Here is a 115,310-nt window from a genome sequence, read left to right on the forward strand (position 1 = left end):
CTAGGGCCGAACAGCTCACAGACACTTTGATTTGGGCAACATGGCGTCTGATGAGTCATGCCTGTGGTGAATAATCTGTCTTCATCTAAACCGGGTGACAACAAGCACAGACCAGCCAGGTCAGAATTCACACTCATGTAATAATAATGTCTCACTTTTGCACGGGTGAAACAATTTTGAGGCGTGTGTGATTTACTGTTGGATCTGTTGAATTATTAGCCTATGTAAAACATTTTCACATATAGAATTTTGTTAAAGAGACAGTTAAAAGTCATATAAGTAAAGGAATTGTTATTTTGTAGTGAAGCACATTTCACTTTATATTCTTCGCCTCGTAGCAATGCTACAACAACCCAAAAGTAGTTTAAAGTTGTCATCTGTTCGCACTACTTACGAGCATGCTGGAGTGTACAAATGTGTGCGCGAGTGTGATGCACGGGGCAGCTGAGCAGTCGGCATGACACTCGTCACTCAGCCTGCGATTGATGCTCTGCCTCTCGCCCTCAATGTCACGCACGACACATCCGTCTCCGGGGGAAACAGAAGGTGTGAGAGCGTGTGACAGTTTTAAATCCCCTCAACCGGAGAGAAGGACATCGTCGCTGCATCTGATTGAGCTCAGCCACGTCCCTCCCCCTACCTGTGTCATCGGCACAGGATACTGTGATCAATCACGTAACCAAGACGGCGAGGCACCGGGTCGTCAAGGCGACCGCGAATCGCTCTTTATCGAAAAGCTGCAGAGACAGCCGGCCCGGCCAACTCCAGCTGGAAATGGCATGTTTATTGGCTCAGAATAAGAATGAGCTGGCCAAAGACTGACATTTTAGGAAAACAGCAGTTTTTAGGATCATTGGCCAGAGGGGTGGACGCTACGTTATTACTCATGCTCTTTGTGACAATCGTGTTTAAAGAATGATAAAGTCAGTGTAGGTCATCGATATCACATTCCCTTGGATTACTAAAACCCTAAAGGCGCTCTGCGCTAAATGTTAAATCAGTTCATCTTAGAAACAGAACCATCTCTACCCCACAGATAAAGATGCAAGTAGATCATCTCGTCCACAGCGAGCACATTGAGCCCCAGGCTTACATTGGCAGACCTGTCACAACGGCTAATGAACCTTGCTTATTGAAAGAGTCTCTGTCTGCTGATGAGATGATTATGTAATAGCAATTTTGATTAGTTGCACCTCAATGCCTCGGGTCATCCTTTCTGAGAGATCATTCTCACATCCATGAATCAATCCTGTGTAGAGTTATTAAACAATTAAAGGTGCCAAAGAATGCATTGAAATAATATCCGAATTTATTCTCTGATGTCTATACACAGATATGCAAAAATAAATTATTCAGAGATGGGTTTACATGTCAATTTGCAACCCTAGGATTTGCCCCCAGAATGAAACGATCTATTATTACCTTATTTGAAAGGGTCATGAATAATAATAATGTTGAGCTCTGCTCTGATTGGCTGTTTCTCAGGAGCAGCTCATTTGAGTAGCTCTTTGTGTGTGCAAACAGACCTTATGTTTGAGCCTGTGTCAGACGAAGATACAGAATTTGAGGAATAATCAATTGTTTGGAGTTTTTTTCAGTATGGACCTGCAAAACGTATCTTATGGCGCTTTTCCATAGCATAGTACCCCACGGTTTGGGTCAGCTTACTTTTGTGAGCTTTTCCACTGGGTGCAGTACGTAGTACCCAATCCTTTTTTTAGTACCACCTCGGTCGGAGATCTAAGTGACCCGAGCTGATACCAAAACGTGATGCAAAAACACTGTAGATCACTGATTGGTCTGAGAGAATCGTCACTACCAGCATCATCGCTATAATGTAAAAGATTAGCTTTACCTTCATGCTAGCTTGCACTGTCTCGAGTAAACCTGTTGTCATCTGTGCTCTGTTATAAGTTCCCAAACTCCCTTTTAGCAATGAAAAACATCCACAGGTTGAGAATCAGGAACACCATACCAATTTTTCCCAGACTTGCAGTTTGTGGCGGCACATTCGCGATGCACACGTTCGCATATATGCTTAAATGCAACTTAAATGAGGCTCAGCGGAGCACGTTGACTGACGCCACCGGCGTTTGTACAGAAACTGTTATGTGAGACAGAGGTAGTCATAAACGTGATGTGCAAACATCTATTTTATTTTAATTGTGTTGCGGACTGAGAAATAAATGAATGTGGGAATCTACAATGACGCTGATGTCACAGCATAAGGCAGCACAAATATAACGACACACCTATAATCCCTCCTACTCTGAAGTGTTACTTAACTCAATGGAAAAGCTAACCATGCCAAAGTCAGGTGAGCTGACCCGACCTGACCCAAACCAAACCGCGGGGTACTATGCGATGGAATGGTTTACATTAATATTAGAACTTTATCCTAAACGTTAGCATACAGCATTAACTAGCATATAGCGCTCAGTCACAACTTTGTTTTTAGCATTGCAACAACATTGTACTCTGTATATCTCGACTGTAATGTTGTTAGGTTAAGATTGGCCTGTTTTTCAGCTGTCTTTTGGATGTACAAGGTTTACTTTAGGAGGAGGAAACAATAGTGTTTGAGGCTCACGATGTGTCATTACCATGTACAGAACTCTGTACTATTATTCATCTATGCCTATGTAAATACAGTTTTCCATTCAACAGCACCTTTAATACAGTTTGGGTGTTTCTGTTCTTAGTTGCTACTTGGCAGCACAAAGGTCACAGGTTTGATTACCAGGGAACACCCATAGCTACTGATAAAATGTATGTTTTGAATGCACTGTAAGTCACTTTGCTAGATGTAAAGCCACTATCACTCAAGGCAATTGTCAGGTGGGCAATAACAAACTCAGATTTTGTCAATACGCCTGACATATCCGTTATATTTTTTAGAGAGCAGCTGCTGAGGAAAACATTCACTTTGGCCTTTCAGTAAAAGGGCCTGTCCCAAGGGGAAGCTGCCACTGCAAGCTCTAATCCCAGTGGCCCGACGTTAGTGAACTGTGCCGTGTTGCCAAGTTTGACGCTCAGCGGCTAACCACAACCTGCCTCCGCGCCAATGACAGACTTCACACCCAGCAGTCAGTGGTTTGTGAAGGAGGCACGATGCCGGCGGTGACAAGCCCCATGCGAGGGACTGTGCCATGTGTCAAGATAACACATAATGACTAGGAACCACAGATTTTCATTGCCACTAAAACCACTCAAGAAGTCGTTTTTCATGAAAAACAGGAAACTAAGAAGAACAACTATAGTACTATGAGCACCTCATCATTTGCTTGTGTAAAAAAATATGTCAAAAAAAGCATCTCCGGTGCAGTACATCCACAACAAGGCATAATTTTGATAATGTCATGTGCGAGTATCTACTGTCCAAATCTCAACCTCCAGCTCCTGCCAAGGAGCTGCATGCTGGGTGCACACGAGACCTATGGATTTCACGAGCCACTTCATCGGAAAGTGCAATTATGAAAGATGTCTGTTGAGGGGGAAGCCTCGTTCCAGGCGTTAGGCTCATAATGGCTGGCTACTGGAGCGGACAGAGAGCCCCTGCCACGTCCTCTCATCCTGTCGGAGCGCGTTATGTCAGCCGCTCCACAGGACTGATGCTGTTTATGATGGTTAGAATAAACAGGCCTGTATGAGTCGCTTTCTTCTCGCTCTGCCTGGCAACAAAGCCATGTAGCTCTACTGTATGTGGCGCCTGGTACAGAATTATTAGTGTTTTATTTCGTTATAAAACTTACTGAACTTCTTAATTTTAACGACTTTGCATTTAAATTCAACAGCATCAAGTGTTCCCACACCTTAGTTAACTTTAAATTCCAGGACCTTTCCAGGTCCAATACCCTCAAATTAAAGGACTAAATAGCTGTGTCCCAATTCAAGGGCTGCAACCTTATAAGCATGCGACCTTAAAAGGTGAGCACTCGGTCTTTCAAGGTGGAAGAGTCCTTCGGAGGACCCGTAATTGGCGTCACCTGCTGCACGCGCCCATCAGCAGGACACAGCTGAGACGTTTCTGACTTAAAATAAATATGGAATCAGAAAAATATTAATTTATGTTAGAAAATATGACACATTGATGTAGATTAAACTATTCAATAGTATATCAAATTAATCAACCTTAGAAATATACGCAACATAAACAGAATAATATTAACACAAAACATAACTTAATACTAAAACACTGACAAGAAAAATGTTTTCTGATAAATACACTATTATTTAATGAAGGTTTTAATTGTTTTATTTTAGAATATCCAGCCTTTATATGCAACCGTTGCGGGCGCGCAATGACTCTTGGGATATCCTCGGCTGTTAAGGATCCATTCGTTCCATTCCATCCTTAACAGCGCGGAGAAATGAGGACGCATTTTGAGGCTTCATTCCAAGCATCCTTTGAATTGGGACGGCCTTACTAGCCTCAAGTCGCGCTGCTGTGACGCAATCGGTCTTAAAATATGTCCTTAAAAGGTCGCAGCCTTTGAATTGGGACACAGCCAATGTGGGGACACATTTCAAGTGAGAGCAAGGTTACATTGTTACAGTTCCCTTTCGAGGGAACTCGCGCTGCGTCACTGTGGTTACACTTTGGAGACGCCTCCAGGGGTAATGACAAAGACAGGGTGACGCAGGAGCCAGGAAGTATATCGCTATCTGAAATCTTGTCAAAGATGGCATTACAGGGACGCAGGAAGAATGGCAAGGGAAACGCAGCGTCTCGTTCCCTTCTCAGGGAAAAATGTTACATATGTAACCCGTTTTCATGTGTCAAACACAACTATGCAAGAAAGCATTTTGATATCACACCAAATGTTACCCGACATCCTCACAGAGCAACACAAACACGGTTTTGGTTTCCTAGGCGAATATTGTGAGTCACTTTTATTAAAAGCATCATTACTACAGTTGGCAGCAATTTACAGTTCATCATACATGATGGTTCCAAAAAAAAAGGAAGAAAAAGGACACTCACAAAAAGAAAAAAAACATTTACAACATTTATGTCTGTAAACTTCAAGGCTAGTTAGAATTGAGGTAATGCTGTTCAGCTTTGTGGCTAAAGTAACAAAAGTCCATTCAAATAGATAAAGGTACCTGATTTTATTCTTACACCAGTGCATTAACATGGATACAATGAGACAATTTTGACTGCAGTGATTTATTTCATGTCATTTTTCACTTTCCGGTGTTTAGTCAAAGAGAGTAAAATTGAACATTCAAAAGCTGCCTTCGTTATTGCTGTCTCCACAGGTTGAGAGGTCTCTCCTCACCCGTTTGGATTGTCAGTGTGAGAGACTGGGAACAGTCCGAGTGTAGACTATGATATGTGAGAACTTCACCCGCTCCTCTCAGCAGAACAGTACAACAAAAACCAAATATCCTTACTCAGCAGCGGAGTCTTAATGCCGTTAAATTGTACACCACTGAATATTATGAGATGCTACTCGTCATTACAATATCAACAGTAGAGAGAGAGTGAGAGAGAGAAATGACGAAAAAAAAAATCGAAACAATATTAAAATTAAAGGGAGCAGCATAGCACTATTGGAACGATTAATTCCTATAATATTTCATGACATTTCCATCTCATCTAGAAGGCACCCAAACAGTGCCGAAGACTTAAACAAAAACAAACAAACGAAAAAGAAAAAAATACAGAGGGCAGGGGAACACCCTTTGACATCCACACAACTCTACTTCAGTTTGTTTCATCCCTGGCTATGCTAATGGTTACACAGAGACAGCTAATTCGCTTTCCCGTTACGTTACCAGTCAAGAAAAACCAAACAACCAAATTCAAAAAGTGTTTTGGATATAGAGTTGGCATGTAAACAACTGGACAAACCATTCTGTCAGTTTCAGTCAGCCCCGGGGAAATGTAAGGCGGCCTATTTTAGTTTTCAGTCACTTTTGTCCTCCTCATCAGCAGGGTCATCCTCATCGTCGTCATCATCGTCGTCGTCGTCATCATCGTCCTCCATGGAGTCCATTTCCTCTGCTGGTCCTGCCAGGTCGTCATCTAGTACTGATGAATCAGCAGTCTTGTTTTGGCTCTCTTCCGAGTCACTGTCTTCAAGTGTGTTGTCAGCAGTTTCCACATCAGCCGTGGAGGCGTTCTGGTCCTGTTCTGCGTGGGGTCCTTTATCGGACTCCTTGTCCTCGCCGGTGGCCCCTAAAGCCCCTGACACAGCAGTCTGGAGGTCAGCTAGAGAAGCCTGAGGAAAGCCTGGGATGCTCAAGCCACCGAGATTGGGAGATAAAAACATGGATGGGTAGAAGAGGCCTGGGGCCATGGTGGAAAGAAGGAAAGGATTGAAGGCTAACGAGCTTGCAGACATTCCAGCAGTGGCGGCGGCGGCAGCGTTTAGCGCGGCAGCATCTCCTGTAGCCTCGGCAGACTCCGTTTCGCTCGGTTTCTCTACTTCCTTATCATTCTCCATTTCTTCCCCTTCCTCATTCTCCTCATCCTTCTTAGTCTTGGATTTCTCCTCAGCCTGTGTTGTGCTGGAGGCGCCGTTGGTGGCTGTGGCAGCTGTAGCCAGGTTTCCTCCAAACAATCCCCCTAGGCTAAACATGTTGGGTAGGCCACCCATGCTTGAAAGCATCAGAGGCATCATGGCAGCAGCGTGCTTGGCATCCGCTCCTCCTCCAAGACCAGAAGGAAAGCCCATGAGGCCAGCAGCCAGCTGGAGGCTCTGGAGACTCTGCAGACTGGACAGGTCCATACCTCCAAACAGTCCGTTCATTAACAAAGGATTGACACCAGAGGTGGAGGCCGCCGCAGCTGCCTGCGCCGCTGCTGTTGCCTTTGCGATTTCAGATTTGGGCCGTCTGCCTCTGCGGCGCACGCCCTCCTCTCTTACTACTGGCCCTGTTAGGAGACGGTCAAACATGGACTCGGGGAGAAAGCCCTGGTAACATAAAGGGATACCATATATTTAGGCGTACAGTGATTATAAAAATACGACCAGTAAGTTTACATTTTAATTGCAGGATGGACTCACCGATTGTTTAACGATATCCGTCCAATCTGGGGAGATTGCAAATTCTGGATTTTCGACTAGCCAGCGTGGTAAATCCTTCATTGGAGGGGCCATGGCTCCTCCCATCTGTAATTATGTAATAAAAGTTTTTAGACATGTACAGATGTAAAAAAAAGATAAACCACTTGAATGCAATACTTGCCTTTCTCCCGTTTCTTATATTAACAACAGGGACCCTCTCCTCCCCAGTCAGTGTGTTAATGTCAATCTTGTTGGGGTTGCGACAACGGTGTCTTTTCTGCTTGGGCTTGCCGAATTGTGAGAGGAGGTCCTCATTCTTCTGAAAGATAAAAACAAGAGAATTTTGTAAAAAAAAAAAACAGTACACATGTTTACAACAAAAGGAGGAGGGGGGTATAATGACAAGATGAATGGCACACTAATTTCACTCACTGGTACGTATCCAGGCATATCCATAGTGTAAGTGGGATGCTGTCTCAACCATTCCCTTAGGTCCTTTGTGCTAGGTCCATCTTCTCCTTTAGAATGGCCTCCCTCTTCTAGACCATCACCAGGAACCTTCTGTGCAGGAGATGAAAGGTGTCTGTGTGCCCCGTCCCCAAAAGCTTTGGTCCCATGTGACTCTTCCTGCAAAGATCACAAGTAAAGAGAAAATTAGAAAATACAAAAAAAAAGAAAGAGACACATGTTTCTGATCATTTTTAGTGTTTCTAGATACGTACAGCACTGAGCTGTCCTCTCTTGTTTCCCATAAAGAGCATGTCCAACCCCTCCACATTTTTCCTACGGCCTCTCTTTCTCCGATTGGGCAGTTCAGTATCCAGTAGAGTGCCGTTGGCTCTTGGTCTTGATGAAGCGCCTGCTTGCAGCAGCTCCATCTGTGCCTTCAGGGCTGCAGAAGAGGCCATGGCTCCAGGGAAGGAGGCGGATGAAGACGACGACATGCCGTGCAAGGCCTTTGTCAGATCCATGGCCTGAGCTTGGCCATCTGCGGCATGGGACTCTCGTAACTGGGCAACCATCTCCATTAAGTTCCTGCGCTTGGCGGCACGCTCTGCCTCGATCTCCACCTTTCTCCTCCTGCGCCTGCGCTGCCGAGGTACTGACAGACTCAAAGCCTCATCCTGCGCAGCAGAAAGGCCAAGAAAAATGAGAAGGTAATTAGACATGACTCTTTCAACGATTTACAAAGCATCCATTTTGTGTAGTTTTAGGAGATCGTATTAAGTTACAATTATAACAGGTGTTCATTATTAGGGGGACCAGTAAGCCAAGTTGTGGGCAGGACTTACCTTGTTGACCTGTGGTGACATGGTGAGGTCCTCGCTACCACTATAGCTGGTCTGACCCACCATTGAGAGATCACCAAGACTCCGCCTCGGAAGGGGGCTGTCCATCGCCATGGAGCTGTAACCAGGCAACATCCCAGGGAATTCAAAGAACTGCCTCCGATTAGAAGGCCACTTGCCCTTTATGACCGCTTCACAGATGTTGTCCATACGATTGATCATTACCCTGTCCTGAAGTAAAAACACAGAAGAGGAGCACAAGTGTGAGAGAGTGTATGCACGTGATCACGTATATAAAATGAACTACAGAGCGTACAAAGGATATTTTAGCTTAGTTTTCTGCTTGTAAGGAACTTTTAATGCAATTTTGTTATGTTAATAGGGAAGGGGAGGGGACGCAACAGGAAAAAATGCAAATGCACTTCATGTAATCTGTGTATATCTAGAACTCAAAATTGTTTAGTTGTATTTAGTCACCTCTGTAGCAACCCATGTAATTCTGATTAAAAGCTAATATTTGTGATGTTGGTCTGTATGGTATAAATATAATAGAAAACGTAAAGACAAAATCTGTTAACATTAAACATAAAATGTATTTATGACACTAAAACGGCTCTGCTAACCTTGGGCCAAAATGAGAATAGAGAGCGTTCACTGAACATCTGAGAGGCTGATGGCTCCACGTCATCAACACCGAAGCAGTCCCTGGTCTCATCGCGGGCAGTGCTCAAGGAGGCATTACTCTCCTCATCGAAATTCTTCCTCTCAGACGAGGCTCCAGCTGCGAATCAAAATGATGTGTTTTAATGCAAATCTCTAACTTTACATTTGAAGGGTGACTTAAAAACCAAAATAAACATTTGATCTGCACCTGGAAAACATTTTAGAGCGTTTAGCATGAATATTTCACAATGTGTACCTTCAGCTTGTGAAGACTTTTCCGATTTGTCGTCTTCGTCCATCTTCTCCTCCTCTTCTTCCTCTGATGTTTTGTCAGTTGATAGTTTACTTTCGGTGATCAAGGAAGGCACCTTCTCCTCCCTCTCAGTGTTTTTGTCCTCAGTTGTTGAAAGCATGTCTGTGAAGGGTTTCTCCTCAGCCATGCCATCTTTAGGACCACCCTGTTCTTCCTTGGTGGTCTTAACTTCCATTTCTTCCTCTTTTTCCTCCACCTCCATATTCTCCACTTTGGGCTCCTGCTTAAGACTCAAGTCATTTGCCACCTCCTCCGTCTTTAGTTCCTCCTTAGGAGACAAAGCTCCAGTTTTCTCCTCTTTGATCTCCTCAACATGGCCATTGTTCTCCACCTTGGGCACAACTACATCTCCTGGCTCTTCCTTCACTTCCTCATCTTTGACCAGGGCCAGAGGAGTGAGAGGATCAGAGATGATGGACAGTTCTGTACCCTTGCCCTGTGTGAACTTCCGGTGGGCCTCCAGGAAGCTCAGTTCGGGGTCATTGAGGATGTGGTAGTCTGTCCGGCTGACGCCGTGCTTTGAAGCACCCCGTAGCAGGTCTCGGTCGTGGCGGCCAGGCTCCCACCAGGCTGGAAGGTCGGGGCTGGGTTGGCAGAGACTCAACCGCTCCTCCAGCAGAGGGTGCAGCAACACCTGCTCCCTGATCCGCCGTAGCAATTCAATGCGATATAGTGTCCGTGAGGCCCGCTCTTCTGTAATTGGGTCAATGATGAGGGTGGGGTCTGGCAGCTCTATAAGCAGAATGAAGGGGAAATAATTAGCAAGATGCATGATCAGGGAATTTTTATTCAAACAGCAGTAGCGGCAATGAACACAGGAACCGAAGTAATCCACACTCCAAACACATGAAATACAATGAAGTCCAAAACAGCAATCTAAAAAACTGGCACAGATTGTGTTTTTATTTAATAGATCACTTAATTCGTAGTCTATTAGCAAAGCTTAACTTCTGACTGGAAAAAACATGCTAGCTGAAAAACAAAGACATAAAAGAACGGGCTATGAAAGGATAGAGGAAGCAGACATGGTTGTGGGTACAAAAAAAAGGAAAAAAGTTGGGACTTGAAGACCAGAACTAAAAAAGCAGACAACCACAAGATAATTATATTGGGAATACAGACCAATTTAATGGTAATTTCCATACTTCAAACTTACACTGTGATTTTACAGGTCTACACCTTTAGTTTATCTACAGTTTCAATGGTAGTTTACCTGTCTCTGATTTTATCTGCATCCTGCACACTCGCTTGCACATGGCCACAAAAGAGTAGTAATATTTTTCCAGGCTCTCATCCGTCTTCTTGTCTAGACGAGCAAAAGCACGGAACTGGGACCAGTCAAAGCGTTGTTTGTGAACGTCATAAACCACACCAAATGTGGACACCACGCGGTAGAAATCAGCCTCTTCACGCCTCGTCCATCTGGAAAACAGACGGTGGTAAAGCAGAAGAAAATAAGACATGAAAAATACGGCTTTTCAAGTTACAAACTTTAAAACAAAGAATAACGAACAATCAATTTCACAACACAACTAGTTTGGATACCAGTCAGTAGCATTAACCTAAAATAAAAAGTTCTCAAAACCTCAGGAAATAATTTTGACATGGACAAACAGAAGCGAGGCGATTGGTTCAAGGACCTGCAAGTTAAAATTATTTACCAATAATAAAAAAATAATTGCAGTATTTTTAGAGGCAGCTCACCTCTGTCGTCGTTCTTTAAAGTAGGCCGATCCATCAGCCAGCAGGGCGGCGCTGTCTGGTATGAAAGATGCTCCCTTAGCCATGAAGGGTCCACCTTCTGACAGGAAAGCTACAGCCCCCTCTGGAACATAAGCTCCTCCCTCTGCTACCATGGAGAGGATGTCATCACGTGGGCGTCGACGACGGCGGTCAGGTTTGGTCATGGCTTCCTGCCTTAGCTGCTCACGTTTGTGAGTGCGCTGATAGGCCGTGATGAGTCGGCGTAACCGTGCGGTTAGAGCGGAGGCTGGTGGCCAGTACAGATTGCCCGCCTTCCCGTTCTCACCCAGTCTAGGAGCTGAGCATGAACAAACAGATGGCAATGATAAGCACAAATAGGGAAGCATAGACAAACATTTACGTATGGGATAACTCAAGAAATACCTTCTCCACCCTCGCCATCAATGCCGTCATCTTTATCATCCAGAGGAGAGTTCGTAAAATCCTACAAATGTGACGGATGGAATTAGAAAATCCATCTATAACGATTATTAACATATCAGTAATGTGTTTCTGCACTCACATCCAGATCGTCTTTAAAAGGCATTCGGAGTGGCCTGTATTCGGGGTCTTCATCCTCTCTATTGGAGAAAGAGAATGGCAATTAGTGTGGAACTACAAACAAAGAATTAAAAGAAAAGAAAGAGGGCGACAGCCAGAGAGAGAGAAGAACAGGAGGAGTCCCTCTCACTGGGGCTGTGATTTCGGGCCAAACTTACCCCTCAACACCATCTGCCATCATGTCCGCTCCCCTCTGCTCGGCAGCTATGGCCTTGGCATCAGGCATGCCCACCCTCTCCAGGAAACACAGGGTGGGGTCAGCACGCATAGAGTTGTACTTCTCATATCCTAGCAGAAGAAAAGAGAGCAGCGGAGAACATAAAATATGCATAATTACAGGCTGAGCTATGGGCTGGAGGGCTATTATTTCCCTGGTGATGAAGGCGGCATAAAATATGAGTTTATTACTGGAGTCAGATCTAGTTTCAAGTCTTATTGGATTAGGCATTTAAAAATAAAATGGTAGAGAGAGTCCACAGCAGACATGTGATGTCCTCGAAAAAATTATATAGCTTCAGTGAATTTGTTGTGTGTTGATGTATTACTATTTAAATTAATGTCCCTTAAAAGGATTAGTCCATTTTCTAAAAAAAAAATCCAGATAATTTACTCACCACCATGTCATCCAAAATGTTGATGTCTTTCTTTGTTCAGTCGAGAACAAATTATGTTTTTTGAGAAAAGACTTTAATGGACCCCAATACGTAACGTTAAACGTAAAGTTTAAAATAGCAGTTTCAAAAGACTTTAAACAATCCCAAACGAGGCATAAAGGTCTTATCTAGCGAAACGATAAAAAAAAATAAAAAATATGCACTTTAAAACCACAACTTTTGTCAAAACTCCAGTTATGTGACGCGCCAACGCAACCTCACGCAATACGTCATCATGTCAAGACGTCACGTAGGACGTATGCGAAACTACGCCCCAGTATTTACAAGTGTGGAGAAAGAGGACCATTCTGACGTTATTGTATGTGGAATGATACTAATTAATATCTTTGTGTCAGTTTATTGTTTAAAATGGTCCACAAATTTGCGTTTCATATATGTAACACGTGACCTTTCTACGTCATTAAGCAATTACGTGAGGTCGCGCTGGCGCGTTACAGGACCAGAAATAGACGAGAAGTTGTGGTTTAAAAGTGCACATTTCCATTTTTCTTGTCAAAAATGACAATCGTTTTACTAGATCGTTTAGAGTCCTTTAAACTCTGTTGAAACTGCAATTTAAAATCGCATTAAAACTGTTAAGTGTTGGGGTCCATTAAAGTCCATTAAAATGAGAAAAATACTGGAATGTTTTTCTCAAAAACAATCTCCTCTCGACTGAACAAAGAAAGACACCAACATTTTGGATGACATGGTGGTGAATAAATTATCTGGATTTTTAAGACAATGGAAAAATAATGTTTTTAACAGCCAAAAGATTTGAACTATGATTTGCTAATGCTTATGCTAGAGAGCATTGAATGAGGCAATGTCAAGGCAACATTAAAGAGTATGCAAGCACATAGATCAAAGATAAAGCATGCAGACTAAAATTGCATTTCCAAACATGAGTGTCGTAAACAGTTCTGCAATTATCTTATATAGGAATCCCCTCAGAAACTACTAAAAGGGGGAGAAACAAAAGGCAGAGCCAGAGGAAAATGCCCGTTGAAACTGTCCAAGCAGAACAGATTTGAGCCTGCGGATCCCGACAGCGCACGACAGGGGAGGCGATTGGCAGGCTGGACCCACTTCAGCTGAGCCACTGATCAGACAGGGCTCGAGCGCTCCCCCCTCCTCTGCTAGAACATCACATTTCAATTAGGATTTATGCGGTGACACATTGTTCCTAACTGCTGCCGCGCCCTGAGCCAAACTGTAATCATGAGGGGGTTTATAGGCCATCACTCTTTCCTCTGCAGTACAGGCCTGCCACCTCTCCTCTCCCTGCTTCCTCGCCAGACCTCCCTACTGAATTGGGATTATGATTAAGAACAGGCTGCCTGTGTTATATACACGCTCCTGTGTGCGAGTGTGCGCGTGTATGGACGCCAGCTGAGTTAACAAGGTAGCACAGAGCACCAGGGGAGAGAGAGATCTCTGTACACACATTCAGAAAAAGACCAATCTGGGAAAAAAAGCCCCTCACCAAGATTAATATTGGCTGGGAGAGCCGGCGGCCATTATTAAATAAAAAAGTGCCTATTACTATATTTAATACAATTAAAAGTCAGCAGCTGAGAAATCCCCCTCTCTTTACACTGCTTTTGGCCCCTTTTCCCCAAAAGATAAATCGTAACAGCTGCACTTCTTTCCAAAAGAAAAACAACCACGTCCAAAACCGGTAATTCAGCAGGTTCTCCCAGAACACTTCTTAACACTGCAGGTCAATGTTAATAAAATGCGTTGAGAGGTGCCTGTTGCCTCTGATGGATTATATAGCCGTGCGACTCAACCCTGCTTCTCTTCCCATCCTCCATCAAGCGCACAATCAGCCATTTGGAAAATATCACAGATCAATCTCTAGGCAATATTACAATAGGTCAACATTAGCAATTATAGTCGCCTGTCACCACCAGAGCTCAGCTGTGAGAGGATGTGAAAATACTAGAAAGGGGGCGGTGCCTACCGTGTTTAAAGACGCCGATGAGGAGGGATTTATCCGCGTCAATATCCCACCAATCAGTGGGGACTTCAGCATGGAAGGGTTGTGGGATCCAGATATCCAGTTCACTGCAAGCGAAAGACAAACAAACACAGGAAAGTGATTAAAACCAGGAGATGGCCGCAGTGGCACATAATCTAATGAGAGCTGCATTAATGTCTATCTGCCGACATCTGGTAGGAAATGCAACCATTAGCAAGCCGCATCTCATTTAGGCCCATTTCTCATCTTGTTTATGCAGGGCCAACTTGATTATGGCCAGAGATCTGAGCTACTTGCTTATCTCACCCCATGCACTCGCGTGCTCTCGTAAACCCACCGCACTCATTACAACTTTAGTCAAGTCCTTGAGAGCATCAGCATGGCAAGCACGTTTGTACATTATAAATGCATGCACATCTGGGTGGGGGTTAGGGGGCTGTCAGAAGAGGGGGGGCTGGTGGTGGAGGAGAAGGTGATGGAAGGAGAGGAAAGATAACAGCAGGCAGGATTCTGTGGAAGGAATGAAGGGAGATGCCAACCTTGAATCGGTTCCCTCCAGGATTCGGTCTGCCTGGTCTCCGATGACTTCCTGCCGCAGATAGTACAGCATGCGGACGCGCAGCAGAACTCTGTGAGTGGAGGAAAAAAAAAGAGTTTGGGGTTAATGGAGTGACACGGTGGGAGTTGCCGATTGCAAGTAAGAAGGACAAAGAAGGCAGTAAACAAAAGAGTGAGTAAGTTTGGCCAGCAGCTTTGAGCTGTGCCAGCAGCAGCAGCTCTCTGGCATGTGCCACAGCTCATCCATCATGCTGCCAGGGCTGATTAGCCACGCTGTGCGGCAGCCTCCACGCCTGACAGATGGCTGCACATAATCACCTCTGTGTGTGCCGCCTTTCACCCGCTTCCAACAGGTCTGCCTGGCACCTGGCCTGGCACTGCGCCGTTGCGCTTGGGGAGCTGCCCGTACCCACCCCCTCCCGAAAACACACACACTCCAGCACCTTCATCCTCTCGTTTTCATTTCCTTCCTAATGCTGTTAGGGAAGTTGGGGAGGTGCTAACGGGACGCCTCAAAAGTACAGAGGCAGAAGTTTGGTGTGCGGCGAGCAGATGGCTGGCGGTCTAAGCATCTCACATTTATCGTCTCGTAACGTTTCCTCAGCTGTTGCTCTGTTCCTCCATCTCTGGATGCACATCAGAGCCAGGTATATAAACCCTGTCCTACCCCCCCCCCTCCTCCTATCACTGCCTAGCATTAGACAGGACACAACAATGCTGGCCTGGCAACAGAAATTATTTATCAAATGAAACCAGAGAGGCTTTGAAAAACAAAGAGACGTCAGGCCGGCAGCACACAGGGCACAATGGACATGTGGGGCGAGTGACAAAATCATCTTGTGTGGCCTGATGAGTAAAAGATGAATTATTGATAGATCTTAAAATCTTTCATTTCAGCGATGAAAAAGATTCCTTATGGCCTGCCACTCATGGTTTCGTTCACTTGGCAGATACCTTTGCCAGAAGGATGGGACTGTTTCATTTGCCAGAATCTCTACAGCTGGTCATTTTTTAACTGACATTCATTAGTCAAAGCTAAACTACTGAGGAGCCAAGCAGCTTAATGAAACATCTGCAACACAAGGTAACAGCACTAACTCACATTTGTACATGTTCATCTAAATTCATAAGTTTGCTTCAATTACATCTGAAGATCTCTTTGAAGAACTTTCATATACTTCTAATTTAAAACCACCTGCTCAAATTTGAACGGCTTCTCACACTTTTCTGTATACTTAAATTCAAGAATAACCTCAACATGGAACCTACTGTGAAAATATGTAAGAAGGTCTTTGTGAAATAGCACATACTTGTTGCAATGGTGTTTCAGGTGTCTCTTATAACTGTCTTCTTGAAGCAGGATGTCAGGATTACAATCGGCAAGCCAGTCAGCCTGTGGCATGTGAGGCTGAGCAGTTTGCAGCTTCCCCTTTTTCCCTTTACGGCCCCGAGGCACTGGAGCAGACAGTCCTGAAACAACATAAAGGCTACTGTTCAGCACACATACAGAATATAAGGCCACATAAACAGAGCCACAGAAAATAGGCATGACGCAAGCTTAACGTGGGGTACAACGTCAAGGTTGCCGCGTCCTACCAGAGTGGTTGGTCAGTGTTCGGCTCTGCCCGTCCTCGGTAGGGGTGATAAGGTCCCAGATGAAGCTCTTGATGTTCTCATCTCCGCGGTAGTGCAGCAGGCAGTAGGCCAGAAGCGCACGGCAGATGGTCTCTACGTCCCGCTCCCTCAGCGGGCGCTTGAAGCGTCCGTGGGACAGGATGTCACCCCAGCGGCCCCAGCTATTAACATCAGAAAAAATAAGTTAGACAGAGCTTGAAGATATATCATAAAATAACCTAATTTTCTATTTTCCCATTGGATATTCCCAGAATTCACATCCTTTTGAACCCAGATATTGACATTCAGATATATTAAGATTCCCTTCAAAAAGGAATTTACCATTCTCAGAAAAAGTAAATGGACCACAGAACAGTTTAAGCATAGTATTACTCTATCACGCCGCCCATTTTATCTTTTTTTTAAATGAAGGGAGGGGCACTACTGACTTGTGGCATTGTACATGACCATGAGGAGACCCAGTGCCCTTGTTATTTGATGGAGGCACTCAAGCTCTCTCTAAGCACATGCCTGCAGGGCTTTTGGGGAAAAGAAGGGGAAGTCTGGTTTGATTTTACAGCCCTACATTGCTTCCCCCCTCAAAAAAAGAAAAATCACAAGAGACAAGGCCCTCCGACATGATGGACCTAATTTGCCGTGTAGCCCAGGGGTCTAGACACGTCTGACTGAAAAAAGACAAAAAAAAAATACTGGTCAGACATGGTGCGCGCAGCCAGGCATGATTAGTGCTGAGTGCACTGAGGCCTGGCGTTTAATTAACTGCACGCGTTAGATAGCAGCGTTTCTGCCACTGCCCCGAGACAAGCAAGTGTGACAAACTCGGCCACTATACTGGTGGGCTGTGAGCTACCAGATATTCTCATTTCGAATGGAAAACAAGATGAGACAAGGGGTATTTAGATGGCAATGTAACAAAGCAGGAAGCAGAATATCCTGTCTCATGGCACTGGGATGGTCCTTCCTGCTAAATCCGGTTTTCAGTGCGAGCTATGGCAAAGAAATCGAAAAGCTTAATTTGTTCTTAAGAAGATATGGTCCAAAAAGTACAAAAGAGTGGGACAGATTTTGTTATCCGCAACAGGGTCATGTATAGATAGCAGGTGCTACCCAAATCACGAGGAGAAAAAAAATCCCCAGGACTGCAAGTACACCATGGTGATATCTCTCAATTTACAAGCATGATTTTTTTTAAATAAAAAAAATTAAATACCAAGCTTGTAAAAAAGAAACTCAGCTAAGATTTTATGTTCATGTAATATTTCCCGACTCCACTCACCCATATACCAGCAGGTTCTTCTCCACCCTGAAGCATTCACTGCGGGGATACCCCTGGGTTCTGTCCTGAGGCCTTCGCGGTTTCTGAATTGGCTTGTCCTCAGAATCACTCTCAAGCTCAGAGTACTCCATCAAATCATCCTCCTTCATTGAACTGTAGTGACGTGTCTGCTTCCTCACTCGCGGAGTGTCAATCACCAGATTATTCTGACGGGAGATACAATTTAATGTCAGAAAGCTCACTAAAGCGTTTAAGACGGAAGGGAGAGTTTTGGGTTTTCAACACTTAAATCTACACTATGGCAAATTGCATATATAAACCACGACTTAACTGCAAAATAAAGACCTAAGATCAAAGTAGGGCTGTCAAAAGATTAATCACGATACAAAATAAAAGTTTGCATAATATATTTGTGTGTTTAATAAGTATGTATATATAATTACACACATACTTATAAATTTAGGTAACATTTCATTTATGTATAATTTTTATTTAAATTTTCATACATGCATGTGTGTGTGTGTGTGTGTGTGTGTGTTTATATATACAAAATAATTACACACAACACACACATTATGCCAAAACAAACGCTTATTTTGAATGCAATTAATCGCGATAACTCTGAGCCCTAGATCAACAAGCACACTCAGAAAACAAAATTGTGATAAAGCATTTTTGTTATGTAGACTTATGACTATTCGGTTGAAGCAAATATAAGCTGCTTAGTACCTTTAATTCTCTTGAGTGCAAAAACTAGTGGTAATTACAGAACACATGGACAACTTTGAACAATTTCGCCTTTGCTCAATTATGACTGCATTTCACACACTGTTAGCCTTGGGAAATAAGCCTCATTAATTATGCTCAGATAGCACATTTATGAGGAGTGACACATCAAGCCCCACTGACACAAGACCTGCATATTCACCATTTTCAGTTGCTAATTCTTAGACAGATACCCATCCAAATTTGCCAATGCATGACCCTGACATTAATAAATTGAGTCAGTCATTAGTACTTAAACATAAGATGCTACAGACGTACAGATTACTTTTAACATCAACTGTGAGGTATCTCACAGCACAAGAAAACCCCTTACCCTGCCATGGAGCACATCCAGGTCCAGCTCTGCCTTCTTCGCCCATTTCTGCCAAAAATCTGGGTCCTCCAGAGAAATGTCTGTTCTGTTCCCAGAGGACACAAAACTTGCCTGGTAGCAGAAAAAAGAAAAAATTAACAGTGAGTTCAAAGACATTTTACCCTTTAGGCAAGTCTATTTTAAGAGCATGATGAAATAGGTAGTGAGCCCATATATAGGCAATTATGTAATGGTGATGCATTGGTTTGTCAATAATGCGTTACATAAAAGTACTTGGGAAAAGACATAAAAGTGTTATCACCTTAGCAAATGTTGAGCCTTTGCCCTCGGATTCAATAGTAATGGTCTGTGTACGTCTTTGCAAAATCTGGTCAATGTCTTCCTCACAGAATTTGGATCCTTCATCCTCCTCATCCATTAAAGCTCCATACGCTCCTTTCCGCAGAAGGTCCTCAATCTCCTTTTTAGAGAGTTGTTGAACCTAAAAACGTGCATGTGTAATGAATTAACTTTAGTGAAACAGATTTCAATAAATTTACAGTTTTCATCTCGGGTATTTTTATAGTGTGGACATATTTAGACAGAGTGTAAGAAGGAAAATAAGCCTCAGTGCACAGGAATTAGTGGTCCATCCACTGCCTGCCAACATGTGGAAAGTATATTTGTTTCAAAATGGTGGCGCTGTGTGCAGTTCATACCCCGTTGGCGGCATTCTCCCTTCCACTCATGGACTGAAGAACAGCCTTGTCCAGTCCCAGCTTCAGACTGGCCTTGTCAAACATCTCCCTTTCGTAAGAGTTTCTGGTGATCAGGCGGTAAATCTTCACAGCCTTGCTCTGTCCGATCCTGTGGCATCGAGCTTGTGCCTGAAGGCAACAGTCACACACACACATATTGAAAAAACTGCTATGGTTGGATAATATGATAGCTGCATTCCATCCAGGAAACACAGCTGGCAGTGCTCTATTATAAGAAGCTTTGAAAAATAAAATGGCTTTGCATAAAATGCTGTACATGGTGAGAAAAACATGCTTACCTGTAAGTCATTCTGAGGGTTCCAGTCAGAGTCGAATATGATGCAGGTATCAGCTGCAGTTAAGTTAATACCGAGGCCTCCAGCCCTGGTGCACAGCAGGAACACAAAACGGTCCGAGTCTGGACGTGAGAAGCGGTCAATAGCTGCCTGACGGAGATTTCCTCGAACTCTGCCATCTATACGCTCATATGGATACCTAGAGTATGGGACATAAAGCACACATTAGCTAAAATACTTTGATTTATTTGGTAAATAGAAATTCTGGCTTGCACCCCAACAAATGAGACCAAAAACGCATTCAAAAGGTGCATCTTTAATTTGTTGGCAGTAAGCTCCTACCGTCTCTGGATGAGGTAGTCCTCCAGGATGTCCAGACAGCGCACCATCTGGGAAAAGATGAGCACACGGTGACCCCCAGCCTTCAGTTTGGGGAGCAGCTTGTCGATCAGCACCAGTTTTCCTGCAGCCTGGACCATGGCCTGGAGGTGGAAGTCAATGAGGTCTGTGGGATGGCTCTCCCTAAACTCCTCCATTATCTTCTCCTCAGCACCTACAGACAAATAAGAAAGTGCATTTTAGATTGCATGTTACCAATGAAGCAGTTACAAACTGCACTGGTTATCAAAACAAGTCCCCAACTTGCATAAATACTGAAAGGTTTAAAGGAGCAGTGAATTAAAGAATCAATTTTAACTTTATTTTTGTTATACAAGAGGTCATCGCACTGAACAAACATCCTGCTCCCAAGATTCAGAACTGAAAATGTCCTTGCTACTGAAATAACAGTTTTTGGCACCAAGCCCAGAAAATGGCCGGTCCAGGAATGTGCCAATGTATGGTGTTGTAGAAATTTTAAACACCACCTCTAAAGTCAAATGGCAATGAATACTTTTGTAGCCCCACCCACAGGTTCACATGTAGGGAAGTAACACGTGTGGCAAAGTAACTGTATACAGCGTCCCAACAATCAGCAAACATGCATTTAAAGATCAAGTTTGTGTACAGTGCCCGGTTGTGGAATACAGTCGCTGTATAGACGTTTCATCGGACGCACGTGCCCTGACGCGATACACGTCTGGATCTGAACTTTACTTCCGGTTTTGTTTTTTTAATGGTCGAACTAGTTACTAAACTGATCCCTTGAACAAATGCCTTGTCGAACATAACAAATGTTTTGGTTTCCTAGGTAATCTGTGTGTTGTTTTTTTGCTTGTTATATAAATAAACTACGTTTAAAGAACTTTGTTGTTATTTATTCTTAGCGGAGTTTACCGGAAGTTATGTGCGGACCACTGGGAACCTAACATTAGGAATGTATGGTTAAAGTTTGTTTTTAAAAAGCTTTAGCTCGCGCAGGGAAATACAGAGTGTTTGTTTACTACTTCATTATATCATGGAATTATTTGTAAAGAGCCACAAGTCAATGCTGCATTTGCAGAGACTTAAAAGCAATGTTGTACCATCAATATTGGATCTGACAGGAATGGCACAGCAGTTTTATGCAAGTAAAACATTTTAGTAAGTTACTATGTGTCACTATTGCTTTTTTAGAGATTGCTTGATATGTCCTGATTGTGTGTAACATCCGTTGTCTAAACACGCATGTTTGACTGTTTTAATTGACTAAAAACATTAAATGATTACTAAAGGTCCAACACGCAACATAACATAACTGAAACATAACGTTAAAAATATACAAGTTAGTAAAAAAGGCCTTACCAGCCCCAATTTAGATTCTGATGCCCGCGTCCAGTGTTGTTTATGGTAATTTAGGCAAGTTGCGTTTGAAAGGTCCAACACTCAAAGCATTTTTATCATATAACTGGTATGCAACGTTACGTGTATGTAGGAGCAACTTCACAAGCACATTAGAAATAAACAAAGTTAGTGATAAGGACTTGCCATCCGCGATTTAGATTGATTCACGCTTATGCTTCGTACACACCAAACGCGGGACATCGTGCTATTCGCAAATTCTTTACTCGAAGTGAATATTTTCAACTTGGGCGAAGACACGCTTGAGGCGAATAGCGCGTTTTCGCGTCAAATCCGCCACCAATATAGCGTCATTCGCATTGCGCCACACGAGGACACGTCTGATCGGGTTTTTGCATTGACTTATGTAATCTACTCGCGCAAATCGTTGAACTCTCGTCTGGTGTGAACCCAAAGTTACTGTGCTGTATACGGTAATTTAGTCACGTCAGGTTGAAAGTTTTGTTGCTGCTTCACATTACGCATTATTTATGTGCATCATCTCTAGCACCCAAAATCTTTAATGGCTCGAACATGTGTGTTCCACTGCTATTTTTACACATTAAGTTTTTCAAAACAATTCCCCACATGTAATCACGAGGAATGAAGCTATCCACTCATAGCAGTGGGTGTTTTCTTTTAGATCTTTAATGCGGCCCGCCCATCAAAACAGAACATTTCTCGTGTCGGCCTCAAAACCAGGGTACAAAATAGCCTATTAATTATTGCTTTTGATGTTTTTGAATGTAAAAACTGCACAAGCATCATAAGTAGACCTCAGGCAACAGTATAAAACAACAAAAACCGCAGATTCATCACCCCTTTAATGGCGAACCAGCAATAAGCAAATATTTGTTTAGTTCAGAATTCTACTCACCATTGATGAGGTAGGGATGATTACAGCACTTTCTCAGCTCCATCATGGTGTTCAGCAGGTTGGGAACATTGGATCCTCCTCCCCCTCCCCCTCCTCCACCACCCCCTGCTCCACCCTTGGACAGGAAAGCAAAGTTCTTCTCCAAAATTGCACGGTAGTATTTCTTCTGCACATTGGTCAGTTCCACCTCAATGATGGTCTCCTCTTTCGGTGCAAGGTTCTTCTCCACATCCTCCTTCAGTCGCCGCAACATCATGGGCTTCAGAATGCCCTGCAGCTTTTGCACCTAAAACAAACATTTACTATTAGATATCATCTATCCAGGCAGCATTGAAAGGCTTACATACAGAGTGCGGTGAGTAAAAACAAACATTGATTCTGCACCTGTTCCTCTGTTTTAAGATCTCCAAACTCCATCATGAAGGTGGACTCGGATGGAAACCGGTCTGGCTCCAGAAAGTTAAGGAGACTGAAGAGTTCCTCCACTGTGTTTTGCAGTGGGGTCCCAGTCAACAGGACTTTGTGTTCCTAAGGAAGATCAAGAATATCAGTAGTTGACTTTTGACCAGTGATTTACATTTCCATTAAGTTTCTGTATCAGCTAGAATCTGGGAAATTATTCAGATTTGTGAATCAGTTTAGTTTATTAAAAAAACAAAAACACGAAACGATCTGATTTTACTACTCGCAGTCAAGTTTTATCAGGTAAATATTTTAGACCATAACGCAACAAAACAAACGTACACATGCCAAATGCCTTAGGCAGAGCCACATTTACATTAGAATAACAGTAAGAGAAAGGAATCAAACAGATCTAAGCTAAGACTGACAGCAGTTTGTGGTAAAATTGTGTACTAAAAGTGAGGCACCAACCATGTCCATCATCTTTAGGCCCTCAAGCAACTTGCAGTTTCTGTTCTTGAGCCTATGAGCCTCATCAATAATCACACAACGCCAAGGCACGTTTCGTAACTCAGGACAATCCGTCAAGATCATCTCAAAAGTGGTGATGATTGCATGGAATTTGTAGGCTCCCTTTATTACACGACCCTGCAAGAGGAGATATGTTGTTATAAAGATTCCTCAAAGCAGAGTTTCATGTATAAAATCCTTTAGATATCTCAAGTATACCTCTCTGCATATACCAAATGATAAAATAGGAAATGTTTACCTGTGAGTCCCTGTAGTACATCTCATAAGCCTGAATAGTTTTTCTGCTGGCTTGGCTACCGTGATAAACCACTACGTTGAGCTCGGTCCATGTCCTGAACTCTCTCTCCCAGTTGGGAATGGTGGAGAGAGGAGCGATCACCAAGTAAGGACCACAGATTCCCTTTAGGTATATCTCATAGAGGAATGTGATGGACTGGATTGTTTTGCCAAGACCCATTTCATCAGCTAAAATACAGTTTCGTCTAAAAGCAAGAAGAAAAAGCACAGATTTTCAATAAATGCAGACTTCACTAGCACAAAACAAATGTGATGTGGCCCGGTGCAATTGCAGATTTAGCTTGTGTACGAGTAAGCTGTGCAGCTGTACGCTGGGTAATTGCATACATACGTGTTGTACCAGTTGAAGAGCAGCCAGTTGACTCCCTCCAGCTGGTATTCCCTGAGCGCATTGCCGTTTTTATATTCTCTGGAACTCTCGGATTTCTGCCAGTCGCTAGCGGGAGGTCGCTCCTGTTTCAAATAAAACAATTCCCGTTAGTGGTTTCCGTGCAACCGCAAGAACGTGGCCCTCTCCCCTCACTTGTTCAGCACTCAAGAGAAAATAAAGAGAGCGCTAGACGAGAGCCAGCTCTTACCACGCGCTTTGGCTCTGGCTCGCGGGCCATCACTCTCTCAAACTCTTCAATTTTCCCTTGGTCAATGTCAGCTTTCAGCTCCCACGTGCTGTCCTCGTAGGGCAAGGAGCACCACTTCACCAGGTACAAAGTTACAAGCTGCGGGAACAGGCATCAACAAGACAGTTATGCAAAAGAGAGCCCTCGTATTTTTCTCAGGGGGTGGTCTGACTGACATCTTTATAGCAGTAACCGATCAAGCAAGAGCTTTAATCAAAGTAAATCTATGTTTGACTTGATGAACGGTTGAAGAACAGATGGATGAGCGAGAAGAAGTCGTACCTCTCCATTTTCATCTGTGCTTTCAGACACATCCAGAACACGGTCCACCTCCACATAATCTGGGTTGAAGGGCTCATCATCCATCTGTCAATGAAAGTGTGATTGATTGGTTAGACGGAGCATTGCAGAATGGTGGTTTCACTACTGTTCGAGCCTCGAACTACAAGCAGCCTTGAAATGAAAATCTACACATTTTCTTGAGCTTTCTGATGTGGGTGGCATAAATTTCTCAGGGAAAACCCCACCTGGGTTTGATGGATCGAAAAACCCCTTCAAAATCAAATGCGTTGCTATATTCCAGAAATGAAAAGTCTTAACACCGCTGCTTGAATTACTTAAAACTTGTGAACTCAGCTGGGTGGCATGTGCACTGGGAGATTGCGTGCAACAGAGATAAGGGCTTCCAGTGAGGCGTTTTATTGCTTTAGCGTGGATGAGATTGTTCATAAAGCCACCATAATACCAGCACAACACACCACTGTTGAGCATACATACTGCCGCCATTATCAGTGAGGGCCATAAAATAAACGGAAAAAGAAATGACAAAATGGTGGATGACAAGGAAAATGGAGGGCAGATGCTAACCTCAGTTATAAAGTTATTGAGGGCTTGCTTGGCTCTAAACCTCTTGATCTTCTGCTGAATTCGCTTATCCTTTTCTAGCTCTTCAATGTCAGCCCAGCGACAGTGCAGGTATGAGCTGGAAAACAACAACAAAACGTTTTCACTGAGTGACCTCAAAGCAGCCAGCATTTACATTTTAACGCTTAAAAGCCTAAACACAAACAAAAACTCTATAAAAATTAAGCTGAAAGGTTTAGTCTCGTTTATGAACGAAACATTTGGCACTATGTTCCTAAACAAAGAAGTATTGACGGGACATGAAAAAAGCTGATAGCATGATAATTTAATGGGGCACAGTACAAAAGTAGTAATGTATTTGCACTATTTTGCAATTAATGTTTAACTTTAAAGAACACATGATTTAACACCATATGCAACAGTTTCTAACTTCCTATTTGACTTCATGTAATACAGTTATTTTCATAATTAAAGAGAGAAAAATATAAAATACATTGACTGGAGCCAACTTAAAGTGGATACTTACAAGCCTTTAAATTTGACATAAAACTCCTCAACTTCAACCTCTTCACCAGACTCCAGCTGCAAAAAAAGTAACAACATTATTTCATGTTTAAAGTTTGTTTATCTGCAAAATGTTTAAAATCTAAAAATCACTAGAGCATGCGAATAACACCCAGACATCAAAAGCACAACCCATTTCCTGTCACAAACTACTTGCGAAGCAGTGCATTTTATTATTGAAACCTGCCCTTCAACCTGTAATGCTTCAGGACAAAAAAAGCAGTGCGACAACTGTAAGACAAGGAGGCGAAAAAGAGCAATCCTACTATTCGGTTTCTCCGGCTAGTAGTACGCTGTGTGGCTGAGTCATGAATCACATCAGCTCCTCTACCACACACAGCCCCATTCACAGGGAGCTGACCCGGGGCCTGGCTTCCTGCCAAAACCACAGCACTACGGCAGACGCCAAACCTACCATTTCCTCGGGCGGGAGCCCATTTGCAGCTGCGCTACTAAGAGCCGTTCACAGCATATTATTTTTGGCTGCCGAGCTCGGGAGCTTTGTTTTGTGGAGCCGTTTCAAAGGAGTAACGTTGCGCGGTCTGAGATTAATCACGCTGAGAGACAGTTTATTCTTGCACGGCTTCATCTCAAGACCTCGCACCGGCTTTGCTTTAAACCGGCCACGGCTCAGCAGCGCTGTTGGCCTGTACCGGATTAATATTACCACTACTGTCAGCTGAAGACAATATCAGCCCACTCAGACATGTCCTCGGCAATAACAGGGTCTGGAGCAGGATTTGAGACAGATGTTAGATGTAAGCTACCCTGATTCCAATAGAGAGCAGAAGCAGCTAAAGCTCAAGTGAGAGGATTTCGGCTGCTTAGCTCACCTCTTTCTTTCCCATGCGCATCCCCATGATCTTCTCCACCACGGGGCCCTCTGCATCTGGCATCTCCTGCAAGGGTAACAAAAGATACATAACACGCATAGCAAACAGCATATTACATCAGCAATTTCCAGACACTGACGTAACGACTTAAGTCGTGTTCATAATTGCATACATGCAAATTCAACACACACCCACATCCACAAGCTCTCATGATACTGACCTGCTGCTCTGAATTAGCTGAAGGAGTCTTTGGTCCTGTGGAGTCATCTCCATCATCATCATCTGAAATCTTGAACTCAAGGTCTTCAGTATAACGCTTCCTCTTGACTTGCCGGCTAGATCGTCTTTTCTGTATTATGACAAAGAACATCAGAATACCGAAATCACCAAACCATAAAATGTTTTGCTTAAGTTGTTGTTATTCATTGGAAACATTCATGCTTTGCTTAAAGACAAACGAGAACTTTTAACTGTTTAAAAAGTCAACTTTACCTGCACACCATCATCCTCTTCTTCCTCTGGTGAATGTGGAGGCGATTTCTCTACGTCAGATGTGACGGAGGGCTCTCTCTTGCGCTTAGCCTCTTTCTTGGTGCTGTTACTGGACTCAGTTTCAGATTTCTTGACACTGTGGGTGACCAAAAAGATTTGGTTAGATTGAGCGTCATACCAATAAACCACAGTTTCTAGATTGAAGGTCACTGCATAGTAATGGTTAAAAAAATTAAGCTAACAAACACTGTAATTTCAGATTACTTAAATAGTCGTGCAGCGTTAAAGTATCAACCTAATTATGAGATAAGGAGCTAAGTTTGATTTCATTCACTGATTTAATTTTTATTTTTCACTTTAATCTTTGACCAGGGCTGTGTATCAGCAAGAATCTGGCGATACGATACTTATCGTGATATAGAGGTTGATAATTTTGCATGCATTGCGCTACTATACGCAAGACAATATATTGAGTTACTCATGTCTTATTTTTGGAATAGAATAGGACAATATTTAAGAAAGCTGTCATCAAGAACACACCACGATATGCAACCTTAGCAAATACTTCCTGTCACTCTTAAAGTTTAGAGATAAGATGACTGCTATCTATCAGCAGTCTGCAATGAATGTTGTATGATAAAAACAACGACAATATTGCGGTTTTGATAATCGATACAACATCTGAAAACAAAATATCCTGATACGCGCTTGTATCTTATTTTTCTTATACCGTAATTTTTTATATGACCTTACTCAGTTAATATTAAAGATAAAGGTTATTTTTCACAGAATGTTCTTTACATTATTTTTCGTAGAAAAAAATTAAACCGCAAAAAAATGACATTTTGGGTCACTATGATAATGAAGGAGTTTTAGATAGTAAAAGTAAAGTCACCTACCCAATAAAAAGAGCATTTAATGACATAAGTCGGACAAAAAAAAAAACTGACAAGACGGACAAAAAAAATTAAATAATCTTTAGTATACACACAGTACAATGGAAAAAAGATGGAAAGGAAATTAAAACTTTCTTATCCCGACATATTCTCAGTTTCAAACACATAAAAGAGGAGACGTGAGAGAGGAGAGAAGGAGGACTAGTTAACTCCACTTCCAGTTCAGTGTCTCGCTCTCTTCTCCTTGCCACAGATTACACAATGCCCTGGAGGCTCTCGTGCTCTCTCGCTCTGGGCCCCCCTCTCTTTTCATTTGCACGCCAAGAGCAATCAAATCGCCCTGGTAACCGGCGGTCACGTGACCCGCACCTGTTCCTCTGGCTGGATGCCACTGGCTAAAGCCATCTGCTTCCCTCAGTCAGAGTCTCTCTCTCCAACACTCCTCAAGCACCTGCAGCCGCGCCGCTCGCCGGCTTTGGGTTTCATACTGTCACTGCTCGGCAAACACGGCCAGAAGTAAGGAGAAAAAAGGCGGTACAAAGAAAAGGAAGAAAAGACGAGGGCAGGAAGAACACTCTCGGTGGAAAAGGGGGGGCTTCCTTTCGATAGCCGACCTTTATGAATCACAGGACAGGACGCAAGCGACACATTCTGTAGTGGGCCGCATGTGGCCTTTGAGATGAACAGGAGGAGAATGAGGGGCTAATTGGCATTAGTAGGGAAAGGACACAGACCCTGCTGCAGGTTTGTGTGAGCCTCTCCGCTCCAGTGCTGACACTCAGGAGAAGGAGAGAAGGCCGGGGGGTTAATGGGACACCTGCCGCCCGCCAGTGAGATGACTCATCTTCAGCTGGACCCCCCCATGGTGCTCGCTCTAACAGCAGCTGCTCGCACATGCACATACACACACACACACACACACGACTGTTTACTCCCAACAGCCCTTGCAGTATCGCACAGGCGCAAACGTAAACACGCATACATAAACAAGAACGTGAAAAAGAAGATGAACATGCTACAACAGGTTTACAAAGGCATACGGTACAAAATGGATGCCTGTGCCCTTCAAAACAAACAGGATAGTAATGAATCATAAGGAATAAGACAAAACAAGGCCTCTAAGAGACAGACACAAACATATATCTCTATAAACAGAGTGCTATCAAGATGAATCAAAAAGAGGATAAAATCACACTAAACTAGGCCTGAATTATGGGAGGGGAAATGTCTCTCGTGGCGCTTTCCATTGCATAGTACCCCACGGTTTGGGTCAGCTCACCTCACTTTAGGTTTGGTCGAGTTTAGTAACACTTTGGAGTCGGAGGGATTATAGGCATGTCGTTATATTTGCGATGCTTACTGCCGTGACATCATACAAGTGAGAGTGTTGTTGTACATTCCCATACATTCACTTATTTCTCAGTCCACCTCAAAATTTTAATTGGCCACCACAAATAGATGTTTGCACATCGCGTTTATCACTACCTCTGAGTCACATGACAGTTTCTGTACAAACACCCGAGGCATCAGTCGACACGTTCCGCTGAGCCTCATTTAAGTTGCATTTAAGCATAAATGTGGACGTGCGCATTGCAAATGTGCCGCCACAAACTGCAAGTCTGGAAAAAAACGGTTATAGGTGTTCCTGATCTCAACCTGTGCATGTTTTTCATCTTTAAAAGGGAGTTTGGGAACTTATAGCAAAGCACAGACGACAACATGTTTGCGAGACAGCGCAAGCTAGCATGAAGGTAAAGCTAATCTTTTACATTATAGCGATGACGCTAGTAGTGACGATTCTCTCAGACCAATCAGTGATCTACAGTGTTTTCGCATCATGTTTGCTATCAGCTCGGGTCGCTTGAAACCTTACCCGACAAAAAGTATTGGGTACTTCATACTGCACCAAGTGGAAAAGCTCCCAAAAGTAAGCTGACTCAACCCAAACCAAACCATGGGGTACTATGCAATGGAAAAGCGCCATTGGAGTGCTGCTGGACTGTGATGAGAATGTGTGGAAAGAGGATGTGCGAAGTGAGTTACGTAGGAATAGACAGAAAATGTGCCGTGGAGTTGAGACAGAAACAGACTTTGCAGAGGGATTGTGTGAAAGTGTTAGAAGCCAATCAAGGAGAAACAGCGTTTGTGAGGAAGCGATGGCATCACACCTTGGACTCTCTTAAAGCAAGGTCACCTATGCTGCGGATCTACTTAATTACACGCCATCACTGACAAGGCAGGTTTATTAGACCACCACAGAGTGATGAAGATGCATGCATGCCACAACCACACAGATAAGCATGCAAGTATGACGCTGTGTTTTACAGATCACTTCCACAAATAAGGCAACAGACATCAAACACACTGATAACATGTTCTGGGAATCTGTGTGTGCACTCGCACACGGCCTGTCAAGACATGCGACATCAGGATGTGACGTATAATGTATAATTGTAATCATGCACTTGGTGGATTTTTTTCAAAGCATCTTAAGTTTGCATATTTTCGGCGATATCTCTTGAGAAATTACACTCTTGAGAATTATTCTTTTCTGGTTCGATCATAATCTAGCGCATTGCACACAGAGTTCAATTCATCTGGCAAACAATCTCAGTTTCAGAGCAGAAAGTGAGGAGCGCTGATCTCTGCTTAATTCCAGTTTCAGACCTTTTTTTCTTTGTGAGCATTGATCTGCATTTAAAAACCCTGGTGACAATAACAATATTGCAACAACATGCATTCTCAATATGAAACACCCCTTAAGGCATTGTTCCTGCCTTTTGATTACACAGGACGCATTACGCGACTGATTCCACCAGGGGTGGGTCCCATGATCAATTCTGTAATATGTTTGTGTTCACACAGAAGGCACTTTTGCAATTTTATGAGATCTGTGCACTGTGTGAAAAGGTTTTAATATAATTTTTATCTTGGACTTAAAGTGACACCTTATTGCTGATAAAGCTGCATCAAAACTAATTTTACTTACAAACCTACTTTTAACAGCCAGTGATGCTTTAATCTGCGAGTGAAAGGGTCAGTCATTACCATGTTAAATTTAGACTCAGCTGGTCATGTGATCTTCGCATCTTCATGAAGCAGCACAGCCCCATAATTATTCAGCTTTTATTAGCCCAGCAATCTAAATGGGGTTTCGCTCATGTGAGAGTACAACATCATAAACACCTCAAAAGTCTCTTTTGGTTAATTCTTTGAGTAAAACAAAAAACTGAGTGGACCTTCGTGGCTAAATTCCCCAAGGACCATTCAATCAACTTTTTGGGCCTCCTAAAAAAAAACTCAATCGGAAAGAAAAGCTTCTTTAATGCCTATATTGTGTGTGTGGGTGACTCTTTGTGTTTAAGTGCGTATTGCTTTGATGGTAGCACTGGCGATGTGCATCTTTACTCTTGCTTGTCCCCGAGTGGCTGTGCATTCAACGTTCGGCACACTTCTCAAATGTATTCAATGCACCTCTCTCTCTCTTTGAGGCGGTAGCTTCTCTGATCACCAAAGCAGCAAACACAAGACTTCACAGGAACTGAAAACTCCCAACCCCTAGTGGGACAGGGCTGCCAGTCTTGGTAGGATAAAATAAACATGGAGTATAAAGTGGGATGCTTAGCCTTTCCTTCCGTTCTGTTATTCACCTCTCTGCACTTTGTCTTTGAGGTTCAATGTCATGCAGAATGTAACTTTTTCTGCACCAGAGCCTGGTGGGGAGGAGACATGGCAGAGTGCTTGTTTGGGGACAAATAAGCAAGCGGTGTGGTGTAAAGGTGCTGAAGACAGGCATGCTGGTCCCGCAAGCGTAGAGCTTTAAGTACACACACATTGCAGCACTTCCTATGCAACCGCGACTATTGTGGTTTTCATATCTGAGTGCACAGGATGTAGCTAAGATAATCTGCGAGAAAGAGAGACTTTGACATGAGACCGAATGAAAATCAAAGTGCTAAGAAAACTGCCCACCAAATTAGACGGTTTTATATAGTTGGAAAACAACCACACAAACGCTGAAACGGGGGCTTTGCCATAGTTGCTTGGGAACCGGCCAATAAATTGAAGATGAGAGGTGTGCATTTGCAATGCAAAGCAGTCATCTTGTGGGGGGGAGAGCCGTATGCAATGCAACACTAAGGAGAGATCCTTGAGAAGTGTTTGATGATTGCGTGGGGAAAACAGACCGGGGCACGCAGACGCTCACATTTACCCTGGGTGTGGCCCAAGAATGAGTATTTATAGTATGTTGTTTTTGTCAGTTTAAACACAGAGACAAGAACAAGACTTTTTAAAGTCCAACATTGTTGCCTCTACTCCATTTTCTTGACATAAAATAAGCAAACAAGGCAACAAGTGTTAAACCTGATAAGATGGAGTGCAAATATTTAAAAAATGACAGTAGGGGATGGGAAACGACAAACTCTCATCGTGTGTGTCACACGCTATGAAAATTCAACTCGCTAGCCCACTTTTTAAGAAATTGGGACAGACTGTTAAGAACTATTCACAGGGGCTCACCAATACCACACAGCCAGAGCTGCAGCAGATCTGGTCAAATTCAGGCCGGCATGATTAATGAGACAGCATTGTGGACTAACTAGCATTAGGTGCCATTTTAAATGGAGATACTCCCCCTCCCCTCTTCCTCTCGCTCATACACACTTCCCCAACCCCTCCCCCTTCAGATGACCTACTGCTCTCGCACTGTGCTGCAGATGCGCTGCTGAGTGCTCGCATTGGCCCGGCCCTTTTCCTCTGGATGAAAGGGACATGGCGGTGGAGTGACGGGCGTTCGGATGGGCGGGGGGGAGGAGGAGGTTAAGGGGGAAGGCTGACACATTCCTCAGCCGGCTCATGTTACCACCTCAGCTAGAGGAAAAATAGCCATGAAACCTTGTTGCTTTGCATTTCTGGGCTGGATGATTTTTTTAAAGAGGGGTGGGGTTGAAGAAAGGGCTGGAAAAGGAAGGGAGCATCATTCAAAGTCGGCATAATGATTGGGATGTGTATTTAGAGGAGAGTCAGATATATTAAGAACATGCAATATTGTGTTTACGGCAGCCTTTTTTGCAGTACGAATGACCAGCAAAGGTGAGAATGTAAAGTGCAACCTTATTGTTAGCAATACTTTGTAACTCTTCACAAGTATCAACATCAAGCTTTGGTAAGTGGGTGAGATTTTTAATGAGAATGCTATGGTGTTTGTGGTTTAGTGTTACTAGCTTCAAGCAAAAAAGCAAAAACAGTCCACAAGGCCTTTGTAAAGGGACAATATCATCTCTTTAAAGTCTTAGATGTTAAGACAATACAACTGAATACAAGCCCCACCACATCTAAATGGATGGTACTATACTTCTATATATTTTGCAGTGCAATGAACAAAATGATCCAATGGGGTTTTGTCTCTCTGTCCATGTGTATGTCAATACAAATACAACCAAGATTAAAATATCACTTGTCCACAGACCTTTATACATTCAGTCATCTGACTGTAACCTTCACATCTGAACTTACATAAAACTGCAAACATTGCAAAGCACTGTAATTAGAAAATGCACAGACACATACCTGGGCTTTTTAGAGCTCTTAGGTTTCGGGGTGGCAGTCTTCACTTTTTTCTCCTTAGGTTCCTTGGGTTCTTTGGGCGTCTTGGGAGTTTTCGGAGTTTTAGGAGTCTTGGGTTCTTTCAGCTCCTTGGGCTCCTTCTCCTTTGGTTTCTTCTTGCTTTTCTTTTCTACGGCAGGCTGATCCATGGAAGTCATAAGATCATCTCCATCATTCAACAGAAATGATGCTCCTCCAGTCTCACTGCCGATGTCATTACCCTCCTGGCCCTCACTGGCCTTGGCTTTCTTCTTTTTCTTCTTTTTTGGCTTGAGCTCGCTCTCAGTCTGCTGTATGTCACAGTTGGCTGGTTGCAGGTTCGGGCCTGAGGCAGGTGTCATAGTGGATGTTACCATCTCCATGGAGGGGTCTGAAGGGGAATGCTGAGGATGGGAAAGAGAGACATTAGTATGCACCAAGAACAAAAAAACTAGAAGTCTTACGGATTTTGAAAAATCTCTCCCATTCATGACTACAAAGCAGCAAACCCACCTTAAGGCATGTGCTGTTAGTACCATGGCTTCATTACACTGGCCAACCATACACATCCATTAAACCGAAAAAAATTTCAACCTGGCCCAATGAACCAAACGCATAACTAAAAAAAATTTAACTTGTGGGAAAAACAAATTACGGAATCTGTACTGATGTAACGTGGCATGCCACATTATTTGGTCTGACTTCCTTAACCCTCTTATTATTGCCAGTGCAATTATAGTTCAACAGAATTAAACGGTTTTGTTTTTCTCCTTACAGTTGCAGTGTTATCTCCAATACCCATACCGTTCATAGCGAAGACAAAATGACAGGAAACATGCTGGCAGCAGTGTTAAGCGTCCAGCTTCCCAAAGTCCCAGCAGCATATGGAACTGAGGCATTATGACACTAATAAATTATATCTATACTTTAAATTTGCTGATGTCTAAAATTGAAACACTGGCATTTGTAATGCAATATGCCACAACATTTTAAAGATGCATACAAAAACTGGAAGATGTTAAACCATGCGTTGATTCTACTCTACCAGTTTCTTGTATACCATGCAGTTTGCTTTAAAACAAAAGACTTTGTAAACCACATGATTGTGGTGATGAAATGCATATTTCCTGTAAACATACTATGAGAAAAATGGGTGCACTGTGCATGCCAAACAGCAGCAAGGTCACAGAAAATACCCAACACCCAAATGCAATGGTGGTCATTAGAGCAGCTGGAACAGCGAGCGTTCTGCGGCTGCTTTAACGGATAAATGTCTCTCCTCTTGCCAAGTCTCCCCAATAATCAATTGCATGAATGACAATAGGCCTACCACACGCGCTCTCTGCATTTCTAATTTGACAGCAGCAGTCTAGAATACAATATGTTCAATATAGGATTTCATCTCTCGGAGGGGGAGACTGGCGTGTCAGTTAATCTAGCAGGCAAAGTGCTCACTCGGTGAGCTAAATACTCCCTGAAGGAGCACTGCGCCTCTGCTCAGCACGGCAGGCTTTTTGCAGGGCAAACCCATGAGTTAACACCCAATTCATTTGATGAAAAGCTGACTCCCAGACACACGGCCTAACCCTAGTTAAAATTTATCTTCAAGATTCATTGCTTGAAGTTTCTGCTTGCTTCTGGTTGAGAGCAAATCTAAATGAACTACAAATTTACGGTGCCGCAACACCTAGAGGCTGTAAGACGCTCTCTAGTACCAAACTATAAACAAACTTGCACAGAATAGACATGGCTTGCACAGGGAATTACAAAGTGCAACAAATGGAAACCAAACTTTGGTGTCAAATAAGTTTATAATGTTTTGAGCCTGAAACTGACACATACATTAAAGGGATAGTTCATCATGTCATAATTTTCTTATCCTCGCGTTGTTTTAAACTTGTATTAACTTCTATTTTCTTATGAACACAATGAGATTTAGATTAATGATGGTAAGCACACAGCTGATTGTAACCATTGACTTCCATAGTAGGAAAAACATACAATGGATTTTAATGGGTACTGTCAAATGTGTAATTTATCACAATACTTGCATAGTGTGTTTCTCTACTAGAGAAGTCAATGGTTACAATCAGCTGTGTGCTTACCATCATCATAATCTATCAAAAGATATCTAAAACCTTATTTTGTGCTCATCAAAATAAAAAACTCAGAGGTTTAGAACAACATGAGAATGAGGAAATAACAGAATTTTCATTTTTGAGTGAACTATTTAAATAGTACATAAACTGACAAACAGAAAAACTAGAAAATGTATACATGTTCCAACTGAAGCATTCTGTGTTGCAACTTCCTTTTACGACATTTGGTTTGCGCAAATTATGCATAACCCTTACAGCCATAGCTCCTGGTTGTACTTTTTATATTTAGGAAGTACCACGCAACCTATGCTCGACCCAGAGTGAGGGAGACCGCTAAGACGACTAGCAGCCGCTGACAGCAGAGTCTCAGGAGGCTTGCAGCTTGTACCAACTGCTAAAGGGGAAATAAAGGAATTATAAACATGGCTGTCCACTCTTCACACACAGCGTGACTGGATTTAAGCCATGACCCAAACATTTCATGCATTCCCATCTGCACTTCTATTTTAGTTATCAAAGACAAGTGTGATGCTGTGAACACTTGTGCTTGGTACCAGTCTGACTACATTGGATGGAGCCACAATGAAGCGTCTGTTCCCTCAGATGAAGCACTGCTCTACTTAAAGGTCACACTCTCATTTAGTCTGCATCAAACCTCTCAATATTGCACAAGTGACACATCTATGTCATTTAATAGTTGGCAAAACACATGAGATGAGTGCAGTACATTCAACCCTTCCTCTGAAGAGTGCAGAGTAGGCCCTTAGCGCATGGCACACTATACTTAATCTCTTGGCAACATGAGAAAATGAATGTTGAATTTAATTTATTTCATGATAACTTGAACCAAGTCAAGCCTGTTATCAAGCTCTTGTTGTATGCAGAAAACAGAATACTTTGCCTATTGGTTATAAATGCCTAAATGTCTAAATACTGTATTAACAATGAGATAAGCTAATATCAATAATTAAATGCCTATGTTGGTCTGAACGTAAAATGCATGTGAATAAAAATATCAACATCAACTGTCTTTGAGCGAATAAATAATTGTGTCTTTGTCTGGATCATGGGTTGCCTTAAGTGACAAGATAGAGATGCAGTGAACACAGGCACACAGCACTTAAGTGCATGCATTTCATCTAGGTCACAACTGAGGTGGACAAATTAATGCTGACATCCTAAATGTCAACCTCAAAACTTCTATCAGGACACAATCAAAGAGATGCCGTCACAGACACGAGACACAGATTGTGGTATGAGAGGGAGAGAGAAAGAAACACAAACCACCAAAAAATGCCATGTGCTGGATATGCATGTTAAAATAACAGTAGCCATTGTGTGTGAAAGGGTCACCAGAGAAAGAGGCTTTCAGAGCAAAACAAGCTAATGGCATCAGAAGCACGTGACATTTACAGCTATTGAGAGCTGCTAACCTCCCATCCCCACTGGCTCTCTCTCCTCCACCCTCCCAACAGGGCACGCATCCTGCTGTACACCATTAACTCACGCATGAGTCCTCCGAGACAGGCAAAGCAAACAGATAGGGTGGAGAGAGACAGACAGACAGACATGGTGCAGAGAGAAAAAGAGAGAGAGGGAGCGAGCGGAAGAAGTGCAGACGGGGGAGGAGAGTGATGCTTACTGCGAGCAGGAAGGGAGCATTTCCCCTTCAGAGTGGGAAGGGGGGAGGGGTGGGGTTAGGAGATTAGCACTGTGGCGCCTGTGTCTTGGGGAGGGCCGGGATATGCAGTGAGGAGGAAACAAACAGCTGTAAAAATCCATTTCCCACACACACTTGTTCACCCACAGGGGCAAAGGCAACTTTGTAGTCTGCCAAAAACACCCACAAGTACGTCTTTGCCACCCACAAAGCTAACTTTCCAAAGGTAAGGTTAACACACTGCATTGATAATATAAGGTATACTAAACTGTTGTGCACTGCAAGTCACTTTGGATAAAAACATATGCCAAACACGTAAATGTACGTCTACACTACACTCACCTGCATGTGAGGCACTTTCTGCATGGATGAAGGTGACTGGTGAGTAGGTGCCCATGCCTGCTGAGATGGAGGAGAGCTCTGGTGGTGTGCAGTCAGGTGTGTCTGTGAGGGGGGAATTGCAGGAGGGGTGTGCACCTGCTGCAGCTGTTGGAAAGGCAATGGGGGTGTCTGCAGCTGCTGTCGTTGTGCATGTTGGGAGAGCAGTCTCTGGTCCTGTGGGCCTGGCGGCTCTGTGTGGTTTGTGCCCGGTCCTGGTGAAGGTCTTACTTGAGCGCCAGTGGCCCTGTGATTGGGTGACAAAGCAGCATACATCTGGGTGGGTGGAGGATGTGGATGTTGCTGTGGATGTGATGGCAGCTGTTGGTGGGGATGCTGCTGTGCTGCATTCATTGGGCCAGCTCCTCTCTGGGTATGTGCCATTGGACCTTGAGATTGGTGTGGCACACCAGGGTAACCACCCACATCAGTTACCAAACCGGCACTGGGTGGGCGGCCCTGCTGGGGTGGAGGAGTACCAGCAGGTGTCGCCAGGCTCCTCATTGGTGACATGGAAGGTGGGGAAACATACGATCCCTGAGATGGAGGTGGTAGATGCTGTTGCTGCAGCTTCTGCTGAGCTGTTGTCTGGTTCTGAGCTGAATGCATAGGCTGGGCATTGATTTGGTTCACATGAATGGGCTGCTGGTGAATTGGTCCCTGTTGTGTCCCAGGTGTTGGATAGCGCTGGGGCCCTGTTGAGGCAGGGTAACGCTGCACTTGGGATACGGGCGCATTAGGGTTACTGTTGTTGCTGGTGGTAAGGCTCAAGTTGGGACTCATCCCTGAAGTGTTGGCTAATCCCTGATTAAGGTTGCCGTATGGAGGATAGGGAGGGTACTGCCCTGAGCTGTTTACAGTGTTGGAAGAGACTGGCTGGTTGTGCATATTAAATGCCATATTTTGGTGGGGTCTTCCGCCCATTACTTGTTGCTGCTGCTGTTGCCGTGAAGGGCTTTGTGGGAATTGGGAATTGTGGTTGGCCACAGACTCTGGGTGAACCGGGCCCTGGCCAGGCCTGTGAAGAAACTGCTGATTGGACTGCTGATGCTGCTGAGAAGGCTGTGCTGGGTGGCGCATGGGAGGTCCTGACATGCTGGGATTTTGCGCCATCCCCACATGACCCATAAAATGATTTGCATCCTGAGAGATGCCTTGTGGAAAGTGGTTCATTCTTGGAGGTGTTTGCGTCTGGTTGTGCCCTTGCATGGCAAAATCACCACGGCCGATAAAAGAGCCTATTTGGTGAGCATGTCCCTGTGCTCCAGCAGGGCCATGCTGATGAGAAGAAGGCTGTGGAGGTTGCTGCTGAAAAGGTGGTCGAGCCTGTTCAGGGACCTGTATCGTTTGAGGGCCCCAAGCATTTCCAGCATCTGGGAATGACTGGCTCCGTCCGTCTCCTTGTGCACCTGGGTAGACATGATGAGCTCCAGCCCCTCCTGCACTCGCTGGAGCACCATGGTAGTGGGAGTGAGGTGAGGACATGCCATTTACTGGTCCATTTCCCATCATCCGGCCTCCCTGCTGGTCTATTGGATGCATCTTGGGCTGTTCATACTGATTGAAGTGGTCAAAATGGTGGCCAAGCTTGGCCTGTCCAGGGACAGCAGGTGAGGAGAGGTGAAGAGAAGAGGAGAGCTGCCCATAACCTTGGTGCTCATGGGGCATCTGTTGACTCATTGGATTTGCCTGACCTTGGGGGTAGCCACATTCTCCCAAGCTCTCCAGCTCATCAGAGAACAGATTCCCATCATCCCCAAAAAGGCTCATCATGCCTGGGTCAGCCATGGCTGCAGTGCTCCTGCTGTGCAGCCAAGCTTCAGAAGCAGGACAGGGAATGTGTGCTCACACAGAGGTGGATGTCCTCAAAGCCGCTAAGCTGCTAACTAATCTGCAGCATGTCACTCCATATTTCCTTAATTCTCTCAGAGAACGCAGTGTCAGGCAAAGTCAGGTTACAGGACCTGCAGAGGAAGGGAGAGAGAGAGGAAGCATTAACACAAATAGCTCTAGGTGAGAGCAAACCACTTCTATTATGTTCACTTTAACCATGATTTATTAAATTTTCAGCCAGTGAGTCGCAGCTGTTAAGATATTCAAGAGCAGTTGAGGGGTGGTGAGACTAAGGATTTTTTCTTCAGTTAAATCAGTTGTAACTGACTCTTTGCCAACCTTTGATCCCAGCCCCCACCCTCGGCTCCTTCTGCTTCCAAACAAAAGGGCCAACATACACAGGCACCAAGCCTAAATTCATTCATTCTTTACAATTCGTTGATGGTGGAGAAAGAACAAAGGATTTTAGAGTGAGGCAGCAGCAAAAGCAGTGGTAGTTAAACAACAGCAGCTGCCAGACCAGGCAGGCAGATGCAAGAACACAATCAGGCAGCCCACCTGCTAAGGCTAAGTCTTAAAACTAACCCTGCTGTTGCCTATGTGCAACTTTCTGTATTTGTGAGTGTGTCAGAGCTGTTGAAGTATTTTGAAGGAGTGGAAGTAAAGGTGTATGTATTATTGGGAATATTGTGAGCTTAACCTGCTTGTCCCCTTGTGCAGGGTAATCAGATGAGCAAAGAGGAATTAGACGTGAAAAAACCCAGGCAGGGGAGGGGGGAAAGAGAGCCTGCTAAGGGACTGGATGTCCTAGTCAACCACAACTATCTCTGTGTGCATGCGTGCGTAAGTGAATGTGTGGGGCGACTCCACTGCTTGAAAAAAGGGGTGGGCGAGGAATGCATCGCCTCAACTTCAACTACCCCACTATAAAATGTTCCCTTTCCACCCTAGGCTCCTCATTTTCTGTTGCTCATTCAGTCTTTCCACCCAACCCCCAATTTTCCTTTTTCTTTAGGTCTCTCCACGTGGCTGTTTAAACTATCCCAGTGAAAATCTACATTGACCAGCCTAATCTTAGGATCAAAGACCCACACTGAAAGACAAGCTTCAGCATGCTGTGTTATGACCATTAAAAAAATACTGTTCCACAAACATTCTTCTGGATACAGAATGCATGAAATTTGGTACTACGGAAAAAAAAGACAAAAAACAAACAAACAACACTTTCCAGCCATAACACAGGGAGACAAAAGAACAACTACAATGTTAGACTTATAATAAGTGGTTGCATAGCTTGGCAATAGGTGTCAAGACTTCCTGTAAGGCAATATCACAGTATACAGTCACCAAGCTACAAACCACACACAGAAAATAAACATTTCACACTTACACAACTTCACCAAAACCAACAGGCCTTCTTTCCACTCATTACCCTATCACTCAATACGAAACATCTCAGCTAAGAAAGCACAATAACACTTTAGTGGTCGACTTAAATCTTCCTTAACTTTTTAACATCCTGAAGGTGACACAAGGTGGTCATTACAACCACAGTTAACCTCAATGGAAGCAGTGATCGGAGGAAGGAGAGATGTCTGCCTGTGGGTGACAGGACCACAACTTTAATCTCCTCACAGCTTTAGTTAAGAGCAGGAAGAAGAGTCTCAACACCACAGCTATAAATCAGTCCCTATCCACCCAAAGCGGCACTTGTACTAACGATGCTCTTGCTGCACCAACCACAACGACGGACGGGGGAGGGAGATCCTACACAGCCATGCCAAAAGCCGCAAATTTGAATCCCTATGATCAGATTTGGTGTGTAAGCCGACAGACTGACCGTTCACCCAGTTCTCTTTGGAGTGTGACGGATGTGGCGGCATGCCAGAGTGGCTCCTTCTGGAGGGCCACACCCCTAAGGAGGAGTACAAACCCACAAGTCAGAGCAAGAGCAACCGTGACGTACGCACTTACAAGGCAACCACAGTGAGTGGGTGGCCAGGCTTGCCCCTATCTGGAGGGCAGAACAAACGGTAGCAGCCAATACAACTAGGGACATACGCAACGTCACTAAAAAGGCTAATTATCTTGACACACCAAAACAAACATATACAAGTTGTCTTTAATATTTTAACCCAATGGGCACAGTTTTTAATGTGGCCTAACAAAGCTGACATTATAAATAATTACAAAATAATTTCCATTTCTGCCAAATAAACATAAGAGGTCAAACAGACTTCTCTGTTAGACAAAGGAGTTACTGAAAGAGTGACTAAAACAATGTCTCCAAACAAATCTAGTAGTGTGCAGACTCAGCATGATCATCTATCCACAAGACATAACCACCATAAGACTATGGCACAATCATTATCAGTTTTAAAACTGCATATTATATCTTAAACATACTTTGGCTAGATCACAACATCCAGCTCTAACATTACCATTGATTCATAGCAAAAAAGTATGGTTCACCGTCCGACCACGATGTTGTAAAATAAATCTGTATAAAAGGCACACTCAGGGTAAGTTTTCAGCACAAATCCCAGTCCCTCACTGAAAATAATTCATGCTGACAAAGCAAAACTGCAGTATTCTCAGGAGCCACCAAACAGATCATGTTAACTGTTGGTCAGTTTTGACTTCTGTGGTCTTACCAGTGTCAGAAATGGACAGAGTTGTCCACATGTATCAAAGCGTGACCATAATGCAACCAGAAGTATCTCACTGTGGAATAAAGCCTCTGTGAGACATTAAACAGATAAACATGCACCGATATGATTTGTTGGGGCTGATACGGATTTAAACCGACAACTATTGGCTGATACAGATATTAGGGGTGGCACGGTTCATGAAAAAAATCCGAACCGTTCGGTTCGCTTGTCTCGGTTCGGAGCGCGTGTGCGTCGCACGGTTCATGGCATGCACAATGTAGCCTCATGCCCTGTATGTGACCTCAGATAGCGTGTCTCCCTTTCGCGCAAAAGAAGAGGTGACCGGTTTGCAGTGTAAGTACTGTAGGTTATGTTACGTGTAGAAATGGCAAGTGGGAGAGAAAAGGAAGTCTGCCCGGAGTTGGAGGATGCGCCAGCGTTGTATAATGGTGTGTGGAAACATTTTTTATTTCATGTTACCTATGATGACAGCGAAAATAAAATAGATGGGTGATTCTCACGAAACCATTGAAACACCACGGCAATAATGATTTTAGCTTTAAAATGTGTAATATAGTAACATTAAAAAGCATCAGAATTAACACAATACTGTGTTCTGCCTTTTTGAGAACAGTTTAAGCACACATACAGAATTTTAATAAAGTTTGATTTTGATTGACCAAGCACATGGACCAGTTACTTCAAGATGGCTACCAGGTAAGATCATTTTTTTACAGTTAATTTGAAATATTGTCTTGTCAGAATGCTTACACGACATTTTGATTATCATTACCACAACAGATACTTATTAAATGTTAATTTAATTAATAGAAGCATAATACTTTGATTTTAAATGCATGTGCAGAATCTCCAAATTATGTTCTTTCAGGTTTGTCACGTCATTTTGAAAATATGTCAGTGTTGATGTTTTCTGATTGTTGCGGTAATGAGATTTTTTAGGACCAATTTTTAAAATTATGTTACAAAAAGAGTTAAATGATAAAAGTTTTTAAATTAATGTTCCCATTTACTCCAGACTTTGTTTTTCAATGTCTGGTGGGAAAAAAATTAATTTAAGCAATTTTTACATTTTCATGCTTGACATTTTTAAAACCAAGTTTTCGTGAGAATCACCCAGATAGAACTGCAGTCTATGGGTTGAATGTGTTCGAACAGCCACAGGAGACCGCCTTCTCTCCGACCATTTATCTAATCTGAGGTATTGAACACAATGTTTTACGGTTTTTCGTATTCAGCGCTATTTTTAGCCTTTTATTGATAAAACGAAACCGGCTGATTTCGGCATAGTTTCATTTTGCTACCGTGTGAAAGTTGCGCGATCTTATTTCATAAATTGCCCCTCAAAGTAATCAGGGCAGAAGTGGACAAAAGAGACGGATTTAAATATTACGGGTGTTAAAGTTATGTTTCTCTCTCGTCCACATATACTCTCTGCAGTATTTAAGCAGCATCTCTGTGATAAATCTTAGAGCTACACTGAAGTTGGCAGTTTGATAAATGCAAGTTATCTTTGCGTGCTCAAAAGGCACATAAGTTCATGTAGATGGCAATACACATTCTCTTTTATGACAAATAAATGAAAAGCATGTTGAAATCATCAATGTCTTCCCTCTTGCTGTATCAAAATCTCACCTGGTTTTCCTCAGGGATGGTCCCAATAATGTGCTTAAATTAAAGTCAAATTCAGTTTGTGCCTGATTACATGAAGTAACTTTTTTAATACTGTATCCTAAATTACGGATAATTAATACATTAATAAGATAATACATTTCTAGAGTGTTAAAAATGAAAAAACAACAACAAGAACCGCACTGAACCGAGAACCGTGACCATAAAACCGTGATACGAACCGAACCGAGGGTTTTGTGAACCGTGCCACCCCTAACAGATATAATACACTTGTATACACTACTATACAGTTGGCATATAAGCTAGTTTATTTCTGCATCAAATTATTTTTACTAATCATGGATTGGATCTATTTAACATTCAAATGACCAACACAATAAGAGACGCACAAAGTAAGATAAAATTTTGACGATTTTTGTTCCTTTTCCGAGATTTTGAAAAAAGCCCAGACTGCAGACATTTTCATGAAAGACTCTGACCGCATGGCTCAAATTAATGAGTTATCTCTCACGTGATTGACTACGTGATTTACGATTTCCCCCATCGCATGCCTGGCAAACTATAATTTGTACAGATTTTATTTTGGGAAGTATTATTTTGAAAAAAAAAAATGTAAATGCTGGATTATGCAACAAACATGCAACTTATTGCCCTGACGCGGTTAATTAACAAACAATCCGTATTAGCCTCTCTCTCGTGCTATTGGCAGCAGGCGATACATCAATGCATCAATAAATATACTTTTAATCTCATGAACTCATGATTTATACATGGTCCTCTGTGGTCTGGAGGTGTGAATAAAAAGAATTCTTGCAACAGTCCCAACAACTCAGTATCTTTCTAAAAATCAGTTTCATAACTTAAGTTACACAACACATGAGAGAGCCAATCGGTCACAATGCTGAATAATTACCTGCTGTCACACAGACACTTTAAAACTGACAGATTACTGCTAATCCCAACACAGAGTGCATACGCGTGTTATTTATGAGTTGCCCAAAACCATAATTTTTGTTTAACATAATCTTATACAGAGAATACATCAAGCAAGAACTTCATACTAAAGGTCAGTTAACTTAAAAATAGTATAGTTGGTTTCAATCAACCAGATCTCTCAATTAAAGGCATCACAAAACGTCTGAAGTTCAGCTATTTGAGCTCTGTTTATATAGGTGTACAAGACGTTATCCTTCATTAAAAAAAGCATTCCTTTGACAAAACAAGCAATAAACATTAAAGCAGTTTGAGCCGGTTTTTAGCCATCTGTGTCAGAGCACCAACCCGCATTATTTCTCCTGAAACCAAACCAAACCGGCTTTGCCAAAAGAGCAATGCGCAGAGTAGAAAAAGGAAAAAAGACTAGAGAAATAAGAAAAAGAGGGGGAGGAAAGGCCCACCAAGTGTGTGTGATTGCAGTCATTAACACCGACAGTCTCTTTAATGCACTCTGCAAGAAAGTCACTGATTAACCAATCCTACCTCCCCAATTTTCCCATTTCACAGTGCGCTTTAAAACCCTGTTAAGAGAGGGCAGGTCTATGACCACCTGTGGTTTGTCTCTTGGGATGAACTTTAACACGCACAACGTATGCAGCGTGGCAAAAAAGAGGAGGAGTCACACTCAAAACAACAACTTACACAAATGCTCACAAGCAGCATTCCTTTAATTTTATTTCCCTTTTCAACAACCCCCACTAGAAGCTTACTGCAGCTGGGCATAATTTATATCTGTGCTATTCTGTGAGTGAGCACACATATGCATAGGCGGGGGTTTGGAGGGGGGTGTATCTGTGGCAAGTAACCGAGCACAAAGGCAGCGTGAGGGTGACAGGATGTGAGGAGTGGGTAGTCGGAGGGAGCGGGGGTTAGGGCCGTAGAGCTGTTCTATTTGCGCAAACTGGTTCTTTTTACACAATTGAATGGATGACTTCCCCCCATATTTGGTAGTGTGAGCTGTCCTATGCTAGGTGGAAAACCGCTGCTAATGAAGAATTATAATCTATATCTATTGCCCCAAGCTATTTAGCAGATTTCACTCCAAATATCAAGTAATATCCTACTAAACATTTCTATAATGCTTATATGGGAGCATTTCTGTCAAACGGAAAAAAAGTGCTTGCGTGCATTACAGAACACTGACAGCCAGATATGGAAAAAGAGGAAGGGAGAACTTTGACCTTCACTTCCAGACCTGCTGTCACCAAGTCTGCCTCCAGCACTTGTCTGCTTACCGGCTGAGGACCTGCAGAAGGGTCAGACAGGCCTAGAACCCATGATGCCCCCTCATGAAATATTTAACTGTATGCTACACAATCCCAAAGCCACGAAAATGACATACTACAGAGGTGTATTTATCAGATGCACTTCCTGTTTGCAAGGGTAGCATAGGGAAAATTAAGAGACATTAGAAGAGTCAACTATTGTAATGCTGTGAAGATTGAAGACAATATATCCTGTAAATGAACTTTAAAAGCATTTAAACAGATTTATGAAACATGCACGTGGAACACAGTGCATTTTCTCATAACAAAGCACCACCAAAGCAGTCAAAATAAGCTCATCTACAAAATTTATGTCAGATGATGCTTCTGTATAAAAACAGAAAAGGTCTCGATCACATTAATTTGAAAGACTTCAGGCACAATGTCACCGATCAGGATAACCAATGATTGTGACATTCCCTTAGGGCTGATGAATTTAAGGTAGTATAACCCCGAGGCTATAATAACTGCTTGTAGCCAAACAGGGGACACAAATGTGCTGCAGGGAATTACTATTAGATCCTTCACCGAACAGCATGAGAGTTTATAAGAATTCAGAGCATGTGTAGCTTTTTTAAGAATTTATGACAGAAATATATGCCATGTTCCTGTATATTTGGTAAAAGTCTCTGTTTGACAAAAATGGGGAAATGGGACAAACACAAAACCATGTGCATGGTGTTAACAACAAATGTGATTATGAAAGTTAAACTTTGATTTAATAGAGACTACATGTGTTGAGCAACAACAAGCAAAGAAGTGGAATCGTTGGGATAGAAACAAAATAGATTTGGCTGTTGGTAGAAGCTCAGGTTGGCTATATTGCATATCTCTGTTAAAAGAAAGTGATAAAGACTTATAAAGTGATATAGGAATGTATGCAAACTTTACAAAAAGCAAAGTCCTAGAGCAGTTAGAGGACATTAAGCTGTCACACCTCAACTATAAAAACAAATCTCAAAACTGACTGAGGGACAGCTTCGACCATTACAGGCCAGCGGTTCCCATTTGAATATTTAATTCATTCATTCCAAGCTATTCATCTAAAGCAGTTCCTCCATCTTCTATGTGGCAGGAGAGAGGGGGATGGTCAGCAAGAAGGGAAAAAAGCCTGCTTGTTTTGCAGCACAACAGGCCACTGCAGCCCTCCTGCTAACCCATGGCTGGAGAGGAGGGGCTGGAGGGAAAGGGCCTGTACACAGAAGTGCTGTTCCTGGCGTAGATTGAAAGCATGTTGTCAGATAACTAAAATACCAGCTTTGAAAGCACCGTCCGATGATTGGGGGGGGGGGACTGACCCACATCCAACGCAGTTCTTTGGATTAGTTTGTCGGTTTCTGGCTAATTAAAAATAATACAGCATTCATGCTATATGGTGATCTACAGGGGATGCACAAATCATAAAAAAACAAAACTCATTTTGAGCCTTTTTTGTTTCAAAAATATTGATCTGTAAGTATATCAGTCACGACCTTGTGTGATTCAACAAAAAGATTTAATCTACAATCAAAAGTGTAAATAGAAATTGATGGGACAGTCAACATCTTTTGTCATGTTTAAGTTTGCTTGATGCAAGCCAAAATGGCTGACAAACAAACTGATCTGACCATCTAAAACCCTATCCTTGAAATTATTTGCGTACATAATTATTTTGATAAATGAAGCATGCAATAATAAATTATTTATGTATTACAGTATAATCTGAACGATTCAAGTATTAGAAAAATCCACTTGATGATTGTTTAAAGTGTCAATATTCTTAAAAAAATACTTTGGGTGACTATCGAAAATAAAGAATCTGCCAAATATTTTTAAACTTGAATTTTATGAATTATCGTCTGCTAAATCCCTAAATGTAAATGCAACTCAAACAAATGTAACTCACACGTTTAAAGAGTATTTTCATAAAGGTAAAGTTATTTTCAATATCGACAAATATATTTGGACTTGATACTAACGTGGTAAAACAACAAGTTGTAATCAAACTTCTCAAAAGAGGAACCGGCACTTTACTCCGATTTGATGCAACTAGTGAACAAGCCTCGGCAACCACAAGAAAAGGCACGCGAGATGAAAAGCTTAAAGCGGCTACAAAGCAGACTCTCATCTGCTCCGCCATACCGGCTTCATATCTCCTCACTGAGTGGACGGACACACATTAAAAGCTGCCATCTTAGGTTAAAGACTTGTGAGGCAATGAGTGGAAGAGACAACGACATTTCTTTGTTAAACTAAGTTCAAAGAAGTCTTTTTAAACAACTTCTGTATATATGACCTTAAAATGACACATTTAACGACAAAATGAATGATATATGCAAATAAAGTGTAAAAAAATAATCTTGGACCTGTTATAAATGGTAGCTTTTTCTTCTTCGCCGTTCAAACGATGTAGATGAAGCAGGTGCTTATCATTTAGTTATCAAGTTCTATATTTGTCTTAAATATAGAACTTGAAGTAGAAAACACCTCTTACTTCGCAAGTAACGCGACATAAAATCTATAACTTTTTGAAAAGTCATTCCATAATAACAATTGGTCCAGTTTTTCGGTTTATCCGAGTGTCGAACGACCCCCCCTCCCTTTTTTTTAAACTCTGTCTACCTGTTGAGAAGTAAAGGGAACAAAAGAAATGTGAGATGAGTTGTGTCCAGCTAGCTAGTTAGCTTGTTGTGAGACAATGAAGTCGACGCTGTCTGTCTCTTTCAGCAGATCGGCCACTTCCAACAAGCTAATTACCTCGGCGCACGCCTGCCTCTCCAACGCACTTTTCAGTGTCGACCAAACGATTAAAAATAACATTTTCCCAGATCGGAGAAACACAAGACACGTCTACAAATTGTTTTAAATAAAACAAGTTAAAGTTTTAAATAAATATAAAGGCCAACATGGGACTGCCACTATGCCCTCAAGCAACCTTCCCTGGTAATATATTGTCCTTCGGACGAGAACACTTTCCGATTAGTTTTACTAATACCGCGTAATATTTCGATCACCCCTGAACATTCTAAGCGAAACGTGATGATAAAACAACCTCACCATAATTTCATCATGCAGCGTGGGGTGCGTAAAAACTATTTTAAGTGTAATTGTTGATACTAGGGGTCGGGGATCTCCCTCATTCGGCTCGGCCAATGACTCACCTCTATGTTCAAACCACCTCGTGTCTCAACACACAATTAGCTTGCTAACGAATGTTACTTTATAGGATTTGGATTAAATTAATTTTACTTGTCTGTGAAAAATGTAAAACACAGAGGTTATGCGTGTTGTGTTTAGTGCCTTAAATAAAATAAATGGCGCTCGTGTAATTTAACTAACATATTTCTCGCTCCCACTCCTATGGGTACCGTGCGGCTCTATACAATACAGAGAACGTGAGCTAAATAAGCTAATGTTAGCATGTGCGCGAGCTAGTTTGAGAATCTTTGAAGAGTTAAAATGTAAAGAAACGACAAACAAACAAGCGACTCTTGTATTCCATATGAAACCTTGTTTAAAGATAACTTTCTGTGCTATTAAAACACGGTTTAACGCAACGGATCCCACCATGGTGGAAAACAAAGTTAAATGTAAACTTAAAACAGTTTTCTTACAATGAAAGTGTGGTTATGATAACGTAACATTGTTTAGAAAACACGTGGAACCGAAAAATAAGTTGGGTGCCACTGATAAAGTTGGTGAATTCACATTGTATTATCAGAAAGAACGGCAATTTCTTACCCTTCTCAACGCGGGTCAGTTTAGGGTTTTCACCAATTAACTCCTGTTCGTATATCCAGAAAATCCTTTAAAATGAGCGAAAAACTGTCGAAATATAAATTGTATCTGTAAAGTCGGCGTCTTCGTGTCCCGTCCTCGCCGACTCTGCCTCTCTCCTTTGTGTTAATTTCACTCAATTCGAGTTTAATCCGATCGATCCAGGCAGTCGCGTTCTCGCGTCCTCTCCTCTAGACACTCGCGCTCACCTTCCACAGGCAGGGGGCGCGTGCATGAGTTACTGGATAAACAGGCGTGCGCGTGAGTGACCTCGCCAGCTTGTGACGCAAGTGATTTTTTTGCTCCTAACTTACGATTAATTATAAACATTTTTGTGAACCGTATTGGGACAATACTGATGTTTTCGTGGATAAATATGTTTCCTTTTTTGATTATTTATCAATTAAATAAAAAAAAGTATAAAAAGTATTTATTATTTAAAAGTATTTTCAGTAAAATGACGTTATGCATGTTTATATTTGCTTGGTTTTAATAGATAAACCAATAGGTAGTGTCAATAGTTCTTGTATATTATACTTCTGTACAATTTGTGAACAGTCAACATGTCAGGAGGAATAATGTTGTGAAACACTGTGATTTCTGTGCGGGATTTTCTTTAATAAATATATAAAACATTCTCTGACATTCCAGCCAGATAATTATGATCAAATAAAGAGCATTAATGCGTAAATGCAGAAGACAAAAAGAAGTTACCCGAAAAGAAGTTACCTGAATCGTGAACCAACCAATCCCAAATAGGCGCCATTACCCCGGATGTACAGGCCTTTCCTCTTTGCGTCAATACTCACTGCCCCCACTCAATTAAAATGCTATTACCTCTTACACTTTTTTTTTTGGATTATTTGTTATTACCCCCTTTTGAAAAAGTAAACTATATGCATGACTTGTGTAAAAAAACTGTAGGATATTTAAACATGGAAAAAATACACAAAACCAGGCCTATTGGGTGCTGTAGAAACTGCACAAAACAAACTGAGTTTATAAGGTTTTATTATATTTTTTCGTGATAGCATTTAATTTTGAAACACAGCAAATAAAGTTGAGGGTCACAAAGTTACTCCAGGTTTGGCTTTATCACACCCCCTAAACAACAGACAAGATGTCCACCACATATCTATTAACAACATAGTGCCAAGAGAAAGCAAGTCTTTACACAATCACTCAGACACCTAAATTAATGTGGATCTGCACTGACGTTACACAGGAGACTGCTTTGGAGGAAACATAACTTCTAAAAGAGGGGAAAATATATACCTATATGCATACAAACGCATGCATACGTGACAACTTTTATGGATATATAGGTATAGGCATGTATGGGTGCATGAAGGAATAAGTAAGCCTAGCGTTACCATATGCAATATATAATTGCACGTAATTACTGCGATGATCTTGTGTGGCATGATTATGTTAATCTTTTGATGTCCCAAAATCTTTTAAGGCAAACAGCAGATCTAGTTCTGAAGATGTGATCCATGTCTGGAGTTGTGATTTTAGAACACGGGTAAACACAAATTTGGCATTAAAATAGGTATACAGAGCCAGAGTTATACTATACAGAGAGCAGGTTCAGGGGCAGAGATACGATGGGTCAAGGCAGATGGCAGGACCAAACTAAAATAAATGAAGTAAAAATGTTATCTTAAAATGGTGTCAAAGCAGATTTGAAAATGTCGCAATACTGTTGTAGTTTCAAGCTCTATTCATACAGTATAGAATTTAAGCAAACTCAGTACAGAATTCTAGCTCGGTCAACATACACCAAAGCAAGAAAAGCTTTATATACAGAATGTGAATGATAAATACAGATTTAAAACAGTCCTGCTTTTTTCTTCTTTTAACTTCTTCACTTCGATAATAGCTGTTGCTTTAAGTACAGCACTACGTTTCATTTATTTTGACTTCGGGGTTCACCACAGTTTCAAAAAAATTCACCCACATAAACCGTTTAAAATACTATAGATGACTTTGTAGTGTTTAATACAGTTCAGATTGAAGTCAAATGGGCAAAAACAAAACATTGAAAAAAACAACCTGCCGAAAAAACAAACATGAATATATTTACCATAATAATTCCAAAGCTCCTGCCTTTTCCTTACTAGTAACCATATAACGTCTGCTGTAGCCCGAACGGGCTTCAGGAGTTTGTCAGGAGGTTTGTAGACAACCTGGACTTTATAAATATTTTTTGGACAGCCATCTAATATACGATTTAAATCCGGGGCCTGGGCTGTGGGAGGTTAAGAAAATGTTAGTGAGCCCGACCAGTCCAGTAGAAACGTAAGGAGCAGGGGGGCTGGAGACGACTGGAGGGTAAAGGGTAGTGCTCAGCAACAGCCACCTCCAGCTTGCTGTCCTCCCTGACTGCCACCCATCGTGGAGTTGGTGGCAGCATGCTGGGGTCCGATCTTAATACCGTTAGCCTGTGCACAAACACACACACACAAATGAAGACATTTAATATTTCCATTAAGGCTACAAGAACAAGAAACCACACAATTTACATTCTTACTCACAAAAGAAAAAAACTAATTTAATATTGTCGTGGTTTTGTACCGTCACATAATGCTGTATTAAGCAGAAAATATTGGTCCCTGTAGGCCTGAATTAGCAACCCGCTTTTGTCAGCACTGAGGCAGGAGAACCTCAGGAGTGTTATTCCAGCGTTAATACAGAGAAGCAGGGAAACCTGCCAGGACTTTAAAAACACACACACCCAAGCTGGTGGCACTTTCATTCATCACACAAAGTCATCCACCTTGCCAGCTTTTCCTTTAAGTGGGCTCGCGTTCAAAACCAAAACTCCAGAGAGACGCTGTGCTTTTGTAACATTCTTAGGATACTCCGCTTTGCGCCAAATCTGATTTATAGTGATCTGGGGTGAGAGGGGGAGCCTTGAAGTTCCTGGCTGGGATCTCGATCAGCTGATGCGGTTTGGACTCAGTGCCTTAATTTTTTTTACTTTTCCAACTATTTAAATAAAATAGTTACAGTGGGCTCACCTTCATCAAACCGGTTGTAACTTACAAAATGTGAGGAATTTATGTGCTGGCCACCAGCCAATAGGGAGAAAGTGAGTGGCTAGATGGGTCTTTCTGTGGGGCACTTATATCATCATACAAAGTGGGGCTCAACAAAAAGGACTGCCCGGTGCAAGCGTGAGAGATGTTCGGGCCAGTAAAAAGTATTGTCACTTGCCCGATTGGTCCAGTACTTCACCCTCAGTCATTAAAATATATTGTCATCAATGTATATTATTTAACATCTTGGAAGCAGTCAAGCAGACATTTACTTTGGTAAAACACAATGAAAAAAAAAGATGCAATATTTTGCACAATTTACAGGTAATGCAGAAAAGTTTGGAGCCTTTTTTCGTTGGAACATGTCGTATATGTATACAATTATATTTGACTTTTAAATTATTATTTTTAAATATGTGACACTGACATTTTTTTATTGGGGCCAGTGAAAATTTTGGCAGGGCAAGTGAAAACATGAACCACTGGCCTGACCGGGCCAATATTAAAAATTATTTGCGTTGAGCCCTGCAAAGTATCTAGTATTTACTACCACATTCCTAAACATTTCATTGGTTACTACAGCACCTGAATCAAAGGCAACCCAATACAATAACATCCGTCCAACTTTACTGTCTATTACATTAGAATTTAAATAGATTCAAAGTCAAGTACATGGCTACTGTGGGTACACATGACAAAAGGTATTAACCTTCTTTCTGGTTGGTACCATCTAGTTTTTTATTCTATTTGTGGGACCCAACCATCATTTGTTGTGGTGTAAGTTTCTAAATCCACCCATCAGACCATATGTAACATTTCAGTGTAGTGCTAAAGGAAATCCTTTTGACCTAATTCTTTTCAAACTTGTAATGAACACAGATTGTGCTCGCTCTTCACAGGTTACCTCGTTGTTAATATCAAAGACTCCTTCTTGGATTTTTTCATAAATCTCCTTGGCCGTGTTGATAAATGCCTGAAACGACAACAAGAACCATATTTTAAATAAATCAAGGCAATTAAAACCCACACTGGTCTATTAAAGATTTTGTGTAGAACTGGATTGAAGTCCACTGAATAGTGGTAGACAAATACAACCAAATACAGAAAAACACAAATGAGCATCAATACAACAAATAAACGAGTGAGGTAAAACACACAAGACATTCAAACGCAAACAGTGTCATGGTATTTACGGTTGAAGGCTGGTGCCCCCATCTGGCTGTAAGTGATTGCGTCTATTATTACTCTTGACGGGCACACATTGGTCACCCAAAGAAAATAAACACGCCCGTAGCTTCGGCTCACCCTTGAAGTGTTAAGAAATGCCATGGGCACTTTGTAGCCTAATTAACAAAGGTGCTTTGCTTTTGGTAGACCTGCCCCTCAGCTCTCCAGAGCAATAAGCCCTCTGCGGCTCAATTACCGCAGAGAAATGATGGCCGAGCGAGTGCCGCATGTGTGTGCGCTCGCATCCACGTGTGTGTGGCAGGGAATCTATGAATATGCATGAACCTTAAATAGGAGATTGAAACGTCATAAAGAGGTGGGGGAAGGGGTCAGGAGAATTCACACGACACTAATGAGACAAATTAATCATTGAGGCAGCTCTGGGTGGATCTATGGGGGAAAAGACTCCACAATTGAACACCCCTTCTCTTCTAAAGCCTCTGCTACCGTCGCCGCCGTTTTCTCCCCAGTTTGTGTGTCCCTAGGGTGTTTTCTGTATTCATGTATGTGAACATGTTTTCACCCAAACATAAATCATCACGTAAGCACTGAAGACTACGGAGCCATACGAGTGTTACCGTACCTCTTCTACGTTCGATGCGGTCTTTGCAGAGGTCTCCATAAAAATCAGACCGTGTTCTCTGGCAAAGGCCTCTCCTTCCTCTTTCTTCACTTCTCTCCGTGACTCTAAATCACTGCCGTGAGAAACCAAATTGCATTTAGTTAATTCCAACAGATTGCAAACATGCATTTCTTAAATCAAACAGTACTTTCTGCATGTTAGTGATAGATTAATGGCTGATGCATGCGTAGTAACAGGTTCACCGGCCCAGTTCATATACACAATCATATATGTTCAACACATCTACGGTAAATGTACGACGGTAAATGTAAAAAAAGAAAAAACTTGCACTAACCTTTTATTTCCAATGAGCATGATGACCATGTTAGAGTTGGAATGTTGACGAGCATCTTCTAACCAAGTTGTCAAGTGATTAAAGGTGTCCCTTCTGCAAATATAATGAAACCCAACACATAAAACTGACAATAAGCTTATTTCAGAATTTAAGCAGTGCTGTACTCAATTGTAAAAGACAGACGAAGAGTTAGGTGCTTACCTTGTGATGTCATAAACTAGGAGAGCCCCAGCTGCACCTCTGTAGTAAGACCTGGTGATTGAGCGAAAGGACTCCTGTCCGGCCTGGAACACACATACACGCATGCATCACTACACCAGTAAAAGCCAGTTTATGAGAAGCAATCATCTGTCGACAACGTCCACTGGATATCTCTGTACATAAAATATCTTCAATTCACTTTCTCCAAGCAGAGCCCTTAAAGACCACAGCAGAAGCAGGATTTGCATCTCCACCTTGACCCTTTCATCCGCTAAAACCGAAAACATGTAGACACACATAGACTCTGAGGTACTCCGACTTCACACGCTATGCCTTTGACACGCACTGGCCAATTCTCCATCTCACAGTGCTTCTCCAGAGCATGGCGCCCATCCAATCAGTCGACTCCTAGCACACGGCCACGTTCAATAGCATGTAGTGGCATAAGATGGCCTCTGGTCAACCCACCCCCTCTGACAGCAGGCGAATAAGCCAACAGCAGCACGTATCTGAATTCAATAACCCATTCCCCGGGGCAGCTGTTAACATTAGAGTTAATGGAGCCCAGTGTGAATAAATGATGAATGACACCGTTATGCCTGCCATCTGCTGGAGTGAAAGGTTACAGGAAGGCCAGACATGCAGATTTCTCCTGTTACTTCACCCAACACTCCCTCATCTTCTGTAGTTTATCACAAAATGCTTGTTGAAATAACCTTGAAATATAAGATTTATGGCACATTTAAAGACACCGGACAAGCTAGGTGACATTATCACAGTATGGCCACAAGGAAGCCGCATCAAACAACTACTATCTAATTATCCTGACATTAGATTTTCATTAGATAGCCTCACCCATGCAAATTGCCTATAAACATGAAAACATTTCATTTAACTTTAAACTTGCTAAGCGAGTTTTGCATTTACTAGACATAAAAAATTTGTATGACCTACCTACATACTCTCTAAAAATGTAACATGTTTATAAATACATAAGCAATTACACAAGTCAGATGTTCTTGCTTATACTTTGTTGCCCTCTGCTGGGTAAAATGTTTATGTGCACAACTCCTTTTATTATCATCATCATCATCATCCTTTCGACATGTTTTTTTATCTTTCAATAAGGATGAATAAGCAAGTCTGCACATGATTATCTGAAAACATTGATTATAATGTATATTGCATATGTACAGGGTGGCATAGCACCAAAGTAACTGAGTGAACATTATATGATTTAAAGGATTAGTCCATTTTCTTGGATCTCCAGATAATTTACTCACCACCATGTCATCCAAAACGTTGATTTCTTTCTTTGTTCAGTCGAGAAGAAATTATGTTTTTTGAGAAAAACATTTCAGGATTTTTCTCATTCTAATGGACTTTAATGGACCCCAACACCCAACAGTTCAATGCAGTTCAAAATTGCAGTCCCAAAGGACTCCAAACGATCCCAAACGAGGCACAAGGGTCCCATCCAGCAAAACGATTGTCATTTTTTGATAAGAAAAATAAAAAATATACACTTTTAAACCACAACTTCTTGTGGTCCTGTGACACGCCAGCACGACCTAACGCAATTGCGTAATGATGTAGAAAGGTCACGTGTTACATATATAAAATGCAAATTTGCGGACAATTTTAAACTGACACAAAGACATTAATTAGTATCATTTGACATACAACAATGTCGAAATGGTCCTCTTTCTCCACACTTGTAAACACTGGGGAGTAGGTTCGCATACGTCATCCGTGACCTCTTGACATGATGACGTATTACGTGGAGTCACGCTGTCGTGTCACAGGACCGGAGGAAGACAAGTTGTTTTAAAAGTGCATATTTTTTATTTTTCTTGCCAAAAATGACAACCATTTCGCTAGATAAGACCCTTATGCCTCATTTGGGATCGTTTAGAGTCCTTTGAAACTGCAATTTTAAACTGCATTTAAACTGTTAAGTGTTGGGGTCCATTAAAGTCCATTAAAATGAGAAAAATCCTAGAATGTTTTCCTAAAAACATAATTTCTTCTCGACTGAACAAAGAAAGACATCAACATTTTGGATTACATGGTGGCGAGTTAATTATCTGGATTCTTTTTTAATAAAATGAACCAATCCTCCAAACAAACATAGGCCCAGTTACATTCTACAGAATACAGTATCATTCATTGTTGCATTCATTGAAGATTCAGAAGCACAGACGTTTATGGTACATCATTTACAAATTCCTCCTTTCTGGGTTTTCTTCTCTGACGACATTCTGTAGAAGCACAGCCCAGGATTGTCTCCTCCTTGTTTAGTGCATTTTATTGCACAACAACTATTCAATATTTAGGCTAAACAAAAGAAATCACGCACTTCTTAACCTGCAGACAACGGCAGATAGCGCTCTCTTGCCCTCCAGAAGGGTGTGACATCACATGAAAACTATTAATAATATGCTTAAATGTTCTTACTACTAGATGGACATCACTCAGATAGATGTCAGAGAAAATTTGTCTCGGTGATAGACCTAGACTTTTTAGCCAACCAAAACTGATGTCTGAATTATATTTTTTTTGTTTGTGTTTGCTGAAATGTCATTGGAGAGGTAGGGATCTTTGAAAGTGGATATGTAGTCAAGTTAGCAAAAAGACAAAAAATGGCTGACATGCCAATGGAACATTCATACTTCCTCACATGGGTAATATTCTGAATTAGCTTTGTTGTATGGTTTTTAGAATTAAAATCAACTACTTTTAACGGTTTATACCATGTCTGTTTCATATAAATTAATGTAATATAGTAATAGCATAACTTCATAACATAATATATAATATAATATAATATAGTGTCGGTTTCCCAGACAGGGATTAGCTTAAGCCAGGACTAGGCCTTAGTTAAATTGGGATATTTAAGTCATTTATAAAAACATAATTTATAAATAAACCTTACTGATGTGCACAACAACACTCGCACTGATATATTTTAAGATATGTCAGAGCAAGTTGTTTTAAATCAAGACAACACTAATATTTAGGTAAGTTTGGGATTAGGCTTAAGCCCTGTCTGGGAAACCACCCCATAATGTAATATGAAAAAACAGCATAACACATGAACTTGAGGTATACATTGATCAAATACATCAAATTATTACAATCACTTTTTCTTACCGTATCCCAGATCTGAAGTTTTATCTGTTTGCCATCTATAGTGATCATTCGTGCTCCAAATTCAACACCTGTCAAGATAAAATAATGTATCAGTACAATACAGTTATCAAAAACTATTTCGGTTTAATTTTTATATACATTGAAGCTTTGTGAATTGTGCACACAAGGAGTTCGGTCTGTCCATCCTCACAACCAATTTTACTATAAAGTACTTTCAATGTGCATTTTTTTTAAGTCTCTGTATGAAAAGTCGAAAAGTCTCTGTAAAAGGACTAACACCAATCTGTTTGCAGTGCTGATCAGACCCATTTCCTTCTGCTTTAATTAATAAGGGAAAATAATGATGTTAGGTTAAAGAGGCTTACCGATAGTGAGATCATGCACCGGCTGAAAGCGCTTATCTGTAAACTGTAATAATAGGCACGATTTCCCCACACCTGCAAAGCAAACACATGAATGGCCACAATTAGCCTCAGGGCTGTACACCTGCTGTATCCCATTACAATAAAAGCATTTGTTGAGTCTTTATTTGAGAAACTTCAAAAAGGTGTTGAGTTTTCATCTGTAGTGTGCTAAATTTGCCCTCCTCTTACATCATCTCATTTTCAACCAACACACACACAAACATACATACATGAACATTAAACCCATTTAATCAAACAATTATGTAACTGCTGAAAATAGATCTGGATTAAATTCATTCATTTTACTGCTCAGAGCAATATAACTTTATTTTTCTTTCTCAATTTCAGTATTCATTAAATCTAAAAAAATAAAAATAAAATAGGGTTCAAAATTCTATACAGCCACAGACATGAAAGCAAAAATTCCCATGTGTTTTGAACCGTAGGCTCTTTTACAAAATTGTTCTTGCTCTTTAACTTAATTTAGTTTCTGTATGTATTAAACCAGACTGAGAAACTGAATATTTATATTATTAGTAAAACCATATTTCCTCTCACCTAAAATGAGATAAGAGATTCTGCCATGATACACAAAGAGGTTAAATCCTTAGGACATTAGGAGTATGCGTTGCCATGAGCAACAGCCGTTGCTAAGCAAGCGAGCTGCATTGGAAAAGTGCTCACGAGAGAGATGTATGGAGACAACACACCAAAGATGAAATCACACATTGTGTATGTGCAGACCCTCCTACAGCAAACACTAGACTTAACATACACACACATGCTGGAGCTCCAATCCAAATAGAAATATATATTATATAAAAAAATTAAACTAGCGTATTGTCTCCTGAGCATAATGATGATGAACACATACAAAATTGCTTTAGCACAATAACATTATATCTATAACAAAAGAAATGAGATCCATCATAACTTTGTCAAATACTGGTGGGTAAAATTAGTTTGTATATATAAGTGTATAAAGAAAGTTCCTATGTCTGTTGTTATTCACTTACTCAAAACGTTCTAGTCTGAAGTAAGTTGGGTAAGGTGGCAAATCTTGTTCAAGCATGGACGCCTTGTTTCATAATGATAAATCACATATTTTTTATTCTTATTTGTCAAAAATGCTCATTGGAATGCTCAGTTTGTCCAAGAACCTTGTCACAAATCTTATATTAGGAAATTACATCTTTAAGAATTTTAACCTAGATGCAACCTCGCCATGCAGTGACTAGTCAGATCATGTTTCAGATGAGCAGCATCTGACTTAGGTTAAGCAACATGCAAAGGGACAACTTTGTTTACGTAGGAAAACACTATGTTTATAACCACTTCTGCCAAATTTTAGGTTCTGACTATCATGTTATCATCTTCTGAAATGGAGTAGACTTAAAGGGATAGTTCACCCAAAAATAAATATTACCCCATGATTTTCTCATTCTCAAGCCATCTGAGATCTATACGAGTATCATCTTTCAGATGAACACAATCAGAGTTATATTAAAAAACGTCCTGGCTCTTCTAAGCTTTATGATGTTAGTAAATGGTGCTATTGATTTTGAAGGCCAAAAAAGTAAATCCATCCTTCACAGAAGTAATCCACACGGGGTTAATAAAGGCCTTCTGATGGTAATGCAATTTTGTAATAAAAATATCCATATTTAAAACTTAAATAATATAATAACTGGCTTTTGCTAAAGCGAATAAGTTTATGATGTAGAATGCAGTGTACTGGGTGTAAGATCCAGTGAAAAAAGGTGACTGACTTGTACCATGCATTGTGAGTTGTTGTTTTAGTTACAGATAATATGAACTCAACATCCTCGTGTTACATCAAAACCTTCAGCCATATTGTTTAAAATCCTTGTTTAAGAATTATAAACTTGTTACTGGCATTTTGTTTTCCTCTCTCCTCTGTGTTCGTCACTATGCATCATATGCTACAATCCTACGTTGAAAACTCACTTTCATCAGAGTAATGACGCCAGTGAATGCACGTTGGACGTTACCGGAAGCTAGTTATTAAACTTATTATAGTTCTAGAATATAAATATTTTCCTTGCAAAATCAAATCTATTGCCATCAGAAGGGGTTAATCATGCCCTTGGAGACGTGTGGATCACATCTGCGAAGGACGGATGCCAATTTTTTGGGATTCAAAGTGAGCATGGGCCGGTTACCGGTTATAAGGTATACTGAGGTTTTAAAGAGTCAAGATTTCAAAACCACTAACATTTTCTATAATATTGTTTGCAAGGCATGCGCTGGGTTTACACAAAATTAATTAAATCATTAAGTCATGTAATTTATATTAAACATATATTACAAAAATATTTTTTTTGAAAGAAAATTATCATTTAAAAGCTTTATTTTCACCCAAGCATAAATGCTTAAAAATAAAATGTATTGTGTCCAGTTAAAAAGTTGTTGTTTGCATATGTCTGAAAATAACACATTTTAGTGTTGCAATGGCAAAACCACAATACTGTGAAACCGTGGTATTTTTACTTAAGGTTATCATATCGCTAAAATCTCATACCGGCCCATGCCTACTTCAAAATAAGTAGCATCGTTTACTACCAATATAAAGCTTAGAAGAGCCAGGACATTTTCAAATTTAACTCTGATTGTGTTCATCTAAAAGATAATAGTCATATACATTTTAGATGGCTTGTGGGTAAGTACTTCACGGGGTAATTTTCATTTTTGGGTGAACTAAAGTAAGAAAAACCACTGTTTGTATTATTGGGGCGGTTTTCAGACAGCGATTAGACTAGTCCTAGACTAAAATAAATGTAAGAGCTCTCCAAACTGAAAACAACTTGCACTGACATACCTTAAAATACATCAGTGTCCTTTGTTTTGCCTCAAAATACACACCAGTAATGTTTAAAGTAAGGCATGTTTTTAAAACTAGTTATAATTCCTAATAAAACTAAGGCCCAGTCCTGGCTTAAAATAATCCCCGTCCAGGAAACCACCCCCTTATATGCTAAATAATAGAATTTAATCTGTACACACACACAAATAGTGTGCTTTTTGATTGTTGAAACAGCTCTGTGGCCCTCCTACAAGATGTCAATCTCAGAAATGACGACAAGCCAATTTGAGTTTAAGACCACTGGCCTAAATAGTTAAATAGTCCAGAAATCATGTTGTCCACTATTGCACCTGTAAAGGCAGAACACAATTTTTAACCAATGACTGAATTTTATGTGACACTGTAAATAAAAGGCTATATTTAAAGCCTGTATTATAACACCAACACAGACATCTTGCTTAAAAATATTATATTGTGAAGTGGTCTTTTAGTGCAGGAAAGTAGGGATGCACGATATATCGGCCGACATATCGTTATCGGCCGATAACTGCTTATTTTTAATATTATCGGTTATTGGTCTGATAGCAAAATAAGGCAGATAAATGAAAGCCGATAAATTATGGATTATTTTGGTTTGTTGAACCACTTCACTTGCTCATTGCTGGCCATGTGGAGTTTTGATTGGTGCTTTCTGTGACATAGCACGAAGATGACACATGTTGCGGGCTTAAGAAGAGTATGCTAGTCTAGCGCAAAGACAAGATGTCCGCAGTCTGGGAGTTTTTCATTGTGAAATGAATAGGAATATTTATCGGCCTATATATATATATATCGGTTATCGCCCCCTAACTATAAAGAGTTATCGGTATCGGCCAAAATTTCCATATCGGTGCATCCCTACAGGAAAGCATCCATGGTGAAAAAAATCCTTAAAAAAAAACTTAACCACAGGATTACTATAGTTTACAATAAGTTAAAACGTCAATTTAAGTTAGGTGTTAATAAACATTATGGTGTGATTGCAAGATGAAATGATTCTGCTTCTATGTTAAGAAAAAAAAAAGGTGAACAGAGGGGATTACATGCGTACACAGCTGGCTTGTATATTAGGACCTGCCTCAGCATCACTTTTTCAGCATCACGAAATTCCATGGACCTGTATTACTCATTTAACATTCTGATGAATATCAAAAAAAAAAACATCATAGGCCTATGTGTATTAGTTAACAGTCTCCTGTTGACGTATTGTGTCTTGGGAAAGGCCTACTGGAAAAGAAATCTGGGTGAAGTCTTGAAGGCCTCAAAATATAGAGGATTAGTAAAACGCGACTAAATGATACATGTGAAACATTTGGTATCATTATTAGTACTCCACTGGTAAACAGGTTTGCCATCTGACAAACGCAATTGTGTAAACGCCATTTTTAACAAGGGTAAATAGCTGCTAGCGGTTTTGGCTAACGTTAACTGACTGCTGTGGCCTTTCGCAGAGCTTCAAAGCAGATTTTAGCAATAAAGCAGCATTTGTTAACAAACACACATGCTTTGACACACTACATATCATGCTTCAAATACGCACAGAGGCTGTTGTTGTTATAGATGGAGACATATAGATGGAAGCAATATTTAGCTTGCCTGCTAGCACCCCCCACCCAAGAAAACAAAAGACAGTGACAGGCATTATAACTGCACGCTGCTGTCATGACATGAAGCACGCACTACAGATTTGACTTTGTAGATAATGTAAGTGTTAGGATAAGAGTTAAAGAGGTAAATGGGGAGAAAGGACCATTTTAAACAGCCTGTCAGTCCTCCCACAGCTCGCGTCTCCGCTTGAACCACGTCATTGACTCCAACACTGCGGAAATAACAGACTCGCTCGCGCTGCTTACCCGTGTCTCCGATTATGATGTATTTGAAGAGGTACGCGTACGCCATGGCCAACCGGTCCTGTGTTAACCTGTTTTGGCCCGTTTAAAATAGCTCCTTAAAGCTAAAATCGCTGGGTTACTGTTTGTGATATATGTCTCCGCTAAGCCAGCCCTTTTCTCTCCTCGACGGGAAGGAACAATAAACACCTCGAGCTCTAGCCGGGTCTACGTCACACGTCCCGCCTTCGCCACGCACGCAGAACAGAAGACGCGCTGGACTTCACCGGAAGTTATCTCACCTAAACCTTCTGTGTCAGACATCGGCTGAATCCGAAATCGCATACTGCCATACTATATAGTAGGCAAAAAGCAGTAGGCGAACGAATAGTATGTCCGAAACCTCTGTATACGTAAAAGGGTAGGAGAGAATTAGCTGGATTTTGGACTATTTCTCGCGAGATGCAGAGGCACGTGTACTTAAGTATTGTCCGAAACCGCCTACTTACTGAAAATGTAGTAGGGGAAACACCCCGTGAACAGAGTAGTACGTCCTAATCCTCAGTATCCATAAAATCAGTAGGCGAGAAATCCCCGGATGCCCTACTGAGTCCGCCCCGATTCTGAAGCGTGCATCGTATGGACACTTATATCCCAGCTTTCCCATGATGCCACGGGAAAACAAAGCAATCGACCGGAGACCAACCAATCGGGTGATTTTGACACTTTACACAGGGCTGTCCCTCAGCACCCTGACTTCACGCACAGACCCAGGATATACCACAATTAAAGTGCTCAGCTGATTCATGAAAATAAAGCTGTAGAATTGTCACAGCTGTGTTGAGCTGACAGTAAATATGTGATGGTTTGTTAGAAAAATACATTTGAATAAACTTTTGTTTCATATGGGAAAGTTTATTGTGATGGTTTTATTCATTCATTTTTTTATTCATGTTTCCTGTCGTTTTAAGTAAATACAAGAGATTGCTTCACTAAAATGTATATAATCAAATTGGCTGCATTGTCTAGTTTGTATTCAAGCACAGCTGTCATCTGGCAATAGATATTAAATTACAATCTGCTTGTTTTACTTATTTTGTCCCCTACAAAATAATGTGTAATATATCTGTAACACTGTTACAGATCAAGTTACTGATACAATCAGGTGTTAGTGCACCTGTCCCTCATACACACGCATACGTTTTCATGTCTGTTATTAGGTTTGTTCGAGTTTATGCACCGCTGTAAGAACAAACAGCTGGATGACATCAAAGTACCGTGAGAGCGATTCCAGAAATCACACGGAGAACTCTGATTTCGAGTTGCTCTCGCGGTATTGTGATGTCAACCTCCTGTCGGTTCTTGTGGTTCCGCATGAACTTGAACAAGTCCACTACGTCATATGTCACATGATAACGTCAACATGGCGAATGCTGTACATACTTAACGCGAACGTACATACTGCCTTAGCGCACGTTAAGTAGGTACCCAATGAAATTCAGTACCTACACAGTAAGTATGCGATTTCGGATTCAGCCATTGATAGGGCAGAGATTAAAAAACATTTTAAACACTGGGCTTGTAGACACTTTAAGTAATAATAATAATAATAATAATAACACCACCACTTATTAGTTACTTTTAAATGTAATGTAAGTTATATGCAACAGACCTTTAAAATTATGGTGAATGTGGTGAAATTAGGTACAATGAATCACATTGGCTACCCACAAACACTTGTTCCTTCAAATAAAAAATGATTTATTTACTCTTATAGGTTGTTTTGGGTGTTTGCAATATTTTGTTTTACAAGGTTAGATTTGTAACTACTAGCTATTCTTAATAAGTACTTGCCTTAATGCAACTTTTTTTTAGATGTTTAACCCAAATTATGCAATGTCTATCTACCTGCTAACTTCATTAGATTTCAGATTAGGCTGATTCCAATAAGTCTATATATATTGCCTGTATGTTTTCGAAAATTGATGCAGTATACAATAAATCTGCAAAAAAAAAAAATAGACACGTAATGCGGTTTTAGACACACTGCTCAAATGCATGGAATATTATGAATAACCAGATAAAAGTGCATAAAAGGGTACATTACATTGTACTGCTGCTCATTTGTGGCCATTTTTATTATTGATAATTTAAAAACTATAAATAAAAAAAGTAGATGCTGATTGTGTGATAAAGTTTTTGTCTAGCCTCTCAAGTCAAATGATATTTTTATTAAAAAATATATAATATATATATTACATTCACATTAACCAAGAATTTCTTACTTTGCGTTTTTCTCAACCATATTTTTTGTATTGTTTCATAATACAAATGCAAGCATATTTTTATGTTGTCATTGGTTGTCAAATCATAAAGAAACAAATGATAAAGGTTTTTGTTCTGTTAGATATGGGTTTCAAATTATAGGTTAAAAAGTAAAATTATAAGCTTTAAATGGATAGTTCACCCAAAAATTCTGTCATAGTTTACTCACTCTCATTTTGTTAGAAACCTGTATACATTTCTTTGTTCGTATAAACGCAAAGGAAGATATGAAGAATTTGGTTCCAAACTGCAATAAATTAATGGCATTATTGAAAAAAACTTACTTTGTCATATTAAGAACGCTGTCATTGCTGCTGTTATCCTTGGGATGTCGTCACTGAACTTTTTTTACAGCGGTCAGCTGTAAAATGTTTTGGTCCTGCTCAATATTTGTTGACTTCGAGTAAAATAATGGAACATTTTTCATAAGATCCCCTGGGGTCAATGTGTTAGCATGACAGAAGCTTCATGCTGTCGTGTGAGAACAAGCAACAGCCAGCATTTTTCGTCGCCCAATTGCCCGAGTGGCTTATGTTTCTTCCCCGCCAGAGAAAACCACCAAAGGTTTATTAATAGGGTTGTGCAAAAATATTGACACAGCTAAATAACGGAATATTTTTCCACGATAGTGTATCAATATTTCAATCTAGTATCGATATAAAAAACACATCAAATCCCTCTGTGTGCGTCAACGACCACACTGTAGTTGTCACTGTCCAGTTGTCTGTCATATACGGTCATTCGGCCAATGCTTCAGAAGTTAGCAGGAGTGGAAGCACGTTGGCTTTAAAAAAAGTTTTAAAAAATTCAGCTCTATTTTTTACATTTTTGATTAAAAAAAAAGGAAAAGTATTGCAATGTACCGTACTGTAACGCATCACGCCCAAATGTATCGCGATATGAATCGTATTGTGAGGCCCTTGCCAATACCCAGCCCTATTTATCAACGCCAAAAGTATTATTTTGTTTTTGTTTGTTTGTTGATCACGAAGTACAAAGTAGATGAAGAAAACCACCATTATTGTTTACAATGCGTGCAATGGTGCGCTGTAATTTGTTGAGCGGATTTATTGCATTCTGCAGAGAAGGAGGAGTGGCGTTCATCGTGTTTTGGGAAAAAGGGAGAGAAAATGACAGAATAACACGGTGGATATCGGATTTTGCGTAAAATTAAGAATTTACTTTTTAATACTGACCTGAAACAATATAGATTTAGGTGGTAACTATTTCTTTAAAAAAAATTGTGTTTATCGTGTTTTGGAACCAAACTCTTCATATTTTGAAACCGCCCCATTCACTTCCATGGTAGGAAAAAAGAATACTTTGGAAGTGAATGGGGCTTGTGAACATTTGTGAACATTCCTCAAAGTATCTTCATCAGAACAAAGAAATGTATGCAGGTTTATAAGCACATGAGAGTGAGTAAAAAATTCATAGATGAAAGCTGAGCCAATATATGTCTGCTCATGTCTCGCTATCATTATTTGCTATTTTGCTTAATACAGAATTTATAATGTATGTAGGCTATGTAATGAGGTCAAAAACATGCCACCTGCCCTAATATTTGAAACTATTTTGATTAGATATTGTGATTTAACTGTCCCCTTATTTTATTAAACTGTTGACGGTAGTGACCTTTCCACTCCCCTGCAAAAAAAAAAAAAAAATGGTAACACTTTATTTTACGGTGTCTTTGTTACACATGTTACATGTATTATAGTATTAACAGTTAATTATTCAAAGTTACATGCAACTAACCCTAAACCAAACCCTAATCGTTGTTAATGTTTATTACTTAGTACTTAAATATTTAATTACACTGTAACAGTGATGCCGTAAAAAAAGTGTGAACAAAAATATTATGTGCCTTTGTCATGTATTTAATTTGTAATCTTAAATGTGCTATACTACATTAGTGGTACAACTATATTTTGGATGGCCCATTCGTTTTTTTTTTCTCTAAAGGATCATGTTTGAATTATCACTAACAGAAATTTGACCATTTGTGATTGGATAACCCAAGACAACACAGCCTAGATCTCAGGTCAAAATATTTTATGGAATAAAATTATCTAACTAAGATTTGTATTTAGTCACTTCCATGGGTTAAATTGGACAATGCTCCCACTCCCACACACCACCCATCTAAAACGAGCCTTGGCAGCTTATATGAGCTGTTTGCATTGTCTTGTAATGTCCACTGGGGGGCAGTGCTGTTATCTTTGACTGAGAATCTGATGTAAATGCTGTGTGGTCAAAAAAAATAATTACACTAAATATTAAAACTATGCCTTACCAGTTACACCACCATGACATTTTTATGTTTTGGTCCATGTTTAGTCAAACATTTCTGAGCTACAAGTATAGATTTGACTCCCTTAGGTCACATGATAACCCTGATTTAGTTCCTAACTTTAGGGATTAAAATGACCTACTTATTATTAATTAGGTAGTGGTTGGACTTTTATGTAATGTGCTTACTTTAATTTTAGAAAATTAGGGTCAAAGTAATTTCTTAGTATAGAATTGAAGACAATGAGGTGTATTTCATCTCTAATAGTTGTTACATTTTCCTTCAGGAGCTTTAAGAATAAAGGAACACATTCTTTTTATCTTTTCACAAGGAGACATTTTAACCAATCATTTATTTTTTATTAACTGATTTATTTACCATCTTTGACGAATCTTTACAGAGGTTTTTTTAATGTCTTCAGAAGTCATGTGAAAATGTTGTATGTGTGTCATCATTATTTACTGATCTTCATCTTTATTAAATCTTTGGTGTCCCCAGAGTATAAATGTGAAGGTTTAGCTCAAAAAACCACATAGATTATTTATTATAACATGTTAAAATTGTCGTTTTTGGGTGTGTCGTCTGGAATGCAAATGAGCTGATGAAATGCAAATATTGATCGCCTTTATTATGGTTTGTTCGAAATTAAAAAAAAATTCTCTCTCTCTCTCTCTCTCTCTCTCTCTCTCTCTCTCTCTCTATCTATCTGTACTAAATGACAGTGGTGGGTTGGATAGTGCAGATTAAGGGGCGGAATTATCCCCTTCTGACATCACAAGGGGAGCCAAATTTCAAAGACCTATTTTTTCACATGTCAAAACTAAGTTACCGGGTAGCTCTTGTTCACATTTTCTAGGTTGATAGAAGCACTAGGGACCCAATTATAGCACTTAAAGATGGAAGAAGATTTTCATGATATGTCCCCTTCAAGAAAGCTGTTTTAAAAATTACTGTGACAGGATGTTTGAATTAGTGAGTGTTTTATCAAGAATAAGTCAGTAGCGTCATATGGACTTTTATCTCATTTTTGACAAATATGTTCACTATACACTGTTGCTGTAGGGACAACATGAGCTGAGTGAGGTTGCTAACAAAACTTTTTTTGTGTTCCAGGGGAAAACCAGCAGCATAAGAATGACACAAGGGTAAGTACATGATAACAACAAGTCAGACTGAAAGTTTTTAGTTTGGGAGAAATCTCTGGGTAATGAGATAAGATACTGCAGCAGTACTTTTTTTGGAAATCTAGCAGATAAACTTTCTTGTTAACTTGTTAAAAACAAAAATGATAAGATTTGCGCTCACAACATCAAGGTCTCACTGCAGAAAATAACACGCTGGAAAAACACGTCCATCAGTCAGAGCGGGGGACTGTTAGGGCCCATCTCATCCTCACCTTGAAAACAACCTCAGTAACATGCAAAGCAAACAATATTTCTGTCAGACCTTCCTTTCTCTCCCTACGTCTCTCCTCCTCCCCCTGGTGAGTATTTTTCTAACCACACCCATTTCCTCCATTGTGGGAGGAACTCCAAAAGCAACATCACTCCTGCATTCCTGCCAGTGTGCACTGTGCGTCCCGTGGCCTGACTGCAAACCAGGCCAGACTGCTGAGCTGTTTCTATGGTGCTACATCTGAGACTTAAGAGGCATTGCACTCAGCCAATCAGATGGCTTGTGGTTTGAAGGGGCACAGTGTGGGCCGTCACAGCTGAGGGAAAGAGAGTTTTTGAAGTTTCTTTTGGTGCGCTCTGGAGTTTGCGGGGGGCACCACTTTTCTGGAGAGAACAGGAGATAGAAAAGCGGATCGGGCACACTCATCATTTTCAGTGGAATGAGGACTTGGTCTATCTGCTGCAATCTTGTTTTTTGACATTGTCTTTAAAGCTACCGAATTCAGTCACTTTCACAATATTGCTATAGACCATCTCCTTCATGTTTTATGAGTGGAAGGTGTACAAATGAAGAGGAAGACTTCACCCTGAAAACAGGGCCATAAAGAACTCATAGTTTTTGGCATATTCTCGGGGCAGAACGTTTGCTATTCTGACCAGCGTGGTGGAAACAAATTGTATTGCCATGGCGGATAATTTTATAGAGGAATCCAATAACTTCAAAGATGAGCTGAAATGGGGCTATGAAGAAGGTAAGACTTCAGTGAGATAATAAATGGCTAATTCTCCTCTTTGTGAAACATGAAACTCTATTGTCACACCCATGATTAAGGATTACTCTTTAAACATCCATGCCAACTAAAATATTCCTTTTTATGTATGGATACAAACAACTTACAATGAGTTTCTTTGGTGCCTTTAAAAATATTAGTGATCCAGTTGTTTTACCAATAAATTATGGGCCAAACTAGTAGTGATACTCATTGCAAAATGTTGTTTCTACTAATACATTGGTAAACTTACTGTATCAACAACTTGGATTCAAATTGCAGATCAGTCGTGATCAGTAATGTCTCTGTTTTACTCTATATAGTAGCACTGCTATATAAGTATATAAGGCATTTTCATGTGCTTATTGATATGAAATATATCATTCAATAATTGTGCATATTATGTAATAATTGCAGTAAAAAAATTCCCTAGGCTTTGAGTTATTTTTTTACTGTGTTACTTTGTAAAGGAAAGTATTCTTTATTATTTTAATATGCGATAAAGCAGATGGATTGCCAAGATTAAAAGACAAAAGGAACGAGTAAAGCTTTTTAACACAAAAATAAAAAAGCAGCAGTCGAAAAAATGAGCACATACTGTATCCCCCTGTGACTGTTATTCCTGCTGGACACCTCACTAATGAATTTGAAACACTGGAGGTCTGACAGACCTTATTTAGTTTTACTTTAGGAAAACTAGACCACCGCCTGTATCATCCGCAACAGTATGTACCATGCTGCATTTACTGCGAACAACAGTGTGATTGACACAAATGTTGCAAGAATTTGTTTCAAGGTAACAATTCACCAAGGATTCCCATTAAAGAGTTGCAGTGGGTCATGAACAAGGACAAAGTTAGCAACACTTAAAAACAAGATAAGCTATTGATAAAATAAATGTTATCACCATTAAGCAGTTGATTGAATCACCATGTGTTTTCTTGTAATGGATTCCAGGTGTTGAATGGGGTCTGCTGTTTCCTGAAGCAAATGGAGAGTACCAGTCCCCTATAAACCTTAACTCCAGGGAGGCATGCTATGATCCCCGGCTCCTGGAGGTGGGGCTTAACCCCAACTATGTGGTTTGCAGGGACTGCGAGGTCATCAATGATGGTCACACTGCAAGGATCATGCTTAAGTCAAAATCAGGTATACAAAAAGGCACCATAAAATACAGTGGCAAGAAACAATATGTGAACCTTTTGGAATTTCATGGCTTTCTGAATAAATTTGTCATGAAATGTGAACTGATCTCACGGGTATTGACGAACATAATGTGTCTAAAAATAATAACACAAAAAATACTGATCGTTCATGTCTTTATTGAACACACCCATTTAACATTCAAAATGGCAGTGGGAAAAGTAAGTGAATGACCCCCTTGGCAACAATAACCTTAACCTGGTGCTACCTGTAGCTGTGGATCAGAACTGCACATTGTTGCTAGCACAACTGGTTTAGCTCTGCCATATTCTTTGGACGTCTCATGTGTATGGCCCTCTTCAAGTCAATGAATAGACCCCTTCGCAGTTCACGTCACAGGCGGTTCCCACTGCGCATGTCGGGGTCAGAAAAGTCATTACAGCAGATTGAGTTGCGTATTATTCGGTATCGTCAAAAATGCCTACTTACGTCATGGGCTGTGAAAATCTCACCAGGTCTTCCGTTAAGTTTTACAAAAAAATACAACATCTGGCTGCAAGCAATTAAACGTGCATACTGGGACAATGCAAATATCAAAGAGGCTTGTGTTTGTAGTGCTCATTTCATTTCAGGTAAGTCATCATTTTTCAGCCCTGTTAGATTAAACTAGAAAGCCTAAATGGTATGAACAGTTTGACTCCATGCTGCGCGCGCACCCGATAGTCATTCAATGTTTACAAACCTTGAAGGGGTCTATAGCATCTCTATTGGGTTGAGGTCTGGGCTCTGACTTGGCCACTCCAAAAGGCAGATTTTTTGTCTGAAGCCATTCTGTTGTGGACTTGCTCCGGTGTTAAAGAGTTTGCTAATTAATATAAATTTATACAAAGTTAATCATGCAAAATCATAAAATTCTCATGAAAACAACAACAACAAACCAATCCCCTAACCCCAGCGTCACAGGAATCAAGGCAAATCGTACCAAAACTTACGAACGTGGTTGTATGAATTAACTCGTAAAATATGATTTTTTGTGAGATCAGGCTGAAACACCGGAGCAAGTCCACAACAGAATGGCTTCAGAAAAACAGAATCCGCCTTTTGGAGTGGCCAAGTCAGAGCCCAGACCTCAACCCAATAGAGATGCTATTCATTGACTTGAAGAGGCCCATACACATGAGACATCCAAAGAATATGGCTGACCAAGTCAGTTTCAGCTGACGTACAGACATTCTCACATTATTCTGAAGAATTGTCTGATGTACTTGGGAATTCATTTTCCCTTCAATGATTGCAAGCTGGCCAGGCCCTGATGCAGCAAAGCAGGCCCAAATCATAATGTTTCCTCCATCATTCTTTACAGTTGAAAGGATGTTTTCATAATGATATGCCGTGCCTTTTCTACGCCAGATGTAGCGATTTGTGTTTTTTCCAAATAGTTCAATCTTAGTTTCATCAGTCCACAAAACATTTTGCCAATATGGCTGTGGAGTGTCAATGTGCTTTTTTGCAAACTTTAGGCGTGCAGCAATGCTCTTTTTAGTAAGCAGTGGCTTCCTTCGTGGTGTCCTGCCACGGATACCCTGCTTGTTCAGTGTTTTACGTATTGTAGATTAATGAACAGAGATGTTAGCTAGTTCCAATAATGCCTTCAAAAATTTTGGCTGTCATTTGAGGTTGTTTCTTTACTGTACCTCATTGATGAATCTTCATGGTGCTCTTGGGGTCATTTTGACTGGGCGCCCACTTCTTAGTAGAGTAGCAACAGTCCCAAACCGTCTCCATTTGTAGATTGTTTGCCTTACTGTAGACTGGTGAATTTCTAATCTTTTCTAGTAACCTTTTACAGTTTCATGTAAATCAACCATTCTTGATTAGCTCCTCTAAAAGCTCTTTTTGGCAGGCATGGCTCACATAAGTGTGTTGTTCTTGTGCAGAGCAAACTTCAAAAGTTTGAGGGGTTTATAGACGGACGCACGCGCGCTGACACAATACACGTCTGGATCGGAACTTTACTTCCGGTTTCGTTTTTTTTAATGGTCTGACTAGTTGCTAAACTGATCTCTTGAACAAATAATAACAAAGGTTTTGGTTTCCTAGGTAATCCATGTTTTTTTAATATAAATAAACTACGTTTAAAGAACTTTGTTGTTATTTATTCTTAGCGGAGTTTACCGGAAGTTACGTGTGGACCACGACAGCCGCTTGTTTATGTTGTTACTGAAACCGTCTATGGCTGCGTCCGAAAACTCAAGGCAGTGACTCGTTGCCTCACTGCCTCAAGAGGAAATGACATCGGAGGCATGGAGGCAGCTCAGAGAAAGACTTTCTGACAAACACCTAAGGCAGCGTGTTTGAAACATAAACAGAGAGCGCCTCTGTGATAACTAATCACATATTTGAAAGCTACAATACTAATTTCTCGCTAGAAATGCAATTAATAGGTGTAAAAAGTGGAAATCTACCTTTATTTACATTTGTGCTCCGGTCGCTTCCTTGGCTGCCATTTTATTTTTTTCGAACTCAACTCGACCAGGCTCGACCAATCACATTCTTATTGTACGCCTACGCATGAGGAGACAGGAAGTAAGCCTAACATTGAATTCGGACATGCCTTGATGCCTTCCTGCCTTGGAAAGCTGCCTCAGAAGGCAGCAATTTAGAGTTTTTGGACGCAGCCTATATCAGTCAAAATAGCTGTAGTCCACACCTCCAAACTTATTATCTTAACGAGACTCCAGGTGTGCTAAAACCTGACTCTAATTAGCTTTTTTGAGGTCATTAACTCAAGGGTTCACATACTTTTTCCACAAGCACTATAATTTTTTGGTTGTTAAATAAAGACATGAAAGATAAGAATTTTTTTAAAACTATGAAATTCCAAAAGATTCACATACTTTTCTTGCCACTTACACCTACTGCATTATGAGGTTATGGGGAGGTAAAAATGCTTCCTGAGTCTTATAATGTTTTTTCAGTTGTAACCGGTGGCCCTCTCCCCAACAACCATGAGTATGAACTGAACGAGGTGCGCTTTCACTGGGGAAAAGAGAACCAGAGGGGATCTGAACACACTGTTAACTTTAAGGCATTTCCTATGGAAGTAAGCATGTCTACCAGTTCGGTGTATTTTGTATGTTTGATCTTGCTGGGTTATTCAAGTAATAAAGTTTCCAGCTGCTGATACAAATATTCAATGCAGTAGCTCAATATAGCTTCAACTTTGCTACCCAGCAGAAATAGCATTTTGTTGCAGTAAGCCTGCTTTTGCAATTATATTACTTATACCAGTGGTTCTCAAACTTTTTTAGCGTGCGGCCCCCTTTGTGTAGGGTGCATTCCTTTGCGGCCCCCCCAAAGAAAATTTATGACAAAAAACAGTTGTAAAACTTCACATTTTAATGAAACAAAACATTAAATTATACAAAGTAGTGCTGCCTTATTTTTTTAGGTTTAATTTCACAGAATTCATAATAAATGAATGCATTTTATAAAATGTCATAAAACTGGGGCCCCCCTGGCACCATCTCATGGACCCCCTGGGGGCCCCGGACCCCAGTTTGAGAACCACTGACTTATATTACTACTGTATGATGTGCAACCGTTCTAGCAAAGCACATGAATTGATTATAGATTTTATATACAACTTACAAACTTAGTTGCACATCATGTGAGTTGCTGTGCCTATTCAATATGAGGAGAAAACCTTTTCTTAGTTGCAAAAGAACAAAAGGGGAACTCATTCTATTTTAATGGCAACAGTACCACATGCATCATGAATTGTTTTATTCAGATCACCTATCCCTGGCACCTGCTATCCCACTCCGACTTTTCGTTGTCTTCTGTACACAAGGAGAAAGATAAGGGCCTGTAGCCATGTTTGCCAACCAGTTACCATGACACAATAGTTCCTGAAGTTGGCACAGTCAAACCATTTTTTTAAAACTGAAGAGTGGTGGGAATCATAAATAAAATATCATCACAATTATAATTTTGCACTAATTTTGCATAGCAAACATTGTTGACTGCAAGAATTTTGGTTGTATGGTGAAAACTAATGCAGATCCCTTCAGTTATTAAATCAACACTATGTAGTTTCCATGTAAAAATGACTTACAGCTCCCCCATGTGCCTTGTATTAGACACTCTTCTGCAGGCAGGGGGAGGGGCGGGGCTGTGTTTCCTACCCTCCACCGCCACTTTCAGAGTGTGCTTGTAGCAGCTAGGAGGCTGCTCAGGTTGCAGCAACAGTACAATTTGTCCAGTTAAGAGTTGTTCTAGCACTGAAATAATTTTAGAGACATTATTTAAAGGTAAAAAAAACTACATAGTGTTGCTTTAAATGTCTCTCACAGCTTCATCTAATCCACTGGAACTCAACATTATTTAACAGCGTGGAGGAGGCCATGGGCAAGAAAAATGGCATTCTCATCATCGCTCTGTTTGTCCAGGTATCATATTTAACTTGACCAAATATGAAATATCCAGTAATGTTGCATGAATAAATATGATTTTAGCACATTGTTTACACTGTAAACAATGTTTTGGTGCCTTCACGTTTTTGTTTGTGTTTTAAATACTGATTATGTATATGTAAGGGGAATTTTTGCTCTATGTGGTTTTCTCACAGTATGTCATGCTAATTTGACATTTTCGGTCTGATGTAATTTGTCCAGGTTGGGAAGGAGCATCTTGGATTGAAAGCCATTACAGACGTCCTGCAGGACCTGCAGTATAAAGTGAGCACATGAGATTAGAATGTTTCACACACCCATAAGCTGGCCGAGTTATCTGACCGTTATCTTTTTTCTTTATACAGGGAAAGACAAAAATTATTCCATGTTTTAACCCTAACACGTTACTACCTGGTAAGTTAAAACTTAATAGTAGTACATAATACTCTAATTTATTATTTTTTTATTATTTTTACCCAAGAATCATCATTTTGTCATTTGAAAATGAAATCCAAACGCTTTCTAAACCCCCATAGGCAGTAGACATTGGGTATAGTCCATACAGTGGTTCAATCTTTATTTCATGAAGTGGCAAGCATACTTTTTGTGGTCATAAAATCAGTCTCTATTTCAGTATCTTTCTCTCTATATATATAGACGTGGGCATCTATGTGTGTGTATATATACTGTATATAAACATGTGTTTAACACCTTTCATTAATACATGTTGGAGACTTTTTGAGCCCCAAAATATTCTTGTCACTTCATGAAATGCAGACCACTGTAGTCACAGGGACTATTTTCGCAATGCCTTTATTGCCTTTCTGGGCATTGAAAGTTGTGAGTTGTGTTGCTCTCTATGGGGGCTCAGAAAGCTCTCGGATTTAATTAAAAAAATCTTCATTTGTTCTGAAAAGGTCTTAACTCTTTCCCCACCAACGATTTAAAAAAAGTTGCCAGCCAGCACCAGCATTTTTTATGATTTTCACAAAAGTTGAATGCCTTCTAGAAAATGTTCTTCTTTAAATATATAAACCTACAATATATCACAGACCCTCTGCTTTCAAACAAATACAATTGTTTCATTCTACCTTCAGTTGTTCTCTTTTTAACATCTTTCAAATATGGGTAGGTTTCTTCAAAAACACCAAATTTTGAGCAAAAAGCTGAGATAATTCCATTTTTGTAAAGGACTTCAGATTCTGAGCCATTCTCAAAGCATACACAGAGTTTGAACTATTTGTCCTAAGGGCATACTTCTGGGTTTTATATAAGTTTGGTAAGAAAATACAGATTGCCGGAAAAAAAATCGTCATTGGCAGGAAAGCGTTTTCTCTTAATTGACGAGTTACCTCATCAATGGCGGGGAAAGGGTTAGGGGGCGTGCACACCAAAGCTTTTATGTCCACGGCCGGCGCATGTTTTCAATTGTTTCCAATGGAAGCTCTGCTTTTTTTAAATAAGCCAGCAGCTAGCGGTTTTCTTCCGCGCTGAAAACTGCCGCTCAGCGGGTTTTTTTTGCGCTCAGTGCTGAGCGCAGAGTTGAAAAATATTCAACTTTGGGTAAAAAGCTCCGCTCGTCAATGCCAGTTCTCACACGGCCGTCCAAACACAGTGGAGGGGGGGTGGGACATTTCCACAGCAACCAACCGACTCACAGCTGAAGTATCACAGCTACCAAACCGCTCAGAAGAAAGCTGGCATTCTGCGTTGTCCAGGCGTTTTCAGCTGTGTTTAAAAGTTTTGGTGGGCACAACCCCTAAAGCAGGGATAGGCAACTTCGGTCCTGGAGGGCCGGTGTCCTGCAGAGTTTAGCTCCAACTTACCTCAGCACACCTGCCTAAAAGTTTCTAGTATGCCTAGTGAGACCTTAATTGGCTGCTTCAGGTGTGTTTAATTATGGTTCGAGCTAAATTCTGCAGGACACCGGCCCTCCAGGACCGAAGTTGCCCATCCCTGACCTAAAGGGCGTAAAACAACATGAGGGTGAGTAATTAATGACAAAAATTTCTTTCCGAGGTGAACTTACACTTCAAAGGGCACATATTAATTTACCCTCTCTATCTTTTTTAATCCCTATTAAATTAAAGCAGCGATTTTACACAAACAAAGCCCCACCCACAGACACTGACCGAAAGACTGGTTAAGTTTACCCAAAAGCTTTTCTAAATGTTTTTGTTAGCACGTTGTAGTGCTAATGCGGCTTAATCTACTATTGTCTCAGACTGTGTTCACATAAAAGCACTTACTGTCTGTTGGCAAGGGAGGTAAAAGAATTAGCTTATTTGCATTTAAAAGTACACACATGAAAACAGCGCTTTTCATTTGTTATAGCATTTTGGACATGCTACAAATGATCTGGGTGGTATTTCAAGCCACACCTGAGACTTTGTAATAATACTGTATGTGCCCTTTAATATTCTTTTTTTGCATACTATATAAAATCTTCTTCAATGCAATGGCTTTATCGTGTTATATCCTAGATCAAAGAAGCTTCTCTGATTGTCTTTATTGGTTTGTTAACTTCCTCAGACCCTCTTTTAAGAGATTACTGGGTGTATGAGGGCTCTTTGACCACACCACCGTGCAGTGAGAATGTCACCTGGATTCTCTACCGTTACCCACTAACTATCTCTCAGATGCAGGTAAACCTATTTCAAATGTTTAATATGTGACTGTAACTTCTTTCATTTCCTGGCCAGCTATAAAGCCTTAAGATTGAAGGAATAGTTTACCCACAAAAGGTGAAAAAAGAGAAAAACCTTTTTAAAATGTTCTTAAAAAGCAGATATAGGCAGTAAGTAATGCACATAACGTAATAATATTTATTTTCTGAAGTAACAAGTAAAGTAACGCATTACTTTATAAATGTACACATTAATATTTGAGTTACTTTTTAAAAAAAGTAATGCAAGTTACTTTTTTTGAACATATTAACGTAGAATTACGCACTCTGTGTGCCTGAGCGGGAACAGTTTGAGTCAGAAACGGAGATGGCAGGCCAGAGCTTGACATTTTTGCAATCATAAAAAACACCTGCAAGGCCTAAAAGAGATCAAGCCTTAGCAAAGTAACTTAAAAGTAACGTAAGCATTACTTTCCATGAAAAGTAACTAAGTAACGCAATTAGTTACTTTTTTGGGGAGTAACTTATATTGTAATGTAATGCATTACTTTTAAAAGTAACTTTTCCCAACACTGGATATAGGCCAATTTATTTTAATGGTCAGAACCTGGAATATCACTTTTTTGAGTCATTTGGGGGCAATTTTGGAACATCTTGGGCCAAAGCAGGCAAGCTGGGGAATTGGGGACAATATTTTGGCTATATGTAAAGGCTAATTCCCACTAGTCCAACAAATACCAACAAACTCCAACCAACACTAACATTCTAATTTGACTGCCATTTGTTACATCAGTGTGAATTAGTTTGCTAGTGTTGGTTGATGTTTGCTCAGCCTCTAACTAACACATTACCATCTACTAAGGTGCTAAATGTTGCTAGGTTAAATAAAGGGTTGCCTCATTTTGTGTTTCCTCTTTGTGCTATCTTTACTTTGTTGTGGTATCACTAGCTGATGCCCTTTTGACAGTTATTGGCACCGGCTATAGACCATTTCAAAAGATGTAAACAACACTGGTCCAGAAGCTCTTCATGTTTCCGTTTTTTAACACTACATAAACGTTGGGATAAAATAACCCAACAGAACATATAAACCTGAATTAACTGAAGTTAAACAAACATCTTAAAGATAATAATATATGTGAAATAAAAAAATAACTGTCACAAACTGTAACAGGAAGTGTTTCTGGACCAGTGTTGTTTACATCATTTGAACTGGTCTATATTGACACCATTAGCTTTGCTCACACTGGCATGACAGTGGAAAGGCATGTCAGTGTGCAAGTCAATTACAAACACTGTCAGTAGATGAGAAACAATATTTGGTCTGCAACTCAAAGCATTTTTGAATGACTTGCAAAATTAAGTAAAGGCTAAAGCCATATATTGAGTATAATACAAAGGTCAGACATGAATGCAGGGCAAGGTCTTGCATTTGTTTGAGGATTCTAATAAAGTTTTAGATGTCTATAGAATGATATCACCTTGTTGTACTTTTCAAGGGACTCATTTGACCCTGTTGATGTTATGTGAAAAATAAACAGTGAAAATAGCACTGAGCTTAAGAGCTTACTAGCCATGTTTAACTAACCCAAAGACTTGTTCTGCCCCAGATTGAAGAGTTCCGTCGACTCCGGTCTCACATTAAAGGAGCAGAGCTTCCTGAAGGAAATGATGGGATGCTGGGAGACAACTTCAGACCAACTCAGCCTCTGAGCGACAGGGTGGTCAGGGCAGCCTTCCAGTAGAAGCTCCGCAGCAGGATCCATTTTAATCTGCCATGGGTAATTTTTCAGAAGATCATATTCTTCTCTCTGTTTATTCAAGCGGAATTCCCTCATTTCAGGATAATGCCGTGGCTAATGTATTGCTTTGCTGCTCTGTGTAAAGGAGGAGTTAAATTCCCTACATTAGCTGATTAAATGACTCATTCTCAGAGGTACAAGAGCCCACCTGGATTTTCTGGGAGTGCAAATTTTCTAGTTTATCTAATATCTTTACATGACCATAACTCTGACCAAAAACTATACAAAGGGTCTTGCTTAGAGTGTAAAATAGGCCACGTTCTCTTAGCAGTACAATAATTAGTATACAGTGCAGCGCTTCGAGGGTTAGAGTAATAGAGTAACCCAATTCCTTCTGATCTAGGACTAGCTGCAGCATTGTGTGTAGATCTAGCTATTTCAGGAATCTCAAGGGGACACCTGGGTCTGCCTGCATATAACTCATTTTGAAATGAGATGGCAAAGAGGCTCAATTTAGGCCACGATGATGCAGTGCATAATGCAGAGTAAAGGGGCGGAGAAGTTATTTATAAATAACTAGTTTCTATATTTATAAATAACTACTTTCAGTTTCAAGTTAAGCATCTCAAATACTTTTTTAGGTTTCTGCAAAGATGAGCAGAATTTAAAACTCTAACCCCTGGTTTCACAGACAAGACGTAAAACTAGTCCTCGACTAAGACATTGTATCAACTGAAAATAACGTGATTTGCCTTAAAGGCGGGGTGCATGATCTCTGAAAGCCAATGTTGATATTTGAAATCACCTAAACAAACACGCCCCTACCCCAATATAATCTGGACCTTTTTTGATAGACCCCCCACACATACGCAACCCAGGCCGTAATGTCGGTTAGTAGACACGCCCCTTACTGCTGATTGGTGTTTTGGTACTCTGCCCGACTCCCTTTCCAAAGTGGTTTTCAAAAATCATGCACCCCGCCTTTAAGATACACACCAGTAGTGCATTTTCTAAGATATGTTTATAAAAGATCTTCATTTAGGCCTTGTCCTGGGTTTAGCTAAGTCGTGACTGTGAAACCAGGCCTCAGTTTCTTAATTATATCCCATTCAAACAGAGATTATGGAAATGAACATGCGTCCGGGTTTTGTCCAGGATCGTTTGGTTTTTGGTTCATTCACACTTCCATTGATTTTCTCCAATATGTGCGTGCATTTTCACACATACGTAAAGGTCCCGTAAATACGTGATGTATTTAAAGTCCTGCACTCGGTAAGTTTTTTCACAGCGTCAAATTTACTAATTATCCGTAATTTCTCTCATGAGAAATCATGCGCGTGCATTTTTGTGTATGACAAGATCACAAGGAGTACGTGATGCACTGTTCTTTCATGCTGGTGGATGATCTCAGCTTTAGGGCAGATAGTGATGAGCTCTCTGATCTCTGCTTCAGTCCAGTTTGCCGACATTTCTTTAGTTGTGAATGTTAATCTGCATTTAAGTCCCTGTGTCAAAGATCTGAACCATAACTTCTAATTGCGATGACACACACGCCCCTTACGGCATTGTTTCTGCCTCTTGTTCACACAGAATGCTTTCCGTGAATGTTACGGCAATGTTACTAGGTCCTCTTTATAGGAGCGATCCCAGAACATTTACGGGACGCGTTTGTGTTCACACAGAAGAATATTTTGGGACCAAAGTGCTGTGTGAATGGGTTTTTTGACTGACTAAAAAATAAAATTTCTTCATAAGAATCATCTTATTTATTTGAAGCTATTTAATTAACAAAATACATAAAAAACAGTATTACACAAAATACATGGTATTATTGAAAAATCTGCATGTTTGTAGGATTGTAAACAAACCAAAATTGTAAAACAGTATTGTAAAACAACCCAAAGCGCCATTATGTGTCTTAACATATGGTCATATAGTAAAAACTATAATGGCATATCCAAGTTTAAAAAATGACAGATCTCAGGTCCCTGCTGACTCAAGAATTTTTAAATGTGGAAATATGGTCAATTTAGGCCATATTAAGAAATGACTGCTTGTCAAAAATAACAAACAGTTTACCTACAACTGTGGTTTGCCAGAGCAAACCATTTTGCCGTAAACATGACTGTTGTGATTTACCAAAGACGTGTGGTCTAGTTATTTTTGTGACTGTTCGGGTTCGGGAGTTTCCCTTTCAGAGGCAAAATTTATGGGAGGAGATTATTTAAATGATTCATGCAACACGAATTACTAATGTTTGCGCGTGTGATATTAATAGTATTTGCACCACTATTTAATGTCGAAGAAAAGCATGTCTTAAATCATTTTTTTGCGCTTGAAATGACTGCATTTGTTGCTGATAGGAGAGGCATTGCATAGATCAGAGAGCTCGTGGTACAAGGCAGATGATTTTTTTAACACATAACAATTTATTTGGAATGCCAGAGGAACATATTATTCTAAAAATATTGTTTGCCAAGCCATGTCATTTTTTGTTTGTTGGTGAAATGAAATAGTGAGTAGACGGTCTCAAAACTTCTTGTAAACCTTTATTTTTTGGTTCTTTTCAGTGTCCTTTATTAGCTGGAATTTTACACGTCGAATTTTCAGCTGGAATGCCCGTGGTGCTGAACTCAAGTGCATTAGGCGTTAGTAGATCACCCGCACCTGCAGGACTCAGAGCATCAGCTCTGCTTATTTGCGACCCTGAACTAACTTGCGCTGCTCTTAATACATTGCATTGGTCATTATGGAAATCAGCTGTTGCGTCTGTGTTATTAAAATTGCGCCTTTTTAGTAAATAACCCACAGATATTACCATGCCATCGGTGCCTTTTTGGAATTTGCTCTCTTGCGCCAATTTGCATAGTTTAGTAAATCTGGCCCTAAGAAGATATATAATTGTTCTAAGACATTTAGTCATCTAGCTTGACAGTTATTAGGTGTCATACAAACAGACAGCATGGAAATGGGCCAACACAGAAATGATATAACAACGGATAAACAACCACATGACTCAAGACCACAATAAGCAACAACGTAAGATCATGTCATCACATTTGATAAAAAATCCACTCAACTAGGTCAAGTGAGTTGCAGTCATCTTTTAACTACCCGTAAATCCAACGTTAGTCGCTACTAACCAGACTAAATTGATGTCAGTGTAAGGTCACTTCACTAATAAGTCGGTTCACTTAGTCCCTTACATGTATATGCATTTTAATGGCCTCCTCTTTATAAGTAATACAAATGACAACCACCAAGATCTTAACTTAATAATTTTGGATCACATGCATATTTATACGATCATATTATTTCACACACACAGATATAGCAGGATATACTCACTATGTGCTATGCAATGTGGAGGACATTTACAAAAAGGCTGACAGAGGCACAGTGAGTTATTGTTCAGGTGTAATTGATATCTAATGGTCACATGACTGTCTCACAAATCAGCAGTGCATGGTGTGTTTTGAAGACCACTCTTGAAATTCTTATTCTCTGCCTTTATTTTGCCCCCATTGTTCACTGGATCAAACAGTCTAAATGTTTTATTAAAAACAATAGTTAAACATGAATCTTAGCATTCCCCATGAGTTATTGGGCTACAGTGTTTATATGTGGTTTATAAAAAATCTAAAAATGATTTAATTTGGTGATATGATTTAAGATGTTGTGTGGTAACTGTATATATTCATCCATACAAATTATTTTTTTTATCATGCAGAGACAAGAAATGATGAAGAAGCTGAAATGAAGACCTACACCATTGTGGTATAAATGAGAGTGCAGCACTTCCTGTAGAGTTGCTTGGGCATCATTTTGTAGTTCAATGTCCTGAATACAGCACTGATGGTTAGTGTTGCAGAAGCTAAACTGCTGTTTCTTTTCATTTGAATCACAGTTTTATTGATTCATTGTGAAGAAGGAATGAATGAGCATGATAGCTGGTGATAAGCTTGTATAAAGAAGAGAGGAGAAGCATACTTAAGCTTGATGAATATTGTAAGATTACCGCAAGTTTAACAGCAATTAATTGTAGCATTTGTGTAGTCCTTTAATTTAATCTGCCTTTATACGAACATGCTGCACAGAACAACGTACATGACTGACACATAATGTAACATCATTTGAAGACTGCTTTTATTAGACACTTGATACATTTTGGACACTATATTTTTTGAGTATTATCACAGCTGACAGTTAACCATACATTTCAATGAAGGTAAATTTCTATAATAATAAAATGTGAATACCTTGAATAAACTGACTATAGCTCCATAATATTTGATTTTTCAATTTTAACAGTGAATGTGCAGAGTTTGAAGGACTGTAGGTATGTTAGCTATTGTTCACAATGTTTGCTTAAGAGTTTTGTTGACAGTTTAGTCTGTATGGAGACATCTCCAGCTGCTCACAACAAGTTCACTGGTGGTTTTGGCTCAGCAGAGTGTATTTAGAGCTGTAGTTTAATATTTAATTTACCTTTTGTTATATCATTTTATCGCTTGCAGAACTTCTAGTAAGGTCATATTTATTACAGAGTCTCCCAAATAAGTCAAAACATGATTCATTGACAGACATGTCTGTATTCTTTACATTTGTTTTGAAACTGACCACAATCTGCTGTTCTCACAAAAACCAGAGTGCAAGGTATTATTTTTGCATATCTTGAAAACCCCCTTGTTGTTGTAATGATTGTTCTGATAAGACATAATGTACTGGCATTTAAGATAGAGATCACAAAATATAAATGTTAAAAAGAGTGTGTGTGTGATTCATTATTAAGTAATTATATCTTAGTTTTTATGTAATTACACTGTAAAAAAAATGTCTGTAGAAATTACAGTATTAATTGGTATTACTGGCAACTAGCTGCCAGTAACTTACTGTAGATTTTACATTTATGTTATTTACTGGCAACAGTTTGTTCAAAGTTAAATGAACATGAAACATTTTCAGTCTTTATCTTCTACAGTAAGTTACTGGCAACCAGCTGCAAAATTACAGCAAATTTTTTAAAATAAATAAATGTCATTTTACAGTAAGTTACAATAAGGTCATGTGTATTACAATTATACGTAAAGTGAAAACAATAATTTCTCGGCCTAAGTAACACTACAGTAAACATCACAACTGTGTAGCTTCTATTAGGGTGATAACTATCTGTGGTTTAGGGCGTTTACATTAAGCAAGTTAAACAACTAAATTTACTAGCATTATATTATTGTCTCTTCTGCTTGTCCAATAAGAACATTCACCCAAACTAACAAACACAACCCCACCCATCTGTTCCAACAGCTTCAAAGCTAAGGCTAAAACAATGTTTGTTGGAGTGGGGTGTTTTGTCTTTTTTGTGAATACAGAGGATCCACACCTGCAACTTTATGATGATTCATTTATTGTCTCATCTAAGCAGGCATATCTCTCTTGTAGTAAAATTCAAGAGTTGTTGCACAGCTTGGTAGTACTTTGTTTACAGTCCTGTTCTGTATGTATTAAGGCCACTGTGAAACTGCCAGCCCTGACTTAACCTAATCCTAAACCCTAACTCATACTGAATACATGTAGTTCGCAATATTGTGCATGTACACTCTAAAAGCACATAATGAAAATTAAAGTGTAATTAGACACACAAATGTACAATGATAATTCTTAGTAGTGCTGGATGTGTCCTAGTATTGTTTTAAAGGAAAACACCACCGTTTTCAAAATTTTTACTATGTTCTTACCTCAACTTAGACAAATTAATACATACCTATTTTTTTTTAATGCGTGCCCTTAATCTTTGTACAGCTTGTCGGTAATGTCTTAGCATTTAGCCTAGCCCCATTCATTCCTCAGGCTCCAAACAGGGATGAATTTAGAAGCTAGCAAACACTTCCATGTTTTCCCTATTTAAAGACTGTTACATGAGTAGTTAGACGAGTAAGTATGGTGGCACAAAATAAAATGTGGCAATTTTTTAAGGGGATAAAAATGAGAACTATATTGTATGGCGGAAGAGCACTTAGTTTGCAGCACTTGGACCTCGCCGCACAGTAACATCATCACTCCTGATGACTCCCCCTCTCGCTCGAATTTCCGTCAATATTACTGCGCCTGAAGTCGAAGTGCCGCAAACCAAGTGCTCTTCCGCTATACAATATAGTTCTCATTTTTTATCTGCTTAAAAAAATCGCCACTTTTTATTTTGTGCCATCATACTTACTCATGTAGCAGTCTTTAAATAGAGAAAACATGGAAGTGTTTGGTGCCTTCTAAATTCATCCCTGTTTGGATCCTAAGGAGTGAATGGGGCTAGGCTAAATGCTAACACATTCACGACGCGCTGTACAAAGATTAAGCGCACGCATTGAATAAAGATAGGTATGTATCAGGGGCGTAGCCAGAATTTTATTTTTGGGGGGTCCTATCCTAGAATGAGGGGGCAACTCCTGAATTTGAATACATGCAATTTACTCCTTAGACTTCCCTAACACACAAACTTTATGCCTTCTTTGATTTTATGTTGGTTAAGTTAGTGAAATATTAGGTTTTATACTCGGTAACAAAAGTAACCGGTGGGAAACATCATAGTTGGACTTCATTGGAATTCAATGAGACATATTTACATTAGAAACAGTGTGTTATACTACCGGTCACAATTGTGACCATTAAAAAAATCCTCAAAATATATCTGTAGGAGACCCCACCTACAAAATTGATAGTTCAATTTGTTATTTAAGATGTTTTACTTCTTTTTGTAGTAGTCTGAGGTAGACATCCTCTTCTAGATGTGCAAGCAGGAATTAAACTGATCTGGTCATTTGACCTTTCACCCTAGTCACATGACATTAATACATTTTAATCAAGACAATCTATTTTTTCATTTAAAAGTTTAATTTCTTGCCCAGAGCCAACATCAACACTTTTAGAGCTTTCAAAAATAAGAAAAAAGACACGGTCACAAATGTGACCGGTGGGATTAAACGGGTTAAACAAATGTTTACGTTGCCTTACATTTTACCTTAAAAAAATGATTGTCACCGAATATTAATGAACTCTCATGCGAATATGACAGTGTAAGTTACGCACAACAACGGGTGACATGAGCTAATCCAATCAAGTTTGAAAATAGCTGCATTTTACTGACCAGCATTTTGATCTATCAATCAGACTAAGAAATCAACATTTTCTTATTTTATTTTAAGCAATTGGAAATCTGAGGGGGCCGGACATGTAAATGAGGGGGCCAAGGCCCACCCAGGCCCCCTCGTGGCTACACCCCTGGTATGTATTAATTCGTATTAGTTGAGGTAAGGAGAACATAGTAATATATTGAAAAACTGTGGTGTTTTCATTTAAATAACGTAAGTACCTGATGAAGATACCTCATGTTTTTTAAATAATAGGGTGAGAAAAAAGCCTATCAAAGTAGTTTAACTATTTAAGCCCATTTTTGAGTGTCATTATTGAGTGTATCAGATGGTCAATCAAAAATATAGTACCTAACAGTGTTTCTGGGACAGTACGTTTTCTTAAGAACCACTAAAGTCCCCTGAAATAATCAGCATAGTTCAACACGTAGACCTTAAATGTAGTGTCACACTAAAACAAGTTAGGTCGGGGCATTTTGTGAGGCCCCTCCCTTTTTAAAATAGGCAATAGCGTTTGCTTACCTCACAGCCTGGAATCTGACGAGAAGCTGAAGTGAAGATATAAATACAAAAAAATTGATTTCTTGATTTCACTGGAGCTTTAAAGGCTAAAACTGTCACCTTAGCGCAGTTTGCATATTGTGAAAATAAACTAAATGTTTTCGCATGTAATATTCTGTGGAGACACATTTTAAATCCCCAAGTCAAACGCTTCAAGACTGCTGGAGCTATAATCAGCTGTACGCTTCATTTAAAAGGTCCACAGCGCCCTCAGCTGTCTATGAAATAAATTACGGCACTTAGGGACCCTGTTTTGTCATTAGATGCATTATTTTTCATAAGTGAGTGCAACTTGAAGGCAATACGAGAATCACGATCAAACTGACACTCGACAAAATACACAGCTCTGAGGCCGGTGTTTATTAAAATCACTCTGTCGCTTATGAAAAGCTGACAGAAGCGTCACATCAGAGAGCAGACTCGTCAGATGTTTAATGAGGATGACAACATTTATCTTGGATCATAATTTAAAGCTGTTATGCTGCGTGAAGTGCAAGCTTTTATCTTCAAAGACGCGCGATGAGCGCATGGTCACGCTCTGACATCATGGTGAATGGTTAATTGAGGTAGTCAACCTAGTGTGTCACACTAAATGAAGTGTTTCACTCGAGTAATCAGCGAGAAGACTCGCACAATGCTCATCGCGCAGCTCATTCCTCAAGCTTCTTGTCCTTATTAAGTCTTGATTAGAGGGAAATTATGGCATGGCAAATAAACAAGATACAGATGTTAATATGTTAATGGCTCTCCCTTGGGCATGAAAAAGCCAGATTATAGCAATCATTCACAAATCCTATCACAATGAAATGCAACAACAAACATGTGCAACAAGCGTGCGTGCGCACGCACGCAGAGAGAGACAGAGATGCCCTTACACTCTTCACTCACTTTAGTAGCTTCATAAAGACCTTCCTTAAATAAATATGTGGCTTCTCAATACGCCTCTGTACAGTTGCCTTGTGTATAAAAGTCTAGAGCTTTCTTTTGTGCCGTGCACCTGTAAGTAAACAGAGCCATGTGATGTGAACACTGATGATGATGCATGAACACATATCAGACAGTGGAATACATCCATTGAACGTCAGTGTGCCAAATCTGCCCAAACCTGTTTTGATCAAATACTGTGCTGCCATGCGGGGACACTAACAAAAGTGTGGAACTTGGAATAATTCACTATGAAAACAAAGGGGACACATCATGAATCAGACTTTTTCCATGTTTAAGTGCTATGATTGGGTCCCCAGTGCTTCTATCAACCTAGAAAATGTGAAAAAGTACAACCCAGTAACTTAGTTTTGGTAAACCATTATCTGCTGCAAGCATGTGAAAAAATAGGTCACTGAAATTTTGACTCCCCCTGTGATGTCAGAAGGGGATAATACCACCCCTTAATCTGCACTATCCAACCACGGCACTGCCATTTAGTGCAGAGATCAGCTCATTTGCATTTTAAAGGACACACCCAAAACGGCACATTTTTGCTAACACCTACAAAGTGACAATTTTAACATGCTGTAATAAATAATCTGTTGGGTATTTTGAGCTAGAACTTCACATACGCACTCTAAGGACACCAAAGATTTATTTGACATCTTAAAAAGTCTTGTGAAATGTCTCCTTTAACTTTAACATTGAGCTGGAAATTGAATTAGATATTTATTTCCTTGAGTGGTGTAGATAATATTTCTTCTTTTTAATCATATTTATTTTTCCATAGTTACTGTTTTTCTTTACTCTGGTCTTACTCTGACATGTTAAAGCCACAATATTTGCACGGGAGGGCTGATGACACACTTGTAGTTACTTTATTAAAACAGCAGGGGGAGCTGTGAGTACGCCAATACTTATGCGTGGACGGCAGATGAAAACGTTTCAGGCCACGGGCCATCTAATTGAATGATATGCCATGACCTTTCACGGTCAGGAGGAAATATCAACTACATAGGATTATTTAATTTGACATTTGTATTATTCTCCTCCCAAAATTTTGATGGATAGTTTATTTTATAATAGTTATGGAATATTTTGCCAAAAGAACAAGAGCTTTAATTTAAAAAATGCTTGATTAGAAACATACGGGGCAAATTACAAAAACTCTTCTTTTTTTTCATATTTTTCAATTATCACACAGCATGGATATTCAAGACAGTGGAGTTAAACATGCTCATGCATTAAAACATGGCTGTATTAAATTCAGCTCTTCATTGTTCACATCATACATAATTGCGGTTGCTCTAATTGATTTGTTTCCATAGCAGAAGATTAGGTGGACCCAGATGTACCCTGGAGTACAGAGGTATCGCTTCCCTTTTTTGTTTTGCATTAATTCACAAGTTTATTGATGTCATTCCCGGAATGACCTTTTGCTATTACAGCTTTAATACAAAAGAGCTTAAAGCCCAAACAGATGGTTGCTTCATGGATTGAGGGACAACTCAACGCCCTTGTAAAAGCTGGTGCAATTCCAGTCCACGATGCTACTCATTTTAGCAACAAAAATATACTGTATCGGCCACTTTGGAGACAGAGAGGTCCCTTTACATTCCCTCTACACTGAAATAAAATCACTAGTTTCTATTTTATGCATGTGAATAGAAAAGGACCATACTAAAAAAAAGGAAAGAAATTCCTCGGAATGAGAACTAAATCCCAAGGGTTCCCAATGCCCCAGGCTACTACACCTCCACAGACACTCATATAGAGCAGTATTATGGAAAAAAATCATGATAAGGTGTTTTAATGAGAAAGAGAGCAAGAGAAGTATTGAGATAAATCACATATAAAATGCTATAGTTTCTGTAGTATATTCTGTTTGTTGACAATGTCTGCGTATAACAGAAAATTCATATGCGGTGAAGATCAGCATTTCTCCGAAATGGAAATCTGAAAGGGGAATAATAACAACAGATATAAATCAAACAACAAAATCTAATCCATTTCACCATGACCTTTGTGCCTAACAGAGAAAATGTGTGCACACACACACACAGAGAGAGAGAGAGAGAGAGAGAGAGAGAGAGAGAGAGAGAGAGAGAGAGAGAGAGAGAGAGAGAGAGAGAGAGAGAGAGAGAGAGAGAGAGAGAGAGAGAGAGAGAGAGAGAGAGAGAGAGAGAGAGAGAGAGAGAGAGAGAGAGAGAGAGAGAGAGAGAGAGGAATGACTATTGTTCCATTAAGCTGCTCTAAAAATAACTACAAATTCTAACCAATGAGCTGTGGGTTGCTATAACGTCCATATCTTTATGCCAATGAGGGAGATATAAATGTGCAATGTGTATGGAATGTGTATGGAAAGAGGGGGGAGGGACATATTGATCATTCACAGCCAAATGGAATTGAGTGTGCTTGACAACACAGGGCTGGGGGGGCTGTACAAGAACATGGCCTTCTTCTTATTCTGCCCATAGGCTCTAAAGACAACAACTTTTCATATGGGAATATTTAAATACATTTTGATGTTTGCTCTGCAATTAGAATGTGTGGGTGGTTTACATCGTTGTCAGAGTCTAGCAATGGCAAAACAAATAAAGTGGCAGTGAACTTCAGACAATATTTTTCTGTTGTCATGTGGACTCACAACTTAAGTAAAAGATATGCAGAGTACTTTAAAATGCTTTCATTCAAAAGTATAAACCATCATTTACAAGGAGCACAGAGCCTCCTTTACATTTTCCTTGATCTTTTTGTGAAATGAAACTTATTTAAACCTACGTTAGAGCTTTTGCTTATGTTGTGCTGGCCAATATAGCAGTCATCTTGGATGGTTACACGCAGTGTGAATGATACGTTTATTCCATATGCATGTATGCATATCATTTGATTGTGGACTGTTATTAATACTATGAATAGGGGACAATGCAAAGCTCAGTAGGTGCATCCCAATTCGAAGGTTGCATCCTCCCAAGTTTCTTGTGAAATTATGGATCCATCAGATGGACATTGCTAAGGGGTTTATGATAAAAGAGACGCTTACATTAGCCAGATACTCGCTTATTCTCATCAGAGTTTAGTGTTAGGTTAGTGTCTTGCGAGTATTTTGTGAATGTGAGCGTCTCTTTGATCATAAACCCTTTCGATGCTTGTCAGGCACATATTTGGACAAAATCAGGGTTCCTTGAAATCCTTGAAAGTTTTTTAAACTGGGGGGAAAAATTCAAGGCCCTGGGAGGTTTTTAAAAATATATATAGAAAGATACAGGTCATTGAAAGTGCTTGAATCTATTTTATGCAAGAAGTTTTCTGGGAAAAAAATCCATATTATTCCCTGTGTAGTAGGATAATATCATAAAAATTCTAGACTTTTTAAGTACACGTGCTAAACTGTTGACTTTAAATGCTTATATCTTCTGTAAGCAAATGTTGATTCATACCAAAATGCTTTTTTGCATAGTTGTGTTTGACATGAAAACGTTTTGGGTTGTGTATATAACTGTTGTTCTCTGTGAAGGGAACGAGACGCTGCGTCTCCCTTGCCTTACTTCCTGTATCTCTGTAACACCATCTTTGGCAATATTTCATATGCGATATACTTCTTGGCTCCCGTTTCACCCTGTCTTTGGCATTAAGCCTTACCATTTGTTAAATTTGATATACACATTCAGGCGCACTTACCCCTGGAGCCGTCCCCAAAGTGTCACCGCAGTGACTCAGCGCAAGTTCCCTCAAAGGGAACTGTAAGAATGTATCTTAAAAAGTAACATGATGTAACCTTGCTCTCACTTGAAATGTGTCCACACATTTAGTCCTTGAATTTGAGGGTATTGCACCTGGGAAGTCCTTGAAAGGTCCTTAAATTTAAAAGGTGTGGGGACCATGCATAATGCACGATGCACATATTGACGCAGCAAATACATATTGCGTCATATTCTCTAAAATAAAATAAAAAATGATCTGACTCCATTTTTTTTAAAGACTGAAATGTCTCTGCTGTTGTGTCCTGCAGACAGGTGCAGTGGATGGGAACAGCAGATGATGCAACTCCCCCCTAGACTGTCTCATTTCAGTTTGTTTCGTGGACTTCGGAGGCTGCACCCTTCAAAAACCGAGTCCCTGCATTCTAAGTCTCATTCTTTGAAGGATCCAGCCTTTGAATTGGGATGCACCCACTATGGCTGCTGGGTGCAGAAAGTCCCACCTTCCAGTTAAAAGACCTAATCATTAGTCGATAAAGGCTGAGACGGGGTCTCTGTACAGAATCACATACTGTAAGGTGCTTTTGAACCTGTGCACATGCGCAGTAGCTGACAGAAGCGACTTCAATAAAAGACAACTTTTGCTAAAAAACAATGTTATTTTGTGTATAGTATAATACAATGTGTTCGCTTGGTTTATGACTAAAAAAACATTATTTTGCACATACCGTACATTTTTGTAGGTCCAGATTTCACTCTCTTCCTGAAACACACTGATTTAAAAAGCTCTGTGTCCCTGATTGGCCAGCTAATCTGTACGTTGTGATTGGCCTGAATACCTCTGACGTCAGCCGGAAATGTGACGCTCCTTACCATGTTTGAAAGATTCAGTTGCTAACAGGAGTTAACTTACAGGAGTCCGAAACGGGGGGAATTATGATAATGTCGGTCTTCACCAATCCCAGGAAGTAAACTGTTGCCTACAATCTGTGTGTTTGTTGTAGTCCAAGAAAAGAGATTTACGTTGGAGACATTAACTCGCGTCATTGTTTACTTTGGGGTTTGTACCTTTGGCGTATTGTTAACATGTACTAATACACATGTACACACCAAAGGAAATGCAAAAACGCGAATCAGACAATAGGTGCTCTTTAATATTATAAAAACTGTACATAAAGCATTTGTCAGATGCTTTAATTCAAAACAACCTACAGTGCATTACAAGGTATACATTTCTGGTAATACTTTAGAATAAGTTTTGTTAACATTAGTAAATGCATTAGCTAATTAAGCAATATCGCTCGAGTAGGAGTATGATGATATAGAGCTATATCACACGACTCCGAGAGCGATATTGCTTTTATACAACAGTTCGACGGCACACGTTTGAAAAACGAAAACTAGAAAACAACAACGGAGTTATTTTAAAAGCCTCTTTATCTGAGAACTACTTCTTCCGCCACGGATTTGAGGGCGGCCAGAATGACAGGTAACACTTTCGGCTGCTTTGAATCTCATAATAACTCAATGGACAGATAGGCGTTTCTTTATATTAACGTTTCTTGGTCACAAAGTGTAGTTTTAAGATTAGTTCAGTCGAGAATATATATTTATTATATTTAAATCTACAGTCGATTAGTAAAGATAGCGCCTGTTTGAACGTTTGCTTAGTGAGATTCGGTATGTATGAGAACCAAAGCATGAGCGGACGTCAGTGTTCACTAGCCCCGCTGACCACCGCCCTCTCTGGGCTACATTTCTGAAAGGGATCCCCTGGCTCTGATATTCGCCTTGTTTGTTTTTGATGGTCAAAATGAGATCAAATCAGCAGTATTTGGTGTCATGATAAAACTATTACTTGTTTTCTTATTCATATTTAGTGTCTTTTGTGTTGTTATTGGCGCGAGGTAAAAGTTAATAAAACTATACTTCTATAATGTTACTATTGGTTTCCCATTTACTCTTAACGCGATACGAGCACTCGATTATTATTAAACTTTGTTCTTGTCAGTAATATATAAAACTGTTTTTTATAAGTGTCAGAGAGATGTTTTTGCACGCTGCTTATAAATATACCAGTGGCGATATTCTCATAACATGTTTTAATAGTCACGTCGCAATTAAATAAATGATCAATGTCCACATTTAAAAGCTGCGGTGCTTACGTGCAGTTCCACTGTGTTTTCGCGTTCTGATAAGAGATATAGCTCCAGAAGAAAAACCGAGTGTTTACATTTCTCTTTCCAAGTGTCCACACGATGTGACAAGACATTAATCCCATTAAGTTTAACGTAACATCCAAGAGCGCTAATCTTTAACGGAATAATAACTTCCGATTGGGATTCACCGACTGATTTACGAGCTAGTGAACTAATAAGACACACGGAGAGTGTTTAAAAACAGCGCGTCTGTGTTTTTCCATTCAGAGATGAGACTGTTTAGGACCTCCATTCACTAGGTGGCGGAATGATACGAAAGGTGAAGCGGTTACTGTGTAGTTATCAGTACAATATCGCATAGCTCTTAGCCAATCAGATTCGAGAACCAGAAAGAACTGTTGTATAACATGAACTAACAATGAACAATATAGTTTATCAGCATTTATTCATCTTTATTAATGGTAATTAATGTCAATTCAATTGTTTATGTTAGTTAATTGTGTACTAACTAATGTTAACCGTTACAACTTTTGATGTTAAAAATGTATTTGTAAATGCTGAAATTAACATGAAAACAGATTAATAAATGCTGTATTGCTCATTGTTAATTTATGTTAGCTAATGCTAACTAGTGTTAACAAACACAACCTTTTGTAACCACATGCGTGTTTCCTGCGTTCAAAACCATGACCTTTTCCAGCAGACACAATGCTCTACCATTGAGCTATACAAAGACGATGCCTTAATGTTTGTCCTATAAAGACATCCTTTATAAAAATGGTCACTAATGGCCACCTTCTCTCAAAGACCACACGGTCTATATGGTCACGACCTCTTAGTCTAGAAACATGGTACAAAATCATAACGCTACAAGCTTCTTTAATATGCTGCATGCACAGGTTTCTCTTAATGACAAAATCTTTCAAACCCGCACCTTCACGACAGGGGTGTTTATTATGGCATGGAATCACACCCTGGCCAGAAGCAATGGATGCAAATGGAATGGCAGTAGGTTTTAGCAGCCATTCCAGGCAGGCAGCAGAGCATTATGTGGACAGATTGGAGTTGATACGTGATTGTGTGAGGGCAGAGACCCAGAAAATGGGCAGTTATTGAGACTGGGCTCTGAGGGGAGGACAATGTCCCATTCAATTGGTGAATGTGACACAAGTGTTGATGATGAAATGTGAAAGGGAAAGACTGGAAACGATGGAATTTGGTCCTCCGAAGTTTCGAATTTCGTCACACTTTAAACATACATGGGCTTGGGTTTCGTTCAAAAGCTTGTTGTTTCGTGTTCATTAGGTAACATCACTTCTAATGTTACGGATTTGGCGTATATGAAACATGAAGTCATTTAAAAGTATGATTAATCCTGTAGCACAGTTGGCAGAGCTTTGCGTTTGTGGGTTTGATTACCAAGGAACACATGTATCTTATAAATGTAAATTGTATTCCTTGTAATACACTGTATGTCGCTTTTGATGAAAGTTTCTTCCGAATGCATCGATGCAAAATAAAACTGACTCAAATTCCTTATGTTTAAACAACCTCATTAAAGAAATGTATCTGAAAGAGAGTCTGACATAATTAAACCCAAATGAGTGGTCATTTAAGTACAACTAGAGGATAATCAATATTGATTTTTAGCTGTTTTGGAAGTACATTGATTAACATCACTGAAGAATAATTGACGTTGTAGACATAAGTTATGCTAAAAATGAGAACATGTGAAGCTCTCACCCAAATGTCTGAACATAGAGGTGGGGCCCTGATAGGACCCCGCTAAAGGGGGTCACAGTGAACCGTACTCTAACAGAGGCAATGACCCAGCAGAAAGAGATCATCAGAGCAAACTAGGTCTGTTGCCCCTCAAGTGGGCTGTGACAGTGGAATCAAAAGACCATTAGAGTGGTATCAGATCCTCCACTGTCATTGAACTTCGTCCTGTCTCCTGAAGCAGAGCTTCCGGGACTCACAGAGCATCACGGAAACCCACTGATTAGTTCATAACAACCTCTGATGAGGAGACCATTGACAGACCACCAAGACTCAAGAGATATAATAGAGTAATAAACCCAAATACTGCACCTTAAGACGTTTGATGATCTGTGCCCAATACAATCCATTCATCCACAGAAATCACACTATAACTGTTAATAAACGAAAGTGAGGTTGTTGATGACACAGAACAAGATTCTTTCTCATTGGAGTAGAGAAGAGAGGGGTGAGCTAGGCAACTTGTCGCACTTTAGTTAAATTTATTTGTCTTTCAGGGAAGGTCAAATGACAAAGACAAAACTAATACTTCTGGAGGGCTTGGGCGCTGTGTTGCATTCTGGGACGTGGCGGCCATGTTGATGGCCTCACAAATGTAAACATACAGCAAGTCGAACGAGGAGAAGCAGCAGAGTTGGGAGAATTTTTAAATCCCAAAAAGGATGTGGAATTTACTGGGATACGTTAAATAGGGTTTGGATCCATATGAAAAAAGAGATAACAGCGTGGTTGTCGTGAGACCACGATTTCACGCCAATCTGCAAGCAAAGTCATGTACGACCTAGCTTCACAACTCGCTTAGTTAAAGGGGCAATAAGTAGGATTTACCCCATCTAGTGGTGGAATTGTATTTTGCATTCAAACGAACAGTGCTCTCTAGCGCCTCCCCTTTCCAAATGCGTGTTGCAACTACGGTAGCCGTTATGTAATCACTGATCTCCTTGTCCGTTCAGCTGGTTCACGTGTTCTGAATGAAAACGCGTTGTGGAAACGCGTTGGTAGGCTAGTGCTTTTTGTCCCTCTCTGCTATTATAGTTTATCAATATGGCGAAACGATGCCTCCTTGGACTTACCCGTTCAATGTAAGTAAAGAGGAGAAATTCTAAGCTTGCAAAGAAAAGTCAGATCACTAGCAGAGGTCATTTGACACCAACGAGGACATATTTATGAATAAAGACATTGATTTTGATTAATAAAACTCATACAATCCTACTTACAGTCCCTTTAATGCAGCAGTTTTGTAGTACGAATTTTTGCTGTCAGCAGAGTGATAGCAACAGAAAGATAAATGTTGAAATTTTCCTGTATTTTGGGTGAGTAAACCGGGACATTTCACTTATTTTCAATCTTCAATGTTGACTTAAGCTATATAAATGTTATACTTCACTGTCGTATATATAAATGTCAATTATATGTCATGTATACACATTACTGAGGGGTTCAGGTTAATGTTTAGTTTCCTACATAGAATAAAACATAATGAAGTATATTGTCCTTATCTGTCATTTTTAATGTAAAGTGTTACTTTATTATTAATACAGCAATGGTTTACCATGGTTGAAATAATAACGCCAAATTATTCAAATTAAGACACACAACTGAGCGGAAGTATGTCTTTAAACAGAGCGCAGTAGTCCAAGTAGCAATAAAGGAGGCAATCAACATGGCCGCCACGCCAAGTAATGACGTCACGACGGCCAAGCTTTATTAAAAATGTGAGAATATTGATTTACAGCTTGAATCAATTTCAAAGTCATATTTTGCTGCACATTTTTGCATTGTAAATAAAACCAGCCAAAGATGTTTATCATCGACACGTGTGATGTATATTGTTAGATCGGGATACTTTTTCTTAAACGTAAAATTTATATTAACTGCCATATAAAAAATCTTGTTTGACATGCAAAAAAGCTGTAACACTTTACAATAAGGTTGTATTTGTTAACAGATAGTTCATGCATTAGCTAGCATCAACTAATGAACAATTCTTTTACAGCATTTATTAATCTTTGTTCATGGTAATTTCGACATTTATGATTTACTAACTTGTAAATAAAGCCTTAACTGCTAGTTTAGCACCATGAACTAACATGAATAACTGTATTGACATTAAGAAGGATCAATACGTGTTAAAAAACTCAGTCTGAGTTTAACAGAAAGTCGTGTTATAGGCAAGAAAAATTTGATTCATTTATTCTGTTCATGGCACCAAATTTAGCAACAATGATTAAAAAATCGGGGGGGGGGGGCAATACATAAAATGATATGAAAAAGACATTCGTGCTCAAGGCATGAAAAAAGCTAAATTTCATGCCATGGACACAAATAAATTAATCAAATTTTTTGTGACAATAGCACCAATTTCCGTGAGATCATGTTGGAAAAACTATATTGTTTGTTCATGTTATTTATTAGATCTACTAATGTTTATTAATACAACCTTATTGTAAAGTGTTACCAAACATTCTTTCGTGCATTTTTTAATTAGAAGCAGAATATATAATTTTATATCAAAAAATATTATTAACCCCTTCAGACTTTGCGTCCACTGGAATGGACATCACACGCTTTGTGGTTCAAACAAATAAAATGCTGATCAATCAATCAAAATAAGGCATACTGATTAAACACCGGAAAAATCTGAAGGAGTTAAGTTACAAAAAATAAGCACCATCAAAAAGGTGCTCCACTTATACAGTATGTCTCAAAACTGAAAGTGACTATTTTTTTCTAATCTGATTTCATTTGCAGTGGTGGCCGGTGACTTCTTTTGCAATGTTTGTCACAACTTGTATGTAGACTGTCATGTGTGTGGCTCGTAATTTAAAAATATGTATTCAGTGTGTCATGTGAACCTATATGTGCATCACACGTGATGTCAGAATACGAACCTGCTAAAGACGCTTCGATAAAAAAGACGCCCGCGTTGACCAGATACTTGTTTAATCTCATGTGTAAGTTAGTGTCTTCTAGTATTTCGTGAACGTGAGTGTCTCTATTATCATAAATCCTTTTGAGGCGTATGCAGCAGACAAGACGCATGATGCACATGGATCACATGACACTCCGAACACATATTTTGAATTCACGCCCCTCGGAGGAGAAGTCACCGGCCACCACTGCTTACTTGGATTGATACATATTTTAAAAGTTGGCTAAATCCTACGAATTCGGACGCAGGGAATCATACAAAAACGTGCACTGTAAAAATTATTAGCTGCTTTATATATTTTTGTTTAATCAACTTACTATTATTTATCATGACAAGAGATGAGTTTCTACAACTTATAAGATGAAGTTGACATATTTCAGCTATTTTTTTTAAAGTTATAACATCTCATCTGTAGTCAAGATAAATAAGTTGAAATGACTTGTAAATCTGAGTTGATTAAACAAAAATTGAAGGCAGCAAAGAATAATGATACCCACAGGGGCATGAAGCAAATCATACAAAAATGTACAAATTTGGTTAACCGAATTCATTTGAATTAGGCACCTTGTAAAATATGTACGAATTTCCATGAGATTGTGTTCTTTTTTCCGCTTTTCTGTCATAATAACATCACAATCTTATAAAAATGACAGATATGAGATATCAAAACATGTGCTGGTATTCAAAATATTGACATCTCAGTTAATTCCACTACAATTCAACAAATCCTTTAGTGAATTACATTATACGTGGTGAACACATGTATCTAGGCTGTGTCATGTCCTTCACTTAGCGCTCCACCTCCCAAAAAAGTCTATGTTGTGAAATGTTCACGTTTATTTACATGGCTTTGCAGTAACAGACTCTCTTTTCATTTTGAGAAGTCTTTTTACACACAGGAGAGCCCGACTATGAAACTCCAGCAGCATTATGTATATTTTATTTGGTGAGGTTTGTACCGTAGCGGAGTTTCACACCTCTTGTAAGTGCTGTAAGTTATGCTTGGGCCGTATTCTGTTTCACGTTCATAATGAGAAGGAATGGCAGAGAGGAATGTAATCACAGCTGCCCCTTATAAAACCCTCCTTGTGTTTTGCAAACCACATGCCACACCGGGCTAGCCGTGCCAAGTCAAATAACATGCATTGTGTAGTAACATTAACTGCGGGACAACAGCTTGATTGAAGATTTTCACTTTAAACACAATCTCCCATTATGGTTGGAGGCTCTGGTGACTTGTCATCAATGTATTGATCAACAATTTGTCATACTCTGGATTTGGTCCGGGCCCTGCCATCGCTAGTAAATAACCATCATTAAAAACAGTTGCGTGTGACGTTGCTCATTAATCAAAAATTATAATGTTTGCTTGTTCGCTATTCTTACAGTCTGTTAATGTCAATGGTATTTCAGTAACAATAACATATTGAAAATCAGCTGATACGTGAGAACATCAGTACTATTGAATACAACAAGCTGGTTTCACTTAGCGAGCGTAAATATTTGAGATAGAAATAAGATTTAGGTCATAAAAACAAGTCCACACTGAGAACGTTCGTATACTGTTTAATTTTGTAATTAACAATGTTTTGTCTCAGACTAGTCTAAAAAAACACACATGCAATTAAATATTCATCTTAAAACGAAGAAAAAAATCACTTACACTAAGAGATCATATTTCACTCAGAAAGTATGCTTTTCAATTTGAGCTACAATCAACAACATAAGATTAAATGAAGAAATGCATTTTATATAATAGACCGTAGCATTAAAGTTCATTGCAATATGCTATTTCACAACACCTGGTCTGAACATAGCAAAGACAAATCATTCTTTCAGCAGGATTTCTATCATACAGCTGCTCCGCATATCAACCCCCCCCCACACCTCATACACACCTCATACACCATACACAGAAAGACAAGAGGGGACAAAAACAAGTAAAAATTGAAATCCAAAAACACATCTTACATTGTTTGCTCTATAACACTCTGAGCAGAAGATATCAGATGCATGGCCAGACTGAGCCCAGGTGGAGTGGGAGTGCAATCACTCCAGAAGCAATAAAGAGCTGAAGAGATTGAGGTCTACACTGATCAAATCACACTGTTTCTTCTCATCAAAACCAGCACACTAATATTGATCTCGAACGTAAAAAAAAAAGTGCGCGCACCTGAACTCTTATTCCGAAGTCGTCACGGGCTATTACCACATTCATTTTTTCCTCTCCATTTCCCTTTAATTAATATCAAATTGAATTTCTAGTGGTGCCCTAACAACTAGACAAATCAAATCAAAGATTTTCGGGCTTGATAATACAATGCATCCGCATCTCGGAGGCCGCGACGTTCCTCGCTGCTGTGTGCGGAAGTAATCATTACACCGCTGGTGTCAACAGCATAATCAGATCAAATTATACATGGGACTGTGTTTTGCTCGGCATAATTGATTTACATTGGTGTTTACTGATTTGTGATGTCGTCTGCTCAACACCCTCCCAACTTCATTTTTAAAGCAATTCCTGTGCAGATGCTGTGTATATGGCAGTTGTAATAAGGTGAGATACACTGGCTACAGGCTTTCCCCCTAGAGCTTTAAAAGACTGGATGTGAGTGGGGTGAATGTGGTACAGCAACATAATATGGGTTGCACAAGTAAAACAATATTGACATGGACTCACCGAAATAGTGGGAACATATACAGAAAGTCTGTTTGACCATTATAAATCCTGTTTATTTTTTATTCCCATAAATATACAAGTTTATTCAAGGACAAGCACTAATGCAAAATAAAGATGACTTGCACTAGGCCACTAATCAAATGTAAGCAAATTTGAGACAATGACCATGTTGCTCGGGTCAAAAAAATCATGCTGAGATAACATGGATTATCAGGTTTTGCAAAAATGTAGTCCATGATTGTCAACTCATGCGCATGCTGAGTTGCAAACATATTAACATATTAACAAGTAAACGTTTTTGTTTATTTATAAACATTTAACACAGTGATGTCTTAATTTTGTACTGCAAAAACTTTAAATATGAAAATGACTCAATTGAGGACCCTGTTGTAATAGAGGTTACCATTTAACCCATGTATGGTTTAATATTTAATATGCAATATATTACTCTGCACAATCATTATATCGATCAGATTGATTATTAACTTAATTATGCGCCATAAATCTACCTCTCTCTGTGTATTTCTGTCATGCTTTTATTGCATGTATGGCACTTGTGTTTATTGACTTATGGTATGGATTTGGTGCATGCTATTATTAAATTATATTATGCTATTATTATACATCTTTTTACTGTACATTTATGGTTTAAAGTCAGTGTAGAATGACAGCTGTTAGCCAGTGAACACAGTGGATAACACAAAAACAAATACACATTTCAGAATGTCAAAAAAAAGTTCAAACGCCACTGCATCCTTCCTGCCTTTCAGTTTCATTTGGCAAAACTTCTTAAGATCGCAGTTTTAAAAGATCAAAATCATATTTGTCAGTTTGATCATTTTCACTATTTTTTTGTGAACATATGAGAGGATATTTTATTCAGTTAAAGTAGTTGCTCTTATTTTAGCCATGTCCCACAATGCAGATCCTTAACTTCAAAAATAAAAAGCAAATTAAAAGGAAACTTTCAAATCTTCACTGAGCAATAGCTAACTTCATATCTATATTTTCATTTGGTCAGTTTCAGACATTTCTAAGTCTGATATTTCCTCCTTAAAACACAAAGCAAGCATATACAGTCATGGCCAAAAGTGTTGGCACCCTTGGTAAATAAAAGCAAAGAAGAATCTACAATGTTTCTTCTTTTAAGCTTAAATTTAAAAAATCACAAAAATATGTGTATGTTTCATTATGGTAAAACAATTGAAGGTGGGGGGGATTACATTATGAAACAAATGTTTTTCTCACACACTGGACACAATTATTCACTCTTAAAAATAATTCAGGGGATCTGTTGCCCCTATTTAATTTAAAGCAACACTATGTAGTTTTTTACCTTTAAATAATGTCTCTAAAATTATTTCAGTGATAGAACAACTTTTAACTGGACAAATTGTACTGTTGCTGCAACCTGAGCAGCCTCCTAGCTTCTACAAGCACACTCTGAAAGTGGCGGTGGAGGGTAGAGCACACAGCCCCGCCCCTCTCCCTGCCTGCAGAAGAGTGTCTGATACCAGGCACTGTTGCGCTTTTCAGCCACATGGGGGAGCTGTAAGTCATTCTTACATGGAAACTACATAGTGTTGCTTTAATGCATTGGTGCAAGTTAAAAATTCTAAATAATTGTTTTATAGAAAGATTTAAAGTTGCAAACGTTTTTATTGAGTTGTCCAGACATAATAATGTTGATAGTTACATCAAGTTAATATTGTGTGTAACTTCAAATTAATTATCTGTGTTAGTTTGTTTAAAACATTATTTGAGTTGTAGTAACTCAATGCATTTAGCTTGATAACTTCAGGTTCCCAGCATGCTTTGCATGGGACTTGATAGTGAGAGTAAATGTAGAAATGGTGTTATTTTATGCATTTCTAATCAAGATGAAAACATGAGAAGACTTTTAATGATTATTGTTCTGTACTTTTGGTATTTAAAAGATTTTCTGTTATGTTGTTGATTTTTAAAAGGTAACCATTGTGCTGAAGAATAGAGCATTAACAGACTCACTGAGCATATCTTGCTGTTTTAATCAGATGGCATTTTGATAAAAATGCTAAAACTGGTTGTCTTCTGCAACCTGCCAAGTGTTGTGTCCATGATTGAATCAAATTAAAAAAATGCAAAAAACTAGTTAAAACAACTTAATTTTTATGAGAATTCAACGCAATATTTTAAGTACATCCTTATTATTATAGTTTGTTGGCCGGAATTGATTTCAGAAGTAGTTGTCTTAACTCAAAATAATTGATGCAAACTGTTGCGTAAATTTTTTTTTGTTGAGTCCAAGCAATATTTTTTTAGAGTGTAGACATTTTATGAGTAAAATATCTTTGAAGTATATTAACATTGATATTAACAATGGTGACTAGAAAAATGATTTTCCAGTCATGGCTTCCTGTTTCACGAGAGAATATTAAGTAACACAAACCTCTAATAAGTCCCCCTAATCATTCATCACAGTGGATAAAACTAAAGTGCAAAATAGAAAGTGGCTTTAAGGAAATAGTTAAACCATAAAAACATCTATTTCCACAATCAGGGAAATAATGAACATGTGTTGCAAATCTGCCTGAAAGAGGACTTGTGTCTATATTATCTTAATACTTAACAAGGAGAATAATGTGAGTGGACAAAGACTCTCCAAGGATCACAGATGGAGAACTTCAGAAATCAGTTAAATCTTGGGGTCAAAAAAAAAGGATATCCTCCATAACCACAATTTGTTTGGGACACAGTTTAAGAAATCCTCTGCTCTCATGCAAAATATATCAATTTGCCAAACTGAAACTTTAAACAGGACTGAGTTCTGCGGACATAAGAAACATAAAAGGGTTTTTTGCCAGCAGGAACACAAAATGGCTTTGGTTCACACAGGGATTAAAAGTGCTTTCTTTACAGTTAAATATACCACTGGACCTTAATTGTTTTGAACCTAATTTTGTAAGAGGTCCTGGATATCTTATTAGAATGCATTGCGTCATGGATTATATCAAATACCAACAAATCGAAAAGTCAAAACCTGACTTACTCTGCTAGAAATTGTATAATGGGTCATTATTAAATCTTTCTTCAAGACATTGGTTCAAAACAAACATCAAAATGGGTCACTGAGCACAAAATCAAGGTTCTGCCACAGCCATCCCAGTTCCCGGACCTGGACCTGAAGAGGAAAGAGCAGCAACATTTGAAGGGTCTGGAAAAATTCTGTATGGAGGAATAAACTAACATCATCTGCCATGAATTCTTCAACCTCATCAAACATTATAAGAGAAAACTCTGAGCTGTTATCCTGCAAATGAAGACAGAGGATTAAATAAAGATGTCCAGTGTGTATTAGAGAAAAACATTTATTTCATAATGTATTTTTACCCCCACTTTCAATTGTTTTGAAAGAATTATATTTTTGTGATTTTTGTCATTGAAGTTTTAAAGAAGAAACATTGTAGATTCTTTTTTTATAGCCTTCTTTCTTCATATTTACCAAGGGTGCCAAAACTTTTGTCCATGACTGTATATTTATTTAGTTCAAAAGGTACTGAGTTACATGTCCCTAGTGCAAATTTGTTATCCTTCTCTTCTTAAAGAAATGTCTGTTAGGACAAGACCCAGTGTTACCTCAACATGTTAATGTTCTTTATATCGCTCTTGATGTTCAAAAAGCGCTGGCAAAAATTACTTTTTGGACGATGCTCACTCATTCACTAAGCCTAATCAAACACGAGGTAATATGTGGTTGTCTGTGTACATCAGCTTGTGTGTGTTTGTGTAATGTTGTTTGACAGTGATAGAGAGAATTTGGGAGCAAGTAGAGGAAAAAGAAGGCCTTTGACACCACAAAATAACATTTCTCCGAATGCTGAGATTTATGCTATCCTGAATGTTTTTTATTGTGAAATAAAAAATATTTTTCGGTTGACATCACACTGTTAAATCATTAATGAACACAAAAAATGTTTCCTATATTAATTGTTATCGAGTTTAATATTGTATGATTAAAATGAGCTTGACTTTGCTTTGCAAGTTTGCAATAGCAAACAATAAAATGCATGCATATGCAACATACATATACAATCAAAAAAATATGATAGCCCTAATTAAATTTAAGAATTAAAATTTGTTCTTTTAATATATATTCCAATATTGTTTTTTGGTTTTAATAAATAATATAAAGTGGTATCACATGTTTTAAATCAGCCTATGTGAACTTGAATAATTTAAGTTGACTACATAAATAATTTGTGTTCTATTAAAGTAATATCGCAAAAAACGTGTGGGGGTTTCCAATTCCCATCATGCTTTGCAAGAGACTGAATAATGAGAGTATATATCAAAATAAATTGTTATTTTATGCATTTTTAATTAAGATAAGAAAAATTATTAATGTTTTGTAGGCCTATTTTGCTATATTGGTATTTAAAGGAGTTTCTGTTTTGTTGTTGTTTTTTTTCCCCTAGAAATGACACATTAAAATTGTGTTTAATTAATTAAAAATACCTCATTAAGAGCAATAAGTATATATATTTAATTAGTCTAACACAAAATGAATATGTACTATAATTTATTGATTTCTTTTTAATTGCGTTAACACAATTAGTTTGAGTTTGGGTTCTGGAAGAATTTTTTACCAGCATGCTTTGCATGCAACTGCTTTTGAGGAGTAATTTTTTAAATTAAGTGTTATTTTATGCATTTTCAGGTAAAGAGAAAGACTTAATATAGTGTTTAATGTTCGTTTATCTTATTGATTTAGAAGCGTTTGTGTTATATTTTTTCAAATTGTTTGGTTACCATCATGCAGAAGAGTGCCGCTTGTGGTTACGTTGTGGATGTGACGTATTTCTCTCAATGAGCACTAACTGTGTTAATGCCTGTTTGGAGATCAGTCTCTTCTCACATGCTCATCCAAAGTATCATATGTTATTATTATTAGCATGCTAACATGTGCTTATGCTAATTTGTATGATATAATAACGTTTTATATAAAATAACAGAATTGAGTTATTCAGACTACACTACATTGAGTTATTCAAACTACACTAAATTGAGTTGAGTCAACTAATCGAGTATTGCCATTTACTTTAAATTGAGTTGAACTAACAGGTTCATTGAAATGTATCAGTTATTTAGTGTTGTTATGATCAGAAAGCAGTGCAATGTAAGGGTAAATGCCTTACACTGAAAAAAATGATTCATTGAATTGAATCAATTTTTTAAGGTAAGTGGTTGCAATCAATTTATTTAAGCTACATTTAAACAAAAAAGATTAGTAAAGTAAAGTTGTTTAAATGTAGCTTAAATAATTGCAACCACTACCTTAAAAAATTGATTCAATTCAAGAAATATTTTTTTTCAGTGTAATTTGATATGTGTATAATCAGCATCTTTTTAATTGGGTGTTGGTGTTGGTTATCTTGCTAATGTGTGCTGTTATTGTAATATAATAATTTTATATTTCTAAATTGTTATAGAAATAACATGATTAGATAATAGTAGCATAGATTTTTTACTCAACTTAATTTAATTGTGCTAAGGTAACTAAAAATAACTGAGTAAGTTCAACTAAATGCATATATCTAAATTTAGTTAATTTAATTTCGTGCAACCACTTACCTTTAAAAATGAGCAAATTCAATGAATCATTTCAGTGTTGCGATATCACAGCATTGGATGTTTACACAAAACTGATATTTGTACATGCACCCAATTTTTGTTAAAAGTTGTGGTTGATTCATTAGTCATTGGCATTTTCAGTCTCCCTGGTGGTTTTAAAATGAGTCACCTTTAGCTGTCTGCTTTAATTCTGGCTATGCAAAGCAAGCTTGTGTTACAAACACACCCTGATGATACAATTACAGATCTCCACGGCCATAATGTTTCTGTCTAATGTAATAATATCATGTGTGTGGAAACTGAAAATGACCACGAGACAAAGCCCCCAATGGCAAATCAACAACAAATTAAGGACAATTTCACCTTGCGAGAAAGTTTCCTCCAAATATTTGACTCACCTTGAAATCAGCTGCAGAAGACTATTTCTGTGTTTATCTACATAAAAAATCCCTATGAATGTGATTATATTCAAATGACAGATTAATTATGTTAGACAGCAGAAAAAATCCAGAGAGAGAGAGAGATGTTTTTTCCCTTATAAAACAAGCGTAAACATAGACTGAATGATGTCTTTGAGTGAAAAGGAAACTGTGCATTTGGCTCCGGTCCCAGAAATACAGTGAAAGAAAAGAGGAAAATGAAGTCATATATTAATCTTTGGTAATTGCAGGATACAGTGAGTGTATAGGACAGCCTTTGGACATCATTTGAGCTGGACCCAATGACATATAAGTAGAGCACCAATTCTGGGTTTGGCAACACACTATGCTATTAGAAGACCTGGAGGAATGTAAAACCACACGGTTTCTCTTTCTGTCCTTTTAAAAATGGAGAATTATGATGAACTGTTTACTTCTGTAATTTATTTTTAAAAAGATAGGAAAGACTCAAAGTACTTGATAAATCGTAAAAGCCATTTCAGCAGAAATACCTTAGATACTTAAAAATGATCTGCATGGCATTTTAAAAGTGTTTGGACAATACATTATACGAGTTCAAGTGCTTTAGTGCTTTGACTGCTTTAAAAGATATGAAGCAAAATAGTGCTGATTCTCAATTTTTCATCCACTCTGAATGGACTATAAGATCAAAAGCCCACACTTTGATCCAAGTTATAAAAATTTAAAACAAAACACTGGTACTTATGAAACACTGCACGTAAACAATTGTGTGAATATTGATGTGGATTTACAGTAAGGCACTTTCATCCCAAACTTTCTGTACAATACATTACAGCAGTGGTTTTCAAACTGGGGGGTGGATGCTCCTAGGGGAGCCCCAGTTTTATTACATTTTATATAATTAGTTTATTATAAATTCTGTGTAATTAAACCTCAAAAAATAAAACTGCTAACCAACAGCACTACATTGTATAATTTAATGTTTTGTTTAATTCAAATTTTAATGTTTTTATTTTCTTTAGGGGCCACGAACACTGTAAGCCTGGATAAATTGAAGCAAAAAAAGCAAACTTGTTGCCTTAAAAAAGTAAGTAATGATTATTTAACAACTTAAGTAAAGTATACTTAAACATATAAGCTGTTCTAACAACAATTTTAAGTTGAATAGACTTAAAACTCTTAACCTGGATTAGTAGATATTACTAGAAATTTGCGAGGAAATCCTTTTCTACTAAATAACGTTAGTTTTTACACAGGGCAAAACTAAATAGGTTAAGTTGTATTCACATAGAACATTTAGTTGATGTACCAGACAAATCAAGTTGCCATTTTTTATCCTTTATATTACTTTTGGTGTAATAAATGGTATTATAACACAAAATTCATGGGCGAGTCGATTACATAAAGTCAATGCAAAGACGCAATTAGACGCGTCCTTGCATGGGGCGATGCGAATGATGCGATATGGGTGGCGCGTTTGCCGCGAAAACACCCGCTATTCGCCTCAAACGCTTCTTCGCCCAAGTTGAAAATGTTCAACTTGAGGGAAAAAGTCAATCATTGAATAAATGTAATTCTCAGAATCTCCACAGAGACACATGCAAAACTGTATTTTGGACATGCATTGTGAGTACTGTAGAGAGAAATACAATAAAATTTTCTGAACAGGGTTGATGTCCGGAAACACAGATCACCTGAATGGTGACTTCACAAAATTATAATTTACAACAAAACAACATCAATAATATAAGAGCTTAAACATATATGATATTTTTTTAACAAATATTAGTAGTGAAAGTTTTTATCAGTGTTTATTCTGCAAAAAAGTAATCAAAATATTTATGCGCAAAGGATTATGGGCATTCCTCATTTTATACGCTTAAAAGTTAAATGAACTATACATTTTAGGTATTTGGTCCAAAATTCAAAATATTAAGTGATGTTTACTTCATTGTTTAAGTAAAGACAATATCTGGGTTAAGAGTGAAGGGATCCATACTGTACACAAGGGGGGTCGCGTGCCGGAAAAGTTTGAGAACCACTGTTGTAGGCATAATCCCAAACAGGTATGCACATTTCTGTTTTGTGTGTATTCAAACTCATGAACTTGGCATTAAAAAAACGCAATGCTCTACCAACTGGGCTATACAGCAACATCTCAAACAGATGCTGCGGAAAACACAACATTAATGTTTGTCTGTGTTCTTATATGCAAATCGACTGGCAGTATGTAAAAGTTCAATGTAATGCATGATTTAACCCTTTAGATGAGGAGTCACAGCACGGCACCAGTAAGAAGAGAAATGAGCATGCACCCTCATTACCTCTAAATGCAATTAATTATTTATCCATGCAAATTCAAACTTCACATGGTCCTTTTTTAAAGAAAAAGTGTGAATTTTTATCATATCGAGAGGGTTATATTAATAAAACATCAGCCCTTTTCAATGTAGTCATCTTTATTCCTTACATCTTCCACCAGACTCAGAAATATTCTCTTTTGGTGCCACAATGCAGTCTAATGAAAAAGAGTGACAGGGCGGATTGCTTTTTATTCAGAGAATCAGGGTGGAATACACCTCATTTGAACACACCTGGAGGCTGCACAAGGAGGTTAGCGTCATTGATCAAAGAACAAACTGATTCGCGAACGTGAAATCTCTGACACGTAGAGTCGGTGTATCCTATTTCAGGGACAAGGACTGCATTACAGCCGTTCCTCTCCAAAAAACACGACGGAACAAACTGAGAAGCCCATCTTAACCTTAGACTCAACAAACAATATATATGCACTGATGAAGGTAAAACATTCAAATAACATCCTTGCCTCGAGTTCACCCGCACCGACACCCCGCACAGGAAATGTCGATCTCAATTTTTTATCTAAATGTGTTGTCTGAGTGGAAAGAGAAAGAATGAGAAATCTAAATTAGCCTGTCGACAATAGGTTGTCTAGATGCACGAATCCTCTCTAGTCCTCCTGCATCTTGCTTTTCTCTCTTATTGAACTTGGTCTCTCTAAATCAAAGCAACAATCAGTCTGAAATCACAGTGTTCTGAAATCTCACTTAATTCTTTGAAGATTTACTGTAGTGAGACGTGCAAGTTGAAAGCAGTAAATGAGGGTTAATACGCAGACTAGTTTTAACAGCCATGAAATTTTGCCCAGGGCGTTCGACAATTCTGAGCTCTCTGTAATGACATGACTGCTGCCAACATGAAAATCCAAACTACGATTCATTGGTACTGACAGATGGAGAAGACTCAGAGGTGGATGAGTTTTACAGTTCATTGTGGCTTCTCCAGGCTTCACATCATTTTCATCTTTTAACGTTGTGGATGATCCAGAATAAAGCAAAGGATGGAATAGCATTTGATGAGTTCAGATGCAAAACCCTTTAAGTGTTTTCTTGTACACTTTTTTTGTCATGCTCTTGTGTTTAGGTTGAGTAATTTCACTTTAATGGCAATGAAAAGGTTATTAGTCAGTAATTGAAATTCCTTTTAATTGGTATTTAACAAATTTGACTGTCTTTTGCTGCAAAACCCTCTAAGTGGCTGATCACACCAAAAGTGTTTATGGCAGTTGCAGGTGCATTTTTTTGAACGGTATTCTATGGACAGGGAGCGTTTGCACGCTGTTTATGCGCGCCGAGCGCCTTGCGGTTTTTGGCAAAAGCCAAAAAAAATCCACTTCTTTTATAGTAAACAGTTGAAAATTTCCTAAAGAAAAATTTCAAATAATGAAAGTTAGAATGTAACAATGAAGAAACTGAACCACACATGTCACTGCCACATTCTGGTTGTATTCAGGTCTAAATACTCACAAGGGACACAAGTTTGAATGTAGCTCTAAGGTTGTTTTGCATGCCATCATTTATCCAATTTATCTTTTATGCACTAAGAGGACTTGGCTAAAAAAATCATCATGGCGTTTAATGGATTCTGCCAACAAACCAGTATTTCTGAATGGCCTGAGGCAGGGATTAAGCAGATTTAAACCAAAGGTATTTGATGAACATATAATACGTGCCGAGAGCATTTAGCTTTAGCTTTTGGTTTTGTTATAAACATTATTTTGCTTCATCTGCAAGTTAAAATTCAGACATTGAGAGCAAAGCTTACTAACAGTTTTGTTGCTGCTAAATGTCTGCTAAAAAACTAAGGGCTAGATTTAATAACAGCTTGCACAAGCGCAAACCATCATTTTGACGTTAAATAACGACTGTCGGGATTTACTAATAACGCACAGTGGATAATTAGCGCTGAAAAGGTGGTCTAGTTATTTTTGTGACTGACCTATTGCATATGCATTTCTATGAATTTACGTTTTAGACACAAAATTTATGGGAGGAAAGTATTTAAATAATTCATGCAACGTGATTTACTGTGTGTGCGTGTGATATTACTGGTATTAGCGGCATTATTTAATGCCAAAAAAGCATTTCTTAAATCATGTCACGTTTGATATGGCTGCAATTGTTGCTGATAGAAGAGGTATCGCATAGATCGCGTGGTACAAGGCAGAGGATTTTTTTATTTATTTGGAATGCCAGAGGAACATATTATTCAAAAATATTGTTTGCCAAGCCATTTATTTTTATTTGGGTTAGGGTTAGGGTGCTGAACTCAAGCGCATTAGGTATTAGTAGATCACCCGCACCTCATCAGCTCTGTTTGTTTGCAACCCTATACTAATTTGTGCTGCTCATAGTCGATTGCATTGGTCATGATGGAAATCAGATGTTGCGCCTGTGTTACTTATTTTGCACTTTTTTAGTAAATAACTCGCAAATATTAACACTCCCAATCAGCATTTTTTTCACACTAATTTTCCTCGTTTATAGTAAATGTGGCCCAATATATGTTATTCACAGTTGTTTTGAAACCTGGGTAGGGTTGCACCAGTCGTTCGTAAGTTCTTACTTAAACTGGGACGTAAAGTCCAAAATAGAGGCTTAGTAACTACTAGCTAATTTATAACTAACTCTTTACTTAATTCGGTTGCACCATTTGTTCTTAAGGCAGAACGTAGCTAGTACGTAAGCTCTCAGTAAAGTAATGCGTTGTCGCATAGAATGACGTCTATTTTTCTTAACCCAATCACAAGCCTTATAATGGGTAAACAGGAAATAGTCTGAACAGTACGTAATTTCAAACTCATTCTTGTCTTGCCTAAACTGAAGGTTAAAAAAGACGTTAAAGCAAACGTTATCAAACTCAAAACATTACACTTTTAATTGAAAATATTTATCCCACACATGGAGGAGAAAATGAACAGGAAGAAATTTTAAATCTTATTTTAATTGATGTATACACAGAAGTATAAACAGTTCTTGAAAACTCGTTGACGAACTTGTGGCTCTTCATAATTTATACGAGCTCATCGATGTCATATAATCAGGCTGACATCTTATTCCAATGGTTATTCATGGACAGAGGCTCCGTAAATATTTAGTTACAACGTATTGTTACATTTAAACTAAGTTTAATGGTGCAACGCAAAAACATTTAGTAGGTCGTAAGTTGTAACGAAGTTATGTCGTAACTAAGCTACGTTGTAACTTACGCACAAGCTGGTGCAACCGGCCCCAGGCCCTTTAATCGTAAATGTAAAAACATTAGCTAGTCACACTTTTGCCAACTGATATCTAAATTAAGAAAGCATAATTTAATACTAAATTATAACTGATTCCATCAAGGCCAGACTCCATGCAACATTCATAACTATGAAGAAATAAGCCCAGGGTCCCCAGAGATTATAAACATGTCCTGTGGCATTTTCAAGGGCTCACAAGTTGACAGTAACTTCAAGCTTTTTTTGCTGTTTACTGAAAGAAAAAAGCCATTTCATGGTTATACACACAACACCACCAAGACAGAAATCAATTAAAAAGCAAAATACATTGCCAAAATAAATCCTGCTGAAGTAATGAAGCGACCATTTGTGAATTTCTCAAATCCAATTTTGTGGTCGAGTTTTGAAGAGCGAGTATGGAAGATTGCCATTTTGGATTATGAGGAAGCTTCATTCATGTGTTATTGATTATAGTGGCGATGTTCCTTTTCTTAAAACATATTTCATTCACACGACGTTACCAATTCGATTTTTCCCGCATGTGGTTTAACAATATCACTGGCATAGTGAATTTATATCGAAATTATTATTAATATTATTTTGCAGATAATGTTGCAAAGTTGTGTTTTTCATTGAATGGTTTTTAATAGATTGTTTGGTGATGTCACAACTCAGGCAAGACCAGCTGGTGTAAATCTTCAGTAAGTCTTTTGTTCATTTAATCTGGTAATGATGCTAAATCTAAACATGCTGTGGTATTTTGGGTAAAGCCACTGAGTTCAAATAACCCAGAAAATGTTTATATGTGACCCAATAATGGGTTAAAACAACACAGCATTTTTTATTTATAAAGCATTTGAATTAAAACAGCACAGTATAGGTTAATTTAAAGGTGTAATGTGGGTTTCTTAGACATTTAGGGGGCGTGTACACCAAAGAGTTTACACCGCCGATGATATAGTTATGTATATTATATTGCATTTCTGTCAAGAGATCCTTTGAAAAGTCTCACATTGCACCTTTAAATCCCAATGGGTTGGGTTCGTTACTTTTTGACTCATCGCTGAGTTAAAAATACTCTTTTTCTTTATGATCGAATTTGTTACAAGGTGAAATGCAAATTTTAGGATTTCTGTGGCTCAGAGATGACTACTGCTCACACTCTGTACTGTGAGGCCGTGAGGAGAGCTTTCAATTTATATCAATGCAAAATCTCAGTTTATCTATAAAAAAAACTCCTGGATTATGAGGACATTGACAGTAATTCATTCTCTTCTCTCCTCACTTTTTAATTATGTGTTGTTGCATTCAATGATTTGAATGATCAGGCTCCTCCCTAATGTACGATTACAAATTAGTAACATGTTTTATCTTTAAAAAAGCAAATGAGTATGTTGCTTAAATCAGTTTTAACCCAAGTTTTGGCCACATCCACTATGCTTATACTCACCATGTTGATATCACTTGTTCATATTTGAGGGAAGACGGATACTGTTGCATCAGATGGAGGATATATTCTGATTTACTACTGAAATTTAAATTGTAATCGATCATGAAATGTATTTGAGCCACTTTACCTCATGTTTCACTTTTGCTAAATTCATCCTGCCCCTGCTGTATTCATGAAATA

General features: G+C 39.4%; 3 protein-coding genes across 4 annotated transcripts; 1 reads left to right on the forward strand and 2 right to left on the reverse strand.

Annotated features, from left to right (window-relative positions):
- Positions 1-4,859: 4,859 nt before the first annotated feature.
- chd7 (chromodomain helicase DNA binding protein 7) lies at positions 4,860-50,086 on the reverse strand. The gene is made up of 38 exons (XM_055202312.2): positions 49,793-50,086; positions 37,642-39,641; positions 33,526-33,944; positions 27,059-27,194; positions 26,787-26,915; positions 26,567-26,632; positions 25,696-25,751; positions 25,173-25,287; positions 24,588-24,671; positions 24,267-24,404; positions 24,020-24,141; positions 23,630-23,873; positions 23,332-23,508; positions 22,843-22,986; positions 22,459-22,744; positions 20,166-20,376; positions 19,827-20,022; positions 19,489-19,656; positions 19,092-19,271; positions 18,791-18,901; positions 17,692-17,897; positions 16,377-16,576; positions 16,091-16,250; positions 14,762-14,851; positions 14,205-14,308; positions 11,744-11,873; positions 11,548-11,605; positions 11,409-11,469; positions 10,986-11,322; positions 10,495-10,703; positions 9,225-10,013; positions 8,929-9,086; positions 8,309-8,536; positions 7,739-8,140; positions 7,449-7,643; positions 7,198-7,335; positions 7,017-7,121; positions 4,860-6,923 (listed from the first exon to the last, which is right to left on the reverse strand). The coding sequence occupies exons 2-38, from the start codon at positions 39,463-39,465 to the stop codon at positions 5,913-5,915; spliced, it is 9,387 nt and encodes a 3,128-aa protein (XP_055058287.2). The 5' UTR covers positions 39,466-39,641; positions 49,793-50,086; the 3' UTR covers positions 4,860-5,912.
- Positions 50,087-50,822: 736 nt separating this feature from the next.
- rab2a (RAB2A, member RAS oncogene family) lies at positions 50,823-63,713 on the reverse strand. Its single transcript, XM_055202313.2, has 8 exons — positions 63,488-63,713; positions 58,733-58,804; positions 58,368-58,435; positions 55,215-55,297; positions 55,014-55,106; positions 54,680-54,791; positions 53,774-53,842; positions 50,823-52,272 (listed from the first exon to the last, which is right to left on the reverse strand). Exons 1-8 carry the CDS (start codon positions 63,531-63,533, stop codon positions 52,177-52,179), a joined length of 639 nt encoding a protein of 212 aa, XP_055058288.1. The 5' UTR covers positions 63,534-63,713; the 3' UTR covers positions 50,823-52,176.
- Positions 63,714-69,636: 5,923 nt separating this feature from the next.
- ca8 (carbonic anhydrase VIII) lies at positions 69,637-84,979 on the forward strand. 2 transcript variants are annotated; one of them, XM_055202314.2, is made up of 9 exons: positions 69,639-70,227; positions 71,203-71,394; positions 74,367-74,491; positions 75,744-75,839; positions 76,065-76,127; positions 76,208-76,256; positions 78,375-78,487; positions 80,079-80,249; positions 83,941-84,979. In XM_055202314.2, the coding sequence occupies exons 1-8, from the start codon at positions 70,161-70,163 to the stop codon at positions 80,211-80,213; spliced, it is 840 nt and encodes a 279-aa protein (XP_055058289.1). In that variant the 5' UTR covers positions 69,639-70,160; the 3' UTR covers positions 80,214-80,249; positions 83,941-84,979. The 2 variants fall into 2 exon arrangements, with proteins under 2 accessions (XP_055058290.1, XP_055058289.1); XM_055202315.2 differs by lacking the exon at positions 75,744-75,839 and having other exon boundaries at positions 69,637-70,227.
- The last annotated feature ends 30,331 nt before the right edge of the window (positions 84,980-115,310 follow it).

This window comes from Misgurnus anguillicaudatus, chromosome 2 (assembly GCF_027580225.2).
Source record: "Misgurnus anguillicaudatus chromosome 2, ASM2758022v2, whole genome shotgun sequence".
NCBI classification, from domain to species: Eukaryota; Metazoa; Chordata; class Actinopteri; order Cypriniformes; family Cobitidae; genus Misgurnus; species Misgurnus anguillicaudatus.

Excerpts from the sequence above, each read along its gene's own strand:
- chd7 (XM_055202312.2), bottom strand. The coding sequence starts at position 39,465 with ATGGCTGACCCAGGCATGATGAGCCTTTTTGGGGATGATGGGAATCTG. Across the intron at positions 20,023-20,165 it reads GACTACCTCATCCAGAGACG|GTATCCATATGAGCGTATAG; the intron begins GTAGGAGCTTAC and ends CCCATACTCTAG. Across the intron at positions 10,014-10,494 it reads GCAGATAAAATCAGAGACAG|AGCTGCCAGACCCCACCCTC; the intron begins GTAAACTACCAT and ends TTCTGCTTATAG.
- rab2a (XM_055202313.2), bottom strand. The coding sequence starts at position 63,533 with ATGGCGTACGCGTACCTCTTCAAATACATCATAATCGGAGACACGG. Across the intron at positions 55,107-55,214 it reads CTAGTTTATGACATCACAAG|AAGGGACACCTTTAATCACT; the intron begins GTAAGCACCTAA and ends TTATATTTGCAG. Across the intron at positions 54,792-55,013 it reads ATGCTCATTGGAAATAAAAG|TGATTTAGAGTCACGGAGAG; the intron begins GTTAGTGCAAGT and ends TTCTCACGGCAG.
- ca8 (XM_055202314.2), top strand. The coding sequence starts at position 70,161 with ATGGCGGATAATTTTATAGAGGAATCCAATAACTTCAAAGATGAGCTG. Across the intron at positions 71,395-74,366 it reads CATGCTTAAGTCAAAATCAG|TTGTAACCGGTGGCCCTCTC; the intron begins GTATACAAAAAG and ends ATGTTTTTTCAG. Across the intron at positions 78,488-80,078 it reads TAACTATCTCTCAGATGCAG|ATTGAAGAGTTCCGTCGACT; the intron begins GTAAACCTATTT and ends GTTCTGCCCCAG.